This window comes from Salmo salar, chromosome 07 (genome assembly GCF_965601325.2).
Source record: "Salmo salar chromosome 07, fSalSal1, whole genome shotgun sequence".
In the NCBI taxonomy this organism is placed as follows: Eukaryota; Metazoa; Chordata; class Actinopteri; order Salmoniformes; family Salmonidae; genus Salmo; species Salmo salar.
In genome coordinates, this window is record NC_138297.1 from 18,390,031 (window position 1) to 18,505,000 (window position 114,970).

General features: G+C 43.2%; 6 protein-coding genes and 1 long non-coding RNA gene across 9 annotated transcripts; 3 read left to right on the forward strand and 4 right to left on the reverse strand.

Annotated features, from left to right (window-relative positions):
• The first annotated feature begins 244 nt into the window (after positions 1-244).
• LOC106608636 (excitatory amino acid transporter 3) lies at positions 245-15,343 on the forward strand. Of its 3 annotated transcripts, none has more exons than XM_014206705.3 (12): positions 245-693; positions 8,455-8,595; positions 8,784-8,876; positions 8,977-9,091; positions 9,332-9,374; positions 9,585-9,695; positions 10,113-10,297; positions 11,522-11,629; positions 12,163-12,285; positions 12,498-12,692; positions 13,031-13,165; positions 13,500-15,343. In XM_014206705.3, exons 1-12 carry the CDS (start codon positions 609-611, stop codon positions 13,732-13,734), a joined length of 1,569 nt encoding a protein of 522 aa, XP_014062180.1. In that variant the 5' UTR covers positions 245-608; the 3' UTR covers positions 13,735-15,343. The 3 variants fall into 3 exon arrangements, with proteins under 3 accessions (XP_014062180.1, XP_045577555.1, XP_082833530.1); XM_082977404.1 differs by lacking the exon at positions 245-693 and adding an exon at positions 1,970-2,199; XM_045721599.2 differs by lacking the exon at positions 12,163-12,285.
• LOC123743740 (uncharacterized) lies at positions 2,207-8,448 on the forward strand. The gene is made up of 3 exons (XR_014392874.1): positions 2,207-2,973; positions 3,053-3,123; positions 3,379-8,448. It is a non-coding gene; the product is annotated as an uncharacterized LOC123743740 (long non-coding RNA).
• Positions 15,344-15,743: 400 nt separating the features above from the next.
• On the reverse strand, positions 15,744-23,875 carry spata6l (spermatogenesis associated 6-like). The gene is made up of 11 exons (XM_014206708.3): positions 23,600-23,875; positions 22,962-23,099; positions 22,593-22,641; positions 22,279-22,320; positions 21,676-21,800; positions 20,736-20,831; positions 20,262-20,483; positions 18,234-18,487; positions 18,001-18,094; positions 17,212-17,310; positions 15,744-16,935 (listed from the first exon to the last, which is right to left on the reverse strand). The coding sequence occupies exons 1-10, from the start codon at positions 23,645-23,647 to the stop codon at positions 17,239-17,241; spliced, it is 1,140 nt and encodes a 379-aa protein (XP_014062183.2). The 5' UTR covers positions 23,648-23,875; the 3' UTR covers positions 15,744-16,935; positions 17,212-17,238.
• Positions 23,876-24,010: 135 nt separating this feature from the next.
• Positions 24,011-30,337, reverse strand: LOC106608639 (tRNA methyltransferase 10 homolog A). Its single transcript, XM_014206709.3, has 7 exons — positions 29,900-30,337; positions 27,221-27,386; positions 26,921-26,992; positions 26,728-26,802; positions 26,359-26,508; positions 26,027-26,132; positions 24,011-24,602 (listed from the first exon to the last, which is right to left on the reverse strand). Exons 1-7 carry the CDS (start codon positions 30,070-30,072, stop codon positions 24,355-24,357), a joined length of 990 nt encoding a protein of 329 aa, XP_014062184.3. The 5' UTR covers positions 30,073-30,337; the 3' UTR covers positions 24,011-24,354.
• A 28-nt stretch (positions 30,338-30,365) lies between these two features.
• LOC106608637 (tapasin-related protein) lies at positions 30,366-37,337 on the forward strand. Its single transcript, XM_014206707.3, has 7 exons — positions 30,366-30,536; positions 31,330-31,506; positions 32,988-33,263; positions 33,465-33,797; positions 33,989-34,297; positions 34,529-34,597; positions 34,758-37,337. Exons 1-7 carry the CDS (start codon positions 30,494-30,496, stop codon positions 34,781-34,783), a joined length of 1,233 nt encoding a protein of 410 aa, XP_014062182.1. The 5' UTR covers positions 30,366-30,493; the 3' UTR covers positions 34,784-37,337.
• Positions 37,338-44,804: 7,467 nt separating this feature from the next.
• On the reverse strand, positions 44,805-55,159 carry LOC106608635 (uncharacterized). Its single transcript, XM_014206704.3, has 3 exons — positions 54,925-55,159; positions 52,063-52,515; positions 44,805-46,209 (listed from the first exon to the last, which is right to left on the reverse strand). The coding sequence occupies exons 1-3, from the start codon at positions 55,085-55,087 to the stop codon at positions 44,918-44,920; spliced, it is 1,908 nt and encodes a 635-aa protein (XP_014062179.1). The 5' UTR covers positions 55,088-55,159; the 3' UTR covers positions 44,805-44,917.
• A 4,390-nt stretch (positions 55,160-59,549) lies between these two features.
• On the reverse strand, positions 59,550-66,065 carry LOC106608610 (uncharacterized protein C4orf54). The gene is made up of 2 exons (XM_014206640.3): positions 61,370-66,065; positions 59,550-60,048 (listed from the first exon to the last, which is right to left on the reverse strand). Exon 1 carries the CDS (start codon positions 61,827-61,829, stop codon positions 61,455-61,457), a length of 375 nt encoding a protein of 124 aa, XP_014062115.2. The 5' UTR covers positions 61,830-66,065; the 3' UTR covers positions 59,550-60,048; positions 61,370-61,454.
• Positions 66,066-114,970: the final 48,905 nt, after the last annotated feature.

Consider the following 114,970-nt stretch of genomic DNA (forward strand, 5'->3'; position numbering starts at 1 on the left):
AATTTCTAAACATTCTTCTGTCCTTATCATTTCATAACATTCTTCAGTATACAGTATATCTACCTGTGAAATACAGAATGTTTATTTTTATCGTAAAATAATGAACTTGGTAATTGTAAAGAACTGTTAATTCGTCATTTTATTTTTAGCTATGGGTCTTGTGTTATATATTCTTGAAGAATGCCTTTTGGTGTTAGATAGAGTAATGATTAGGTGTCTAAAGACACAGTAGGTGGCAGTGTATTCTGGGAATGGAGCCTTCGTGTGTCTGTGAGGGAGGTACGGGGTGTGTGTGTGGAATGGTGGTGGGTTGGAGGTAACCTGCTGATCGATCGCATTCTCTGTCACACATACTTTCTGCCTCACACACACACAGAGCGACACACGCAGGGGGCGTTTTTCTCCCTCTCCATTAGAAACAACGGACGGCCAGGCGGGAGAGCTGCATCTTCTGTTTAGGTAGTTATAGCTGGAGCGTATACAGCTACTGGCCTCTACTGCCTGCTTACATCTGTCAGCTGGCCGCCCGATACGTGGATCCTTTTGTGTCCGACTTCCATTGTGCCATCTATTGTGGGGGCTAAAGGAAACCGCTGCCAGTGGACAAGATGAAAGAACACAGGGGCTGGGACCTCAAAGGCTTACTGAAGAGGAACTGGTTGCTGATTGCGACCATTGTGTCGGTGCTGTTAGGTAAGTGAAAGTGAAGCCCCCCCTAACCCTATTGTCTGCACTCTGCTTAGTGTGAAGAAGCCCTGCTTGATGTCACACACTCCCGCGTAGCTGCCTGTCTGTCTCCGCTCTCTCTCCTTGCTCTGTCAGTGCACCCGCCCCCTTTTCCCACTCCCTCTCTCCTTTTTGTCTATTTTGACACATTTGTAATCTCTCCTGATGTTTTCCACTGCTGCAGTCCAGGTTTAGAGTCATCCAGAAGCCTGTCTTGGTCCTATAAGGATGTGTAGGGCTGGGGGACTGGCTGATGAGAATAGTTAAAAAGATTTAACCTTTATTTAACTAGGCAAGTCAGTTAAGAACAAATTCTTATTTACAATGACGGACTAGCCCGGCCAAACCCAGACGACGCTGTGCGCCGCCCAATGGGAGTAGTAATGTGCATGCATGGGTGTATTTGTTGTGTGTGCATAATGTTGCCTTGTGCATGCTGCGTGGGTGTGCACCTGTGTGTGCATGCAGCTGTGAGGATGTTCAAAGATGGATGCGAACAGAACAGTGTGTGTGTGTGTGTGTGACTGTGGCTAGTCATAATGTGTGTTTCTGTGTGACTGTTCATTATATGGATGTGCACAGCAGTCTCTGCCACTGCTACGCTGATGCCCAGTCTCCTACAGAGACAGGGTTCCCTGCACTGTTGTATGCTGTGCTGCCTCCCAGAGCCTGTCTCACTGCCCCAGTCAAACGGAACTAGACTGAACTGACCCACTCCACTGGCTCCTTCAGTCCAGTCAGTCAGTTATTCTGCATCAGTCTTTGCGATTTTGAATCCTTGGGACGTCCCTACCCCCCCCATTGAAGTTGAAAAGGGTTGGTTATGGTTATGATAAGGTTAGGTGTTAAGTTTAGGGTTTAAGGTAGGGACGTACCAAGGATTCCATATAGCAGGGTTTCCCAAACTTGGTCCTGCCCCTGTACCGCACAATTTGGAAAAAACAGCCCACTGATTTTTAGGGCCCATCACTGAATTGTCCTGCCCTGTAACCATTTTGTTGTGCTTGCTTGGTTGAACATTTATGATTTTATGGACTAAATGGACTTTGGCTTAGTGGCAGTATTGTGTTTAAAAGGCTGTCAAACCATTAAATGATAAATGCTGACTTTGAAGGGCCCTCCACAAGGATAATGCAATTTCTACTTATGCAGTTACCCACTAGTTTCAGAATGTAAACACATAAACCTGACCGAATAGATAACCTATTCCATTTTTTATTGAACTTTCTTGGAAAAAAAACATTGTCATTTATAATAACATTGTAACAGTTGCCATGGAGAGGAGAGTTAGTTATCGACGATATAACGTTACTACCACTATGTCGCCGTTTTTTTACTAGGTGTCTTCAGGACTTGCCTCAAATTAATATTAATGATGTACATCGAATTGTTAAATCAGCCTCCGAGACTCCAGCTAGCAAGAATGAAAGGGGTTCAAGATGAATATAGGAAGCTACATAGACAACTATGAAGGTGAGTACCAAGTCAGTGACAGATTTAACGTTAGCTAGCTACAATCATTAGCTAGCTAATTTAACTATTAACTGTAGCTAGCTAGTTACTTCGTGAAATGATGTAACGTTGACAGAATCTACCTGAGAATGTGTGTATTTTCGTTAGCTTGGTTAAGTTATGCTTGCTAGCTATATCTGCTAGCTACAAATAATTGTCATTCATGTCTTCTACACAGTATCTAACAAAGATACATTGACAGGGGAGATCACCGCGAGGGCTGCCTGTCACAGCTCCATGAGGAAGAGTGAAACGCCGCACAGCATGCGAGTAGGGAAAGGTTATATAGCTACTAGGGACCTTGTTAAACATCTCCTGTGAGACACTGTCATCATGGTCAAAATGTGTTGGAGACAGTGTCAACGTTTAATCTTATCAGTAGATAGATATTTAAGATGGGTCCCAATCCCAATTTGGAATTGCCCATTTAACAGATTATTTGGTAAAGATCTGTTGATGCATTGTTTGGTAATTGTGTTACTGAGACATAATCTATTCCTGTATAGTTAAATGAGCCCCTAGTCACACATATCTTCACAGATGGTGTTAAAGCACTCCGTACCAGTGATAGTGGTCCAAAGCCACTGCTCCTGTGTTGCAGGAAGTGCTATGTGCAAACATCTGGTGGCCCTTCTTTACCAGACAGCGCACTACTCTCAACAAAACATTCCTGCTGCACCACCAGTTCACAGCTGCACAGACACAGAACAGCGTTGGCACAAGCCAAGAACACTTGTGAGTCTATCAATATCCATGAAAAAAAATGCACCTGAAAATTATTCAGCCTATGAAACAGTAAATCCTTGTTAATTAGGGTGTGAAACCAGGTCCGGTTGATGGGATAGAGTTCCGTAAACCTACTAACTCGTGTGCTGATGGAATAAGGTAAGTTGGAGGTTTCTAGAATGGAAACATTTTAGAAAACATTTTCTTGTGATTGTTCTTGTATCCAGATGATAAGCCTAAACAGTGGCGTCTTTACGATGTAATGACAAATGTTTGGGACAAAGACTGGGGGGAAATATATCATCTATCATTTTATTTGAACTTTTGGGCTTGTGCTGTTTCTGAAAAAGTTACATGAGTCTTTGTCATAGTAATCTCTCCAACCTGATGTTAAGGTTTTAAAATGTTTTGCAGAAGTTCTCTCTACAAAGCACTCAATGGATACATGCCTGACATGGACCTTCTCCGCGTCTCAGAAACGTATGCCAACTTTCCTCCACTTACTGCCCCTCTTGTGACAACAATGGAAATGTCAGCTGACGTGCCCCTGGTTGAGTCCGCCTTTGGGCCAGTGCAAGCCGGCAGTGTTCTGTCCTATCAGCTTCCACAGCTAAAGACCCGTGAAATTGTGAAGATTGCCGATGCCCCTTCTCCACCAATACTTCCATTAGATGGCTACAGGATTCAGTCTTCCCAGTGTGCTTACATCCTTAGCCATCAGGAGCAGTTCCACCTCAAGGCGTTAGAGACAACCTACGAGACGTCACACAAAGTCGAGGTTGCTACAAGGGAGCAGAGCAGCAGCCCGGAATGGCATCGGCTCAGGAAAACGAGAATAACATCCTCTCGTTTCCGAGAGGTTTGCCATGTCCGGGGAGAGACCTCAGCTGACCACCTAGCGGATGTTCAAGGGATCTGGTATGCAGACCATGGAGATGAAGAGGGGGCTAGCCATGGAGCCAGTGGCTGTACAGGAGTACTGCACACTAAAGAATGTTAACTTCTTTCCGTGTGGCTTCGTAGTGCACCCAGATGCTCCGTGGTTAGGATCCTCTCCAGATGGAATCATATTTGATCCCAGTGTGAGACTACACTTTGGACTCTTAGAGGTCAAGTGCCCAAATGTAGATACCTGAAGATACAGAATGGAGAGCTGAAGTTGAAGAGATCTCATGCTTACTACTGGCAGGTACCAGGTCAAATCCTTCTCACAGGTTGTAGCTGGTGTGACTTTGTTATCTGTGCACAGGAGGACATCCTAGTTGAAATGATATATAAAGATCTTCAGGTTTCAAAAACTATAAGGGAGAAGGTTGACCACTTTTATTTTTACCACTACTTGCAGAAGTGTCTATCTCGCACCTGATTGGATCCCCTGCATGGGTGCCAAGTTTAGTGGTTTTATGAAAAATAAGTATTGACGTTCTTGTGAAGAAATCTACAGTAGAATAGGTTTGTTTAAAAAAAAATGTATTTCAGCAAATGTTCAACAGTTCAGTTAATCAATTACACCTCTGTAACATTGTATGCAATCTTGCATTCTGACTATTCTGTGTTTACTTGATTTTTCCCCCACCCTTGTTACTCATTGCCTAATTAAAGCCAATACAAGCTCCACACAAACTGATATTCACTACAACACAAATGATTGATACATGTCGTAGATAAACACATTATTATTTTGCTGCTAGCAAATAAACACATGTTCATTTACACTGGTTTGCCCCATGCTCTGACCAAAGGTCCATTCTACACACCTTTGTGTGTTTGGTGACAGTAAAGTTGTCACGACGTACTGCCACCAACCACCTTTTTCTGAGCTCTACATCGACCAGGAAACTATGGAAGCTCACAATACCATTACATTTGGAAGAAACTGAACACAGAGGCACTGAACAATGTTCATTAGCACCTCCTTCGACTAAGATTGAGTGTTCTGATTGTTAATGAATTTCATCCTCAAAATTGCAGAATATTACTTTAATTAACACCTCTATTCTTTAGAAAGTGTCATGGAATCTTGAGTGACCACAGAGAGTCAACAGCTCATTTGGATTACATACTGAGATGGGCACTCTGTCAGTCAGTAATTTGGTTTGTTTGCCATGTAATGCCTTAAACAGACAAACAGTTCCACCATCAGATGTCACACTGTAATGGAAAACTAAGTTATATGGTAATTATTTGTATTATTAACAGTAAAATAATTGCTGTATTTTGAATGGTACTGTAATTCCACTCCACAGAAAACAGTACCGTACCCTATTGTTGGAGCGCCAAAAACCTTTTGACCCCTAGTGGGTGCATGGTATTTTAAATTAGCATTTTGTCATTTCCTTTTGGTGTGTTTTGCCATGTAGTTGCTGCTTGTTTGGAAGCCTTTGTAACGCCTCTAGAAGTGCAAATATTTATTAATATGCTGCAATGTTTGTAAACACTTTACCTAGCAGCCCAACCTGGTCTCACAGCATTTCTTATTTTTCTGTACATAAATTCTGTACGTAAATTTGAGACACTCCATTTAGTATGATATGTTACGTTTTGGTATAGTTATATAACACAGATGGCTACCAAAAGGCAAAAACGAAAGGAGGGTGTTTGGTCGGGGTGGAAGGATGGGCGTATAATGCCAGCGTCTAGCATGATACGAACTCGCAACCTTCAGGTTGCTAGACTTTTGCGTTATATGTTTGAGCTATTTTCAAATCTCATCACGGACAACTTTATAATTTTTTTGCTAATTAGCAACTATTTAATACTTTTTAGCTACTTTGCAACTATACTGAACAAAAATATAAACGCAACATGTAAAGTGTTGGTCCCATGTTTCATGGGCTGAAATAAAAGATCCCAGAAATGTTCCACATGCACAAAAAGCTTATTTATCTAAAATGTTGTGCACAAATTTGTTTACATCCCTGTTAGTGAGCATTTCTCCTTTGCCAAGATAATCCATCCACCTGACAGGTGTGGCATATCAAGAAGCTGATTAAACAGCATGATCATTACACAGGTGCACCTTGTGCTGGGGGCAATAAAAGGCCAAGTTTTGAGGGAGCGTACAATTGGCATGCTGACTGCAGTAATGTCCACCAGAGCTGTTGCCAGAGAATGTAATGTTCATTTTTCTATCAAAAGCCGCCTCCACCGTTGTTTTAGAGAATTTGGCAGTACATCCAACCGGCTTCACAACCGCAGACCAGTACCGCCACATCTGGCTTCTTAACCTGCGAGATTGTCTGAGATCAGCCTGGACAGCTAATGAAACTGAGTATTTCTGTCTGTAATAAAGCCATTTTGTGGGGAAAAACTCATTCTGTTTGGCTGGGCCTGGCTCCCCAGTGGGTGGGCCTGGCTCCACAGTGGGAGGGCCTATGCCCTCCCAGGCCAACCCATGGCTTCCCCCCTGCCCAGTCATGTGAAATCAATAGATTAGGGCATAATGAATCTATTTCAATTGACTGATTTCCTTATATGAAGTGTAACTCAGTGAAATTGTTGCTTGTTGCGTTTATTTTTGTTCAGTATACTTAGCATGTTAGCTAACCCTTCCCCTAACCTAATTCATAACATATCATACGTTTTTCAAATTCGTAACACATTGTACTTTTTACAAATCTTTAACAAATAATATGAATTGTAGTTCGTAACATATATATCATACGAAATGGGTGATGGACTTCCACAAATGAATGCATACCATACAAAACGTAACATATCATACTAAATGGAGTGTCCCGGATTTACGTACAGAATGATACAAAATGCTCTGAGACCAGATTGCTGAGCAGCCAACCTGCTTGCACTAATCCCATATAATTACAGTAAAATACTGTGAAATACAAACCGCTCTCCTCAATGAATTTTTTTAATTCATCCATTCATTCCGATTACAGTAGCATTTACACAGTACATTCTTCAATACCATATTTATATTACAGTAGCTGTACTGTAATATGAAATACAGAATTTTACTTGCCACAGAGCTGCTTGTAAGCTACTGTCAAAATCACGGTAATGGCTTTACAGTGCACATAAAAGTTCACTACTACACAATGTGGCCTCTGTTGCTGGCCATGCTTACTCTCTAGTAGCAAGGCAGCCCCTTCCATGCCAGTTCTGTACTTAAGTTATTACATGGGCGGGATTGTTGGACGTCGTCTTGTATGTTTAATTCATAACCGTAAGTAATTTAGCTTTGCGAATATGCCAATAACTGTCCTATTGTGGCATGCTGTAAGATTTTACTCTCCATAGGGCCTGTATTCATAAATAGTCTGACTAGGAGTGGTGATCTAGGATCAGGTCCCCTCCATATCCATATACTCTTATTTATTATTATCTAAAATACAAAACTCTGTGAATACAGACCCAGATCTCAAGAAATGTGCTGACTCATCTTTTTAATGAAACCATGAAAACTCAGTGGAGATTGTGATTCACCATTTTGAAGGAATAACATTATTTTCCATAAATTACCAGATAGAAATTGCATGGGAAAATGGTAATTACTTAAGCATTAAGGCCTGAGGAGGTGTAGTATATGGCCAATATACCACGGCTAAGGGCTGTTCTTAGGCACGACGCAACGCGGAGCCCTTACAACCTTGCCACCATTACCACAATCACCACCACCATTATCAACTTACCTGGTAAAATAAATAAATAACTTTAAAAAAAAATGTATTGCCACCACCACCACCACCGGTGTGGAACAACTTCTATACAGTACAGTATATCATGAGGGTTTATTTTAGAATTAGGAATGATGTAACCTATTTAGTTACAATTCGCTGTGTCACCACTTTTCCCAACCTTTCACAGGGTTGTTTTATGGTGGCTTGTAGTGGTTGATAACACACAGGGTGAGGAGGATGAAAGTGGATCAGAGAAATACACTGTATGTGACGTTTATGGGCGAACCCCCCCTCCATCCCATAAACGTCACATAGTGTATTTCTCAATGTCACAACCTTAAACCCCTGTCATGAAACCCTGTGCAAAGCAAAAGTTATGTAACACCTTGCCCATAAACTAAAAACGAGAAAGTCACATAGTCATAATACTGTGGTATTCTACTTGGCAGCTCTTAAATAATAGCGACGTTTACATTTTAATTTGACATGGCATGCAGGTCGAATACCAATGTTGTTCCTTTTGTCATCATTATATCTCCCTCTCTCCCACTACATTTCCACAGTGAAAATGCTTCATATTCAGTGAATGGGTAGTGTGGGAACTGGGAACTAAACTTGTGATGTATTACATTTACGTCATTTAGCAGACGCTCTTATCCAGAGCGACTTACAGTAGTGAATGCATACATTTCATACATTTTTTTCTCCGTACTGGTCCCCCGTGGGAATCGAACCCACAACCCTAGCATTGCAAACACCATGCTCTACCAACTGAGCCACACGGGACCAACCGTATTGAACAAACCTTCGTAAACTAACCTTATTCATCTCTCTCTCTGTCTCTCTCTCTCAGGGATAGGCCTTGGGGTGTTGGTTAGGGAATATGCCTCCCTTTCCCACCTCGATAAGCAGTATTTTGGATTCCCGGGAGATATCCTGATGCGGATGCTCAAGCTGGTCATCCTGCCCCTCATCATCTCCAGCATGATAACAGGTCACTTGGGATGAATTGTATCTCAACAGCTCTATTTCAGTCACTCTGCATTATGTTTAATGAAGGGGGCCATCAGAGAATGCGCACAGATATCTTAGTCAAAGACAACTAAAATAGTCCTAGTCATTGAGAGGACTTGTTGACAGACATGCTTCCTTTGGGTGAACAGGTCTTGTTTGTGTTCACAGGAGTGGCCGCCCTGGATTCGGATGTTTCCGGAAAGATAGGTTTGAGGGCTGTGGTTTATTACTTAACCACCACCATCATTGCAGTCCTTTTGGGTGAGTTAAAAGCGCCTGGTCTCACTCCCTTTCAGCTGTTCCCCCATTTGTTATGAAGAATGACATTTGACTATTGAGTGATGGTGAACATGTTTTTCAGGTATTGCATTGGTGATAACCATCAAACCTGGTGTCTCTCAGAAGGCAGAAAACATCGACAGGACAGAGGTCACACAAAACGTCAACACTGTCGACACACTACTGGATCTTGTCAGGTGACGGCTTCCAGTGTTTCTCCTATAATTATTTTCAGCAGCGGTGGCAAAGTTAGTTTGAGGGAGGGGAGGGGTGGCCGAACCGAACCAATTTAGCAATCAAATAAATGAATATGATATTTAATTTAATAGAATTTCTATAAAAAGCCCATTCTACATCAGTCAGAGATACAGTGAATAACATTTCCACATTTGGCTCACGTTGTTGGCATCTCAACATATGTCCTATTCGATCCACAGAAACATGTTTCCTGAAAACATAGTGCAGGCTTGTTTCCAACAGGTAAGAGTCGTTGTCTGATTTGTACATTCAAGCTTACGGTCACTAGCCTGGTCCCAGATCTGTTTGTGCTGCCTTGTCAACTCTTATGAGAACTGTCAAGACGGCACAAACGAATCTGGGGCAGGCTATACAATCACTGCTCTTTGAGGAGAAAACATGATCTACATTCAAATATAACCATGTGAAATGTTACTATTTCAATTGAACCAGTACAAGACAATGCGCAAAGAGTTGGAACCCTCTAAAGTGAAGGAGAACACTACAACCACAATGTTCCCTCCTCTCTCTACCACTGTCATGGCAACCATTCTTCCCCCAGAGGTAGGTGTTACTGTTTCCATATGTTTATCCGCCTGTGTGTCAAGAGCTGTGATTTGATAGGACCGAAGCTGGCAAGCCCGGTCTTCTTTTCTTACTTGTTTAGAGTTCATCAGATGTCTATCTATCCAATCACAATCTTTTGTGGTATGAAAATGTGTCCATTTCAGTGTCTTTTTTTCAGATGAGCCTTAGTGCGTCTACACCTGGCTACCCACATCGAGTGTGATGGCTATGACCACAGATCAACTTGTAGAACATTATAATGCCACTGTGTGGACAGGGGTCAATATGTTGTGATCTGAGGAAAAAGCACAAGAAAATGACGAGCCCACTGAAACACAGTACTTCACCTGTGGATGTTTTGACCAAAATCTCTTTCTATTTTTATACTTGCTTCCTTATTTCTCCTCTCTGTAGAACATCAGCAAGGACTATATAATAGTCGGGTCATATTCTGATGGGCTCAACGTGCTGGGCCTCATCGTGTTCTGTGTGGCGTTTGGTCTCGTCATCGGCAAGATGGGTGAAAGGGGACGCATCCTGCTGGAGTTCTTTGATGCTTTAAACGAGGCCACCATGAGGCTAGTTCAGATTATCATGTGGTATGTAACTACAGGCCACCACGAGGCTAGTTCAGATTATCATGTGGTATGTAACTACAGGCCACCATGAGGCTAGTTCAGATTATCATGTGGTATGTAACTACAGGCCACCACGAGGCTAGTTCAGATTATCATGTGGTATGTAACTACATGCCACCACAAGGCTAGTTCTATTATCATGTGGTATGTAACTACAGGCCACCACGAGGCTAGTTCAGATTATCATGTGGTATGTAACTACAGGCCACCACAAGGCTAGTTCAGATTATCATGTGGTATGTAACTACAGGCCACCATGAGGCTAGTTCAGATTATCATGTGGTATGTAACTTCAGGCCACCACGAGGCTAGTTCAGATTATCATGTGGTATGTAACTTCAGGCCACCACGAGGCTAGTTCAGATTATCATGTGGTATGTAACTTCAGGCCACCACGAGGCTAGTTCAGATTATCATGTGGTATGTAACTACAGGCCACCACAAGGCTAGTTCAGATTATCATGTGGTATGTAACTACAGGCCACCACGAGGCTAGTTCAGATTATCATGTGGTATGTAACTACAGGCCACCACGAGGCTAGTTCAGATTATCATGTGGTATGTAACTACAGGCCACCACGAGGCTAGTTCAGATTATCATGTGGTATGTAACTACAGGCCACCACGAGGCTAGTCCAGATTATCATGTGGTATGTAACTACAGGCCACCACGAGGCTAGTTCAGATTATCATGTGGTATGTAACTACAGGCCACCATGAGGCTAGTCCAGATTATCATGTGGTATGTAACTACAGGCCACCACGAGGCTAGTTCAGATTATCATGTGGTATGTAACTACAGGCCACCACAAGGCTAGTCCAGATTATCATATGGTATGTATTGCTGAGTTCACATGCTAGTTGGAACTTGGACATTTCCGACTTGCTAACTGGTTGAACACGGCACGTGTATAACTACAACCAGTGTTTTCTAGTTTTGACTAGCATGTGAACGCGGCATAAGTACAGTGTAGTCTACAGGCTATCTTTACGAATACCATTTTTTTCATTTTAAAATTCACCCTCCATCTCACTTAGCTACACTACAAATGTTTAGAATCTTGTAGTTCACATTAGCTATTTTCTATGCTATTATATGAATGTACTGTAGTATTCAATGCTATTCCAGTGGTGGAGGTGATGGAAATGTTGATAGCATTAACATAACCATTGTTATTATTACAGCTATATGCCAGTGGGGATACTCTTCCTCATCGCTGCCAAGATCATCGAGGTAGAAGACTGGGAAATCTTCAGGAAGTTGGGCATGTACATGGTGACAGTTTTGAGTGGGTGAGCCTAAACCAGCATTCTCTCTCTCTCTCTCCACAACATTGGTAGATTTATAGCTGGCATTAGGGTCCAGTATTCTTGCAAAGATACTGTAAAATGCCATCTCTGTCCCGGCACAGATAAGAACCAAGGACATTTAAAACTGCTCAACCTGCAGATGCAGTAATGAGGCCTTTAGCGAATGCCTGTCCAACTGTAAATTTCCTGGACAGAATTATGTCTCTGGGTGACCAGGAAAATGATTATCCAGAGTCTGGGGGGGGGGGGGGGGGGTACGCTGTCCTGTGTGTCCTAAATAGCACTCTGTTCCCTATATAGTGCACTACTGTTGACCAGAGGCCTATGTGTCGTGGTCAAAGAGTAGAGGACTATAAAGGAAACAGGGTGCCTTTTGATACCCAGCCCTGTTTATTCTGTTATTATAACCTGGAGAAGAGTTTTAGTCCCCAGTTAACCCCCAGGGATTAGTCAGATATTTCTTACAGTGAGTCAAAATCAAACACTTTTTTGTAATGTTTTACTTTTCTCCTCAGCCTAGCTATCCACTCTACTGTTTTTTTGCCACTGATCTACTTTGTCATTGTGAGGAAGAATCCGTATACCTTTGCCTTGGGGATGGCTCAGGCACTGGTCACTGCTCTCATGATCTCTTCCAGGTAAGCCTCGGTCACTATTGGGGATCATACATTATGTTGTATATAGCAAAGCATAGCAGTAAACGCTGACATATCTATTTATTTGTCCATTCATTTAATACATCTATCCAATCCATCCATCTGTCCGTTCTTCCATCCATCCGTCCAATTATCCACCTACCTGTCCAATCATCCATCCATCCTTCTTTAACCTAAATGCTACCTCCCTCTAGCTCTGCCACCCTGCCCGTCACCTTCCGCTGTGCCGAAGAGAACCTCCGGATCGACAAGAGGATCACCCGCTTCGTGTTGCCCGTGGGCGCCACCATCAACATGGACGGTACAGCTCTCTACGAGGCCGTCGCTGCCATCTTCATTGCCCAGCTCAACGACTATGATCTTGACGTGGGTCAGATTGTCACCATCAGGCAAGTCCCCAACACCTTGGGTTGACAGGAGATTGTGTATTCGATGTACTCATTTTGGGCAGGTGAAAGTGTCATGGCATATTTCTAATCAGACGGAAAGTCTTTGGCGGTCTCCGACTTCAGCTGCTCAGAATGTCTACGCCACTGAGTGATGTAAGGAGAAATGGATTTGTGCGTGGCAAAACTTACTTCACACTGGAAACTCAATCATAATCAGTTGAAATAGGTCATGGCAGTATGTATGTTAGTATCATGTATCAATCGTCAAGTTACAGACCTAATCATGTAAAATGATGTCAATTGTAACAATGGTAACTTACTGTTTCCTCTGATTTCAGTGTAACAGCAACAGTAGCCAGCATCGGAGCCGCCGGTGTACCTAACGCTGGCTTTGTTACCATGGTGATTGTGCTGACTGCCGTTGGACTACCGGCAAATGATGTCACTTTAATTATTGCTGTGGATTGGCTGCTGTGAGTAATACCTTGAGTGAAATATTGTCAACATAAAATATTGTTTTAGTGATTAATCCAATGGTGTGACGTTTTAAAGGTAGACCCAGCAACACACCATCACCATACACAGTGGAGACAACAAAAACATAAATCTGCCAAGACTGCCACTACATTCTCTTCCCAATTTGTGCCATCCCTTAAACAATGCCCAGGAGGGATGGTCTTGGCAGGTTACATTGTTGTTGATGACTGTAAACTGGAAGTTGACCCGCAGTGTAGGATGACGTCGTATTGCAAAGTCTACAGTGTCTTTAACTGATTATCAACGGACAATGTTCACTCGCCATTTCAGAGACCGCTTCCGCACCATGATCAACGTGCTGGGAGATGCCTACGGAGCTGGCATTGTTCAGAAGCTGTCCATGCGGGAGCTGGAGAGGATGGACGGCACCTCGGTCGTGACTAACCCTTTCGCCCTGGGGACCACGCTGGACAACGAGGAGTGTGAGAAGAAGTCCTATGTCAACGGCGGCTTCACCGTCGACAAAACCGACGCCATCTCTTTCACTGAGACCTCCCAGTTTTAGGAGGAAGGGGGGGGAGCAAAGAAGTGCCAATGCTGCTAGATGTTTAGCCTGGTTCTGTTTGTTGCCTGGTTCTAGTTCTGTGACCAACATTTCCTGTTGATGCAGGATTACTGCTGGAGGATTATTTTCCTGCTGTAGCACACTGGCTCAAATTAAGATCCTACATCTGTAGCAATATCAGCCACCACCATCTGTTCTATCTTGATTCTCTTTCCAGCACTGTCCCCGATGATCAGTATGTTTTTTAACCACAAGTGAAAATCCTCAGCAGCCCTTAAAATGAGCTGGGCTGTATCTGAAATGACACCCTATTGCCTAAATAGGCCCTGGTCTAAAGTAGTGCACTAGTAGTGCACTGTAGAGAATGAGGTGCCCTTTGGGATGAACCCATGCTCTCTTTTACCAAAAGAGCTTCCATTGTTATGTTGACATAGTGCCGACAATGTACACAGTCACTTTTGAATGAATCAATACTTTTGCTATTGTTTTTACATAGAGGGAACAAAGGGGACTACAAGAGCCAGAGCTTTTGAAATTCATACCTACAGCGCGTGGGTGTAACTGAAATAATATATGGCCAGACTGAGCTGTGCATATGTATTGCAAAAAATAGCATGGAAGAAGAAATAACTATTCTTGATGTTCAATACACTGTATATTGCAAAGACTCAAACAGACTTTGTTTGCTCTTCAGAAGATGACTACTCTTTGCAAATTATTTTGTGTGTGACTTTTTATTTCGTTTTGTCCATTTTTGTTCTGGGGGGGTCAGATACAAAGACAACCCCAACCCATTCCACCCACCCGCCCGCATTCTCCCTCCCCACTCAGAAAGCATGCCTCCCACCCCATCTAGCCCTCCCCACTCAGAAACCATGCCTCCCATCCCATCTAGCCCTCCCCACTCAGAAACCATGCCTCCCATCCCATCTAGCCCTCCCCACTCAGAAACCATGCCTCCCACCCCATCTAGCCCTCCCCACTCAGAAACCATGCCTCCCATCCCATCTAGCCCTCCCCACTCAGAAACCATGCCTCCCACCCCATCTAGCCCTCCCCACTCAGAAACCATGCCTCCCATCCCTTCCCATCTCACCCAGCAACAGAGGTTGTCTATCAGTCCCCCCCCATCCCCCAACAACATCCAGAGACCCCCGTACCACCCCTTCCCCGTGGGCCTGAAAGCGAGAAAAAAAAAGTTAATAAAAGCAAGTTGAAATAAATATAATTGGTTTGTATGTGTGGAGCTTTAGCTGAGATTGTTCTTTAAATAGTCATGTATATTTGTTGGTGAAAGTTAATGTTCTTAAGCTTTACAATATGTGCCAAACATCTTATTCATTAACTTTATATCATTCATCCATGTAATTTTATTGCATGAAGCAATATTACAAATAAATACAGTGGGAAACTTGTAATGAACATAGACCTGCTGAATGTCTTTTTCAAGTGACCAATAGCCTTTAAGAAAGTAGAGTTGATGGGCACACTAACGAGATTTGAGTTTAATTGAATACTGTGAAATATTTTCATAATGAATTGCTAAAGAGGATGGATGACTTTTTAATAAGGATTGTCTTGACAATAAAGGCTTTCTGATAAACGCTAACTTTAAAAGCTTCATGTTTGTTTGTCAGAGAAACAAAGAATTGTGGGGCCTCTGAAGCAATGTTTTGGCAGACCCAGCAGTAGAATCCAGGAATTCAATTGAATGCAGTTAGTACATCTTCTAACCTCAATCATGAAACCTTAGTTAGATACAAAGCCTTCCAAACAGCTCATTATGTAATAACTTTGTGTGGCCCAACAAATTCATTATTTTGTGTAGCCTTACTTTGGGGCGGCAGGTAGCCTAGTGGTTAGAGCGTTGGGCCAGTAACCGAAAGGTTGCTGAATTGAATCCCCGAGCTGACAAGGTACAAATCTGTCGTTCTGCCCCTGAACAAGGCAGTTAACCCACTGTTCCCCCGTAGGCCGTCATTGTCATTAAGAATTTGTTCTTAACTGACTTGCCTAGTTTGAGGTAGTAGACAATGTTATTATAGAACATCTCTCAAGTTGGTGAGTTAATGAGTATAGGAAAGCAAGTCAAGGGCGACGTAACTAACATTTGATTGATCAGATGTAGCTCAAAATAAAGCTTGTGAATCAGGTTCTTCTGTACATTTCAAAAGCACATTATGATGAGATCAACAATCGATGGGTAAGGTGTGTACAGTTCACAAATGACTTCAGTATATGAATCAACATGTACTAGATGTAAGCTAATAAAGAAAAATATAACTTGGGCGTTTCTCTTTTTGAGTGGTTTTGGAAATGGTTGAGAATGCAGAATTAGAGTTGTGGACATTTCTGCTTTCATTTACTTGTTTGTTCCTGTCCAGCACCTGACCTTTGGATGTGCAGTGATGTACAGTGATGAAACAAAATGTTCCTGAAGCAGCCAGTCAGTGCAGTACTATATAATCACCTAACCGGCTATTTCCCCTGAGAGATGTTAGAGCATAAAGAGCACTACCGACCTACCCATAATTCCCCTTTAATGTCTTTCCACCGACGCACCCGAGGACTCCACAAAGTCAGCCCGTTTGCTGGCTAGAGGCCAGAGGCTCATTCAGGAAGGTGCGACATGACAACGTTCAGATAGATGTACATTGTGTTGAGCAGATATTCTTCTTTGTCATGGAGAATAGGCAACCCAGCCTGCTCTACACGTTACAGTTCTATCTGCAGGTTTCACTCTCCTGAACACACCCAAGAGTAACAATATGATGTTACTGTACCATAGCTTATATTTTCAAATACTGTACATTCAATATAGGGTGAGAAATTCCTGATTTTTGTTGTTGTTAGATAACACAAAACGTTTTTATTCACACAAAATGACCATGTCCTCAGAACACGACTATAATGATATGCATTTCTATGGTTTCTGCCTCAATTCAATACCATAAATAAACATACAAAATGTACTAATAACATTAGCGTTAATATAATGAGATGCTTTGAATTCTGGTAATCACTTCTCTTCAATAGACACCGTATGCCTTAATACTTCATTTCATCTAACCGTAACACACACACAGAGTGAATTATGACATTATTATCGTATGACATCAATGCCGAAATGAACCGGACACTTTGGCTTCTTCACTGGTTGTATAGAAGATAAAGCTTCAAGTTGTTGAGTGAACAGCACCCCTGGAAATAAGGCAGGTAAATCCAATCAAAATCCCTGGAACGTCAACTTTGATTGAAATATTTCTAGACGGGCCTTCTACTGTCATTCAATACACAAATCTAAAGGTATTCAAATATTGATCAATACCAATGCAGATCAATACCGGGGATCATACTGTGTTATCATAATTGTGATACAATACTGTCATGGTAATTCATGTTTGGAAGAAGAAGATATTTGTTTGAATACAGTGTGACACGTCAGCGCAGCGAGGCTATCTGACTATTCCCTCTTACCTTCCCAGGCCGTTCCCCACTGACTCCCTAGGGTGGGCATCGGTTAGGGGAGATGGACCTCCGGGCTAGCACCTCGTCTATCTCGGAGTCAGTGGCCCCCTGAGGACCAACCAATACATTAGCACTGAGTTCTCACAAATACACATCACTAGCTTAATCCCAGTTGGTTTATGATACAATATCTTGTCATTGACAATAAAAAACAGACCTGTCTTACTACATCGAGAGAAAGAGAAAGAGAGCGAGCGAGCGAGCGAGTGAGCGAGCGAGAGAGAGAGAGAGAGAGAGAGAAGTGGAGTCTGCATATGACTTTCTGCTGGAGTTCCAGTTCCCTATGGATCGATTCTGCATGTCTATCTGGTCTATTCCCCCATCTACGGCAGCCAGACGCGTCACAAAACTTTTAGGGAATTGCTAATACTAAAATTATTTTTGGAATGAGGGTGATGCGAGCCGAGGATGAGGCAAGTTATAACATGGTCAAAACATTAGCTTCCAAACAAAGCGTAGGGATCAGGCATGACTGCAGACCTGGGTTCAAATACTAGGCTCTACTTTTAGCATTTGTTCTAGTCTGTCTGGAGTGGCAGCTGGGCAGGGTTGGCCATTTTACAACTATTCTATTGCTTCCATTGTGCCAGGCAAGCTCAATGAAGCTGACAAGGAAACGGTAGTAACTGGTCAATTTAAGTTATTGTTCAATCTTGTCAAGGTTAAATTGCTGGTGTGATTGCTGTTATGGTTTCCAACACACCCACTGCAGATGAACGTGACATGTGTCTTACTCACATGGGTGAGTCTGTGCACCGCTCTAGGGGTGGTAAGGAGTCCTCGGACGCGGTCTTGTACCTCCTCCCACATGCCCTGGGAGCTGGGGCGTGACCTGTCCATAGAGATAGAGACAAGGATCAGGACAGGGTCAGGTCTGGACCAACTGAGATGGAGGACATTTGTCAATGGCATTACGCACCTTATAGGAGCCAAGAGCTTACATCAAGATCATTCAAGTAAGCTTGACATACCCGTGTTGTCTCGAGCTTTCACTGTGGGAGTGCCAAAGCATGGAATGGCTGGGTGTAGGGGTGGAGGATCTCCCTAAGTTAGCCAGGGAACACCGTTGGCTTGGACCTGGTGGGTAGTCCAGGAGATTGTCTGTGTCAGAGGACAGGGACCGTGGGAGACGAGGAGAGGAGTCGTTGGCCAGGGTGGGTCTGGCCATGACAGGGGAGAGGTGGGGTGTAGGGGAGTGTCCAGTCCCAAGCCAGGGGTCGCTTTTCTAAGGACAGGAGGAGAAGAGGAGGGGGGTAAAAAAACAACAGTAAAATACAATAAAAACTATTTCATTCAGTTGGGAGTCCAAAGCCTGAAATGATCCTATCATTTTCCAAACGGAATGAATGGTTGGTTTTATTTAGAGCTAGTGTCCAAAGGTGGATGGATTGATGAGTTGAGTTCAATGTCCTATTTCCTTCATCAACAAAGTTGCACCACTGAATGTGAGTCATCATCTCAATGAGAGTGTTATGCCCAGTACAGGGAATCATTACCACATGACTGGGTAGGGTCAAGGATAAAACCACACCTGGGAATATTCTTCAGTTCAAATAACAGAGTGCTGTTCTCTGCCAACTGCTGTCTATAATGCCATACGTTAATACACACACACACACATACACGCACACACACACACACACTCATGGGCACGCACACGCAACATCTGCCTCTGCAACTGAATCCTGGATTTCCTGACGGGCCGTCCCCAGGTGGTAAGGGTAGGTAACAACACATCTGCCACGCTAATCCTCAACACAGGGGCCCCTCAGGGGTGCGTGCTTAGTCCCCTCCTGTACTCTCTGTTCACTCATGACTGCGCAGCCAGGCACGACTCCAACGCCATCATTAAGTTTGCCGATGACACAACAGTGGTAGGCCTGATCACCGACAAGACAGCCTATATGGAGGAGGTCAGAGACCTGGCCGTGTGGTGCCAGGACAACAACCTCTCCCTCAACGTGATCAAGACAAAGGAGATGATTGTGGACTACAGGAAAAGGAGGACCGAGCACACCACCATTCTCATTGACGGGCTTTAGTGGAACAAGTTGAGAGCTTCAAGTTCCTTGGTGTCCACATCAACAAACTAACATGGTCCAAGCACACCAAGACAGTTGTGAAGAGGGCACGACAAAACCTATTCCCCCTCAGGAGACTGAAAAGATTTGGCATGGGTCCTCAGATCCTCAAAAGGTTCTACAGCTGCACCATCGAGAGCATCCTGACTGATTGCATCACTGCATGGTATGGCAACTAGTCAGCATCCTACCGCAAGGCACTACAGAGGGTAGTGCATACGGCCCAGTACATCACTGGGGCCAAGCTTCCTGCCACCCAGGACCTCTGTACCAGGCGGTGTCAGAGGAAGGCCCTAAAAATTGTCAAAGACTCCAGCCACTCTAGTCATAGACTGTTCTCTCTGCTACCTCACGGAAAGCGGTACCGGAGAGCCAAGTCTATGTCCAAGAGGCTTCTAAACAGCTTCAACCCCAAAGCCATAAGACTCCTGATCACCTAATCAAATGGCTACCCAGACTATTTACATTACCCCCCTCCCTTTACACCGATGCCACTCTCTGTTGTTATCATCTACGCATAGTCACTTTAATAACTCTACCCAGATGTACATATTAGCTCAACTAACCGGTGCCCCAGCACATTGACTCTGTACCGGTACTCCCCTGTGTATAGTCTCGCTACTGTTATTTTACTGCTGCTCTTTAATTACTTGTCACTTTTATTCTTATCCCTATTTTTTTTAATTGCATTGTTGGTTAGGGGCTCCTAAGTAAGCATTTCACTAAGGTCTACATCTGTTGTATTCGGCGCGTGTGACTAATACAATTTGATACACACACACACAAAATAATATAACATGCACACATCAATACAACTATGTATGAACTTGTTGCTGACTCGCTGTCATGACATAGCAGATGTCATACTGTCATTTGTCACCATGACAGCTCACACCACTAGAAGTAAAATATACTTACATGACGGAGTAAAAACTCATCTATATCCCAGCTGGAACCCAAACTGAGCTGTGCCAGCCGCCCCATGTTTCCATGACAACCGTCCATCTGGCTGGCTTTGCACGGGGAGAGGGAGCGTGATCTGGGCATCACTGGTGCCCGCCGGGCACCGTCCCAATCTCCTCTCCGGTGTCCCTTTCGCAACCTTTTAGTGCGTTTCTTTGGCACCACTGTCCTCTGTGACTGAATGAGTGAATGAGCAAAGTATTATTCCATATGCTCAGTGTTTCTCAATCTTGACCCTTGGTCCAAAGGGAATAAGAGGTTGAAAAAAAGTCCTGCACATTGGCCTACAATGGGTTAGCCTGATCCCATATCATGGTGACCATAGGAGTTACGAAAGCACCAAAATATCTGGGAACAAGCTAATAGAGAAACATTAACATTAAGTGGAAGTCTATGGAGAGCGCTAATGACGTAAACTGAAAGCATTACCATTGGAGACCTGAGATGGGTGCTGTTGACCTCGGCGTTCGCAGAGCACTCACTGATGGTTGTTCTGGTGGAGAACTCTAACCTTGGAGCAATGCCCTGGGGAAGATGAGAGAGAGCGGATCATTTGAATGGATACTGGCCCAATTGATAAGAGAATTATCTAATAAAGGTAAATGAATCAATAATCCATTATTAATTAGTAGTTATGTAGCATGGGTAATGAATAATTCAAGTACTGAACGTTAGTTCCATAAGGTCTAGTAGAGACCCAGAAGGGAGAGAAATGTGTGTGTGTGATTAGTGGGCCTAAGGGAACCGTAGACGGTGTGTGTGTGTGTGTGTGTGTGTGTGTGTGTGTGTGTGTGTGTGTGTGTGTGTGCGTGAGAGACCGGGAGTAGCCTTCAAGGTCTCAGTAATCTCGGGGGAAAAGAACAGGCAGTGCTGGATAGTGATTAACAGTGGTGGGAAGTCAAGGGAGGCATACTGTTCACCTATTGTTTGTGTGTATGTGTGTGCGTAGGTTATCTACTGTTGGTATGGAGGTGTGTGCATTAGCGGAGAGAGAGGATAAAATGAACTTCTTTGTTAATGTTGGACAGAACGTTCTCTGAATAAACTGTACAGACGTTTTGCAGAAAGCTGAGTCCTTGCCTAATTATTAACCCATTGTCTTACAAACCTTGGGAATTAGTCAAGGCTTGATTGTTAATTATTATCATGGGGATAAAATAATTCCCTTGACACCAATCCACTAGTTAGAAGAGCAGCTTAATGCATCAACGTAAATTGTATCCTCTCTGTGCAGGTACGAAGCCTCTGTATTGTCCTAATCGGACCTATCAATCAGTGTCTAGTGAAACATCGCCGTCTCATACATCTCACTGAAACAGGACTACAGCCTGGTTCTCCATAGTGATGGTGTAAGCTCTCTCCTACTTACAGGGAAGCTAATGGAGCGTGTCATGAGAACCTCTCTGTCCACTCCAGAGAAGGATGGAACCAATTTGGGCTCTGGAAATAGGAAGCGTCTGGCGTCTTCCTCAAAGCAGGCCAGGGCCTCCCCCACTGCAGCAAAGCACACAGAGGTCAATCACTGCAGTCCTGTGTGGCTCAGTTAGTTAGTAAGAACACACCGCAAAGATCATGGGTTAATTTCTTGCAGGGGTCACGTATACTAAAATGTATGCGCCCAATGTACTGCAAGTTGTTTTGGATAAAAGCAGCTGCTACATGGCATATTATGATATGATCAACTTGCTTATGGTGTATTAGGCCAGTGGTTCCCAACTCCGGTCCTCTAGTACCCCGAACCGCACACATTTTTGTTGTAGCCCCGGACAAAAAACACCTGAATTAACTCATTGAGGTTAAATTAACTGTTTTTTTTGTCTGGGTCCTCAATAAACATGTGTACTGTTGGGGGTACATGATGACTGGGGTGGGGACCACTGTATAAGACTGTGTCTGTATCATGTTAAAGTTAAACACTTAGCTTACAAACTTGGACCAAAGTCATTTCTAAACATTTTGAAGATTACTGCACCTGGGGGGATCAACTGTACCAACTCAACTTTGACCGTTTCATCTGGGAGGAAAAATAAGCAAACACCATCGTTGAATATGAGCATACAACATTGTAGTAGCAAAATGTATCAAATAGGCCTACAGCAGCGGAGGCTGGTGGTAGGAGCTATAGGAGGACGGGCTCATCGTAATGGCTGGAATGGAATTCATGGAACAGAGTCAAACGTGGTTTCTGTTTGATACCGTTCCATTTATTCCATTCCAGCCATTGCAATGAACCCGTCCTCCTATAGCTCCCCCCACCAGCCTCCAGATATATAAAATATAACATACATTCCAACATCTCTGCAACATCTCCTGGGTCAACCGCATAGTGGAACACCTGGATGGGAACAGAAACTGAACAAATCTCATCTAGAAAATCTAGTTCATTCCCATTTTAGAATGGATCTGTTACTAGTTTATAGAACCGCTGCATGGTGCCAACCTCCTGGCATCCAAGAGAGCTACAGGGCATTTTGGCTTTTGTTCCAGCCCTGCTCAAAGTCAACAAATCAAGCCCCCAGATGAAAAGCTGATTAGTTTATACTGTGCAAGAGCTGGGGTAGAACAAAAGTCTGCACTCCTGATAGCTCGTCAGGAGAGGGGTTAGGCCATACTTGGTTTAGAATCACCAGGAAGAGACACGTCGCATTAACCCACTTTCTCAAATCTCATCTTCTCTCGAAACAGGAGAGGGAAGACAGGGGGGAGACACTCCGACTTGCGGTATTGGCTCATGAAGCACACACTGAGGTAGATGTCATCCTTGGCTGGCAAATGCACACCAGGGCATGATACCTGAAATGTAATGAAAACTGGTTATGGTGTCATGATGAACGACACCGGCTTTGCAGATACATGGTCACCATGTTTAATGTAGCAATTGAAAAGGAAGATCCAAATTGGTCCTTGAACCAACAATTCTCCAATGATGATGACCATCTGTGGTGCCAAGAAAGCCCTGGTCTCATAGCACAGGCAGTAGTAGTACCAATACACTCAAGGCTACATAACTGCAAATCAAAATTATATAGCCTGGAAAAATCAAACACACTGGGTGCATCCCACAAGTATATCACCGAATGTCATTACTGTTATGTGTATATATATATATATATATATCTTGCATGAAAGCTTACAAACTAAAGTTAGCTAGATATGCATGTGTTGGAACAGAGACATTTGAGTTTAGTCTCAAGAAAGCTAATGTTTATGCACCACTGTACACGACGCTTCACAAGTAAACTACTGCCTGGGAATCAGGTAACTAGCTGGTTGCATTAACAAAAATGTCTTACCGCTCTAAACTGTAAGTCAACTACCACTTTCATTGGTTTCCGATACATTAATTTCACCAGTAGCTAGCTATTCGTTTGATGCTAGCTAGCTGTTAATTTAGCACCACAGGTCAGCGTCATGTGTTTCCATGGCGTCTGAAACTTCCGGTTTCAACCTAATTATTTTAGGTGTATTATCTTTCCTCGGCCACAAGAGGGTAGTAGGCACTACTGTATACTACTAGAGCAGTGATTCTCCTGTAGAATCACCAAACGTTTTATTTTAACTCTTTTTTTTTATATTGGGATATTTTCAGATCCTCCAACACCACTTCCAGCAGCATCTGGTCTCCCATCCAGGGACTGACCTGTGTAAGAATAGTCATTTTTACATATGGAGACTATTTTTATTCCAGTAATACCAGTCTGCTGTGTAAGTAAAAATGTTTTTACTTTTTAATGAAACAATACAAGGCTTGCTGCAGAGCACCAACAACAGGTTATAAGGTAGAACATAGAACTGCAGATGTGTACGACTTGTTCACTTAATATAAGCACTCCAAGTAAAATATCTTCCATTAAATAAAGCCGAAAAAAGAAATTTGATAAACAAAACATTGACTAAAAAGGATCTATAATTCTGCAAAAAAATAAATAAAAAAACTCACTAAAATCAACCATTTTGCAATCAATAATTCATATTAGGACACAGCTATGCTGCACTCTTCTTTAGGGGAGTCTTCCGACTGCAGTGTGTCCTGTCCTCCCTGTACGTTCTACTGCTGGTCCTGTTTGTTGCCCATTGTGGTCGGTGTGACTGTCTCTGCTGTGTCTGAGTCTCTGTCAGATTCCTCCTCCTCCTCCTCCTCCTCCTCCTCCTCCTCCTCCTCCTCCTCCTCCTCCTCCTCCTCTGTGGCTGTGCCCTCCTGGCCCAGGGGCATGGCCCCTTTCCTTAGAGGCAAGACAGTGAAGAAGGCCTCCTGCCAGTTCCCCTTCTCCAGGTACACCAGCATGATCTCAAACACTGTGCCAGGTAACACACACACACACACACACACACACACACACACACACACACACTTAGAAATTCATAAATTAACATAAAAAAAATCCTGAGCACATTAATTCTATCACATACACTTCATATACAAAAGTATGTGGACAACCCTTCAAATAAGTGGATTTGGCTACTTCAGCCACACCCGTTATTGACGTGTCTAAAATCGAGCACACAGCCATACAATCACCATAGACAAACATTGGCGGTAGAATGACCTTATTGAAGAGCTGTGACATTCAACATGGCACCGTCATAGGATGCCACCTTTCCAACAAGTCAGTTCGTCAAATTTTTGCCCTGCTAGGGCCGACCCGGTCAACTGTAAGCGCTGTTATTGAAGTGGAAACGTCTAAGAGCAACAACAGCTCAGCCGCGAACTGGTAGGCATGCAAGCTCACAGAATGGGATCACTGAGTGCTGAAGCGCGTAAAAATCCTCTGTCCTTAGTTGCAACACTCACTACAGAGATCCAAACTTCCTCTGGAAGCAACGTCACCACAATAACTGCTAGTTGGGAGCTTTATGAAATGGGTTTCCAAGCCTAACTTCACCATGTGCAATGCCAAGCGTCGGCTGGAGTGGCGTAAGGCTCGCCGCTGTTGATCTCTGGAGCAGTGGAAACGCGTTCTCTGGAGTGATGAATCACACTTCACCATCTGGCAGTCCTACGGACCAATCAGGGTTTGGTGAATGCCAGGATAACGCTACCTGCCTGAATGCATAGTGCCAACTGTAAAGTTTGGTGGAGGAGGAATAATGGTCTGGGGGTGTTTTTCATGGTTTGGGCTAGGCCCCTTAGTTCCAGTGAAGGGAAATCTTAACACTACAGCATACAATGAAATTCTAGACGATTCTATACTTCCAACTTTGTGGCAACAGTTTGGGGAAGGCCCTTTCCTGTTTCAGCATGACAATACCCCCGTGCACAAAGCGAGGTCCATACAGAACTGGTTTGTTGAGATCGGTATGGAAGAATTTGACTGGCCTGCACAGAGCCCTGACCTCAACCCAATCGAACACCTTTGGGATGAATTGGAAAGCAGACTACGAGCCAGGCCTAATCGACCAACATCAGTGCCCGACCTCACTAATGCTCTTGTGGCTGAATGGAAGAAAGTCTCCGCAGCAATGTTCCAACATCTAGTGGAAAGCCTTCCCAGAAGAGTGGAGGCTGTTACAGCAGCAAAGGGGGGGACCAACTCCATATTAGTGCCCATGATTTTGGAATGAGATGTTCGATGAGCACGTGTCCACATACTTTTGGTCATGTAGTGGACACTAATGCTTTTTAAAAATCATTTGATAAGGGTCAAAACTACATGAATAGGCCACAGTAAATGGAGTTGGTGTCATATCTTGAGGTGTAAATAATTAGGATAGTTCCTCACCGTGGTTGACCGCCAGCACTTTGCGGCTGTTCATCTTGACAAAGCTGTTCAGTGGGAGCTGTGCGTGGTCGATCCCCAGCTCCTGAGCCCGTTTAAAGGTGACGCCCTACAGGACAAGGTTAAAGGTCAGACCAACAACTGACAAACATGGGACCTGAAGAGGGCTCAGATCTACGTGAAGTGTCTAGGGGTAGGGGGTCGATTTGGAATTGGATGTCTGACTTCCTGGTCAACACACCCAATCTGTTAGATAAAAAAAATATTTTTGCTGTCCTGTGGCAATCGACCATATAGTCACCTTCAAATATTGTAGGCAATTCTGTGGTACTGACCTTGTGGTGGTTGTGGTCCACCAGGCCTCCGATGACATAGGCCTTGGTTTCATCCAGCTCTGTCAGCACATTGGGAGAGTCAGAGGTCAAGTACACTAGCTCCTCCTTGGCCACCACCTCATGGTACGCCTCTGTTTTCACCGTTATATCCTGCTCCGGACACACGCACAGAAGGTACCAGGTGGTAATGTAATTTGCAGCCTTTCCCTCTTCACCTATAAAAGTCCTATGGCCTAATGACACATTACTCTTCGTCCAGCTACAGCTCTCTTTAACCACCCGGAAACACACCGCTCTGTATTTCCCAAGGTCATTTCAACATGCATTGACCCGTGTGCGTATTCAAACTAACAGACTTTGTACACTCACCTTCCAGTTAACCCATCCTTCATCAGTCTTATCCATGTTTTGCTTCAGCTGTCCACCAAGGCTGGTTAAATAAAACTGGGAGAAGAAGAGAGAAAAAACACCACTTCAGTCTTGAATCACTTGACTTCAGTGGAGGTTGATGGATGATGCTGCAGGGGATGGGGATGATGTCCAGTGGGGCAGGTAGGCTGACCTGAACAGGGTGCACCGCTCGTCTGTTAACTGAATAACATCTCTGGATTTGTTTATGGAGCTTCCTCACATCCTACACAGGGGAGACAATACAAACACAAACACAGGATTCAATACCGTGCCTTTCTTGTATTTACACGGAACGTTGCAGACAAACAGAAATGCCATAAATAGAGTTGACTTGATTCGTTACTCTACATGTCTGAGATGAATGTCTGTTCTACATTATTTTTTTCTATCTGAACATTCCACAATGTTGTGCCCGACTGACCACGGGGGCCATGACAGCCTACCGACCTACCTTAAACATCATGAGGTTGTCGAAGCTGCAGTCTATCACCAGTCTCAGGGGGCTACTGGTCGTCACCTCTTTCCTCAAACGCTTCCGGCCCACAAACTCCCCTCCCTCCTCCCCCTGGTTCTTCCTCTCAAGGCTCCTCTTCTGCCTCTTCTCCTTCCGCTTCTGCCTGGGAAGCACACCACAAACAAAAAGTTAGTCAAATGTAAGGATTTCATGACACTATAAAAGGTCAGACAATATTTTTTTTAATTTAATTTATTTCACCTTTATTTAACTAGGTAGGCCAGTTGAGAACAAGTTCTCATTTACAACTGCGACCTGGCCAAGATAAAGCAAAAGCAGTGTGACACAAACAACACAGAGTTACACATGGAATAAACAAACGTACAGTCAATAACACAATAGAAAAAAATCTATATACAGTGTGTGCAAATGAGGTGAGATAAGGGAGGTAAGGCAATAAATAGGCCGTAGTGGCGAAGTAATTACAATTTAGCAATTAAACACTGGAGTGATAGATGTGCAGAAGATGAATGTGCAAGTAGAGATACTGGGGTGCAAAGGAGCAACAACAAAAAAACAATATGGGGATGAGGTAGTTGGATAGGCTATTTACAGATGGGCTATGTACAAGTGCAATGATCTGTGAGCTGCTCTGACAGCTGATGCTCAAAATTAGTGAGGGAGATTCAGATTCAGTGTCTCCAGATTCAGTGATTTTTGCAATTCGTTCCAGTCATTGGCAGCAGAGAACTAGAAGGAAAGGCGGCCAAAGGAGGAATTGGCTTTGGGGATGACCAGTGAAATATACCTGCTGGAGCGTGTGCTACGGGTGGGTGCTGCTATGGTGACCAGTGAGCTGAGATAAGGCGGGGCTTTACCTAGCAACAACTTCTAGATGACCTGGAGCCAGTGGGTTTGGCGACGAATATGAAGCGAGGGCCAGCCAACGAGAGCATACAGGTCGCAGTGGTGGATAGTATATTGGGCTTTGGTGGATAGTATATGGGCTTTGGTGGCAAAACGGATGGCACAGTGATAAATGACATCGCCGAAGTCAAGGATCGGTAGGATAGTCAGTTTTACGAGGGTATGTTTGGCAGCATGAGTGAAGGATGCTTTGTTGCGAAATAGGAAACCGATTCTAGATTTCATTTTGGATTGGAGATGCTTAATGTGAGTCTGGAAGGAGAGTTTACAGTCTAACCAGACACATAGGTATTTGTAATTGCTGGACGGTGCAGGCAGCGATCGGTTGAAGAGCATGCATTTAGTTTAGCTTGCATTTAAGAGCAGTTGGAGGCCACGGAAGGAGAGTTGTATGGCATTGAAGCTCATCTGGAGGTTAGTTAACGCAGTGTCCAAAGAAGGGCCAGAAGTATACAGAATGGTGTCGTCTGCGTAGAGGTGGATCAGAGAATCACCAGCAGCAAGAGCAACATCATTGATGTATACAGAGAAGAGAGTCGGCCCGAGAATTGAACCCTGTGGCACCCCCATAGAGACTGCCAGGGGTCCGGACAACAGGCCCTCCGATTTGACACACTGAACTCTGTCAGAGAAGTAGTTGGTGAACCAGGCGAGGCAGTCATTTGAGAAACCAAGGCTGTTGAGTCTGCCGATAAGAATGTGGTGATTGACAGAGTCGAAAGCCTTGGCCAGGTCGATGAATACAGCTGCACAGTATGGTCTTTTATCGATGGCGGTTATGATATCGTTTAGGACCTTGGGTGTGGCTGAGGTGCACCCATGACCAGCTCGGAATCCAGATTGCATAGCGAAAAGGTACGGTGGGATTCGATGTGGTCGGTGATCTGTTTGTTAACTTGGCTTTCAAAGACCTTAGAAAGGCAGGGTAGGATAGATATAGGTCTGTAACAGTTTGGGTCCAGTGTCTCCCCTTTTGAAGAGGGGGATGACCGTGGCAGCTTTCCAATCTTTGGGGATCTCAGACAATACGAAAAAGGTTGAACAGGCTAGTAATAGGGGTTGCAACAATTGCGGCAGATAGTTTTAGAAAGAGAGGGTCCAGATTGTCTAGCCCAGCTGATTTATAGGGGTCCAGATTTTGCCGCTCTTTCAGAACATCAGCTATCTGGATTTGGGTGAAGGAGAAATGGGGAGGCTTGGGCAAGTTGCTGTGGGGGGTGCAGAGCTGTTGACCGGGGTAGGGGTAGCCAGGTGGAAAGCATGACCAGCCGTAGAAAATTGCTTATTGAATTTCTCAATTATCGTGAATTTAAATCGGTGGTGACAGTGTTTCCTAGCCTCAGTGCAGTGGGCAGCTGGGAGGAGGTGCTCTTATTCTCCATGGACTTTACAATGTCCCAGAACATTTTGGAGTTTGTGCTACAGGATGCAAATTTCTGTGACAATTTCAATATGACATGATCATACACAACAAGGCACTTCCTGCTTACGAAAATCAACATTAAAATGTATCATGTGTGCATGCTTCAAGGCACAACTTCCCATAAGTCAATAGTGGCAATCTATGTAGAGTTGAATTCTGTTGTTGTTTGTAAGCAGTATGATGATGTCTTACTGTTAAGTCAATAATTTGTCAATATGTACATAGTCACAAAGAAGTAGACTAAGTGAATGCATGGGGGAAGTTTTCATTGAAAACATTACTTAATACTTAAACAGTAACTAACGTATACCAAGTTAGCTACTTACTTGCGAAGATTCCTCTCCTCTTCCCATTTCTGGTGCCTCATAAGCTTCTTCCTCTGTTTTTTTGAGAGAGTCTCGGTTTCTTTTTTATAAGCACTGCTCTGTCCCTCCTTATTCTCAGTGGCACTGGCAACATCATTCTTCTCCTTTGACGGTGTTAAATATTCGCTGGACATTGGTCGTGTGTTTTTGCTTCTGTTGCAAACAGCCTGGTTGTCGCTACTACTAGGTAGTGTTCAAATGCACGTACTACTGGGAAAGTAACGCTTACCAACCACATGCATATAATAATTCACACACACATTCGCTAACTAATGCATTTAATTTTTTTTTAAGTACCCTCTAAAAACATAATACATCGGCTAAATGTTCCCTGTCAGTCTGGCCATTCCACATGTACCTTTTTCCGTTGTCCCACAATATGTCCTCTTCTGCAAACACTGCACAGTCGCACAATTTATGACGCTCTGCCGCTCGCCAAAGATCTAGGTTCAATCTATGCAAATTCACAACCATGCTATGCACATTATGTTGGTAGAAATGAAAGTAAAAGTTTAACTTGTTTCAGTTGCAACGAGAGAGGAGCTATTGAACAACATGAAAACCTTCACTGTTCTCCTTTGTTTAATTCCATATGCAGGTAAATTAGAACATATATTCTGTTATTAATGTTATTATTTTCTGTTTACCCTTCATGCTATCTTTCATCCCTGTTGTGGCGGTTCACAACCTCCCCATTAGTGTTGAGCGATTACTGTTTTTTTTTAGGCCGGTTGGTTGATTATTTAAAAAAAATATTCGTGGTTTTCGATGTAATTTTTAAAAGAACACATGAAATGCATTATAAAATAGAGCTTTTAAATGAAAATAAATAATGAACATTCAATTGCCAAAACATTGGGTAGACATCAATAGCAAAATAGGAAATTACTATGAAATAATACAATATTTATGTTGTGTATATTACTTAGTTGTTATTTGGTGACTTTATTATTTGTCATTCCTTAAAGTAATCAACTCTGCTCAGGCCGTAGCAGTCAGCCAGCCAATCTAACATGACGTCCTCCCCATACTGTAATCTCTATATCCGTCCAAAGATCGTTATATAATGACGAGACGCTCATGTCTCCGCCCTAACAAGGGGAGTCGTTGTCCCAAAGACGGGAAGGCAGGCGACAAGCTTAAATCCAAAATAAACCCATAGGGCTTATTTTGGACAGATTTTGCCGAGAGTGAAACCTCTCGCTTCGCCTCTTCCTCTCGGATCCGTCTGAGCAGGAATAAACTGCCACAATGAGTTATGGTCTTTGTGGTTAATGGAATGCAAGTAATTAAACCGACGTCGGTCAATTAGGCCTACGTGTTTACCAACCACACAAAAAAACAACCGAAATATCGTTTAATTGCTCAGCACTATTCTCTTTCCTCCCCAGGTGTGCTAGGATTCCTACAGGTGCAATGGCTGCGCTGTCGACTGAAAGATGAGTATGTATGGACAAATGATGAGGGACACATTGAAACTAATAACAGCTACAGAGATGCGGTGTTGCAGTTTGAAAACTCAGGGAACAGCGCTTTGTTGTCTGAATCAATCACGTTCCTTGTTGCAGGTGAGTCAGATCCGTTTAGTGGAGAGTAAACTCAAAAACTATTTTGATTTTGTCATTGGCTTTACCCACCTATTATGCAGTGTGTTTTGCGTTAGGGTTTTTCCTGAGCTATTGGTATGGTTTATGGACTCTTAGCACCTTTTTTTCTATCTAGAACCAAAAAGGATTCTTCGTCTTTCCCCATAGGAGAACCCTTTGAAGAACCCTTTTTGGTTCCAGTTAGAACCCTTTCCCCAGAGGGTTCTACATGGAAGCCAATAGAGTTGTATCTGGAACCAAAAAGGGTTCTCCTAGTTCTATGGCAGTGTTCACAAACATTTTTTGAGTCAAGATCACTGCTCTGATAATAAAAAATAAAAAACATGACTTAAATTTAACATTATCCTAAAAACTGTTCTGTAGGCATGATGTTTGGGCAGTAGGACTAATATGACTAATATACGTGATCATAGCATATTAGCTCTATGCTTGGCCTGACAATATTGGTATTCTTAGACCATATTATATTTCAAAACTCAAGCTTTGATAACAAAATGGATCAGTTGGTGTAGCACTTGCGTAGCGTAAATGTAAATAATTCGCTTTTTACTTTACTGGACTGATGGGGGGTCAAATCATGACGTCAGTGATCTTCAGGTCGGAAAGTCGGAGCTCATGAAAGATGCCCAAGTTTCCGAGTTAGATGACCTTTCAAAACGATTTTCCCCAGTAGAATCATGTTTTTTCCCGACTTCCCAGTTGTCTTGAACACACTGAAATCTGAAATTTCTGAGTTCCCAATTTTTATGAACACGCCTTTAGTCTAAGGAGAGGCCTCAGTTGAGACTGACCAGAGAGGGGGGACACCGTCTTCCAACCAATGGCGAAACTGGAGTAGCACCGCATCTGCCTCATGCACAAATTTCTGTTGTTCCTTTGACAAGAGAATGTGAAATATTCCTCGATATTACAATAAACACGTCAGCTGCTAATAATAGTAAAAACTCAGGGCTATCGATACACTTGGCTACTCATACATTGCAGCGTGAGTGGAAGTACAGAGAATAGTTTGTTTTGTAATAGTGTTGATTAAAAACAGTGACAGTGCTGAATAAAAACTTAAAAACCATGACCACAGAAACACTGTCAAAGAATTGGCCAGCGCAGTAGGCACACTCGACTTAGACACATATACCCGGTGTGACAAATTAAATGGTTAAAAATGGGAACATGTTGCTTATCGGTGCGCAGGTCGTCTGAATCAATTGCACCTAATGCCAACAGCGGGGAAAAAGGAGCGCAAGCCTTTATCGTCGACCTGTTGGGCACCACTGTTCTATGGGGACAGCCAAAGAACCCTTTTTCAAAGAGTGTAGGGCTCTGGGATTATCCGCACATTTTCTACTACAACAACCCTGAGTAAGAGACAACTTACATACAAAGTCCTTCTTATTCTGCTACTTGTGTTTGTTGGAATTCTAACCCAGATGTGTCTTCCCCAGCATCTAAGGTGGATATGAGGAAGTTTGTGGAGGGTCCGGTGGATCAACTGCAGTGTGACATCCACAGGTACAGCAAAGGGATGAGCCGTGTGCGCTGGCCAAGCCTGGGAGGAACGGGGCACGACATCTGGTTCACCTGCACACTGCGGCACACCGCAGGCCTCTTCAACATCACCTCCTTCCTCAGAGTCACCCCGGCCACGACCATGTCGGCCCACCAGCCAGACTTCCTCAGCTGGCTCACCATCGGAGTTAAAGAACAAATAAGTGCCTCGGGTATGGTGCAGACCAATGAATTTATTTTGTATTGTGGACGTACATACAAATACAGCATACACTTTAACATCTACTCTTGTGTCTATGATTTTATACAGGTATGTTTGGCAGTGGTCCAACCTAAGATCTGTCTGTGTACCTCCCCTCTCCTCTATTGCCCTTACCTTCCTCACACTCTCCCTGTGGCCTGTCTTTATGTAGCTGTGATGGTGCTTATGACCCGCTCTCCATCCGTGCGGGTGGGCCTGCAGGAAGAGAGGACCCTGCACTGTCAGTTTGCCGTGGACCACAAGGTCCCTCACCTTACAGTCGAGTGGCATCTACAGCGGCACGGAGCGCGCCGGACCAAGCTGTTCAGCTACTCCAGCAGCTCAGGTCAGACAGAGGGCAGCGGGGTGGCAGTGAAGGGCATTGCCGGGGGGGATGCCTCCCTGACTGTGCCCATCACCAAGGTGAGCAGTGAGGGGACGTACGTGTGTTCTGTCCGCGTACCCCCACTCAACGGGAGCGTGGACATCGCGCTGCACATCATAGGTGAGACCTCTGGGGGTATGAGGGAGGCAGCTCACTGTGTTGGGGTCAATTTAGTTTTCAATTCAGTCAAATCAGGAAGTAAATTGAAATCATTGAAAATGACTTGAGGAAGAGCAACTTTAAATAATCACACTGATGCATGGCAGACATTAGATGCCCGTCTTTTGTGTTTCACTCCTCTCCTCCCTCAGAGCCTCCTAATGTTTCCTTGACCACAAAGGAGGAGCAGATCCCCAGGGTAGTGTGTGAGGCTAATGGCTTTTACCCCCTGGACGTGGACATTGACCTTTTCAAGGAGACCAGCAGTGGTCAACGGCCTGAAAAGCTGGGGAACGTCTTGCACTCTAGTCACATCCAACACCATGACGGTACTCACTCTGTGGCAGCCTTCGTCCGGCTGCGGCCCTCCCCTCAGGACTCTGGGTGCGAAACATATTCCTGTAGAGTGTCACACGTCTCCCTGCAAGGTCTGTACATCCACAAGAGCATTATCGGCCCAGGTGAGATCAATCAATCCAATGTATAAAGCCCTATACATCAGCACCAGTCACAAAGTGATGCAAAATAAGTCAAAGTAAAAGATGGTCAGAAAAACAGCCTAGTTAGAAGACACCTAGAGATGACTTAAACACAGCACGTTTTTAGAGGACATTTCTTTTCAAATGTTAGGAGTATATCCTCTGTGTGAATGTAATACTATATTATATTTAACCTGTGATGAATCTTATCAGGCTGTTGGACTTGGATTCATCTGACCTTGCCTGGATTGGTATGCCTGATTTTTGTGATCATTTTCATAGGTGAGCCTTTCCTACTCTGTGAACATAATCATTGAGTCACTGCTAGAATGACTGATAGATCACTCAAATTATAAAATATTATTTTGGTTTCCTTAACCTGTAAACTTGTTCAATGGAATAGTGTTAATTGATTGTGAGGACAAATTATTTTCTTTCACAGCAGTAACAAGACAACGTTTTTTTTAACAAGACGGTAAGAAGACGATAAAAGAAAGACTCCACCTCCTTGTCCCCCTTTTGCAGCTCAGTGCTTCATTTGGACATTTTGGGTGTGTGAAGTACCTTTTATTGTTTGTTTAATTGCTTGTATTTAATAATTACTACACTGTTTCTGGATTGTGTGTTTCAACAGTTCTGTACTTGCTTTGGTATTTATTATTCACATAACTTGACCTATGAAGAATTATCGATTCATCTCAATACAACATTTTATTATGTCCTATTTTCCAAATTAATTTCTTATGTAGACTGTAGTTATAGCGGTACAATTCACTGGTCATATTACCCATGTACAGTACCAGTCAAAAGTTTGGACACACCTACTCATTCCAGGGTTTTTCTTTATTTGTACTATTTTCTACATTGTAGAATAATAGTGAAGACATCAAAACTATGAAATAACACATATGGAATCATGTAGTAACCAAAAAAGTGTTAAAAAAAATCAAAATATATTTGAGATTCTTCAAAGTAGCCACCCTTTGCCTTGATGACAGCTTTGCACACTCTTGGCATTAAGATTTAGAATCTTTAAACATCGATGATAGGATTAATTCCATTAGTTTCATTAAGTCAATGTATTTGTATTTATTATGGATCCCCATTAGCCAAAGCAGCAGCTATTCTTCCTTGGGTCCAGCAGAATTAAGGCAGTTTATACAATTTTACAACATTACAATACATTCACAGATTTCACAACACACTGTGTGCCCTCTGGCCCCTACTCCACCACTACCACATATCTACAGTACTAAATCCATGTGTATGTATAGTGTGTATGTTATCGTGTGTGTGTGTGTATGCATGTGTCTGTGCCAATGTTTGTGTTGCTTCACAGTCCCCGCTGTTCCATAAGGTGTTTATGTAATCTGTTTTTTTAAATCTAATTTTACTGCTTGCGTCAGTTACTTGATGTGGAATAGACTTCCATATACAGCTGAAGTTGGAGGTTTACGTACACCTTAGCCAAATACATTTAAACTCCGTTTTTCACAATTCCTGACATTTAATCCTAGTAAAAATTCCCTATTTTAGGTCAGTTAGATCACCACTTTATTTTAAGAATGTGAAATGTCAGAATAATAGAGTGATTTATTTCAGCTTTTATTTCTTTCATCACATTCCCAGTGGGTCAGAAGTTTACATACACTCAATTAGTATTTGGTAGCATTGACTTTAAATTGTTTAACTTGGGTCAAATGTTTCTGGTAAGCTCCCTGAGCGGTATGACGGCTGCATGATCCCATGGTGTTTATACTGTCGTACTATTGTTTGTACAGGTGAACGTGGTACCTTCAGGCATTTGGAAATTTCTCCCAAGGATGAAACAGACTTGTGGAGGTCTGCAATTTTTTTTCTGAGGGCTTGGCTGATTTCTTTTGATTTTCCCATGATGTCAAGCAAAGAGGCACTGAGTTTGAAGGTCGGCCTTGAAATACATCCATAGGTACACCTCCAATTGACTCAAATGATGTCAATTAGCCAATCAGAAGCTTCTAAAGCCATGACATCATTTTCTGGAATTTTCCAAGCTGTTTAAAAGCACAGTCAACTTAGTGTATGTAAACTTCTGACCCACTGGAATTGTGATACAGTGAATTTTAAGTGAAATAATCTGTCTATAAATAATTGTTGGACAAATTACTTGTGTCATGCACGAAGTAGATGTCCTAACCGACTTGCCAAAACTATAGTTTGTTAACAAGAAATTTGTGGAGTGGTTGAAAAATTAGTTTTAATGACTCCAACAGTGTATGTAAACTTTCGACTGGTGGTCCCGTGTGGCTCAGTTGGTAGAGCATGGTTTTTGCAACGCCAGGGTTGTGGGTTCGATTCCCACGGGGGACCAGTACGGAGGAAAAAAATGTATGAAATGTATGCATTCACTACTGTAAGTCGCTCTGGATAAGAGCGTCTGCTAAATGACGTAAATTTAAATGACTTCAACTGTATGTTTACCTTTGATGTTAATTGGCATTGATGATGTTAAATGGCATTATGCTTATCCTTGTTATTCCGAACTATTTTATTAACATTATTATTCTCTTGGCCAAATATTATATTCACAAATGTAAATGGGGTGGAAAAATTCCTTATTTTGTAGTTTTTTTTCATTGAACTATTATTGACGGTATGTTTGTTTATTCCATGTGTAACTCTGGGTTGTTGTTTACGTCACACTGCTTTTCTTTATCTTGGCCAGGTCGCAGTTGTGAATGAGAACTTATGCTCAACAAGCCTACCTGGTTAAATAAAAGTTAAAAAAATGTTACAATTTTATAAATCCCTCAAACTTGTGAAACTTAAAAAGTTGGAAAAATGATTAAAAGTAATGTCTCTGAATGTCTATTAATGTCTCATTGCCTTGTCACATATTAATGATGTCCTGAATTATTCTTTCTTTGGGAGGGTTTGCCTGGTGTTTAATTATTTCATTGTTTTCATTGTATTCACAGGATTGTCCCGGTATTTATGTGTAATATTATTTTTGCAATAAACTAAATTTAAAAAAAGAAAATAAGACAATGTACTTTGTAATATTCATGTTATACCAGTGCAGTGGTATATTTTTATATAACCAACTACTGCACCGATGTTAGCATAGCGTCAGTTAGCACCCATTTGCACGTGAGCTAGCTAATTGCTTACAGTAAGTGAATCATATTTGGACAAATTTGCCTATTTGAGCAGGAAGGCTAGGTTTACATGTACAGTTATGTAATCGATTTGATCGTTGATTTTCTGTGTTTCTTCAATGTATGCCTTGTGTTTGGCAGGCTCTAAATGTGTATCGTTGATGCCGACGGCCATTCCCTAAGTTACACATAGCGAGTCTACACAACCTACACATAGTATATACAGTCATGAAATTATTCAATAAACTATGTATTTCTTTGTTTATTGAATATATTTGATGTTCACGTTTTTTGATTTGCCCTGTTTTTTCAGTTACATCAGTGTATTTGATTAAATGTTATTCCTCTCTTTCAGAGTTCACAATCATAAAGTGTGGCTTCAGTTGTAGAAATGCGACACACTTTCATTGTTGCTATTGCTACAGCAACAGTAATCAACAGAGCACAGTTTATGTGGAGGCAGTTGACAACAAGAAAAAGACTGCCTTTGCCTCTTTTGAGAAGCAGGAATGAAGCCATTTTTGAGGAGTGGAGAAACCTTGTTTTTGTCTGCTGTGTTAATTGTTTCAATTGTTAATTGTGTTTTGATGTTTAGTAAGTCACCCGAGTCTCTGATCTCTGTACTGGAGCTGGTATAACTTAATGTACAAAGCACATTCAGCTTGTCAGTATGTCTGTATGGTATACTGTCTCCATTCTCATGAGGAAAGTAAATAGCATTATAAATCAGGAGAGGTAGTAACTGTATATATATGCTCAATTAAATAATATAATTACAAAGTTATAACATCAACACAATTGTAACAGTACATGACATACATAACAAGTCTGTTGTTCACTGCAACAATATCAGTAGCTTGTCTCAAATATAGCATGAAGCAAAAAGTGTTACAACATGTGCTGGAACCACTTCATATAATGTTTCTTACGATCTTCAAAAATGAAATATGTTTGTTTTCAACGTGTGCCTTGCACAAACGTGTGTGTTTGTATTCAGTGTGTGACTGTCAAACCTCAGATGGACAACAAAAGCCCACATTGATCCCGGCCCAGAACTGCACACTGCAGTCAGGGGTATTTGTTATTGTTAGATCAGCGTTTAAAGTGGGTAGATAAAACGGTAGCCGAGTACCAGGAAGATAATGATCGGTTACGAAGAATGCTGCGGATCACGCCAGATAAACTATGTAGAATCGGTGCGTATGTAGCCTAATATTGGACTAAACTGTACTCCTTAGTCCAAGGACCATACATGTTCTGTTTAAAGGCGAATTGTCGCTTGAAGTCAAAACAGCCAAATACTCCATATTAATGTGAATCGTTTCTTAATTGCGGTACGATTCTATTAACAAAAATACCTCTACCACGTCACTTTTGTTTTGAGCTGACATCACCGGCCAGACCGGGTCTCCCGGCTCAGGCATAGGAAGCAGCTGGTTGCGAAATAAATGCAATCACTTTGGGTGAGTTTATTTTACATGGCCGGTACCCCGGGTTGGCGGAGTTTGTTTATTTTAGACCGTTCCATAAACGGGTTGTTTAGCAACAAAACTGAGGCGTGCGCAACTATGGGGCAAAACAGACTGGTTTGGCTTAGAGATTGTTGACAACATGTAGCCTAAACAATATTTTGTCTGCAATGTTTATTGAAAACAAATACATTTGCACAACGATCACTTGTTGTCTCTCAAATACATAGTTACGGTTGTTTGTGAGCTAGCTAGCGAATTGTAGCCATATTAGCATATACATGAAAGTCAAAACACCTTGAAACAAGACATGGCAGACCTATTAAGAACAAAATAAAATAAAAACTAGCTGAACCAAGACACCTACGATTCCCCACATGGAGGCTTTTTGTAATTGTTGCTAGCTATCTGGCCATCCAGAATCACGGCCTTCTGCCCCATTGAAGCGCATCATTTTCGTGACGTTGTCAGCTAACCCGTCTATTGGTCCTTAAGCAAAATCTCCACTCACCCAGGGTACCGGTCCATGCAAAACGAACTTGCCCTTTTAAACAACGCAAACCCTGAGCAGCCGGGCCATCTTAATCGAAACCCGTCAATGTTTACAGAAGACAGCCAATACAAATCTTAGGAAAAACAATATTTCTACTAGTTAATTTCGCCGAATCATCACTGCATATACATTTCTAAATAGCTGCTAGTGTTGGCTCTCATTTGAGTGATAGTTTGACCCTCGTCCGTGTATTGTATTGAGGCCAGAGATATTTATAAGAGAGGCGCTCAGATTTTTTCATGCCACCCTGGTCTGAAAATGACAGCTGCATTATAAGTTCCATCACGGACAGGCGCTTATGACAAACACTGGTACAAAACCAAAGATATTGATCTGAATTAGGCAATCAATTGTGTGTCATCTGATGACTATAAACCTTTATACTAACATCACCAATTTGAGGTAAAAACAATGTGTATTTCCTGTAATTCTTGTGTGGTGAAAACGTTACTCTGTGTAATGTAGTAACACCATGGGGAAAGTTGTGAAATATAAAATAATTAAATGTCAAAATAATTTACTATTTCAATTTAGGATGATATTAAATCAAGCACACTCAGATATTTTTTTACAACTATTACATATTTCTTACTACTTTAACTATAGACAGAGTTTAAAAAAATGCCTAACCACAATTTAACCAGGTGCTCTAGACTAGAGCTTCCATATGACTGTGCAGCAGGCTGAATGTTCAACATCCCTACTCCAATGCATTTCATTGGAGACATTGAATCTTCCTTTTGATTAGCTGAGGGGGAAAGCATGAAACGGTCTAAGTACAATTTATACTTGTTTGCAATATGGTTTTGGAAACCTTGAACACAACTTAATTAGCATCCTAAAATAACACAAAAAATACAAAAGATTTGAGCCAACGTTTTTTTTATTCCCTCCCATGTTTCCATATTAGCTCAGGAAGTGTCGTAGTTCAGGTAAATGTGCAATGCAAAAATCATTTGTGGGCGCACAGTAAGTGTATCATTTGTATTTGATCAAATTATTTTGGGGTGATATGAATATAGAGTTTCTAAGGTTTGTGGATTATTAAAGGTTACAGTGTCTGGACTTTTGGACACATTGACCGCAGTGTGTTCCATAGTAGGCATGAGAGCCCAAGCCCTATAGTGCTTGTGTGATCGAGAGGAAATACCTAGATATCTGCACTCAAGCATGTCTAAAGGCTGTATAGATCATAGAGATCTATAATTCAAGTGTTCTGTTTCATTCTGTGGTATATAGATAACCTCTGCTCCTTCTCTCCTTCCCTCCAAACCTCTCTCGCTGTCTCTGAAGAGGAGATTCCCTCTGAGCAGCAGCACTGTGATCAGGAGTGGAGCTCCAGTCTGAGGCAGGAGGAACCAGAGCCCACACAGATTAAAGAGGAACTCTGGACCAGTCAGGAGGAAGAGCAGCTTCAAGTGCTGGAGCCTGATATCATAGAGTTTATATTCACTCCTTCCTGTGTGAAAAGTGAATGTGATCAAGAGGACACACTTCAGTCCTTGACTCTTCCCCAAACTCAGACTGTGGAGAACAGAGAGAGTGACTCTAAACCAGTGGATCTCAAACCTTTTGGCACTGTGACCAACCTAAAGGGTCTCGACATTCCCTGTGAACCTCCAGATAATCAAAACAATACCTCCAGCCACCTCTCATCCTTAAGCAGAGACCCAGTAGGACTTGACAGAAGCCCACCATTGCATCCTAGCCCACTATTGGATCCTAGCTCCCCCCAAAGTAAGAAAACTGGACAAAACTGAAAGAAATTAGGGCTAAGAGATCTTCTGTCAGAAGATGGGAGTAAAAAGGCAGGATGTGGACAATACTTTTAGGAAAGCAAAGCAACTCTGAATCATTCATACTGTGTGTTTCAGATGAATAGCTGTGTGATGGATTTACTTTTGTAAAATGTTCTATGTGAATAATGTGAATAAAGTTTGATTTGATTTGAATGATGAGGTAATGATCAAACATGAATACACAGTATGATGGGAATCAGGCCTGCTGTTAAAAGACTGTTGATGTCTTCAAGCCATAAGAAACTGGAATTCCTGGTTGTTTGTTTTTGGAATGTTTCTCAGGGTGAGAGAATGGTGTGATTGATGTTATTGATACATAAAAATAAAAAAAGTGCTTTCCAGAAAAGATGTCCTTGCATTTGTCCAAGGGTATTTCTCATATAGTTTGACCAAGTGCTGCTCATTCATGATATTGTTTATTTTGGGAAGTAATGATTAACAGTCGACTCCTGATAAGTGCATTGTGTATGAGCGCATACTGTGTTTTAAGTGCATATCTTGTAGTTATGACTGGTCCCTGTACCGTGCAGAAAAACCCCATCCACATGGGGCACTGTGTTATATTTATGGGCTCGCCACCCGCTGATGCAAACAGAAGAAGAAGACAATGCAGAAGTAAAAGTCAGAGTGTTTTTTTTAATGAGGGTTTTTGTTTGTGACTACCATTCTTCCCTCGTTGACGAAGGCAAACAAGCTGAATTCCCAACTCTCAGTCGACTGAAACGTGTTTGGGGGCTGCCACATCCGCTCCAAGCTGTTTCAGTTATCAATAATCATCTGTTTCAATGCGTTTTCCAATTCAGTTCATGCAATAAATGATCATCACATTACTAATTAGAACCGTTTTCTCACTCATAGTTTATCAAAATATGGATGGGTTTTACTGGAAGGCACAGACCAGCTATAACTAAACCAGAGAATGCAGTTATCAGGAGAAATCAGGAGAAATTAAGAATGCTATTGAATTGGTACTGGAAAAACAGTGAAGTGCACGTAAAACACAGTATGCACTCGTACACAACGCACTTAAGGCGTCGACTGTTAACTGGTTTGTACCTTGTAGTAAAACCCCAACCTTGATGAAATTGAACTTCCTTATGAAATATATGTTACCAATCCAAATATGATTATTCATGTTATTAGTCGTTCAGTGGGGTCTTCCTCTAACATATACTCATGCAATAAGGTCCGGGGGGGTGTGGAATATGCCAATATACCACGGCTAAGGGCTGTTCGCGTGGAGTGCCTGGATACAGCCCTTAGTCAAGGTATATCCACCATATACCACAAACCCCCGAGGTGCCTTATTGCTATTATTAACCGGCTACCAACGTAATTAGAGCAGTGAAAATAAATGTTTTGTCATACCCGTACGGCTTTCAGCCAACCAGCATTCAGGGCTCGAACCACCCAGTTTATAATTTTAACATTATATCCAAAAAGTTGGATTTCATAACCTAATACATACATCCGGTGCTAAGCACCGAGCTCTGTTGACATAGAGGTGCAGGTTCCTCGCAAGAACTTTAGAGGATTTTACATGTTGTGGTCGTCATCTTTAAAGTTGTTTCAGCCTGTCACAAAAAGCAACATTAGCATGACACAAGCTGAATTAAAAGGCTTTCAAAATAAAAAGCTTGGTATATGCTTATAAGGCTACTACGCGAGTCAGTAGATTGATTCAGGTTACATTATTGCATGGTTGTACCGCCCTGGCCATAGATAGGGGTTTTTGTTCTTTATTTTGGTTAGGCCAGGGTGTTACATTGGGTGGGCGTTCTATGTTCCTTTTTCTATGTTTTTGTATTTCTTTGTTTTGGGCCGTGTGTGGCTCCCAATCAGGCACAGCTGAAGTTCGTTGTTGCTGATTGGGAGTCACACATAAGAAGCATGTTTTTCCTTTGGGTTTTGTGGGTAATTGTATTCTGTTAGTGTGTTTTCCTGACAGGACTGTTTCTGGTCGTTTTTGTAAAGTGTTCTCTTTTTGAATTAAAATTCTAATGATGAACACATCCTCCGCTGCACCTTGGTCTAATTCTGACGACGGCCGTTACAATGGTAAATGTTTCTGATCATTGATAGACGAGCCAACGAATAAATGAGCTAACACTTCCACTTGTCCGACCAGAGATCAATTAACCAAATATTCAGACAGAGATTCATTGAAATAAAATCACATTGGTTATCAGGCAAATCACAGGCTTTTTGTTGGGAGTAGGACAGGCTACTAACGCGAGTGAAGAGCAAAATCCACTTGTATAAAATGTACTGATCAATTGATCATTAGCATTCAGCTCAATTTAACTAACATTTTCCCAACCTAATTGTTATCAAATATCCAAACGGAGATTCAGTGGAAACAAAGATCTGACATTGATTGATTTATTATCCCCACGCTTGTCTCAAAGCAGAGCGATGGCGCTGTCCCAATCAAAACGGTGCTGACCACACACAACTATTTCTTTAAATTAGTATAACGGTTATATATGACTGGGAGTTTCAGTATATGCAAGAATTTGATACATGCCTTCAATTGCATTAGCCAACTTTATTCCAATATTTTCATCATTCAGTTAACTAATGTGAGTTTTCCTCTGCGTTTTTTCTAGGCCCAATGACTGTTTCCTCATATCTTCACACGCCCACCTCCGCCTCGTTGTTCTCAACACCAGTTTACATCAATATAGCCTACTGTTTTCTAGAAATCAGCCTTTTTTCGGGCTCATTTAATTTCTGTGGTGACGGGCCAGTGCTCCGCCTTTCAGCTCACCGGACTTGGGTCAGACCAGATTGAATTTTCAGTTCTGATGAGAACTGCATTCGGTCTCTTGTGGACCAACTTTGTGTGAAGTAAATATGATAGGCTCAAGGCTTCCATGTGAAAAAAACATGACTTCATATTTTGTGGTATATGCTCGGCAAAACATGACTTAATACTACGTGATATGCTATCTGACGTAAACGCCTGCTTTTTAAGATGCCATTTGTCTCTGTCTCTTCCCAGGATGCTGCTCCTGATTGGGATTTGAAACTTTGTGGCCATGCAGCTCTTTGATTGGTGCAAGAGGGAGAGCGCAGTTAAGGACTTCTTGCTGATGACCTAGGTACAGTTCAGTCTTGTTAGTTATAATAGTACTACTGTTAGTCAATCCTTTAAAGAATACTTCACCACTTTTCAACATCAAATTAATAGGACATTGACTTCATCACTGTCGACAGACGTATAATCTGACAGCTCCTCCATAAAGTTGGCTAATCATAGGCAAGAGTAGGCACCCATAGCCGCCAATCAAGTTACACTGGCCAAGTGACAACTTTATCTTGCCCAAATGGCTTGACAGGACAACGCAAAAGTTAGACAAGTAAACTAATTATTGACATCACTGTAATGCATGGTAATGCATTTGGTGAGGTGTGTGTATATAAAGAGTTACTGCCTGCTTCTTGCAATTCATTTATGAAAAACAAATATGTAATGTCTATAAATGGTTGATAATTGACAAGCAGTAATGGGCAGTCACTACAATCACAGGGCTTTTATTGTTTTATTCTGTGTGGATACAGTATTCCACCCACATAATGCATTTATTGTACAAATTTGAAAACCTACTCTCTGTATCTATGTCCTAATTTTCTTTCTTCGTTCATTTTTTGTCTTGTCTTCTTGCTTTGTGGATGTTTTTCACATGTGTCAGCAGAGAAGCCTTCTTAGTGAATCTTTTACCACAGACTGAGCAGCCATGTTGTTTCTCTCCTGTATGAGTCAATTTATGAACGTTTAGGTTCCCCTTGGCACTGAAGCTTTTCCCACAGTCAACACAGCTAAATGGTTTCTCTCCTGTGTGACTCCGAACATGATCTGTTAGGTTATCCTTACGACGGAAGCTTTTCCCACAGTCACCGCAGATGAATGGTTTCTCTTCTGTGTGAGTCAGTATGTGCCTACTTAGGTCCCCCTTCTGACTGAAGCTTTTCCCACAGTCACCACAGCTAAAATATTTCTCTCCTGTGTGAGTCAGTGTATGCTTGGTTAGGTTCTCCTTGAGACTGAAGCTTTTCCCACAGTCACGACAGCTAAATGGTTTCTCTCCTGTGTGAGTCCGTATATGCTTATTTAGGTCTCCCTTCTGACTAAAGCTTTTTCCACAGTCACCACAGTGGAATGATTTCTCTCCTGTGTGAATCCTCATGTGCCTGGACAGATCTTTTTTGTATTTGAAGGTCTTGCCACAAACGGGGCAGGTGCAGTGTTTCCCACTGTGACAGAGTCTGACATGGGCCTTCAGTTTACAGATGGAGTTATAACATTTATTGCAGAAGTGGCATTCACTGAGTCTTTTCTTGGCTAGAGTCACATGCCTCTGCAGGTCAGCTTTTAGAGCAAACGCTTCACCACAGACACGGCAGCAGTGAATTTTTCTAGACGTGGTGCTGAGCTTCAAACAGTGTTCCCCCATTGATGGGTTTGGATTCAATGGTGAGCTGGAATCCAATAAAGGGCTGCTGTTCAGTCCGACCCGGTCGCTGCTTATGTCTGAGTTGTGGCTGGAGGCATTGTTTTGATTATCTGGAGGGTCACAGGAAGTGTCTAGACCCTTTAGGTAAGTCACAGTGCCAAAAGGTCTGAGATTCACTGGTTTAGAGTCACTCTCTCTGTTCTCCACAGTCTGGGTTTGGGGAGGAGTCAAGAACCAATGTGGGTCCTCCTGATCACATTCACTTTTCACACAGGGAGGAGTGAATATGGAGTCTTCCGCATCAAAGAGCCATTGAAGCTGCTCTTCCTCTTGACTGGTCCTGAGTTCCTCCTGTTCCTCTTTAATCTGTGTGGGCTCTGGTTCCTCCTGCCCCAAACAGAGGCTCCACTCCTGCTTACAGTGCTGCTGCTCAGAGGGAATCTCCTCTTCAGAGACAGCGAGAGAGGATTGGAGGGAGTCTGGAGGGAAGGAGAGGAGGAGCAAAGGTTATCTATATACCACAGAATTAAATCGAACACTAGAAGTATATACAGTACCAGTCAAAAGTTTGGACACACCTACTCATTCAAGGGTTTGTAGAATAATAGAAGACAACAAAACTATGAAATAACACATATGAAATCATGTAGTAACCAAAGACGTGTTAAACAAATATATTTTAGAGTCTTCAAAGTAGCCACTCTTTGCCTTGATGACAGCTTTGCACACTCTTGGCATTCTCTCAACCAGCTTCACCTGAAATGCTTTTCCAACAGTCTTGAGGGAGTTCCGACATATGCTGAGCACTTGTTGGCTGCTTTTCCTTCACTCTGCGCTCCAACTCATCCCAAACCATCTCAATTGGGTTGAGGTCGGGTGATTGTGGAGGCCAGGTCATCTGATGCAGCACTCCATCACTTTCCTTGGTCAAATAGTCCTTACACAGCCTGGAGGTGTGTTGGGTCATTGTCCTGTTGAAAAACAAATGATTGTCCCACTAAGTGCAAACCAGATGGGATGGCGTATCGCTGCAGAATGCTGTGGTAGCCATGCTGGTTAAGTGTGCCTTGAATTCTAAATAAATCACAGACATTGTCACCAGCAAAGCAACCCACACCATCACACCTCTTCCTCCATGCTTCACGGTGGAAACCACACATGCATAGATCATCTGTTCACCTACTCTGTGTCTCACAAAGACACGGCGGTGGAACCAAAAATCTCAAATTTAGACTAATCAGACCAAAGGACAGATTTACACTGGTCTAATGTCCTTTGCTCGTGTTTCTTGGCCCAAGCAAGACTCTTCTTCTTATTGGTGTCCTTTAGTAGTGGTTTCTTTGCAGCAATTCAACCATGAAGGCCTGATTCACACAGTCTCCTATGAAGAGTTGATGTTGAGATGTGTCTGTTACTTGAACTCTGTCAAGAATTTATTTGGGCTGCAATTTCTGAGGCAGGTAACTCTAATGAACTTTTCCTCTGCAGCAGAGGTAACACTGGGTCTTCCTTTCCTGTGGCTGTCCTCATGAGAGCCAGTTTCATCATAGTGCTTGATGGATTTTGCAACTGCACTTGAAGAAACTCAAAGTTCTTGAAATGTTCCAGATTGACTGACCTTCACTTTAAAAAATGTTTTAAATGTAACCTTTATTTAACTAGGCAAGTCAGTTAAGAACAAATTCTTATTTACAATGACAGCCAAATTGTGCGCCGCCCTATGGGACACCGAATCACGGCTGGTTGTGATACAGCCTGGATTTGAACCAGGGTGTCTGTAGTGACACCTCTAGCACCGAGACCCCTGCGCCACTCGGGAGCCCTAATGTCTTAAAGTAATGATGGACTGTCATTTCTCTTTGCTTATTTGAGCTGTTCTTGCCATAACATGGACTTGGTCTTTTACCAAATAGGGCTATCTTCTGTATACCACCCATACCTTGTCACAACACAACTGATTGGCTCAAACGCAGATTAAGGAAAGAAATTCCTCAAATTAACTTTTAACAAGGCACAGCTGTTAATTGAAATGCATTCAAGGTGACGACCTCATGAAGCTGGTTGAGAGAATGCCAAGAGTGTGCCAAGCTGTCATCAAGGCAAAGGGTGGCTACTTTGAAGAATCTCAAATAGAGATTTGTTTAACACTTTAGTTTCTACTTGACTCCATGTTTTATTTTATAGTTTTGATGTCTTCAGTATTATTCTACAATGTAGAAGATAGTAAAAATAAAGAAAAACCCTGGAATGAGAAGGTGTCCATACTTTTGACTGGTACTGTATATCTCTACGGTATACAGACACTAGTGAAAGTCTACATACCCCTTGAACAGTTTTCAAATGTTGATGTCTTGAAATTAAATCCAAAAAGGGATTAGATTACATTTTTGTTTTTACTACCGATATACACAACCTACTCCAAAATGAAAGAAGATTATAGAACATTTTCCAAATGAATAAAACATTAAGATGTGAATGTCTTCACATTGAAGAGTTAATACTTGGTGGAAGCACATTTGGCAGCCATTACAGCTGTGAATAATTTTGAATCAGATTCTACCAACTTTGCACAACTCTTAGGGCAACATATATCTATTGTTTCTGTCAAAAAGTGCTCAAGCTCAGTCAATTGTGTTTGGGAATCATTGATGAACAGCAATATTCAAACCGTGTCTCTGATTTTCAAGCAGATGTAAGTCAGGACTGTGACTGGACCATTCAGGAACACGCAACACCTCTTGGAAAGCCATTCTGTTGTCTTTGGCATTCACATTTGTGTAATTGTCCCACTGAAAAATGTAAATCTCTATTCCAGGTTAGGTTTTCGGAAGACTACGGCAGGTGTTTCTCTAACTTTTTAAATGTGCTTTGTTCCTTTAATATTTATTTTGATTCTGACAAACTATGCAGTCTGTGCCGATGAAATGCATTCCCATAACAAGCATACCCCACCACAATACTAGAAAATGTGTTTCACTCTGTGTTGTGTTATATTGGATTTGACCCAAACTGTACTTATTAATTTGGCCCAAAACGTTAATTTCCTTGCTATATATTTTTTTACAGTATTATTTAACGGCCTTGTTGCAAAAAGAATGGATGATTTGGAGTGGATTTTAACACAGGCTTTCTTACATTCATTTTGTCATACAGGCCAGTAATGTGGAGTGAATGCAATGTTGTTGATCCTCTGTATTTTCAAGTATTGCAGTGACAGCATCATGTTATGGGTATGTGTGTCACTGGCAGGGACTGGGGAGTTTGTCAGGATCAAAATACATTTAAAAAGGAGGAAAGCCCTGGTTAAAAGTTAAAGGAAAACCTGCCAACAATTTTGACAACTGTCTATACTTTTCTTTCCTTGGAATAGATTGTGTAGATCTGTAGGGAAACACATGTAATGTAATCCCTTTTTAGATTTAATTTTAAGGCAGCAAAATGTGTAGACTTTCACTAGTGACTGTATATCATAGAGGAAGGTGATGACTGTGGACGGGGTGTGGAGACCATCACTAGGCACTGTATACAGCCTTTAGACATGTCTGAGTGAAGATATCTAGCTATTTGCTCTCATTCACACAAGCCACATATGGCTTGGGTTCTCACTCCTATTGCCTACTATGAAACACACCGAAGCCAATGTGTACGAAAGTCCCAACACTCTCTGACCATTATTTGTCCTCACTTTCAATACAGTTTTGGAAACCTTAGAAACTTTACTTTCATATTACCCCAAAATTATTTTATAAAATACAAAAGATGGTGTTTTCCATTGCACATTTACCTGAACTATGATGCTTCCTTAGCTAATGGAAACAAGGGAGGCAAAAAAATTATATATATACAGTTGAAGTCGGAAGTTTACATACACCTTAGCCAAATACATTTAAACTCAGTTTTAGTAGAATCAGTCACACTACGAAATGCTACCAAATATACCACAATGAATTCATAATACTATGAATATATAGTTTCACAGACATATTGTTGCATTTTTTTCTGGTTTGTGCGAAATCGTTAAGAATATGAAACACAATTCCTGACATTTAATCCTAGTAAAAATTCCCTGTCTTAAGTCAGTTAGAATCACCACTTTATTTTAAGAATGTGAAATGTCAGAATAATAGTAGAGACAATGATTTATATCAGCTTTTATTTCATTCATCACATTCCCAGTAGGTCAGAAGTTTACATACACTCAATTACTATTTGGTAGCATTGCCTTTAAATTGTTTAACCTGGGTCAAACATTTTGAGTAGCCTTCCACAAGCTTCCCACAATAAGTTGGGTGAATTTTGGGCCATTCCTCCTGACAGAGCTGGTGTAACTGAGTCAGGTTTGTAGGCCTCCTTGCTTGCACGCGCTTTTTCAGTTCTGCCCACAAATTTTATATAGGATTGAGGTCAGGGCTTTTTGATGGCCACTCCAATACCTTGACTTTGTTGTCCTTAAGCCATTTTGCCACAACTTTGGAAGTATGCTTGGGGTCAATGTCTATTTGGAAGACCCATTTGCGACCAAGCTTTAACTTCCTGACTGATGTCTTGAGATGTTGCTTCAATATATCCACATAATTTCCCTTCCTCATGATGCCATCTATTTTGAGAAGTGCACTAGTACCTGCTGCAGCAAAGCACCCCCACAACATGATGCTGCCACCCCCATGCTTCACGGTTAGGATGATGTTCTTCGGCTTGCAAGTCTCCCCCCTTTTCTTCCAAAAATAACGATGGTCATTATGGCCAAACAGTTCTATTTTTGTTTCATCAGACCAGAGGACATTTCTCCAAAAAGTACGATCTTTGTTCCCATGTGCAGTTGCAAACCGTAGTCTGGCTTTTTTATGGCGGTTTTGGAGCAGTGACTTCTTCCTTGCTGAGCGGCCTTTCAGGTTATGTCGATATAGAACTCGTTTTACTGTGGATATAGATACTTTTATACCTATTTCCTCCAGCATCTTCACAAGGTCCTTTACTGTTGTTCTGGGATTGATTTGCACTTTCTGCACCAAAGTACGTTCATCTCTAGGAGACAGAACACATCTCCTTCCTGAGCGTTATGATGGTTGCGTGGTCCCATGGTGTTTATACTTGCGTACTATTGTTTGTACAGATGAAGGTGGTACCTTCAGGCGTTTGGAAATTGCTCCCAAGGATGAACCAGACTTGTGGAGGTCTACAATTTTTTTTCTGAGGTCTTGGCTGATTTCTTTTGATTTTCCCCTGATGTCAAGCAAAGAGGCACTTAGTTTGAAGGTAGGCCTTGAAATACATCCACAGGTACACCTCCAATTGACTCAAATGTCAATTAGCCTATCAGAAGCTTCTAAAGCCATGACATCATTTTCTGGAATTTTCCAAGCTGTTTAAAGGCACAGTCAACTTAGTGTATGTAAACTTCTGACCCACTGGAATTGTGATACAGTGAATTATAAGTGAAATAATCTGTCTGTAAACAATTGTTGGAAAAATTACTTGTGTCATGCACAAAGTAGATGTCCTAACCGACTTGCCAAAACTATAGTTTGTTAACAAGAATTTTGTGAAGTGGTTGAAAAACGAGTTTTAATGACTCCAACCTAAGTGTATGTAAACTTCCAACTTCAACTGTATATCACCTCAAAGCTGTGGTAAAGTTATGTTGGATTATTATTAAATTGAGTGTTCAAGGTTTCCAAAACCGTATCGCAATCCATTGTTTCTAGATAAAGCGTTTCACACTTGATCAAATCATCATCCTCAGCTAATCAAAAGGCAGGGTTGTTTCTGGATAAAAAAGGGGCTTAGGTGGTGGGCGTGGCAATGAGCCCGGTTGGCCCGACTACATTTTAGAGGCCCCCATCTTGGCGGTGTAGAGAAATGTGTGCATTTCTAAGCAAATTTCCTGCAATTCTACATATTCTTTGCAGTTTTAAAGCTAGTTCCCTAGCATTTTAGATCCTGATTTTTTTATTTTATTTTAAATAACACACTGTTTGAATTTAAGAGAACATAAAAAAAACACTTAGGCGGCACGCCCAAGGATTACAATGGCAGAAAAATCCCAGAGGGACCTTGAGTAACTCCAATGTAGCATTGGAATCAGAAGGGCAACAAAAGGACTTTCGGGAAGTAACTTCAAATGTAATTGTATTCAACATTCGTCAATGGAAAAATGTGTGACGCTGCTGTCCAAGCGAGGGAAGCATTGGCACTTCGGTGCTACTTTTATCCATTCACGGCAAAAGTAAAAACGACTTTTACTTTTTTTTGAAATTGTGATCACTGAAAGCCTAAACAGTTTATGAATTGACTACAACTGTAGTTAGACATTGGTAGATCTGCATACAAACCTATTCTACGTAATTTTATCTCTGGGGTGAGCCGCAGCAGTCTCCGTAGCCTATCATTCTCCTCCTGGTAATCAGCTACCGTTTTCTCTACTGCCCCAAAAATCTCGACAGCAGCAGACGCCGTTAAACGCTCATTTAAAAACACACTAAATAACTTTAGTTTAGACATTTTCAGTAGACTGAGAGTTGGGTATTCAGCTAGTATGGCTTCTTGACATGGGTCCTCCTGATCACATTCACTTTTCACACAGGAAGGCGTGAATATGGAGTCGTTGGTATCAAAGAGCCGAAGATGCTCTTCCTCCTGACTGGTCCTGAGTTCCTCCTGTTCCTCTTTAATCTGTGTGGGCTCTGGTTCCTCCTGCCTCAGACTGGGGCTCCACTCCTGATCACAGTGCTGCTGCTCAGGGAGAACCTCCTCTTCAGAGATGGTGAGAGAGGGCTGCAAGGAGTCTGGAGAGGAGGAGAGGAGGAGCAGAGGTTATCTATATAAAGTGACAGCATTCCTTTTGGAACCGGGCTACACCCCAGCCGTAAGCCTGGTGGCCCGCTCTGGCCTAAGGCGAAGTTGCCTCAAAAGAAAAGTGACGTAGGAGCATGTGGAGTAATGCGCAATTCAGAGTCCAAAGCCACGATTGACCTCCATTGTGACATATCTGTCCCGCTCTGTCACCACTGTGTCCCAACCAACACGACTCCTATTCATTTTATTAATGTGGTGACGGTTGGAAATTGTGTGAGGTGCTCTGAGAATTAGAGCAAACAGATCCATATTCTAGAACACTGCTGGGTGGACAGGAACATCCTTTTGGACTCTGATAGGCGCTTAATGAGTAGTGTTTTCACATGCTAAAGTGATTTATTTGGATAAAAACGCTTTACCTGCCTTCCCAATGAAAACTAGTTTGACATTTATTTTATAGAACGATGTTTATAAACGATGCATTATGCCGCATTGTTGACAATATGACCGAGCAGCACAGATTACGCTACTGTTTGATTTGAGCAGGGTGCGCCTCCCTCACCGGCTTCGCCTAGTCACGTGAAGGGACATAGTTTAATCTAATCCCCTCATTAATAAGACACTGCAGTGCCTTCCAATGAATCATTAAAGAAGTATCGGCAAGTAAAGGTTGGTTGAAAATGTGCCAGGCTTCAAATGACCTAAGTTACAACAGTGTATGCAAGTACAGATTACATTATTGCATATCGACCATTGCAAATCTGAAGCTATGATGTAATATTGCAGAGTACAGGAGGAGTTGAGAGCAGACTAGAGTTTTTAAAATGAACTTCTGACTCGCTATGCATCGACACTTCAACAATGGATCTTAAACCCTTACCATGTACCTATGTTTGTCCTCTGTTGTTGCGCTCCTTCCTTTGTTTGCTGAAATCCATACGTTTTAATAAAACCTTAATTAAATACAACCACGATTGTTTCCTAAAGTACAACCATCGACAGTTGCTCTAAGATGCCAACTAAGTGCGATTGCACATGTGCCAATACAATCTCAACCAGGAAACAGTCGGTGGGTCTATTTGATTCACTTTTTATTAAAAAGTATGGATTTCAGCAATCAAAGGAAGGAGCGCAACAGAGGACAAACATTGCTACATGGTAAGGGTTTAAGCAGTAGCGGATTTAGGTGTCGGCAACATGGGCAGCTGCCCACGGCAGCGGCACGGGGCGCCCGCACACAAAAAATTGTAATGGTGACATTTGCACGTCACGTCAATGATATCATGTCACCGTGTGGGGCTGTGGGTCAATTAACCTTGTCGGAGTGGGCGCCCTGATTCTAGTTTGTGAGCTACTGCCTGTGAAGGTCTCCCACTCAGAAGTATGAGATGGGGAGGGGGGCGTTGGTAGGTTGAGCTCAGGTCTCCCCACTGGAAGCCCAAGGTAGGGGTACGGGGGAATCTATCAAATAGCGCACCTCTAACTTTGTACAGTACTAATGCAATTAGTAGAATCAGTCACACTACGAAATGCTACCAAATATACCACAATGAATTCATAATACTATGAATATATAGTTTCACAGACATATTGTTGCATTTTTTTCTGGTTTGTGCGAAATCGTTAAAAATATAAAACCAGTCTCAGAATTTGTCTGACTCTTCCAGTGACCGTACCTGAAGCTGAGAGGAGCTTTTCAAAGCTCAACAAATCCTACCTGAGGTCCACCATGTTACAGGAACACCTTAGTGGCCTTGCTGTCATCAGTATTAACCATGCAATTGCTGGGCACATTTCTTATGATGATGTAATTGATGACTTTGCATCAAGGAAGGCAAGAAAGGTCAGGGTTTAGATGGCAGTTGTGCTATTTAGTTTGCGTGTTTCTTGTTTGAAGTGCAATAGTGTAATAATCAGGTTCTCTTCTTTATAAGTGTGTTATTCTATTTGTGCATTTGTGTGATATAGGATTTTTGCAATTTAGTTTTGTTTGTGTGTTTTTTGTTAGTAATAGGGTAATAGTGTAATAATTCGATTATCTTTTATATTTGTATGTATATACTACAACTTGTTTGTATCAGTCTTTGTTACTTCTTTTTGATATTTCTGAGTCTTATTTTTGTATATATATTTTTATATTTATATAGTTTTAAATGTTATGGGGGGAGGTGAGATACTCAGCTAGATTTAATTCAGCCTTTAGTCATAACTGAGTGCAGATATATGTAACGTTATGCTATTTCAATCAGATTTTCGTGACAGACACTTTTTTTCTCCATTCACGGTAAAAGTAACAGTAGATAACTGTTTAAAAAATGTATGGAATAATGATCACCGCTAGCCTAAACAGTGTATTAATTTATTAGAACTATAACTAGCTAGTAGACCTACATACGAACCTATACATAGTTTTATCTCCGGCGTGATCAGCAGCATTCTTCTTAAACGATCATTCTCTTCCTGGTACTCCTCTACTGTTTTCTCAACTGCCCCGAAAATCTCAAGAGCGGCCGCCGATAAGCGATCATCTAAAAATACACTAAACGACTGTAGTTTAGACATGTTTTAGTCGACTGCGAATTTGGAATTCAGCCAGTATGCCTTCGTCAAAGAGGGTTGAAACGTAACTATGACTTTTAGTTCCGCATTTTCTTCTTCTCTTTGTATCAGCGTGTGGCGAGCCTATTAACACAACACGGCGCTCCATGTGGATGGAGTTTTACTGCACGGGACAGACAAGTTAAAACTAAACCAGATAATGCAATCACAATATCAGAGGAAATCTCTCTCTCTCTCTCTCTCTCTCTCTGATTTTTTTAGCATATTGTACTTGTCAACTACTTGCACGCACGTTACCACTCCACTTTGTCTCCCTATCAGTACAGATACCAACACATCTTGACCACAAAAGTCCATTTGATGTCACAAAGCTGTCCAGTACTTAAAAAATATCCCCTCCTGTTGTCCTGGCTTCCAGTGGTTTGCAGAAGAGGATGTCTTCCTTAATTGACCCCCCCATAAACGTAACAGACATATACCAGGAGCTGTGCCAGGCCCGCCACGTCTGTTGACTCATCCAGCTGTAACGCATAGAATTCACTGGCTTGTATGTGAAGCAGTAATTGTTTCAAAACATCTCCTGCCATGTCACTGATTCGTTGTGAAACAGTGTTGTTTGATGAAGAAATTGTCTGTATAGTTTTTTGGGCCTTTCCCCCCAGCATTGTCCCAGCCATATCCACGGCAGCAGGAAGTATTAAGTCCTCCACAATAGTATGGGGCTTGCCTGTCCTAGCCACTCGGTAGCTCACCATATAAGACGCTTCTAGCCTGTTCTTATTAGTGGTATCTGTTGCTTTCATACATGTCTTACTACTCAAAGGTCGTCTTAATTCTCGCTCAAAAAACTCCTGTGGCTTATTTTTCATATTGGCATGTTTTGTTTCTAAATGTCTGTGCAAGAATAAGGTTTCATTGAGTTGTGAGATAGTACTTTTACACATATAACACACTGTGGCTGAGGAAAGGCACTACTCCCAATATAAGTGAACCCCGAATCAATGTAGTTCTCATCATATTTGCGCCTCTTTGATTGTCCAACGTCCCTGTCTGTTGTTCGGTGCTTTCCCGGGTAAGGGGGCAGTAGCTTTTCGGCTGCATCAGATTCACAACTGTCAGTGTCCATGCAGCTTGGCTAACAACAAATGTAGAATTACTGATGTTAGCATTGGATGTGCTCGTGGAAGCAGAACAACTTGTGCCGTCGACAGGTGCAGGTGTAGTACTGCTGGTAGTAGCAGTGCTACCAGAAGAGCTGGTATGTGTCTCTATGGACGCGGGCCTTACTATTTATCAATTTTCGAGCAAACGGAATGAGCAGCAGCTACGTTTGGCTACATATGGACTATTAGTGGAATTCCCGCGAGTAACGGTTAAAGTGATTGGATGTTAATTATTTGACTAGGCTACCTGTATTTGACATTGTGTTTTTATTTCGCCGAACACTAGATGGTTTCATTTTATTTTTGGCGGTGAAACGAGGCTACTCGGGCGAGAAAAAAACCTCACCCAAATGTATAGCCCCGTTGGAAAATATAAACGGACTGTTTGAAAATGTGAAGATTTAATTATTATAATAATTAAAAAAAAATGTGAATCACATTTCTATTTGACGTAGCCCCGACAGCATTGCGTGTACGTAGCCCAGTTTGGGAATACCTGTTCTATAGAATACAGACCATTTCCAATGCACATTTGGACTTTTGTGGAAATGCACCATCCTGACATATTTGGAGTCCAGATGTGTATTTTAGACATACTGTATATAAAATTGGGATTACTCCTAATCTCACACATGGACATTTCCTATGGCCTCATTCAATATCCTGAGATACAGTATGTGATATCCTATTTTCTCTCTTCATGTTGACAAATACTAACTATATACTGTACATAGCATATCTGTTTTTTTTCCAGCACATTCAAGATAAGAAGCTATATTGATTCCAGATATCTCTTGACTGAGGTCCATATCCGGATCTTGATATTCTCAAAAAAAGGATGATTTCTGATGCATTTCTGAGTTTTCAGCACATACTCTAACTGCAGTAACACTGCAAAATTGTGCTATTTTGGACAGTGTTTGCAGCATACTGCTGTTATACTGCACTCTAACTGTAATCTTTTTTTGTAAGGGAGGAGGGGAGAAGTCCTCAACTTCAAAACTTTTCTCCATAGCAAAGCTAGCTTAGCTTACCTCGCTGTCACTGCTCACTACTGCCCTTGTTTGATGTGATTGAATGGAAACTATACAACCAAGAAACATCCACATCAAACCACACCCAAGACAACTCTCTTTTGGCTTCAGTAATGCCCGCTCGCCATGCCCGCTAGAAAGCCAAAAAATGTTCAGCCCCCCTTTAAAATCAAACTCACTACAACATATGTGTTCTGTTCTGTATATAACATAAAGAAATAAGAAAAAGAGAACAAGTTCTGGAAAAGTATTTCAAATTCATTGAACAACTCTCAAAATGTATATTTGCTTGCAAAAACACATTCATTCGCAGTAGCAACATATTTTCCACCATAAAGTATTCTGTGCTGTGTTTGTTTTCTTTAACTGACACTAGTTATCTACATTTCCTGTGGCCAGTAGAGGCCAATTATATTCCTTTGCTACTTCACAAAAAATCATCTTAATCTTTTCTTTTTCTCTCATGTTCTACGTCCATATTGTCAGGTGGAAGGAGAGATCTCAATATTTAAAAGACACAAATGTTCTTTTTTTTCTCAATCTCTCTTCCTCCTTTCAACCATTATTTTTAGACTTGTGCATACCCTCAACATTCTCTAGTCCTTTTGTCCGATTGTTAGCACACACACTTCCCTTCACAATGACACCTCCAAAAGATTGTGACACATTTTTTTTATCCAACAAAACCTATAAAATGTACTGGGTTACAAAACGTTCAGCCCTAGACAACCCTGAAACATTCCACTGCTGCAAATCAATTGTATTTTTTTCACAGAGCAATGTTTCATTCATTAAGACAAGTAAAATTATAAAAGTACGGGCTCTATTCAATCTGTATTGCTGAAGCGTTACAGATTGCACGCTAGAAACGTGAAGGTAATTTCTGATTGAGCCGACATTGAATGGAGTCTCTCTCTAATGTGGGAACATTGTCTTTCAGTTTAAATCACGCTGTAACGCTGAACTTCCGCGATACGGATTGAATAGAGCCCTAAATTGTGTCAGTGGGCTATCCTGCATAAGAAATATCAAATAGCAATCCCAAAACATACTCATAAAGGGAGACAGATGGACTGACCAGCAGTTCCAAAAGCATGTGGTTTGCTATACACATCAATATAAAACAGTAATATGCTTGCATATACTGTATAGGGGTCTGGAAAGAAAATATTTCCAAAACACAACTTCAGTTCATAAATGTGAGATTGCACTGCTCTAGCTCTGCCACCTTTCACCGCAGATGCGGAAGTGCCATATCGGCGGATGTGGTGGATTGAGACGCAGCCCATGCAAAAAACAGATATCTCTAGCTTAAATAGACGGATTTTGATGGGATTTTTGTATTGTTAATTACATTTCCGTGGGGCAGCGGAAATTGTAGGCTAAAGGTTTTAAAAAATATATATCATAAGATCATCCTGTACTTAACTAAAATCACCAACAACGAGATAGCAAACAGAAGGTGGCACCGTGACGGAGAGAAGGGAGGGAGCCAAGTGCAGGTTCAGATCAAGGTCAAGAAAGACACAAAAAGATGCATAAGCCCTGTCCTATTCTCCTACCTTGCACTCTGAAGACTGAGTTCAAGTGTGCTGCCCAAGTGTGCTTTCATGCACTTGCTAAATAACTAAATGGGACAACCTACACCCTCCCGGAAGTCATACATTTAGAGAACACAGTGGAGAATGAGAAAAAGCTAATGGTCCTGCGTGACTCAGTTGGTTGAGCATGGCACTTGCAACTCCAGGGCTGTGGGTTTGATTGCCACAGGAGACCAGTATGAAGAAAATGTATGCACTCACTAATGTAAATCACTCTGGATAAGAGTGTCTGCTAATTTACTACAATGTTAAAATGTCTACAACATGATGCCCAATCCATTCCTAGGGACCCCTCAGGGAGTGCTAATTTTTGCACAGAAAACCTAACATAACTCAACCCTTGATTAGTTTACTCAGAGGTGTTAATGCTGGGCTAGAATAAAGATGGTGGGGATCCCACACAAAGGCTGACGGTCCCACACAAATGGATTTGAAAGGCAAATCTTCTTAATGACCAATGGTGCATGGTTTGATAATTATGCTTCTCTCGTGAAAATACATGTTTTTTTTTATGATTACTATTATTAATTCAATGTCCAGATTAAATTGATTATCATGAATGCCTGTGAGTACAATTGTGGTTATATTTAATTGCATGACTATTGCACTATGAAATCACAAAGGACACAAAATCATATAAATCAAAATCAAAATATACAGCACTAGGTAAAAAAAAAATGCTTTTATTAAAGGGGTACTTTGGGATTTGTATCCAGTATGAAGGAAGTTAGAGGATGATACCCATAGACTTCCAGTCATTGTGCTAACGCTAGTTAGCATTAGTTAGCGAAACTACCTCTAACTTCCTTCATACTGGACACAGAGACATAACAATGGTATCTACGGGTTCATCTGATTCTGGTACAGTAGATGAAGGGCCTCATAGCCAAACTCCAAAATGATCTCTTTAACCAGTGGATATTTTTTAACTATTTAAAATGTCAACCAAACTCCCAAGTTTAACACAGAGGTGTTAAGATTAGAAGAAGGGGATGGTAATCTACTTCAGAGAAGGGTGAGGCAATAACAATTCTATGTCTGTTGAAATGACTAATAACCATGATGACCGTGATGACCGTGATGGATGCATGAACTATAAAGTCCAGACGATAGGATTAGTGGCACTGGACGGTCCAGAACACATCTGGAAACATCAAAAGTCACTCCTGTGTGGGACACAGAACACAATGAAATGGGAGATTAGGATTAGCAAACCGGAAATGTATCATGTTTCCTACATAAAAAACAGTAACACTTTTAAGGGTACCTACAGGAATTCATAAAACAGTCAATAAGCCATACATGCCGCATTCATGCTTATTCACTGCTACAAATGCGGTATGTATGGAAATATCCTTCCCAAAAAAACAATGAACCACAGAAATTACAACACAAACATGTTCAGCAAATAACATTGATACCCCTTGTTTTATCAATCAAATCAAATTGTATTTGTCACATGCACCAAATACAACAGGTGTAGATCTTACCGTGAAATGCTTACTTACAAGCCCTTAACCAACAATGCAGTTTTAAGAAAATGAAGTTAAGAAAATATTTACTAAATAAACCAAAGTAAAAAAAAGTAACACAATAAAATAACAATAACGAGGCTTTATACTGGGGTCCCGGTACTGAGTCCATGTGTGGGTCAATAACCGTAACCAAGGTGAATATACTTGGTATATAACTTTTTAGTTGGGTAGGGGAAGTCCCAATCTAACCGTCTTCTGCGCTTGCTTCCCCGCTAGTATGTCCCCATGATTTGTTTATGTAATGGCTTAGTGCTGAAGGTACTGGTCCGCTTCTCACTCTCTCCCTTCTATGTGACTGTGTCCTATAAAAAGGTGGCCCCGTTGCAGCCCGGCACTGCCACAGCCAAGGGCCTTAATTCCCCCCCCCCCCCCCCCCCCCCTTGCTATACTGGCCTTGCCATACCTCTTCCCCTTCCAAAACAAACATCAACCAACGCCACCCTGGCCCAGCCCAGGTCTTCATTCATTTATATCATCCTTCATTTTATTGCTGTAAATAGCTAGTACTGTATACTAGGAGATGTGGGAAAACAGTGCTCCTCAACTCCGAACACCCGTCAACCCTCTCTTAAAATAGCCTGAGACCTGACACAAAAAGTAACCTGGGACAATATCCAATAACAATATGGATTCACTACACAATAGTGTAGGGACACATACAGTGGTGTGAAAGTTATATAGATGGTCAATTATACTGTCATACTGTATATGTCAATTATGCTATCAATTATGCTATCAATTATGCTACTGATGTTCACTTCCATATCTATCTGGGGCATGCCTACACTATTGGCTTAACAGTTCAATGACGTCTATTCCCTTTATGGTCTGTCAAGTAGTTTTGCTGGGAAGCAAATAAAAGCTAAAAATCACATGAACAACATGGTACGGTTTACGATAGCCTACTCAAATAAAATCACTTATGTATCATGTGACACGTCCTGCCGTTTACCTACGCTCCACCACAAAGCTCATGGTGGTCCCATCGAAGGAGGGCGGGGCGATGATGCAGGGCCCCTGCTGGGAGGTGATGCTGATCATTGGCTGCTTCCCATTGGAGAACCCCTGGGCATAAAACCTGGGTAGATCGTGTAGGTGGGGCCGTAGGATCTGGGGCTCAGGGCTAAGGGCGAGATGGGCATGGACATGGGCACGGGCGGCATTTGGGGCATGGACATGGGCACGGGGGACATGGGCTGTTGGGAGATGGGCACTTCCACGTACTGGCCCGTCTCGGGGTCGAAGAGGCGGCAGGTGGCCGGCTGGACAGGGGTGTCCACCAGGTAGTAGTTCCCTGTGCTGGGGTCAAAGAGCATCTTTCTCTGAGTGTGGGGCACGGCTTGTGGGGCCATGGTCGGGGAGAAGCAGTACATCTGAAGTTGGGCAGACGCCATGCTTTGAGCCATGGGCATGTGGTAGATCGTGGCGGTTAACGTGTCCTGGGCTCTCGTATCTATGACGATGGTGGAGCGTTTCTGTGGGGACTGTCGGGTCTCTTCCTGCTTCCGGACGCCGCCGTGACCAGGTGGGCTGGCCGTCTGGGTCTGGGTCTTGGCGCCCGTGGTGGTGAAGGTATAAATGGCTGTATTCTCATAGCCACCATCGGCAGACACGGCGGCTTGCTTGGCGCTGGTGTAGTGAGACTTGACGGGGATAGTGAGGTAGTTTTCAGGCTCGGCAGAGGCACTGCTGATCTGGACGGGCCTGTCTGCCTCCACACTGTTGGACCTTTCCCTCTCCCTCTCCCTTGCCCTCTCTCTCTCTCTCTGTCTCCTCCACGTTCCTCAGCTGCTGGGAGTGTATTAGACACTGGGCTGAAGCCTTTGCAGTAAGGGGATTGTGAAAAATGATGTAGCTGTGATGGTGCCTTGATATTGTTACTCGTGGTGGGGTTTCCTGAAGCCTCGGAGCTGTCATTAAACACAGTCCTTTCGCTTGGGTGGTGCCGTTTTGCAGCTGGGCGAGGTGGTCATCGCAGGTGGGATTTTGTCAGAGTTTGGGTACGAGTCTCTCCAGATGAGCTTGTCCATGTTAAATGTTGGCATGGCCACCATGGCATTGGCCACATTCACTCCCTCCTTCTCTGACCCATCCTCCTTGCTGGATATGAGAGAGAGCACATGACTGTCTGATAATATAGAGGGTGGCTCGGATTTCCTCTTCCACTCATTTCTATCAAAAACATACAACCGCTCCATGGTTTTGACTGCATCCTGTAATTTCTCCAAGGCAGCCAGGTTGGACAATTTAGACTCAGGTTTTGTCTTGTCACCGATGTCAGGTGTTTTCTCAATGGGGCCTTGGGACGAATCACCTTTCAGTTGTTTTGTATTGCCTAATGGCACTCTCCCTGACGCTCTTCGGATGCCGCTTTTGGCCACCTCTTGCTGGGGTGATGACCTGAAAACTTCAAATGAATCCTCGTTGAGCTTAAATGTAGAATTCTCTGTTTGATTTACAGATTGCTTCCCATTCACATTGCTATTGCTATTCACAGACTGATACTTTATTTTGATGGGGGAAAGCGACGAAGGGTTTCTATAAGATTCCTTTTTGGAAAGTTTCTGATCTGAGTGAAAGTCGCAGGCGGTAGCGTTATTATCCAAAGACACAAAGTGATAAGAACTTTTAACCAATTTACGCACATCTCTAACTTGGTGTATAGGTGTTTGCAGCTTGGCCCTGTGGTCTCGTATGTCTCTGACCATGAGGTGTGGTAATTTTTCGGAAGACTCAGCCTTCAACGCCGTAGCGAGCGCTTGGCACCTGGACTCGTCTCCTGGCTTTATCAGTTTGACTGAGTTACAGCCTATATTGGGAGGCACCAGCTTTGCAACGTTGAACGGGTCGCCTTTGTTTTTTTTTACACTCCGTAAACTGATTTTAATTTCCGGCGATTTAGATGTAACAATACTTCGAGGATCGGCGACGTATAGGGTGTTGTTGGTGCCCAACTTCACACCTCCCTCTCCTTGATCCGCGGGCGCGCGGGTTAAATAATTCATAGTCTGCAGGGGTTTTGAAACTTCTATCTCATTGGATAGTAGTAGTTGGATATTTGGCACAAGCAAATGTGTCATTTTGATAAGCTTACTGTTGCCTGGATCGGTGTACAAGTCCATTTCCCCCTGGTTGTCGGTGGACGAAGACGGTTTCTCCTCTGGAGTTTTATCGTTTTTATGTTCCTTTTGAAACTCTAGCTCACCGTCCCTCCAGGATCTGAATGCGCTATTTTGACTTCGTAGCAGCGTGCTTTTGGACGCTTCGAATGCTCCTATTTTAGCATCGATTCCTACTTCATTTGTCGACTCTAAATTCGTTTCTGATGCAATAATTAAACGGTCTTGTCTCCGACAGTCGTCTTTGGCATCGCATGAGCTGGTGTCCACTAAATCCCCTAATTCATCCACACAAACAATAGTTAGGTCAGAACTCGCCTCTGAGTATTTCGAGTTCTGCCTTTGAAAATCCTTAGACTCCTTTGGTGTAGTCCTATCCCTCTCCCTGTGCGTAATTTCGGGCTCTTGTTTGAGAAAGGGAGATGGCGCGTGATAGGGCTCGCTTATCTCCCCCCTCTCCATTTTGCGCTCCTGCTCAAACTGCATTTTCTTAGAAATTACATTTTTAAGAAGGCTCGAGGCTAATATTGCTTTCTTGTGTGTGTCTTCCATGGTTTCCCCTTCATTACATGGGTGCTTGCTGGCCTCACTCCCCTGGCGGCTTGGCAATGTGTTGGTAACGTCATCTGTGGAACGTGATCCTGTTGCGTTTTTTGCACATTTTGAGCGCCTTTCACTCCCAGACATCCCGGACGTGACATTACAACAAACATTTAATGTTTCTGTGAGCGTAATAATCCCACTGTGCCCCTGCCCAAATTCCCCCGTAAACTCACATTTCTTTGCTGCGGAAGATGGGTTATAGTGACCAGAAAGGGCGCCATTCAAAGCAAAGAGCTTGTTCGGGTGCGTTTTAGTGTTAGCCAATACCAAACCCTTATATCCTTTATTGTCTTTATTCTTAGCAATTTCAGAGGATGACGTAGAACTTTTATTAGACCCTATATTCGGTCCCCGTCTCTGATACATGTTCATGTTGCCATATTTAAGGTCAACAAAAGTTGACCACCTGTTCAGCCCCAGCTCGGAAGCGGAGGACTCGCTGGAGGTGCTGAAATTGATGGCATCGAAATACGGGTATGCTAAACTCTTGAACGCTCTGGCAGTCAAGTTTCGCACTTCCTTATCGGCGTCGTCAAGATCACTGAAAGCGCTGGATGCTCCGCTGGAATACTCGTTAACATCTTTCCCTTTTAATTTGCAACCAAAGTGAAAGCGTCCGGGGGAGGCAATAAAACACTTAGCGCTATCACAGAATTTCTCCGTATTTGCATCCCCAGCTCCTCTAAAAACATAGCGACTCATGTCTGCGGCGTGCTTGGCACGATAAAGATTATTTTGATTTTCTTGGACGTTGCTAGGCTTATTTATAACTCGGGAAGTCGTTCTGATTGACAGGTGGATCTGCCCTGCAACATTCTTTTGCTTCTTTGACAGACCTTTCTCTGAGATGGCGCCCTTGTCCCTGTCACCGAGATCACTTTCCATCTTAGTGCTGACTGCTGCTCCTCTATTAGCCAGACCCTGATTGCTTTTCACCCTCTCCTCTCTCCCTGCCGTCGTTCCATCACTGTCAAAAGCAGCATCATCGACAAAAGAGTTGACCTGTTTATCATCCCACCCCTGCTCGATATCATAGTCGACATCGTGATCTGAAAGCTCGGAGAGCTGGATCTCGTGCGTGGTTATGTGATGAGTCTCATCCTCCCTACTGCAAGGCGCGCAATCATCACAATCACCGGACAGCACCAAGCTCACGTGATCATCCGATTCACTTTGCTCGCTTAACATGTCAGTGTATTGTAAATCTTCATTGTCATTTTGTTCATCAACAGGTGTATTTTCTGCGTCCTCTTTTGGGGTAAAATCTCGGGTGTGCGCTCCATTACCAACGTCTTGTTGTGATTCGGTGCTGGCCATAATGTTTTCATTCAGAATGGGAACCTGGGCGCAGCAGGAAGAAGAAACCCGGATAGATAGCCATTGGCACACTCCTTTGCGACAATATCCTCCTTAAATGTATCACTGTTGATATGATCAGTCATCTTACTCGCCATGTCTCCGTATCCAGGAGTTTCTACTTCTGCGCTCGACTCCCAGTTGCCCGCGTCAAGTCGACATTTGACTTCCTTCACTGGTGACAGAAACGTGGACAGTTTTCGTGACGTCTGTATCCAAATTAAGTAAATCGTTCAATTCAACGTACTTCGATTCATCTTGCGTCCCAGTGGTATCCTTGCTATCGGGTATGCGCTTTTACGTCGGTGTCCTTTGGGTGAGTTAGATTCTTCGCGGATGCGTCCATTGTTTCCATTGCATTACGCACACCTTGTATGCTGGCAATTTTACATTTGGCATGGGATAGAAAAGAAACAATAGAGATAGAAGTCCTCAGGATTTCCTACTTCACACCCTGATGTCCAGAGAACCAACCACAGGCTCCTAGTGGAGGTATTGCTGTGCGCTAGCCTCTGGCCGACAGCGGCGCTCGGGACTGTCACTTCGGAGGCCATTGGACACGCCGGAACTCCAGATATTCTAACTCATAGCCATTGTAAGCAAAGCATCTAAAAATGACGAGCTATTTACGAACCGGTGTGCGCTTTCACAGGCGTGAACAAAAGGAACGCATTAACCTCTATGGGCAAGGCGGGACGAATTCGTAACAGCCACCTGAATTCAGTGGCGCGATTTTTGAATCGTTTGAAATACTATTACTTCAATTTCTCAAACATATGACTATTTTACAGCTATTTAAAGACAAGACTCTCCTTAATCTAACCACACTGTCCGATTTCAAAAAGGCTTTACAACGAAAGCAAAACATTAGATTATGTCAGGAGAGTGCCCAGCCAGAAATAATCAGACACCCATTTTTCAAGCTAGCATATAATGTCACAAAAACCCAAACCACAGCTAAATGCAGCACTAACCTTTTATGATCTTCATCAGATGACACACCTAGGACATTATGTTATACAATACATGCATGTCTGTTCAATCAAGTTCATATTTATATCAAAAAACAGCTTTTTACATTAGCATGTGACGTTCAGAAAAAGCATACCCCGCAAACTTCCGGGGAATTTACTAACAGTTTGCTAAATTACTCACGATAAACGTTCACAAAAAGCATTACAATTATTTTAAGAATTATAGATACATTACTCCTCTATGCACTCGATATGTCCGATTTTAAAATAGCTTTTCGGATGAAGCACATTTTGCAATATTCTAAGTACATAGCCCAGCCATCACGGCTAGCTATTTAGACACCCGGCAAGATTAGCCTTCACCAAAATCCTATTTCCTATAAGAAAAATGTTCTTACCTTTCCTGTTCTTCGTCAGAATGCACTCCCAGGACTTCTACTTCAATAACAAATGTAGGTTTGGTCCCAAATAATCCATCGTTATATCCAAATATCCTCTGTTTTGTTCGTGCGTTCTAGACACTATACGAATGGTAAATAACGGTCGCGCGCATGGCGCATGGCGTGACAAAAAAATTCTAAATATTCCATTACCGTACTTCGAAGCATGTCAACCGCTGTTTAAAACCAATTTTTATGCCATTTATCTCGTAGAAAAGCGATAATATTCCGACCGGGAATCTGCAATAAGCTAAACAGCCGAATGAAATTTCTCCACGGGGGCGAATCGTGCACGCGCCTCATTCAATGGTCCTCTGATCGGCCACTTGGATAAGGCGATAATCTGTTTCAGCCAGAGGCTGCCTCGTCATCGTTCAGGTTTTTCCCGGGTTCTGAGAGCCTATTGGAGCCCTGGGAATTGTCACGTTACAGCTAAGATCCTTACTCTTCAATAAACAGATGCAAGACGCACGACTCCTTGTCAGACAGGCCACTTCCTGCATGAAACCTTGTCAGGTTTTTGCATGCCATAGGAGTTCTGTTATACTCACAGACACCATTCAAACAGTTTTAGAAACTTTAGGGTGTTTTCTATCCAAACCTGAACAATAATATGCATATTCTAGCTTCTGAGTTGGTGTAGGAGGCAGTTAAAAATGGGCACATATTTTTTCCAAAATTCTCAATACTGCCCCCTAGCCCAAACAGGTTTTAAGCTAGGCCTACTATAATGGATGTATTTGCTCCAGGTCCAAGCCTGAACGGGAGGTTGAACAGAGATGGCATTCTGTGTGGAAACGGACCCGTTTCTGCCCTTCTTAAAATACATGCTAGAACACAAACATAGAAATGGTGACGAAATGATAAAACGGCTATTTTAAACGTCGGTTGTTATGTGCGGCGTGTTTTGTTTCACACGGCAGACAAGGGAGGCTGTCTCCACGTACATTCCACCCAGCAAACAAATCATCAGCTGCCCCGTCCACAAGACGATGGGAGTTATTTTCAGCTTAATGTAAACGCTTGTAAAAGTGTCTGTGTATTATCACACTTTCACGCACAGGGGTTTAAGCCACACGATAATTGAGATGCGTGTCACTGGGAATAGGATAGTCATGTGGTGAGCGTTGCTTGTGGGCACATGCCACAATAAGACAGTATTGTTTCGCAATACACACAGGCGATGGTGATTACGCACGGTTGCACCTCAATAACCTACTCTATGTTTTGTATTCTCTACTTCCAATGTCAATGAATAGGCCTAGTGATTTGTGTTGATAAATAATCGCACTGCGTAGGCTAATGACAGTCATTACAGGCAATGTATTAAATCATGAAATGTAACACTTAAAATCTTATTTTCCATAAAAGCACATTTATAAACTTATTTTGTAAAGTTATACATAGACTCAAATGTCTCTTGATATGTAATATGACTCATAATGCATCAAATTAGAGTTAGATAGAATTTTAAGGTACTGATTTTCATAACAACACAACAATTTTTCCTGTGTTCTGCTTCAAAGTCACCTTTTCAGAATTGTTTTAGCTCAACCGTGGAAGTAGACAGCTCCTAGGACCGCCTCCGTCAATTCACATGCAAATGAGCTCGCAATATTAACTGTTATGCATACCCAGGGGCGGAAATCCCGGGGGGACGGGGGGGACACGACCCCCCCATCCTTGGAAAAATATGATTTGTCCCCCACAATATATCACTGAAACATAACTATGTAATTTAAATAATATTAATAATACGCAATGAAAGCAATTGTGCTGATTATAGACACTTAATAGCGTGTTTTTAAGTTTCAAAAGATTGCGACCCCCCCAATCCTTTGCCTCACAATGGTTTGATCCACTGCCAGTTCCTTAGTTGGCAAGGTAACAGAGGGGTCGTATCCACTGTCTGAAAGGCACTCAATGATCGTAACTGACGTGAGGTTAATCCAGTCAATCGTGCACACACACTAGCAGAGCTAGCGCGTAAATATGAACTATTAAGCTAGCTAGTACCTATTCCATTTATGTGGCCTCGTCAAAGATGGAATCTTTGCTATCGTCAATTTATTCCAAGATCAGCATGCAGATGATGTAAGTTAGTGCTTCAAAGTCCCTGTGATAAGGTTAGCGATAAACTGAAGTCCAAACTGAACAGAACTACACTCTCTTCTACCGTTGTCTTAAATATATTTAATGGTCTCGTTGCAAAAGCTAAATTGTCGCAAGGGAACTTTTATTTATTTATTTTATTTCACCTTTATTTAACCCGGGTAGCAAAGATTATAGTAAACACCACTGAAACGGAATTGGTGCTCGCTAGCTTTGCAAATTCAGCTATTGTTGGAAGCCAGCCAATATGAAACAAACTATTAAAATTACAAAAGGTTGCAGCATATGTTGTGTAAATGGTGAACTCATACAGCTGTCAACTCTTGTCATTTTAATCCGTTTCACATTTGCTAGCTATCTTTTAGATCGAAGCCCAAATAGAATGATAAAAGATAAGATAGAAGCCCATCTCCTACTGTAAATAACCTACACACTGTGTGTGTGTGTAGCCAGCCAACCAGGTAGAAAAATGGCATAAAAATAAAAGACAGACATCAGAGTATTTTTCAGTACACCAAAACGTAAAGTAAGAACCCTAGTAGCCTAATATCTCAAAGACTAGTTGATAAAGTGTTCATAAGAAAGAAATTAAATTCTAATGGAAATGTTTCACAATGATGTCATTAGGCAGAGCAGGCAACAGATGGCACACAGACAGCAGAGTTGGGGACAGATATGCAGGGACAGACTGGCAGAGACAGGGAGTCTCAGGTAAGTTTGTTGAGTCTTTGTTTGGCAACATTATGAAAGGTTCTAAATTTTTTTTACTTGTAAATTAGGAACATAATTGGAAAATGCCATGGATACCCCCACTCTCAACTTAAACTGGTGACTGAACTAAGATTTGTTAAAGGCAATGGTATTGCTGTTGTGATTAGTTGTGCAGTTTTGGGTACCGGTAGTTAGGAGTACGGCAAACACCTTATTTCTTTGGTTCTTCAATATATATTTACCATATTACAATGTAGGCTATGTGTTACAGCACTACTTTTGGTGTCCCCCTCAGGAATTTCTCTTGAGAAAATGTCATGTAATTGTCCCCTCCAAAGTTGATATCAGATTTTCGCCCCTGTGCATACCGTATCTCGCTCTGAATCGAAGAGAATTCGCTATGCATTACAAGCTGAATTTTTTTATTATAGGTTTACTATTTCAGAATTAGACTACATGTGATTGACACTTGTTTGGTGCAAATATCTCCTGCTCGAAACGTTACGTCTTGTTGACCAAGTCATAACTAAAACTTCTAAACGGTCCCGAGAAGAGCTTTTTTTCAGCTAGTGAAATTAAAGATAGTAGCAAATGTATTGATGATAAAGACTTTATCTTAATACTCATAATAATGACATGTGGACATCAACAGCCATGAGAGCTGGTGCACATACACGGAAATATACGTAAGTCATGATACAAGTTATTTATGTATAACAGTCATATATGTAAGTCGCCCTGAGTTGCCATCAGCTGTTTATGACTTGACAGTATTATGACAGTGTCCTTTAGGATTTAGTCAAGTGTTATCATTATACACCAATATCGCTATATGCAATTTCTCTAGGTGATTAATGTGTTTGGTAATGGCTCTATAGGGCTCTAGGTATGAGCTATGGGCTGTTAGTGAGCAGCTGCTCACAGGGAAAATAGGCACAGGGCTCCTGACTGTACAAACAGGCCGTGGTTTCACCTGGCCTCGCTAAACACTGATGTGTTTCTATTGTTCATATCAATCTGATGATCTGTTATCAGTGTCTCATAAAAGTGCGTGATGGGGATTAGGGTGAAGTCGCCACTAGAAGCTGATCTTGGATCAGTTTTGCATTTCCCCCATGTGGTTAAGGTTAGGATTGGAGGAGGGGAAGCTGATCCTAGATCTGTACCTAGGGGAAACTTCACGCTGGAGCACTGTGTGTAGTGTGTAGGTCTGCTTCATAAATAGTTTGATCACATGTTACCACATGGTAGAAAGTGATATACTGTATTGTGTACTGTATCCTGATGTGGAAGAGCACCATTTTTCACTTTGTGACCCGGAGACCGGTTTAGATTGAATAGTGCCCTGTGTGTGTGTGTGTGTGTGTATATGCATCTGTGTGTTTGTGTGTGTGTATGCATCTGTGTGTGTGTGTGTGTGTGTGTGTGTGTGTGTGGGTGTGTGTGTGCGTCTGTGCGTGTGCACCCTGTGACAGACAGTGTTGACAACCAGACATTATCAACACTCCATTCTGAGATTCAACATCTGCAGACTCATGCTGGAGAGACACATCCCCTGCCAAGACTCATACTGGAGAGACACATCCCCTGCCAAGACTCATACCGGACAGACACATCCCCTGCCAAGACTCATACCGGAGAGACACATCCTCTGCCAAGACTCATACCGGAGAGACACATCCCCTGCCAAGACTCATACCGGAGAGACACATCCCCTGCCAAGACTCATACCGGAGAGAGACACACACACCCCTGCCAAGACTTACAGCACTGGTCATGTCACGACCAGCCCGCCGCCCTGCAGATGGAGGATCTTAATTTGATCACTATTTTGTTGATGAGAATTTCCTTGCACAGCAGGAAATGCACATTTGTAGTGTGTCGAAGGTTTAAAAAGCCTTCTAAAGTTTGTAATTTCCCACTTTCAAATTTCAGACTTGATTTGTCCTTACATAAAATGTATCAACCCCTACAAAAAATGTCCATTATAATCCACATAATAATTCACATTTATTGTTGCTGCAGGATTACTTTTCTGCTGTAGCAAACTGGCTCAAATGAAGATCCTGTACTCAGCACGACACAAATCTCAGTGATCTGACTCACCATGACTCACGTTCTGTTACAAGCCATCTTTTGTTACATCCCATAACCGGATAATAGATTTAATGCAAACATGCACTTCTTTTTCCAATTCTGTTTGATCCGTGATAACCTTAAGGGAAGAAGGAGAGGAAAATAATCTATCAATTGAAAAGGCCCATGAGCAATCAGAGCAAAGTTGCCATTGAGGAGTCAGGATAGGCATCCAACAAGGAGGCCCATGTTGTAAAATCCCCATGGCTCCGCAGGGCAATGTCAGGGCCACTCAGTTATGTCAGGGCCACTTGCATCTGAATAACTCCGGGCCCCCGTTGCATAATCCAAATGGTTTCATCCGTCTGTATATTTCTGTCTGTCTGCCTATCTGTCTATCTGTCACTTGTTTTCCTGTTTGACTAGTACCAAGACCTCACTGTCTATCTATGAGGACCCCTTGCATTCAAAAACACCATTCCATGCTGTGACCAAGGCTAAACCTTCCTTCTCCCACTGAAACAGGGTAAATTTAGAGGGCTATTTCAGACAGTTGGTCTGGTCTGTGCAAGCCTTGAGGAGTAGATACAGTTACTTTTGGAGCCCATATCAAAACAGCAGGTGTTAAATCATGTCGGCCATTAATCGTAAATGGTTCCAAGTCCTCTGCGGGTAGTTAACAAGAATACACACACTCACACACCAACTAGCTCTCACAGTCTCACATCAGAATTAGACGTTCGTCCATGTTTCTCAAATGTCAAATTTCAAAGCTGTTGCAAATTTCAAATTTCAAAGTGTTTAAGGTTAAGTTAAGGCATAAACTCAGAATTTTTAAGGTTAGGGTTAAGTTTAGGCATTAACTCAGAAATCTTAAGGTTAGGCATTTACTCCGAATGACTAAGGTAAGGGTTAAGGTTTGTGATAGGCTTAAAACAAAAATCTAAAAAACTCCTTTTAAATCACTAGATTTGAACTTGCAACCTTTGGAATCAGAGGCAGATGCTTACCAAAACCTACTTGAAGGTAACAGAGCTCACTGTTGGCCTAGTGGCCGGTTTCCACGTCATGTCCCAACGTCCTCAGACATGGATGGACGTCTAATATTGACTTGTATCACGGGTGACCTGGCTGCACATGCCCAATCCCTCACCAATACACACACTGCAGACTTCCACTGGATCAGTGATTTGGTATGATCTATTACTTTGCAACGTTTTGTTACACAAAACCCATAACGTGTATGTCCACCACATGCAAACACGGCTTCAGTGTATTTTCACTGTACAATGTGTATTCACTGTGTACAACGTTACTATAGACATTTCCAAGGTGATTATTACAGCAATTACCTAATTCCTCAAGGTATTCAGCACAGTACTGTATTCACCCCAATGGATTTAGTTAAAGCAAATCAAATTGTATTAGTCACATGCTATCTGGTTGTTTCACCTTACAGTGAAATGCTTACTTACGAGCCCCTAACCAACAATGCAGTTACATAAAAATAAACATTTTTAACAAATACATTTTTTAAATAGAAATAAACAAAAAAAAAGAAAAATGTTTAAAAAAAATATACGGATAAGAATAAGAAATTAAAGTAAAGTAATTAAAGAGCAGCAGTAAAATAACAGTAGCGAGACTATACACAGGGGAGTACCGGTACAGAGTCAATGTGCTGGGGTACCGGTTAGTTGAGGTAGTATGTACATCTGGGTAGAGTTATTAAAGTGACTATGCATAGATGATAACAACAGAGAGTAGCAGCGAAGTAAAAGGGGGGGGGGGGGGGGGGCAATGCTGGGTAGCCATTTGATTAGATGTTCAGGAGTCTTATGGCTTGTGGGTAGAAGCTGTTTAGAAGCCTCTTGGACGTAGACTTGGCGCTCCGGTACCACTTGCTGTGCGGTAGCAGAGAGAACAGTCTATAACTAGGGTGTCTGAAGTCTTTGACAATTTCTAGGGCCTATTCTCTGGTTATACTCTGCTATTGGTCAGTACAAGAGCAAAGATGTCTTGTGAAATGCCCAGTAAAATCTAGCAGCTATCTGGAGGCAAGGCAAGAGATTTTCTTCGTAGCTGATACAGGCTTCCTAGATGGGCCTTCTCATTCATCTCAATTCATAGACAAAGCACACATACATTATATTTTAAGGGTCTGGATTGAAATCCAGATGTTAAGTAACGCTCCAATGTTTTATTGTACTTTTGGTGACACTTTATTTGGATAGTCTGCAACAGCTGTTTTATAGATGTTCAACTAACCATCCACAAGTTATTCAACTAACTATCCAAGAACCCTAACCCTAGCAAGCCGTTGCATATCAACAGTTGCGGTTGATAGTTTGTTGATAGTTTGAGCATTTATAAATCATCTATTGCGGACTATCCAAATAAAGAGCAACCTTTTTTAAATGTGATCTATAAAGGCACATGGTAGCAGATGTTACCCAATGGCTGGATGATTCGTGATATGCCCGTGGCATTTTTGTATGTAATGAGAGATAGAGAGAGACAGATAAAAAAAAGAGAGCGTAAACAACCGTATGCTAAAATACAAAAGGCTCTACGACAAAGGTAACAACCTCACACATGGATCCTGGACCTCTTCTACTACGCCATGTTAGCCGTGGCTGTGGCTTCACACTTCACGCACACAGGAGAGAACATAACAGGAACAGGAGTGGTCCACCGACGTGGAGGTGTTGGGTAGTTGACGGATGGCCTCCTCACCCTGTATCTGTAGCATCACAAAGGGGCAGTGGGAGCCTGACAGCCTGCAAGGCTCCAGAGGAGGCCTGGTGAACGGGGCAGTGGGAGTCTGACAGCCTGCAAGGCTCCAGAGGAGGCCTGGTGAACGGGGCAGTGGGAGTCTGACAGCCTGCATGGCTCCAGAGGAGGCCTGGTGAACGGGGCAGTGGGAGTCTGACAGCCTGCATGGCTCCAGAGGAGGCCTGGTGAACGGGGCAGTGGGAGTCTGACAGCCTGCATGGCTCCAGAGGAGGCCTGGTGAACGGGGCAGTGGGAGCCTGACAGCCTGCATGGCTCCAGAGGAGGCCTGGTGAACGGGACAGTGGGAGCCTGACAGCCTGCATGGCTCCAGAGGAGGCCTGGTGAACGGGGCAGTGGGAGCCTGACAGCCTGCATGGCTCCAGAAGAGGCCTGGTGAACGGGACAGTGGGAGCCTGACAGCCTGCATGGCTCCAGAAGAGGCCTGGTGAACGGGACAGTGGGAGCCTGACAGCCTGCATGGCTCCAGAAGAGGCCTGGTGAACGGGACAGTGGGAGTCTGACAGCCTGCAAGGCTCCAGAAGAGGCCTGGTGAACGGGGCAGTGGGAGCCTGACAGCCTGCATGGCTCCAGAAGAGGCCTGGTGAAAGGGGCAGTGGGAGTCTGACAGCCTGCAAGGCTCCAGAAGAGGCCTGGTGAACGGGGCAGTGGGAGTCTGACCGCTTCACCATCTGTCACTATGTATTTATCAGCCAGTCAGCCAATGGGGTTAGGGCTGGAGCTGGACAGGGGATTCCCAAAGAAAGGGTAGATACTAGGTGTAAAGGTTATCTGATATGGCCCCTGGCATGGGAGTATGGAACCTGCTACTGGACCCTATGTTGTGTGGGTGATAAGAATAACCTTTGGACTTGTAATGGTGATTGATAGTTACTTCAATCAACATTTTCGACATGGGACTTCTCCATTCTTGAATTGGAATTTCAACAAATTTCATGAATTACCATGGATTGATCCCATCTCACAAAGGCCACATACCTCTAAGTCTAGGATTAAGTTGGGAGGCAATGGAAAACATTGGTAGCGGTTTGGTTGCCTGGGAGATCTGAGCGGACACTGGGCCTCTCTTTAGTCACCTGCCCTGACAACACTGACCTCATTGGGTTGTATTTTCCCAGGCCTCCTTGTGGCACCAGGTCTGTTGCTCTCTGAAGAGCTGTCTGTTAGCAACCAGGCTCCTGTGGTTGTCTACAGAGAACTATATTAAGGGCTGGAGCCTGTGGTCGTAATGAGACCCTGAAAACAGAGAATATGTTTTCACAGAAACATGATTCTCACTTGGTCCATCTATCAATCCGTTTTGAGGAGGGTTGTTTTCTAGGTGGGTGACCTTAGACTGTCTGTAAGATCATGGACTAAACTGACAGTTGAGAGGGTGCTTGCCTGGTATTTACTAAAATACCATTCTACGGTCGGAGGCCGAGCAGTTGCCATACCACTGCATGGAATGGCAACTGCTCGGCCTCCGACCGCAAGCCACTACAGAGGGTAGTGCATACGGCCCAGTACATCACTGGGGCTAAGCTTCCTGCCATCCAGGACCTCTATACCAGGCGGTGTCAGAGGAAGGCCCTAAAAATGGTCAAAGACTCCAGCCACCCTAGTCATATACTGTTCTCCCTACTACCGCACGGCAAGCGGTACCAGAGCGCCACGTCTAGGTCCAAGAGGCTCCTAAATAGCTTCTACCCCCAATCCATAAGACTCCTGAACAGCTAATCAAATGGCTACCCAGACTATTTGCAAATTAAACATCAGGTAAATAAATAGTCAAGTGTAAGATAAAGTATAGCCTAACCAGTAATCAATCACATTAGGCAGTCATATTGACATGAAGTCGCTTTGTTTGGAATTGTTTGGAGAGCGTCCTAACGTCCCCCTTCAGTAAGTCGTTTCTTCATACCGTACTGTGGTAGAGCAAGGACAGACAGCGACACCGGCATCTAAAAACTGCAAACTTGGAATGAACTTGAGTACTTCTCCGGTGTCACTTTGACCTTCTTGTATGATGGGAATCTAAAGCCTCGTCGATGAGACAGTGTGATCTGAAGAATGCAAATTGCTCGATGCCCCTTTTATGCAGTAATAAAGTGCATGTATCTTTCAAAAATGCTACGCAAGATATAGTGAGCTGTCATTAATAATCTAAGCCATGCAAGGCATCCAGGGTCGCTCCCTCCAGTGTTTCTGTTCGAACACACGCTTAACCCCCACCATTACCACCCCTACCCCACCCTGATTGGACCCTGTGGGTGCTGTTCTCACCCCGATGCTGAGGTGCCAGAGTGGCAGGCTGCAGCTATAGGCCAGACCTCTTGGCATGTCACGCTGCATGGCTTCTGTTACACCCACGGTGGGGGAGGTACGACATGTTATTCACATGGATTCATTCCATACTACACTATGAGCCCAAAGTTGACTTTGTGGAGATGTTTGCATGAGCTATCCTTATAATACCAAACAAATACCAAAACTGTTTGTGGTTTTACCTCAAGTACTTCAAATCAAGTCAGACAGGGGGGGTGTACGGCAGTGCCAATGTTTTTCGGTTACTGTAGCACCAACTGAATTTGACCCCTGAAGTACCCCCTCATTTGCATTTTACCAGTAAGCCTACTGTCTCATGAGTCTTCTCAAGTACCCACTGTGGATAGGCCAAGTACCCCCAGGGGTCCCAGTACCCCTGATTGTGAACCACTGGTTTACAGGGTAAGGTTGAAAACCAGATTGTAGAGTAAAGTTTAAAACCCCCAAGGCCTGTATTTGAATAGCTCATGTACAAAATCAACCACTAGAGGGCGTTAACTCCACATCTGACAGACAGAAACCTGCTACTGAAACCCCTGGCCCACACCAGCAAAAAAGATGCATAACTGGAGTGCCAAATTCCATAAGCTATTGCATCCCCATACATCCACACATCAATTTCTCTCTAGCCCCTTCATGGGTCTGTTCACTCTTCCAATGGCCGTATGGTGTCTTCCCACTTCTGACATCAATGTAGCCAACTGGTCTCTGCATGCAATAACACCACTGACTGAACACACTGAATTGACACACTGACCTATGTTTATCCATGCAGCGTTGAAACATGGTCTCAGAGAAGTTCGTATTATTCTGTATGTAAATCGGAGACGCTCTATTTAGTACAGTATGTTACATTTTGTATGGTTTGTATTCATTCTTTATTTCACTTTGCATATTTGAGCTGTCCTTCCCATAATATGGACTTGGTCTTTTACCAAATAGGGCTATCTTCTGTATACCACCCCTACCTTGTCACAAGACAACTGATTGGATCAAACGCATTAAGAAGGAAAGAAATTCCACAAATTAACTTTTAACAAGGCACACCTGTTAACTGAATGCATTCCAGGTGACTACCTCATGAAGCTGGTTGAGAGAATGCCAAGAGTGTGCGAAGCTGTCATCAAGGCAAAGGGTGGCTACTTTGAAGAATCTAAAATATAACCTTTTTGGTTACTACATGATTGCATATGTGTTATTTCATAGTTTGATTTCATAGTTCTACAATGTAGAAAATAGTAAAAAAAACAAAAAAAAACTTGAATGAGCAGGTGTGTCCAAGCTTTTGACTGGTACTGTACACATATTTAACCCCTTTTTTAGTTTAAGCACTAAACTACCTCCATTCATTTTAAACCAGTTACTTTCAGGCGAGTCCCGTGGCACTTGTGGGGGTCGTAGAGCAAAACAGAGAACACTATCATATTTGTAAGAATCTCCCCTTTCCCATTAATTTGTAGCCCAAACAGAAGTGCAATACAGTGGATGCGGTGGATTGAGACACATCCAATGCAAAAAAACAGATATCTCTAGCTTAAACTGATGGATTTTGATGGAGATTTTTTTTAAGTACTTACGGTGCATCAATTGTAATTGGTAGTAACATATCAAACAAAATGGGTGATGGATATCCACAGATTAATACATACCATATGAAACAACATATCATACTAAATGGAGTTTCTCGGGTTTACATACAGAATAATACGAAATGCTCTGAGACCAGGTTGAGCTGACACGTTCTATGCTGTAGAGGTTGTGATGAGCCTATGCCAGATGCTGTCCATGCTGGAGCTCTTCCACAACGCTGATGGGATCGAGAAGGGACGCCTCCTGCCACGATTTATTCAAGTGTGTGCCTCTCCCAAGCCTAACGTGTTCTGTCTCTTTGCAGTTTGGGCCCCGTTCAAATACTACAAAGTGTAACCTTCATCCAATAATTGAAGATGTTCAGTTCACCAATCTGGTCAAATTGGACAGGTTAGGATAGAGCAATTCATGTCTGATTGGTCTGTATGTGACTGTATGTGATTGTGCGAGCAACAAATGGAGATAAGTGATGCTCTATGTCAAATCGGAAAGCTCAGTATGACCCCATTGACTCCTGTGGTAGTAGTTCATGCCAAAATCAAAGAACTCAAAAGTAGTCTCATGTCAACGTTTCCTTGTCCAAGTACGGAGACAAACGTCCTACTGTTCGTAATCAGTCAAGAGGAGTTCCAGAGGAAACCAGTTTTACCTGTGGAACGTTCTAGATAAGTTATGTCATCGGAACTAAGACGTACTGTATAAAAGTAAGGGTTGCACATTTCTGTCCTAGCCCAGCATTAACACCTGATTCAACTATTCACCTAGCTCTCGATTAGTAAAATAAGGTGCGTAAGTGCTGGGCTGGAACAAAAATGTCTACCACCCTAGGGGGTGCTTAAAGGGTTACGTTTGGTTGTGTCTGACATTTGCAAATACCCCCCATCCACTCCTGTGTTAGACGGGCATGCATTCAAATGGCCACCGGACTATTTACATTGACACCCCCCCCCACCACTTGTTTTGTACACTGCTGCTACTCACTGTTTATTATCTATGCATAGTCACTTCACCCCTACCTACATGACTAAATGACCTCAACTAACCTGTACCCCCGCACACTGACTCAGTACCGGTACCCCCTGTATATAGCCTTGTTATTGCTATTTTATTGTGTTACTTTTTATTATTTTTTACTTAAGTTTATTTGGTAAATATTTTCTTCACTGTTTTTGAACTGCACTGTTGGTTTAGGGCTTGTAAGTAAGCATTTCACGGTAAGGTCTACACTTGTTGTATTTGGCGCATGTGACAAATAAAGTTTGATTTGATTCCTTTGCCATGCTGTGGGCTCGATACACCCTGTCTATCCCCCTCTGCATGGTCTCAGTCATCACAGAAGGTAAATGTACATTACTCGTATTTTACAGGAAGACGTCATTGCCACAGCTTACTGATTATTTCAACCGTTACAGTAAAATACAGCCCTTGGTTTTAGAAAAGAATTCCTTGCAGGGATGTGAAAATTCCTACTTTTTCTTTGAAGAATGAGGGTTCTATTAAATGGGAATGAAGCTTCAGTAAACAATGAAGGTGTCAGACCGATGCTTTGACTGTAAACATTCAGCAGTGGTTTTACAGGTTGTTTGGAATGTTATTTTCCTGACAGGATTTAGTTCCTGACCGACAGATCCATTATAGACTCTTTATCTATAGTCTCAGGGCTCATTGCATGTTTACAACTTACGGAATGCCCCTTTTGTCCCTCTCCTTGTTCGGGCGGCGTTCGGCGGTCGAAGTCGCCGACCTTCTAGCCATCGCTGATCCTCTTTTCATTTTCCTTTGGTTTTGTCTTGTCTTGTATCACACCTGGTTCCAATCCCATTCATTACATGTTGTGGATTTAACCCTCTGTTCTCCCTCATTGTCCTTGTCGGTGATTGTTTGTTTATAAGCTTTGTGCAAGATATGTTCTGGTGTGCGATGGGTTTTGTACCCACTTGGATTATTTTGTATATTTTGGTTTTCGGAGTTTTTGAGCACTTATTAAACTGCTCCGTTTTATACCAAGTTCGATTTCCTGCGCCTGACTTCCCTGCCACCAGCACGCACCCTTACACCTTTAAAGAAAATGAAGACTAAAAACACAGAGTGAAGATAGATAGATAAATGTAATAGTACGCTTTCATTGGGTATTGTTTTAACCAGTCCCAGTGTCTGCTTTATCCCATCACAGTTGGTGGTGATGTGTCAGGCAGTACGTGTTCTGAGGAAACTAGGGTGAGAGCAGACAGGAAGTGAGTTTGCACAGCAGGCTGACCTGACCAAGATATTGTAGTCAGGAAATGTACCTGAAAACCATGTTCCAACTCCAGGGTGTGTGTGTGTGTTTTAGTGAATACAGAGAACATGAGTTTTGCCGTGAACAACTTATGTGGGACAGAGAGTTGCAACAGTAAAACAAAGCCATTTTTTTAGCAATTTTGCCTTCCACTTTGTCTATTTTGTGTATTGAAAAGAGTTTGAAAACAATGTTTCAAGCACTGGAACAACTGTGAGTCAACCTTTTGTCATTCTAGGTGCTTATGTTACAGTGTGGCATTCACTGAGGGAGAGAAAACTGCAGCTTGATAACTGGAATAAGAAGATGAGAAGGACATGATATGGATTTCTTCTTTTAGGATATATCACTTTAGGAGTAATTGTATTATTTGTAGATAAGATTGGACACCCTTGTCTTAAGCAGGACAGCTCAGAGTGGGGGAGTTCGTCTTCTCCCTCTCTAATTCCATCCCTAACCCCCAGATCACCTCTGAGGCTCCACCCATACGCAGCTGCTGCCCTGGTATACCACCCGCAATACACACATTCAGAGCCAGCAAGGCAGCTGTAGGGATGGGGTGGGACTACATGTTACTAAGCAAGTAGAAGAATGGTCAATGTTCCAAATATTTGCATCTGTGCCGACAATGTAAAATAAAATAAAATGTTCATTTTTGGGGGAAAAATGTGTGGGATCCCTTTTGTCGCAATACTTTTTATTTTGTGTGGTGCTTTGTCTCACCTTTGGCTGTGTTGATGGAGGTCTCTGATAGTCCAGTATCAGGACCCTCTGTGATGCTGAAGAGCCAGTCAATGAACTAACACAGAAACACACCATTTTTATTTTGTCAATGAGATGAGAAAATACTTTGTTGTCTGCTTGCCTAGAAATTAGTTTTGCATCTACAATGCGCTTTAATGACAATAATGTGCAAGTATAAAATGTGTTATTACACATGATAAACCAAACATTTTCATTACTCATTAATATTCCACTAAAGCCCTGTCAAAGGTGTCTGTAGTTGGGGCTGCGAGAGTATGTGAAGGCTGGGGCACTTACCTACCTTCTGTGACTGTTCCCTCCAGGGCTCCTTAGCCAATAGCTAACTCAGGCTGTGGGGCAATCCCAGCAGGCATAGTGAGACAGACTGCTCGACCAACGCGACATTAACACACATGGCGTGAGGTAGACCGAGGCGGCTTCGAACACCGTTGCCATGGAAACCACTGGGCCCTGATGCCCAGGAGGAGGGGCATGGTGTGGTCGCCCACAGGAGACGACCGCTGCGGCCAATACCTGGGGCAGGAAGTCTGTTGCCTGCACAGGATGACGGGAAATGGAGTCCAGGTTATTCAGCCCAAGTATATGTGACACACAATAGACTTCCTGATTAAAGACTGCACAGTGCACTTGGCAATTAACAGACTATAACTGCATACCAGTGCTAACAAATACATGTTTTGTAAGTCAGAAATCACGCCATTCCTTGAATTCCACAGCTACAAATTCCACATGCTCAACATCCTGAGGGGCAACATTACAAAAGTAATTCCTGAAGGATGGCCATTCAGCCAGAACCAAGTCTCTTATTATTATTGGTGCCCATTAGGGAAAGGGGGATACCTAGCCAGTTGCACAACTGAATGCATTCAAATGAAATGTGTTTTCTGCATTTAACCCAACCCCTCTGAATCAGAGAGGTGTGGGGGGCTGTCATAATCGACATCCACGTCTTTCGTGCCCGGGGAACTGTGGGTTAACTGCCTTGCTCAGGGGCAGAATGACTGATTTTTACCTTGTCAGCTCGAGGATTCGATCCAGCAACCTTTCGGTTACTGGCCCAACACTCTAACACAATTCTACCATGAATGCCTGATTCACACAGTCTCCTATGAACAGTTGATGTTGAGATGTGTCTGTTACTTGAACTCTGTGAAGCATTTATTTGGGCTGCAATCTGAGGTTCAGTTAACCCTTAGAACTCATCGTTACCTGTGGCGGTCCTCATGAGAACCAGTTTCATCATAGCGCTTGATGGTTTTTGCGACTGCACTTGAAGATACTTTCAAAGTTCTTGACATTTTCCGGATTGACTGACCTTCATGTCTTAAAGTAATGATGGACTGTTGTTTCTCTTTGCTTATTTGAGCTGTTCTTGCCATAATATGGACTTGGTCTTTTACCAAATAGGGCTATCTTCTGTATACCACCCCTACCTTGTCACAAAACAACTGATAGGCTAAAACGTATTAAGAAGGAAATAAATTATATATGATCGGTGTTAGTCCTCGGGATGGTTGAGCTAACATAGGCTAATGTCATTAGCATGAGGTTGTAAGAAAATTGTAAAAATAAAGAAAAACCCTGGAATGAGTAGGTGTGTCCAAGCTCTTGACTGATACTGTACATACACAGAAATAACACAGCATGTGTGCATCACAGGAGGTTGGTGGCACCTTAATTGGGGAGAACGGGCTCATGGTAATGGCAGGAATGGAATCAATGGAATGGTATCAAATCCATTCCATTCGATCCGTTCCAGCCATTATTGTGAGTCGACCTCCCCACAGCAGCCTCCACTGGTGTGTACATGTTTCTGTGAATAGCGCGGGTTAAAATACTGTACTCACCTGCCTTGAGTCCCAACATTTGACAGTGGTCATGCCGTAAGCAGTCCCATCAACTCCAATAGTCACTGCATTAGTTTGGACACACCAACAAAGTATACTTGTAATAAACCAGTGTTTACCAACGCTGGTCCTCGAGTACCCCTCAACATGACATGTTGTGATTCTAAACCTGCACAAGCACACCGGATTCAACTAATAAAGGTAATTGATGATTAGTCGAGTAGTTTGTGACTAGAACAAAAAGGTTTTCTGTTAGGGGCAAGGCCGGATTAATGCAGGGGCTTACCGGGGCTGAAGCCCCTGGGCCCAGGCTTGTGGGGGGCCCAAGAGGCAGCAACAATTTTTTTTACAAAAAAATGCATTTATAAAATAATTATTAAGGAAATATATACTGTATATATTATATATGTAGTATATATTTATATTTTTTCACTGCAACCACCAACCACAGTAGGATTCAGGAGCCCGCTCTCAATGAGTGTAGACAGCCTGCTGCCACTCTGCTAATCATCAGATGGGAGAGGAGGCAGGGGGCCCACGTGGGTAACTGGGGGGCCCTGCCGTGATTGGGTAACTGATTAATACAAAAATAAAAATAAACTGCATAATAAATAAATGGTCAATTGTACAGGTCCACGTACATGTCCACTTCTTGGTCATACAATAAACCATGGACAGACATCTCAGTGGATGGTCAAAATTCAATGTGTTTAGTGATCACTGGTCTTACACATCAGACATTCCTTGTCATGTGATTCAGTCAGAAAAATAACTGACCAGTGCACTAGCCTAAAAATAAAGAATTCCCTGCCTGTATGTGGTTTGGGAGGAGGTTGAAGATCTTCTCTGTAGTAGAACACAGGACAGCCCAAACGGTGTTGGGGGGGGGGGGGGGGGGGCAACGGCCTAGACCAGGGCCCGGAGGAGGGATAAACAGAGGGCCAGGCACTGGGGGCAGACGTCCTGCTGGAACTGCTGCAGACCCAGGGTCTCCTCGTACATCTGGAGCTTGTCCTCAGACCCATGTTTCATCCACACGGAGAGGCCCTCGTTCAAGTGGCCTCGAGTATGCATCTGGGGAGAGGGGACAGTGTAGGAAGAATTAATGGAGCTCTCACACTCTGTATTTTGTTCCCAGTGGGGTTTATTACAAGAAGTACATATAGAATCACTGAATTAGAGGATTTCTATGGAGCCACCTTTCTGTAGGTATGATAGTTGAGGCATGTTGTTGTGTGGTCCTCACCTGCTGTGCAGCTGTGGCTGCTGCAGAAGTGAGCCAGGTGGAGGTGTCCCACCAGAAATGTACTGTCACAATACAGCCCTATGGCCCCAGAGAACACCATGATCTACAGGGGAAAGACAAGAGCAGGGTTTGCTTGTTGTTTGTTTCTTGTGAGCTTTTGGAACAATTTCTTCTGTGATGGCCCGAAGGACCTTGTTCAGTCTGCCATGCTCCCAAGGGAACTGCTCAGTTTCATTCCTCAGCTGGAAGGGAGAGAACAGACACACACTGTCACTCAGAACACACTCAGAACACACTCAGAACACACTGCCATAAGTGGACGTTTGGCTCCATCTGGGGGGATGTTTAAGAACTGTTCATTTCGGAGGATTACCTTTTGTATTTGTACAGTACAGTACAGCACTTTTAAGCATTACATTTCACTAATCCCCTCTCAAACGTAAAAATATTTACCTACTGGAGGCCAGTCTCTGATCCCAGCAGAGGCACCAGGCTGTTGACAGCAGCCAGAACCTCAGACGGTAGGATCTTTATCCAGGCAGCCAGAAGGCAGGGTTTGATGTGTTCAGCCTTATCGTGTCCGCAGGATGACAGGCCATGAACCACCTGCTCCAGAGTCAATTTTGTGATATCCAATTACGATCTTGTCTCATCGCTGCAACTCCCCAACAGGCTCGGGAGAGGCGAAGGTCAAGCCATGCGTCCTCCGAAACGACCCGCCATGCCGCGCTTCTTAACACCCGCACGCTTAACCCAGAAGCCAGCCGCATCAATGTGTCGGAGGAAACACTGTTCAACTGATGATCGAAGTCAGCCTGTAGGCGCCCGTCCCGCCTCATCGCACTCGCCAGAGTGCCTTTTAGAGTGCCTAAAACTTCCTCCAACCCGGACGACGCTGGGCCAATTGTGCACTGCCCTATGGGACTCCCGGTCACGGCCTGTTGTGACACAGCATGGGATCATACCCCAGGCTGTAGTGATACTGCAACACTGCAATGCAGTGCCTTAGACCGCTGCACCACTCGGAAGGCCCAGCCAATAAGATCCAGGGTACCACCCCACACCTGCTACAGAGTAGGCCAAGACCTAGGGAGGGAGGGAAGGAATCAAGGAAGGAGATAGCATACTGACATTTACTAATGCAGAAATAAGGATTTATAAAAGGTGAGCAGACTATTAAGAAATATGATCTATTAACCTTATAAATGATTTATTAAAGGGCAAAACAAAAATGGCAGTAAAACAGCAGTGATTGACAACGTTATTGGTAATAAATAATATTTGTATGACTAATATGAAGATTTGGGCCATACCTTATACAGTATGCGAGCCTGACTGCTGCTGTCCCACTGTAGGGCCTCCAGCAGCTTGTCCAGGGTGAGGGCCACATGGGCCCTGTGTTCTGTCTGTCCACTACCACTCAGGGCCCCCAGCACCAGGCCCACCTCACAGCCCGCACTCAGGGAGAAGGGGAGGAGAGGAGGAGGGGAAGGGAACATGGTAGGGAGTACATTGTTGAAGGCTTCCCTCATACAAAAATTAACTTGTACTGTTGAATAAATACAGTAACACCCAAAGTCACTCAACGTCACAATACCAACAATCATCATAACATAACAAAAACAAAACAAAACAGACACATCACATCTCAAGAGTCAATTCTGACACACACAACAAACCACCCTCTCTCCACACCCTCCACCCCATGGCAGACCCCCCTACCTGAGCCTCTCCTGGTGTAGGCATGACAGCAGCATCCCAGGGCCAGAATGGAACAGGACGGCCTAGGAGTCATCTGTGTTGGGCGAGCCGGGCAGCCCTGCCCTCAGGGTGGCTAGGACCTGGGGCACACTATCTTTGTGCCAGGCCACCAGCACGGGCACCACCAGGAACAGGAGTGGGCGATGGCACTGCCTGTGTTCTCCTCTGAGTACGACCGCTGAGATGGGAGGGATGGAAGAACATTATAATTCGATAATTCATCTTTTTATTTTTTTATTTTTTTATTAGACTTGATTTATTTATTTGACAACTAACAATACATATAAAGCCTCCCCAGCCAGACAACATTATATGAATTAAAACTATAGAGCATAAACTAGTTTTTCTATAGCCTCTAGATGTCAATAGTGTTTTGTTTTATTCCCATAGTGAATAATATAGCAAGATTTATGTGATTGAGTGACGTCTCAATAAGGCTTATAGGAGAGCTAGGTTGTTGTTGTACAAGGCTGACGTGCAGGAACCAGGGGAAGACTTGTCCTCTGGGCTTGTAGCTGCTGCTGACGATACTGAGGAGAGTGTCCTGGACCATGGCCAGCCAGGTGGATGTGGCCAGGATCTCAGGACACACCTACAGCACACAACACAGGAGGGAGAGAGTTACAGCAACACCCAGTGAGAAAAGCAGTCCTGCTTCGGTTCATACATGGAATGATGTGGTAAAACTGGATTCTTTCTGGTTTGTGTCACACCCTGATCAGTTTCACATGTCCTTGTTATTGTCTCCTCCCCCTCCAGGTGTCGCTTGTTATCCCCGGTGTATATATCCCTGTGTTTCCTGTCTCGCTGTGCCAGTTCGTCTTGTATGTTCCAAGTCAACCAGCGTGTTTTTCCCGTGCTCCTGCCTTTTTCTAGTCTCTTTTACTAGTCCTCCCGGTTTTTACCCTTGCTTGTTTTCTGGACTCTGTACTCGCCTGCCACTGTACCTCCTGGACTCTGAACTGGTATTGACCTTTTGCCTGTCCACGACCATTCTCTTGCCGACCCCTTTTGGATTATTAATAAATATCAAAGACTCAAACCATCTGCCTCCCGTGTCTGTTTACTAACAAATAACACGATCGAATGATAATTACACAGTAACAACCTTAGCATGAATTACCTGGTTGTTTTTACTTCAAATTCATTATACAAGCACCGCTAGGCACTATTCGGAACTAGTATGCCTTGACACCACATCATTTCCTAGTAAATAACAAGTACGTACTGGTGCTGTAAAATACAATACTCCCATAACGGGTGGAGTATGTTCTTCCCCAAGCCTCTGTGTCAGCGGGCAGGTTGCTCTTGTACTTGTCCAGCACCGCAACCAGACCACTGAGAGCCAAGATGGAGAGATTCCCTGCACCGTCGGACTACCCCTGTTGCCACGAAGACACAGGTGTCGCACCGGATGACCATGACAACCGTAGCAGGACTGATCGCCCTCGCCAACCACACAGCTTGGCTATAGGCCAGTGCTCTTCCATCCTTGTGTTGTATTAACCCACCTGGTTCAACTACTCAAGGGTTTGAAGGATGGCATTTGCCCAGTCTATCCCAGGGATAGAGGGAGAGAGAGGGAGGGGAGAGAGGGAGGGGAGAGAGAGGGGATAGAGGGAGAGAGAGGGAGGGGAGAGAGGGAGGGGAGAGAGAGGGGATAGAGGGAGGGAGGGAGGGGATAGAGGGAGGGAGGGAGGGAGGGGATAGAGGGAGAAAAGAGGGGATAGAGGGAGAAAAGAGGGGGCAGAAGACAAGGAGGATAGAGGAGGATAATTTAGAGTCTGTTGCTGGATGGAGGGGGGATGGGGGATATTTCATCTCCTCATGCCTGATTTATGATCACACACACACACACACACACACACACACACACACACACACACACACACACACACACACACACACACACTCTTTTCATCAGAGCACAGAACATCACTCACATGGCTGGGTGAAATGGCGGATGTCTGCCCCAGTGAAAGCATCCACTAACCCCGATGTTCCTGCTGGAATGTGTGTGTGTGTGTATGCATATACAGTATATATGTACACATATCGTATAGGAATGTGTGTGTGTGTGTATGCATATACAGTATATATGTACACATATCGTATAGGAATGTGTGTGTGTGTGTGTGTGTATGCATATACAGTATATATGTACACATATCATATAGGAATGAGCGTGTGTGTGTGTGTGCCCACACACATTTGCATGCACACAGTAGATGGATGTGTTGCTTGGTACATGACGCACAGAGCCTGCCTGTCTCTACCATGCGCTGTGTCTTGGCCAGCCAGTCATTCATTTACCAGCCTAGAGAGCTTAAACAGTGGACCATCTGGGCTTGAGGTAAAGGGTGGGGCTCTGCACCATGGGGCGAGGAGTGCAGGCCAGGGTTAGTACAGTGTGTGTGTCCCATGTTCCCTGGTCAAAAATAGTGCACTATATAAGTTATCAGTTATCTTTCTGGAAGAATCTGCGTTGTCAGCCATGAATAGTAGAAAAGTGGTCCTGTGTGACTCAGTTGGTAGCGCGGGGCGCTTGCAACGTCAGGGTCGTGGGTTCAAGTTCCACCCATACGGAAAATGTATGCAAGCATTAATGTAAGTTGCTCTGGGTAAAACATGTGAAACTGTATGCAACAACTACACAAACTATTTTCAATCTCGTAGTGTAATTCAGTGACAGAAACGACTAAATATATTTTTACCAGGTATTAGTGTTTCCCCAGCAGTAAAGGGCAGAGTAATGTTAAGAGCTGAGATGTTTTTGATTATAGGGAGAGGGATGAAATGACAAGGCTTTATGGTGGAGGCCACAGAGGAAGTGATTCAGAAAATGACCATCTCCACAAAGCACAAGTCAGCCCCTGTTCTTCTGTAGTTTTAAATAGGTCACAGGGACCAAGGAAATGTGCTACATTATAGTGGAATAGAACGGCATGTTTTTTTTTTACCTTTATTTAACTAGGCAAGTCAATTAAGAACAAATACTTATTTTCAATGACAGCCTAGGAACAGTGGGTTAACTGCCTTGTTCAGGGGCAGAACAACAGATTAGTACCTCTTGTCAGCTCAGGAATTTGAACTTGCAACCTTTCAGTTAAAAGTCCAACACTCTAACCACTAGGCTACGCTGCCACCCCTATTTAAAGACAGGTGTGTGTGTGTGTGTGTGTGTGTGTGTGTGGTTTCATGTGTTCTGTTCTTTAGTTATCTCATTATATTACAGCTCAATGGGTAATACTGTAGGTATTATGGTCACTTATTATGGTCACTTGCTCCTAATCTTCCCCTGGATCGCAACTATGACCACACAGCAACCACATACACACAACAAGCAGAACCGTACAGCAAACATACAATTAGGAATTACCAGAATGGACATGAACCTTCTTATGATGGGATAAAGGCCAGCCATTTTGATCAGGGGGTTGGTCAACCATGGTTTGTCAATGCTGTGATAAAATATTGTGTAAAATAGTGAATTTTAAGAATTTATCTGCACTGTATGTTTTGTAGCTAGCTAACCATGCAGTTTTAGAGGAATGGGTGGTAGGTAGACTAGCGGTTAAGAGCATAGGGCCAGTATCCTCGAGCTGACTGTCACGTCCTGACCAGTAATAGGGGTTATTTGTTATAGTAGTTTGGTCAGGACATGGCAGAGGGTATTTGTTTTATGTGGTTCGGGGTGGTGGTTTGTTTAGTAGGGTATTTGATTTATGTATTCCGGGGGTTTTTGGGCACTGTTCTATGTTAGTGTATTTCTATGTTCTGTGTATAGCCTTGTGCCTTACCAGCCTGTGAATAGTCGTTGTGTTTTCTTTGTGTACGTGTTTATTTTGGTTCTCCTTCTTCACCAAATAAAAGAAGATGAGTGCACATATTCCTGCTGCGTTTTGGTCCACTTTATCCGACGACAACCGTTACACTGACTAGGTGGAAAAATCTGCCCATGTGCCCTTGAGCAAGGCACTTAACCCTAATTGTTCCTGTAAGTCACTCTGGATAAGAGCGTCTGCTAAATGACTCAAATGTAAATGATTCTATTCGCATGTGTAAAAGATGTCATGCTGGTTGCTTAGCAAGTACCACAATTGGCCGATACCTGGCACGAGCTCTACCCTGCGAGCACGTGACTCCTCCTCTGAGGCATCTCACCAGGTGGTGCCATGTGAAAAGAGCGTCTAGCTATTCGCTGGCACAAGAGGGAACACTTCGGACTGAGGAGTAAGTTTCACACATCCCCACGTGCTCCACATGTACACGTTAGATGTAAGCATGTGATATGCCATACTGCCAGTATGTCAACCACAGGAGGTTGGTGGCACCTTAATTGGGGAGGACGGGTTCGTGGTAATGGCTGGAGCGGAATGGTATCAAATACATCAAACACGGGGTTTCCATGTGTTTGACACCATTCCATTCGCTCCGTTCCAGCCATTATTATGAGCTGTCCTCCCATCAGCAGCCGCCACTGATGCCAACATTCCATTCAAACAATGCAGTCAAGCCACAGCAGTACACTGGCTGAAATCAGTTGATGATGGGACTTAGACAAGTTGTAAATGCAACAAGTACTGATATTGTATCACATGATAGCACTCTCAGCTTTCCACGAAAACAAACATTTAGACATTTATAGTCTGTTTACATGTATTATAGAGACTATTTATACAGAAGATTGGTATAAAACCTGTATAAACTGTTATATGACAATATTTTAGATTGACAATAATTCTATTACACAATTTCTGATATATCACATGCCTTACTTTTATTTTCCTACATAAGTAAAATCAGGATTATGCATCTACTGCCATTCATTCCAATTAGACTGGTATGGATTTCTCCCTGACCAATATGGCATACCATTTTCACCCCATCCTGGAACTTTTAGGGTTGATGACATAGCCCCTCTAGTAATTTAATAGGATCTGTATGACAGCAACATGATCGCAAATCCACCGTATTCATACTGAACAGCAAACTCAGATAAACAGAAAGACATGCAGTATTCATACGGCACGCACACACACACACCTGTAGGATGGCGTGATTAGCTCGCCTCCTGAACCCTCGCCAGGCCTGTGATAGGAGACGGGCACGATGCCACTCGGAAGGCTGAACGTTCACCTGACCACAGAGAGAAGAATAGAAAGACTGACAGTCTATGTGCATACATGTACATGTGTTTCAGCACAGTATGTGTACAAATGAACAGAAACATGTGGACGTAGGTCGTCCATCTTTTAACATGTTCATATGAAAATAACTGAACATGTTCCAAAGATCGAAGATCATCCCACACAAAAACACTCCTTGGTGTTGAGTTTTCATGGAAGGCGTTTTGTCTGGCTAGTGGAAGCCTGTATGTACACAAACTCGTTTAGAAAATGAACTCTCATATAGAAAACACTTGGGATGAATGGACTGCTATAATAAACAGTTTGTGGAGCATGTTGAGGATGCATGAGACTGTTACTGTAGCTTACAACCAACTGTCCATTTGAAACATGGCTGTTGGTTGCATCACAGGCGATCACCAGATGAAACCTCTGGAAGTGTGTACAGATGTAGGATCTACATTTGAACACCCTGTTGCAGGATAACTTTCCTGCAATGCAGGACATTTAACACCTGTAGTGTACTTGAGATTTAAAAAGGCTTATGAAGTTTGTCATTTCTACTTTGAAAATTCAGACTTGATGACCCCTTACGAAAAATGTATCAACCCCTACAAAAATGTCCCTTAATTACAATCCACAGAATACTTATATTCCTGTTGCTGCAGGATTATTTTCCTGCTGTAGCAAACTGGCTCAAATTAAGATAATACATTTGAAGAAATGTAGAAATGGTCAGGTTACTTTCCTCAAGAGAACCAAATATCTCAGGCATGGACATGACAGACAGCCACTGATGATTATAGAAGGAGAGAAAGAAAGAGAGACAGGAGACAAAGAGAAATTGAAAAAGTAAGGGCAGCAGAAAAAGAAGAAAGATTGAATGTGAGTAGACAGAGAGAATATGAGCGAAGGAAAGAGAGAAGAAATATGAGCTGGATGGGGAGAAATGGAAAGGTGTCTACACAGAGAGAGAGAGAGAGAGGGACAGAGGAGAGCTCACCTCGTGAAAGAGAGTGGCTAACACAGCGTTCCCCAAACTCGGTCCAGGGGACCCCAAGGCATGCACAAAAAAAACTAAACGTGCAACAAGGGGGGGCCCCCAGGGGGGCCCCCAGGACCGAGTTTGGGAAACCATGGGCTAACATCTGCTGGTAGCTCCGCCCCCTGCTGAGGAGGAAGCAGTTGATTGGTTGTCGGTCTGGACAGGCAGGTCATAGGAGAGAAGGAAGCAGGCTGGAACATACAAACAGTAATCACATAAACCTTCATTTGCAGAAAACCTAGCTAACCTGGTCCTAGTCAAATAAATGATCAATATTAATTTGAGAAATGTTACCTTTATTTTCATGAACAGTATACTAAATGCATAGTAAATCATGCAGTCAAGAATAGTTTATTTTGAATACATTTAACTGACTGGATGATTCACCATTTGTATTAATGTATCCTTATATTTCAATTCAGGTGACGTCATTGAGATCTTATTGAACCTCTCTCTTTGCGGGTGTACGTGTGTTCCTTCCTACCTGCCAGGCTGGAGACCAGGCTGTTTGTTTTTGTCATAGGTTTTCAGCATGACGGCTGGGATCCTCGCTACGGTGTTCCCCTGGTCTGACCGGAGGTTGACCCCTGTCAGGGCAGAGCGGTACACCCTGTGGAGCACCTGGCCCATTCACCGGGTATGTCAGGATGAGCTCAAGTGCGTGAGCTGGAAGCCTCAGTCAAATACTATTTAAACCCAGGCCTATGTAAGGGATGTCATAATGGAAGTCCCCAGCCAGTGTAAGACCAGGGAAGTATGTTCACAGTTTCACACGCAATGGGAGACTATGGTGTAAACAAACATACTTTATTTTAACGAGGCAGAGAAGGGAAGAGATGGGAAAGAGTGGCAGGGGACATATGTGAACAAAGCAAGTCGGCAAAAGGACATTTAGTGTTGGTTTACTTCTCAGAATTCCTTATCGTTTAATATAAATGACACGATTCATTAAATTACATTGGAGCAGGCAACTGGACAGGGGTAGAATTTGGCGAAAAGCGACTGTCTTGAAGGATCGGGACGAATTTCTGATTTATTTGAGTCAACTGCTCTGTGGTGTTGCGTTTCAGCACAGAGACAGTCCTCGGTGAGTATTGCTGAATAGTTTCACACAGAACAAATACCGTATTGAATTGAGTTCCCGAAACCCCGAAAGTTGGCACGGTGCTCGATACTGCCGCTGTGGCGTGTATTACAGGACTGACATCAGCTATCTTACTTCAGCTATACTGCGCCAGGTTGCCTAGCGGTTAGCCTGTTGGGCCAGTAATTGAAAGGTCACCAGTTCAAATACCTGAGCCGACAAGACGAAACATCTGCCAATGTGCCATTGAGCAAGGCACTAAACCCTAATTTGCTCCAGGGGCGCCGTAATACTATGGCTGACCCAGTAAAACAACACATTTCACGGCACCTACCAGGTTTGTGTGACAATCATTTTTAGTTTCCTTTTCCTTTTTCATTATATGACTTTATCTACTTATTGACTTGTTTTTAAACTTGAAAGGAGAAAGAACCAAGGTAGTCAGAGATGTGGGGTATATTGGACAGGTACAGCTTCTACCTGGTAGGACTCAGAGGGATGTTAGGCCAAGGAGCCTTCTTTCTCCTTCTCTTTCCCCTGTTCCTCCTCCTCACTTTCAGGAAGCTTTCTGGCCGGCCTGGCCTATCAGGGAGACAAGCCAGCATACCAAACACATGATTGGCAAAAAATATGAAGACAAAACAGCATAGCAAGACTCGATGGGCAAAATATTTGACATGTCCTTTTGGCTAAATTCATATCTATTGAGACTTGGAATTTAGTCATTTTTAGCAGCCGCTCTTATCCAGAGCGACTTTCAGTAGTGAATGCATACATTTCATTTTTTTTTTTCCGTACTGGTCCCCCATGGGAATCAAACCCACAACCCTGGCGTTGCAAACACCATGCTCTACCAACTGAGCCACACGGGAATGAAGCGGAATGTCAACACTATAACGTTGCTGGGTGGTTGAGAGTGTTGACTCACTAGCTTGGGGAGGTGAAGGAGTGTGTGTGCTGCCTCTGGGAACTCTGAAGTCTTGTAGCCACAACTGGCTACCTCAGAGTCCTGGAACACACACAAATGTGTCAATGTTGTGCGTCTGTAACATTACTGTAGTGAAAAAAAACTGTGTATGAAAAATGTATGCTGATTTCTCTGGTTTCACCAACCTTGTTGAGAGCAAAGCCCCAGAGAAAGCTAACCACCTGTCTTTGAGTTTCTGTAGGGTGACAAACCAATGAGTACGGTTACATGCACACAATAACGCGATTACTGTGCATGGGCAGTTCGATTAAAAGGTTTACATGCTTTGCAAGAAGAACGATTCCCCTAATAATCCTTTTTACATGGACACATCTGACATCAGGTTACCTGATGGCACTCTGATAAATGCCCAAAAATTGGCAATCAAAATAAACGTTCCACCACAGCGAACACACTATTTTTGGGAAGCATATTTGATTCTGATTTCGGACGTATAAAGTTTGTATGTGAGGCCTACCTTTACTACGCTACACTCAGTTGTTCCGAACTCACTTCCCTTTTTATTAAGAGGGAGGCTCTCGGCTGGTGCTAGCATATGCCCAGATCAAATACACCGCTGGAACACCGATTAAGGTGTTTACATGTCCTAAAAATTCGAAAGATTGCTCAGAAAACCAGATGTTTAATCGGCGTATGCTTACTTCGATTTTCATCTTACCCCGATTAAGATAAGCAGAGTAAGGTGTTTACATGACTAATGCATAATCTGCCTACTGCCATAATCCGTTTAATATCAAATTATTAATGTGCATGAAAAAGTCTTGGTCTAAGGTTCGGGTGTTGCTTAAATCTAATTCAAATGCACTACATTCATAAGAAACCATTTTGACCATTTAGAGTGGTACTGTACCTCATACTCCTCTGTCTTGACAGTGAGCCACGAAATTCACTATGGCCTTTGGAACCACAGCTCAGCTTGGGGCCCAGGGCCCTCTATGTGGAGCCCATGTCCACCAACTTGAATAAACACATCATCAATGTTTACCGCCAGAAAACAAAGCTATCCTATGTTTGCAATAGATGAGTAAGACAGTATTCCGCCCCCACGGAAATCGAATGAACATAATAAAAAAATCCCAAGCAAAATCTGTCTGTTTAAGCTAGATATATCCACCGCATCCGATGATATCTCCGCTCCGCATCTGCGGTGGAAGGTGGAAGAGCTAGAGCGGTGTTTGTCAGACCATGAGACACCCTGAATATCGGTCTTCTCACAAAAACATCTGTAGCTATAGAACACTAATAGGACCCCTCTGTGGACAGCTGAGAGGGGTCCTATGGTGCCTCCGTTTGCTCTAGGACACCCACAAGCCTCACAAGACTTGTCTGAAGGTCCCTGGTGCCAGTTAAAACAATGTCTGCAAGTATATATGGAGATAGTTTGGTGCCTAAAATAATGGGATAAATACATGTAAAAACGAAATAAAACAAAGTTTCCTGATCTTTCTTATATTATTTCTTATACAGACACTTCAGAACGAACTGCTTTTAGATTTTCTTTGAGACTATCTGTTTTTCCATGTGTTGAATCTGTTATTCAATGCGTTTCTATTAGCTAATAGCAGAAATGCCAAATTCAATGTTTAATCCCCCCCAAAAAAGTATATATATTTTTTGATACCTTAAGGGGTCTTAAAATTGTAATAGCTAAATTATCCTTGGTATGACCATCTTAAAACAATTCCATATGTTAGATAGGATGCTAAGGAGACAGTGGAGGGTTTAGGGAGAACACTGAGGAGGCAGTGGAGGGTTTAGGGAGAACACTGAGGAGACAGTGGAGGCTTTAGGGAGAACACTGAGGAGGCAGTGGAGGCTTTAAGGAGAACACTGAGGAGGCAGTGGAGGCTTTAGGGAGAACACTGAGGAGACAGTGGAGGGTTTAGGGAGAACACTGAGGAGACAGTGGAGGGTTTAGGGAGAACACTGAGGAGGCAGTGGAGGCTTTAGGGAGAACACTGAGGAGACAGTGGAGGGTTTAGGGAGAACACTGAGGAGGCAGTGGAGGGTTTAGGGAGAACACTGAGGAGACAGTGGAGGCTTTAGGGAGAACACTGAGGAGGCAGTGGAGGCTTTAGGGAGAACACTGAGGAGGCAGTGGAGGGTTTAGGGAGAACACTGAGGAGGCAGTGGAGGGTTTAGGGAGAACACTGAGGAGGCAGTGGAGGCTTTAGGGAGAACACTGAGGAGGCAGTGGAGGTTTTAGGGAGAACACTGAGGAGGCAGTGGAGGGTTTAGGGAGAACACTGAGGAGACAGTGGAGGGTTTAGGGAGAACACTGAGGAGACAGTGGAGGCTTTAGGGAGAACACTGAGGAGGCAGTGGAGGCTTTAGGGAGAACACTGAGGAGACAGTGGAGGGTTTAGGGAGAACACTGAGGAGGCAGTGGAGGGTTTAGGGAGAACACTGAGGAGACAGTGGAGGCTTTAGGGAGAACACTGAGGAGGCAGTGGAGGGTTTAGGGAGAACACTGAGGAGACAGTGGAGGGTTTAGGGAGAACACTGAGGAGGCAGTGGAGGGTTTAGGGAGAACACTGAGGAGACAGTGGAGGGTTTAGGGAGAACACGGAAGCAGCAGTGGAGGGTTTAGGGAGAACACTGAGGGAACAGTGGAGGGTTTAGGGAGAACACTGAGGAGACAGTGAAGGGTTTAGGGTGAACACTGAGGAGACAGTGGAGGGGTTAGGGAGAACCCCGAGGGGACAGTTTAGGGTTTAAGGAGAACACTGAGGGAACAGTGGAGGGTTTAGGGAGAACACTGAGGAGACAGTGAAGGGTTTAGGGTGAACACTGAGGAGACAGTGGAGGGGTTAGGGCGAAGACTGAGGGGACAGTGGAGGGAACACACAACTGATACAGACACACACACTTCAGAGGAGAAGACCACACACAAACACACTCACACACACACAAACACACACACAAACACACTCACCCACACACACACACACACACACACACACACACACACACACACACACACACACACACACACACACACACACACACACACACACACACACACACACACACACACACACACGACAACCATGACACTTTTCAAAGACACTCATGCATGAATTAGTACACATGAAAGCAGGCTCTCTTGGCAGGCTTTGCATCTTATTCAATGAAAGACAATGATGCAAACCTGAGTAATCTATTCCTCAGCTTGTTTACACACTCAAACTCAGTCTCTCTTTCACACACACTCACATTTTTCTTTACCTCGCATTATATTTTCACACTTTAGCATTTGTGCTAAACTGATAATGGTGCCAAATTGAGTGTTTGATCAGAATATATGTCAATTGACCACAGTACTAACATGTCATTTCTAGCATGAGACATTCAAAATCCCATCATTTCTTTAGCTGGAGGTCTTCTATAAAACTGACCGCTGTCTTTTGACGTACTAGTTATATCAGATAAAAGTATGTAATTCCCCACTACGTTGAGGATATCCCCCTGTGTTTGGGGATACGACGAAGTAACTTGTGGGTCCCAAGGTTTGGCAGCGAGTAGAGGACAGCGTGGAACAAGTATGGGTCCCACTCCTTCCCCAGCTTAAACAACAGAATAGGAAGGAGGGATGGGACCTGCAGAGAGAGAGAGGGGGGGACAGACAGAGCGAGAGAGAGAGAGAGAGAGAGAGAAAGAGAGAAAGATGGGAAAGAGGAAGAGAGAGAGAGAACATGAGTGAGACAGACAGACAGACAGACAGACAGACAGACAGACAGACAGACAGACAGACAGACAGACAGACAGACAGACAGACAGACAGACAGACAGACAGACAGACAGACAGACAGACAGACAGGAAGGAGGGCATGCCATCCTGAAGTACTTTTTTATTGTATGGGGGAGAGAGAGGGAGTAAATGGGGGTAACATTTCTACTTTCTTGCCGAGTTCTTCGCACATCATTACGGGCCGCACTAAGCTGCACACTGTCACACCCGATCCATCTGGCCCGCCGCCCCTGCACAGGGTAAGGAAGTGGTGAAGGAATCGTCAGGCTTTGAACTTTGAAAGTTGCGTTCCAGCACTGGTGTAACCCCGCCCTCTCTCTATCTCTCTCTCTCTCCCTCCCTCTTTCTCTCTCTCTCTCTCTCTCTCTCTCTCTCTCTCTCAAGGAGCTCCCTGTTCTTTCCTTTCTGAGTTACTCTCTTTCTGTTTTCCTGTCTCTCACTCTTTTTCTCTCTCTCAAGGAGCTTCTTAATCCTTCCTTCCTTTCTATCTCACTCACTCACTTTTTGTCTCTCTCACTCTTCCCCCTCCCTCTCTCCTCTCTCTCTGTTTCTCTCTCCCACTCTCTCTCTCCTTCCTTCCTTCAAACCTCTCACAGACAGACAGACAGACGGACGGACAGACAGACAGACAGACAGACAGACAGACAGACAGACAGACAGACAGACAGACAGACAGGACAGACAGACAGACAGACAGACAGACAGACAGACAGACAGACAGACAGACAGACAGACAGACAGACAGACAGACAGACAGACAGACAGACAGACAGACAGACAGACAGACAGACAGACAGACAGACAGACAGACAGACAGACAGACGGACAGGCGGACAGACAGACAGACAGACAGACAGGCGGACAGAGAGTTGTACTATAGAGTCTTTCCCTGGAGGCTCTTGCCATTCCAAGACTCCTAACTAAGCTCTCTCTCTCTCTCCCTCCCACAAATCCTGACAGACGTGTAGGGCCTTGGGGGCAAAACAGACAACCCAAGCCAAATTAGTGTCAGTTCTAGTGGAGGTATCATCCTCCCATGCCAAGACAAGAGAATATGGAAAGGGAACTAAAGGAAAATGAAGCCGTTTGTTATAAAACACAAACAGGATTTACAGCTTGAACTTGTATAGCTGCTTTTTTCATATCCTTCAATAATATATACAGTACCAGTCAAAAGTTTGGACACAACATATATTTTATATTCTTCAAAGTAGCCACCCTTTGCCTTGATGACAGCTTTGAAGATTCTTGGCATTCTCTCAACCAGCTTCGCGAGGAATGCTTTTCCAACAGTCTTGAAGGAGTTCCCACATTTGCTAAGCACTTGTTGGCCTCTTTTCCAATTCATCCCAAACCATCTCAATTGGGTTGAGGTTGAGTGATTATGGAGGCCAGGTCCTCTGATGCAGCACTCCATCACTCTCCTTCTTGGTCAAGTAGCCCAGGTGGGATGGTGTATCACTACAGAATGCTGGGATATCTATTGCTGGTTAAGTGCCTTGAATTATAAATAAATCACTGACAGTGTCACCAGCAAAGCACCCCCACACCATCACACCACCTCCTCCATGCTTCATGGTGGGAACTACACATGTGGACATCCTCCATTCACCTACTCTGCGTCTCAAAAAGACACAATGGTTGGAACCAAAAATCTAAAATCTGGACTCATCAGACCAAAGGACAGATTTCCACCGGTTTAATGTCCATTGATAATGTTTCTTGGCCCAAGCAAGTCTCTTCTTCTTATTGGTGTCCTTTAGTAGTGGTTTCTTTGCAACAATTTGACCATGAAGGCTTTATTCACAATAGGCCATAATATGGATTTGATCTTTTACCAAATAGGGCTATCTTCTGTATACCCCCCTACCTTGTCACAACACAACTGATTGGCTCAAACGCATTAAGAAGGAAAGAAATTCCACAAATTATCTTTTAACAAGGCACACCTGTTAACTGAAATGCATTCCAGGTGACTACCTCATGAAGCTAGTTGAGAGAATGCCAAGAGTGTGCAAAGCTGTCCTCAAGGCAAAGGGTGGCTACTTTGAAGAATCTCAAATCTAAAAATGTTTAACACTTTCTTGGTTACCACATGATTCCATATGTGTTATTTCATAGTTTTGATGTCTTCACTATTATTCTACAATGTAGAACAATCCTGAAATGTGTAGGTGTGTCCAAACCATTGACTGGTACTATATATAAAACATTTATGCAATCAGGACAAATGAGGTAATGCACACATGTCCAACATACAGCCATACAGTAACGTGCAGGTCTGCCAAACAGCAGTCCCTAGGGTCAAATGTGGCCAGACAGAAACTGTGGCCAGATAGAATGTACACAACTCAAAAAAGCAATGAGCTATGCAAAACTGGCGGCAGCGAGTTACAAAAATACACTGCACATATTTGCGTGTTTTTGCTACGTGGAACGTCCTTGCCTTCTTGTGTTGCGTACGTAAGGTATAGATTAGGCTTAATACCAACCTCTGCAATGGGATTGCTCAGTGGTTCCCTCCTAAAATCATATAGCCCCTCCTACCCCCAACAGCTGTTCTAACCTCTGAACTGAGACAGCGCGGGATTAACTCCTTGAGTCCTGCGGGACGTATGTGTAACCCTCACCCCTCCCTGTGCCCCCATTAACAGGGTTGTAACCTCTGACCCCTCCCCATGGATCGCAGGGCTCCTTCTTTTGAACCATTCATGATTTGGCCAATTAACATGGTCTTATGGACACCATGGTGTGATGAAGAATACCCCTTACCAGTTAGCACAAACTGGATGCATTGGATTGATAGTGTTCTGCATCACTCTCAGTGTGCCTACCATTCTTCACTTTCATCATTACTCTACATGTTTTTATGTCATGTCTCCACCTAACTGTGTTTGCCCTGGTTTGGGAGAATGTTTGTTAAATTGATTTCATCCCGTGGCACTAGTGAGGAAGCCATGGGGTAGATCACGTTTTTCCGAGCTCCTGCTGAAATTGCATTTATTTAATACTTTCTTTGTGCTTTGACCCAAAAAGAACTAGGAAACACAGCCTTTGAATGACGTGCTTTACTTATTTTTGTTTTAATGCGTAAATGGCACATAACCTGCAAAAGTTTAAGTTCAGTGGAGTCACTGACAAAAGAGAAAACACTAGGCCCAAGATGAGGAGCTCGAGTTCTTCAACAAGTGGGAGCAGCGGGTCCTCCCCTAGGCTCGGTGAAAAAATTAACACCAGGGATTTGAAGGCCGAGATTCTTGCTGCCCTCAGAGCGAACATTTAATCTATGCGAACATAGTCAGAACTCAAGAAGGCACTCAGTGAGGACTTTAATTTTATTAAGTCGGAGTTACAAGCAGTCAAGAATGAACTCGCAAAGCATACAGCAGTAGTTCGTACTGAACTGGATACAGTTAAGAAAACTGTCTCAGACATGGAACAAGGCTTGTCAACATGCTCTGATTACACAACTATGCTACATACCACAGTTAAGAAGCTCGAAACTGATGTGGCTAGCCTTAAGGAACAATGCATACATTTACAAGGTTATATGTGAAGATCCAATATCAGGATCATGGGGGTAGCTGAGGACCCGGGCTCAAGTTCTACTTCATCAGTCTCAAAGTTATTGAAGGAAGCCCTCAAATTGGATAAAGACATCCTTGTAGACCGCTCACATCGGGGCTCTCAAGCAAGAAAGCCTGGCGGAAAATCTTGTGTCATTGTGGCTAAACTACACTGCTATCAAGATTGTATTGATGTTTTTCGTGGTGCCAGAGAATTTGGCCCAATTCGATGCAATGGAGCACCCATCTCTATTTCCCAGACTATGTCCCCAGCGTTGCTCGTGACCGTGCCGCTTTTATTGATGTCAAGAGTCTGCTCCGTGGATGAACCGACGTTCGGTAAGGTGTCGGTTTTCCTGCACGGCTCCGTATAACATACAACAGCACCGAGAAAAAGTTCCAAGACCCCCATAAGGCAATGACCTTCGTAAAGGCGAACATTCTACTGAGGTCGGACGAAGAAAATGGCTGAATGTTCACCTATTTGGCGATTACGGTAATAGACGAATGTGTCTACCACTGCAGACTCAGTCTCTCTTTCGTAGATGCTGTATAGCTTTGCCAGTGACATGAGTTGATATTGTGATTATTAAGTAATGTTAGTGCCTTAGTTCTGGTGAGTCAATTCTCCTTTTGTTTTAACGTTTTATTTTATTACCATGAAGTTGCTTATTTCTATTTATCGACGGTACCAGTATCCAGGGTAGATAAAGCACAGTTCTATTATTAGGTTACATCATTACTTTAAAGACGTTGCCGCTAATTTAGTGGTATTGCTGTAAGATCTGATTTATAAAATGTTTTATAATTTATTTTAAAACAGCCTAGTTTTGGGTTGTAAATAAGTATATGTTATTTATTATGCACTTGTTTTAAATCCTATCTCAGCAGGGCTCTCTACTCGATAGATCTAGTGTTCCCCACTACAAGCACATTATGTGTGGATTTCTTTGCGTGGGGATTAGCGGTTACCTTGTTCTATTAGGTGACCAGGATGGGTTTTCTTTTTCATACCAGACTTAATTTTTGGGGTTTATTTGCTATTTTTGGAAAAAAAATGTAATGGATCAGTTGTTATTGTATTCCCACCTGACTTTACATGGCTAGGCCTAATATCATGAGATAGACAGCTGGTTGCTCAGTCACTTTTGCTAGTTGGAATATTAAATCTTTAAATCACCCAGTGAAACATGAAAGGGTTCTTTCTCATGTAAATCACCTTCAAGAAGATATTGCCTTTCTTCAGGAGACACATCTCCACACTTTCTACCACTCTCGTTTAAAAGGAGAGTGGATCGGTCAATCATATCATTCCAATGTTCCTTCTAAAACTAGAGGAGCAGTCATTTTAATTAGTAAAAACATACAGTTCGTGATGTCAAGTGTAGAGCCAGACTCTAATTAGTAAATCTCAATACAAAAATGATGAACATGGAGAGAAATCATGTTCATAATTGACCATACCTGAGATAACTGACAAGCTGGGTAACAAATGTTTTGATCAATTAGAGGTAAATTCATACTTTCATAACTTTTACTCACAATTATACACTTCCGAATCCGCTGGTAATGCTACCTTACTCGACACCTTCTTTAAGAACTGATATATTCCTACAGTTGAACCTGATATAGCTGCAGAATTAGAAGAACATTTCTCTGTAGAAGAGATTGTGTTGGCAATTAAATCTATGCGGTGTGGTAAATCCCCTGGACCCAACAGATTTCAGAGCGAATTCTTAAAGAATTCTCAGATCAACTCTCTCCCCTCTATTTGAAGAATCATTCTCCTCAAACTCTTTACCCTCAACAATGAGACAAGCGTGTATTTCACTTATTCTGAAAAAGTAAAAAAATAAATATTGAGTGTGGTTCATATAGGCCAATTTCTTTACTGAATTATGATGTAAAGATACTTCTAAAATGATTGCTTGCTGTTTTGAGTCAGTCCTTCCCTCCATTATCTCTACAGATCAAACTGGTTTCATTAAAAATTGTCATTCTTTTTTCAACATCAGATGTCTTTATAATATACTTTATAATCCCTTTTCATCTGACACTCCAGATATATTGTTATTACTTGATGCTGTGAAGGCATTTGATCAGGTGGAATGGGATTATCCATTTTATACTCTCAAACAATTTGGATTCAGTCCCAATTTTATGTACTAGATCAAAGTCCTTTACTCCTCCCCATGGCTGCAGTGCGCACAAATAACCTTTCATCCTATTTCCAGCTTCAACGTGGGACAAGACAGGGTTGTCCTCTATCCCTTCAGCTGTTTGCCATCACAATTGAGCCTTTAGCCATAGCAATACGTAATAACACCACTATCAAAGGTATTCAAAGAGGGGGCTTAGAGCAGAAAGTTTGGTAAATATCCAGGCATAAGGTTAATCTACAAAAAAGTTAATTGATGCTTATTAATCCTTCTGCCATGCAAATTTATTTTTGTCATATTCCCTTCAGAATGACTCCACAGAAATTGAAATATTTGGGAATTTGGGTCACACATAATTTCAAAGATCTCTATAAAGCCAATTTCCCTCCATTGATACTGTCTGAAACAGGATATTGAATGCTGGGATTTACTTTCTATTTCCTTGGGCAGAAGAATTAACACTGTTAAAATGAATGTATTACGTAAGGTTTTATACTTATTTCAATGCATTCCTATCTTTCTGACAAAATATTTTTTTATCTCCATAGACTCCATAAACTGATATCTGCTTTTATCTGGAACAAGAAAACCCCTTGGATACATAAGAGCGTATTGCAGAGATCTCATACCCATGGTGGTCTAGCACTTCTGAACTTTCAATATTATTACTGGGCAGCTAATATATGAATCATTCTATATTGGATGACAGAAATCCCTGATGTTATAGGTCCGAAATTGTTGACCTTGGAGATCTCATCCTGTGGCCCCACCTCATTAGCTGCCTTACTCTGCTCAAAACTTGCATTAGCTGAGCCTGTTTCCAAATGCACAAAAAAAACGACTGTGAAACGTTCTCCAAAAACCTGGAAACAGTTCAGGTGATCTTTTGGTCTCAGTGAATTTTCAACTTCTGCCCCATTATTAAAGAACCATACATTCTCTCCATCATTATTAGACTGGGCGTTTCATATCTGGTCTGGAAAAGGGATCTCCTCACTGAACGACTTGTACATTGATATGGATTTTGCATCTTTTGAACAGTTAATACAAAAGTTCAGTATTCCTAGATCCCATTTCTTTAGACACCTGTAATTGCGTAGTTTTGTATCTTCATACTCTAGTCACTTCCCATCACGCCCACCTACCTCCATTCTAGATTCTATTTTTAAAGTGAACCCTTTAAAAATGGGATCCTGAGTGGCGCAGTGGTCTAAGGCACTGCATCTCAGTGCAAGAGGTGTCACTACAGTCCCTGGTTTGAATCCAGGCTCTATCACATCCGGCCTCCATGATTGGGAGTCCCATAGGGCGGCAAACAATTGGCCCAGTGTCGTCCAGGTTTGGCCGGGGTAGGCTGTCATTGTAAATAAAAATGTGTTCTTAACTGACTTGCCTAGTTAAATAAAGGTTACATTTAAAACAAATCTAAGGGGGCATAAGTTTGATCTATACGTTATTAAACTTGCACAACCTGGATTCCCTGAACTCTCTTAAGAGCCAATGGGAAGAGGATTTAGGTGAGCAACTTTCAGACGAAACGTGGCAGAGTACAGTATGCTTCAGAGAATACATTCATCTCTATGTCAAAGACATGCTGTAATTCAATTTAAAATAGTTAATTAGCTGCATTGGCCAAAGGTAAAATTATGCAAGATGAGACCAGAAATAGATTCCACTTGTGACCGATGTAAGCAGGCTCTTGCTACTTTACATGTTTTGGACATGTCACGTCCTGATCATTAAAGGGGTATTTTGTTATTGTAGTTTGGTCAGGACGTGGCAGGGGGTGTTTGTTTAGAGTGTCTCGGGGTTTGTTGGTCTATGTGCTTATGTAAGAGGGGGTGTTTGTTTAGAGTGTTGCGGGGTTTGTTGGTCTAATCCTTACGACGCCCATGACAGAACTACCCACCACAAACGGACCAAGCAGCGGAGGAAGGAGCAGCAGAGGAACTATGTGGACTATGTGGAATCATGGACATGGGAGGAGATCCTGGACGGGGCAGGACCATGGCACCAGGCTGGGGAGTACAAACGCCCTAAGGAGGAGCTGGAGGCAGCCAAGGCAGAGCGGCGTCATTATGAGGCATTATACGCGCCGATGGGCAAGTACGAGAGGCACCCCCAATATTTTTTTTGGGGGGGGCACACGGGGAGATTGGCTAGGGCAGGCAGTAGACCTGAGCCTGGAAGGAGGATGCCTGCACAGAGCATCTGGCCACCAGTGCGCTTCCTAGGTCCAGGCTACCGTACGCCTGCTCTACGCACGGCAACCATCAGGCCTCTGCACAGCCCAGTTCGCCCTGTGCCAGCACTCCGCTCGTGCAGGGCTACTATTACCATCCAGCCAGGAAGGGTTGTGCAGGAGATGCGCTCCAGACCTCCCGTGCTTACCCATGGCCCGGTGTATCCAGTTCCTGCTCCTAACACTAGCCCTGAGGTGCGTGTCTCTAGGCTGGCGCCTCTAAAGCCAGCACCACGCACCAGGCCTCCAGTGCGTCAGCCCAGTCTAGTACGTCCTGTTCCCGCTCCTCGCACTAGCCTTAGGGTGCGTGTCTCCAGTCTGGTACCTCCACTACCAGCCCCAAGCACCAGGCCTTCAGTGCGTCAGCCCAGTCCAGCTCGTCCTGCTCCTGCTCCTGCCCCTCGCACTAGCCCTGTGGTGCGTGTCCCTAGTCTGGCGCTTCCTAAGCCAGCCCCACGCATCAGGCCTTCAGTGCGCAGTCCCCGTCCAGAGCTTCCGGTGACAGTGCCTCGTCCAGAGTGTCCGGAGACAGTGCCTCATCCAGAGTGTCCGGCGACACTGCCTCGTCCAGAGAGTCCGGCAACAGTGCCCCGTCCAGAGATTCCGGCGACAGTGCCCTGTAGAGAGACGGCCCACAGTCCGGAACCGAGAGAGACGGCCCACAGTCCGGAGCCGAGCGAGACGGCCCACAGTCCGGAGCCGAGAGAGACGGACCACAGTCCGGAGCCGAGAGAGACGGCCCACAGTCCGGAACCGAGAGAGATGGCCTACAGTCCGGAATCGGCGCAGCGAGAGTCGCCCTACAGTCCGGAATCGGCGCAGCGAGAGTCGCCCTACAGTCCGGAATCGGAGCAGTCAGAGTCGCCCTACAGTCCGGTATCGGCACAGCCAGAGTTGCCCTACAGTCCGGAATCGGCGCAGCCAGAGTCGCCCTTCAGCCCGAGGTCTCCAGCGACGCGCATCAGCCCGAAGTCTCCAGCAACACACATCAGCCCGAGGTCTTCAGCGATGCACCATAGCCCAGAGACTTCGGGAGGGGTAAAGTTTACTGAGTATTTAGCAGGGGTGAACAGGGTAGGTTGGGGAGTAAGGCCGGAGCCTGAGCCACTTCCGTAGTAGGGGGTTGGGGGAGGGGGGGGGGGTGTAGCACAAGAACCGTCGGTGACGGTGGTCACCCTCCCTTCCCTCCCTTTAGTTTTGGATTATTTTGGTTTTGGTTTTATTTTTGTGTGTTTTGTTTAAGGTGCATCCGGGGTCATCCGGGGTCACCTTTGGGGGGGGGGGGGGGGGGGGGGGGTACTGTCACGTCCTGATCAGTAAAGGGGTATTTTGTTATTGTAGTTTGGTCAGGACGTGGCAGGGGGTGTTTGTTTAGAGTGTTTCGGGGTTTGTTGGTCTATGTGCTTATGTAAGAGGGGGTGTTTGTTTAGAGTGTCTCGGGGTTTGTTGGTCTATGTGCTTATGTAAGAGGGGGTGTTTGTTTAGAGTGTCTCGGGGTTTGTTGGTCTAATCCTTACGATGCCCGTGACAGGACATGCCCGAAATTGACAGATTTCTGGATATCAATTTCAGACGTTTTCTAAGATACTGGAGAGACCTATAGAACCTTCTGGCTTTATTGCATTATTCAGAGGGGCACCACAGGAGGCCCGTCTAAACAGTTCTATGGTCAACATACCGGTGTTTACTATTCTTCTAGCTAGACGTCTTATACTATTCAAGTGGAAGGATCAGTTTCCTCCTACTTTTAACCATTGGATAAAGGAAGTTATGCATCATCTCAAGCTAGAGAAAATACGCTCCTCCTTTAGGGTATCTGCAATTACATTTTATAATATCTGACAACCTTTCCTATCCTTTGTAGAAGACACGGACCCGACTAATTTCACAACTCCATAAACCAACCCAAATTAGAATTTGTATCATTATTTTTACTGTTTTAACATTTTGTTTTATAATATCTTAGCATTTGTTTTACTATTTGATTATTTTACTCACTGTATATCATGCCTGCTTTAAGTCTGGTTTTGGGGTGGGGCTCTGTTAGAGCATAGGGGGTTGGGGTGGGTTTGATTTGGTAGGGGATCAGTGTGTGTTCTGCCCTCTACCTATTCTGTCTGTTATCTGTAGAATCATAAAAAATGTCAAATAAAAAAAAACTCTGGTTTCATCCCAGAATGTTGGCATTCTGTGGACTTAAGTTTAGTGCTCTGTGAAAGAGCTATTTTCAGTTAATTATATTTTGGGGGAATCCTCTTAAATGCACCAATGGAAGTGTGCCAGGGTACCAAATTCATAGTATGAAGGCAGGAATGTTCGTGCCAGAGCAAAGAGGTTAAAAGCACTCCTCCACTCCTTCTCTTCATCTTCTTCTTTCTTTCTTTCTTTCTTTCTTTCTTTCTTTCTTTCTTTCTTTCTTTCTTTCTTTCTTTCTTTCTTTCTTTCTTTCTTTCTTTCTTTCTTTCTTTCTTTCTTTCTTTCTTTCTTCCTTCCTTCCTCCGTTCCTTCCTGCCTTTCTAATTTCCTTCCTTCAGGGGTAGAAGAAGGAAAAAAGGGGTCTTTCTCTGAGCCCTCGGCTCCATGAGAGCGCCGGCTCTGCCACTGCTACGCCTAAATTAGCATAACGCACTTATCGCTCCCAGTTCGCCTGGACCTTGCCCTGTTGCCTAGCAACCCAAACATCTGCATGGCTTATCGTGGGGGTGGGGTTAGAGGACAGTGAGAGGGGGGACATTTTCTCTCCTTTTAGAGGTAATGGCCACCTGTGTTCTCCAACACAATAATCAACCATCTGATCCTTCCTTCACTTGTAGCACTGCAGTGCCTGAAGATGCTACTAGTTAGCATTGTAGTGACAAGACAGAGACTTGAATACAGGGACATGAATACTGTAGGTACTAGCCTAGCGCGTTTATGTTTCTGGCTTGTAAAATCTTGTGTTTGCAGCACCATGGTTTCTGTACGCTGCGGCAGCCACAGTGCAGATGGTGGTGTCGTGATTTAGCCTCAAAGTTACTGAGAGATATGGGGGTCAGAGGATAACCTAGGCATAAATAACCTACTTCTCCCCACCTAACTAGCAGAACTACAGGCATAAATAACCTACTTCTCCCCACCTAACTAGCAGAACTACAGGCATAAATAACCTACTTCTCCCCACCTAACTAGCAGAACTACAGGCATAAATAACCTGCTTCTCCCCACCTAACTAGCAGAACTACAGGCATAAATAACCTGCTTCTCCCCACCTAACTAGCAGAACTACAGGCATAAATAACCTACTTCTCCCCACCTAACTAGCAGAACTACAGGCATAAATAACCTACTTCTCCCCACCTAACTAGCAGAACTACAGGCATAAATAACCTACTTCTCCCCACCTAACTAGCAGAACTACAGGCATAAATAACCTACTTCTCCCCACCTAACTAGCAGAACTACAGGCATAAATAACCTACTTCTTCCCACCTAACTAGCAGAACTACAGGCATAAATAACCTGCTTCTCCCCACCTAACTAGCAGAACTACAGGCATAAATAACCTACTTCTCCCCACCTAACTAGCAGAACTACAGGCATAAATAACCTACTTCTCCCCACCTAACTAGCAGAACTACAGGCGCTCAGGGAGCGATTACAGAATCAAAGGCGTGCACTAAGCTGTTCCAAAACAATTTGCTATGGTTTACTGTTCTGTACACGACAAGGCCGGCAAATTATCAAAAAGGGAAAAAAATCTTGTTTCTCGTTGATTGTACGTGTAATATTTATGTGTGCCATAGAGTTGAACTTGTTTTTTTTGTTGAACAGTCAAATTAAATAAATGTGGATTCCTGCATGTGGTTAACAGTAAATTCAATAAATGTGTTCCAGTGTGCAGTTTCCAGTAGCTACCTGTGCAGGGTCTGCCTGGGGGGGGGCAGACTCAGAGCTGCAGGGGATAAAGATACACTATATATGCAAAAGTATGTGGACACCCCTTCAAATTAGTGGACTTGGATATGTCAGCCACACCCGTTGCTGACAGGTGTATCAAATCAAGCACACAGCCATGCAATCTCAATAGACAAACATTGTCAATAGACTGGCCTTCCTGAAGAGCTCAGTGACTTTCAACATGGCACTGTGTGACGACCCTCCCACTCGGTCTGCCGAATTCTTTCTCTTTGCTCTTGTTTTCCTTAATAGGATGTCGGTGGGCGAAGCCGGGAGGCTCGTCAGCGAAATGGGACACACCTGGATTTGGATGTGTCCCGGGGATAAATACACCTTTCTCCCCCATAGTCTGAGGAGACGCTCTCTATTCAGACATACTGTTGTTTTTGGTTGCGGCATTTTGGGGGTTCTTTGTGTTCATTTGTTTTAGCACCTCTCAACACCCCTCATTATCACCATCTATGCACGCATCCACTTACTTACACTACTGACTACACACACACCATTGTTACTTGGATATCGTTTACTTTATTAAATAAATAAATATGTTTGTTATTTCTTTATTTCCGCGTTGTCTCCCTCTTTGTTACGGGCTACGAACCGGTTCATAACACACTGTCATAGGATGCCACCTATCCAACAAGTCAAAGCACATTTCTGCCCCGCTAGATCTGCCCCGGTCTACTGTAAGTGCTGTTACTGTGAAGTGGAAACTTCTAGGAGCAACAACAGCTCATACGCGAAGTGATAGGCCACACAAGCTCACAGAACAGGACCACCGAGTGTTGAAGCACGTAGCGCATAAAACTGCCTCTGGAAGCAACGTCAGCACAATAACTGCTCATCAGGAGCTTCATGAAATGGGTTTCCATGGCCGAGGAGCCGCACAAAACCCTAAGATCACCATGCGCAATGCCAAGTGTTGAGTGGTGTAAAGCTCACCGCCATTGGACTCTGGAGCAGTGGAAACGCGTTCTCTGGAGATGATGCATCACGCTTCACCATCTGGCAGTCCGACGGACAAATCTGGGTTTGGTGGATGCCAGGAGAATGCTTCCTGCCCCAATTCATAGTGCCAACTGTAAAGTTTGGTGGAGGAGGAATAATGGTCTGGGTCTGTTTTTCATGGTTCGGGCAAGGCCCTTAGTTCCAGTTAAGGGAAATCTTAACATTACAGCATACAATGATATTCTAGACGATTCTGTATTCCAACTTTGTGGCAACAGTTTGGGGAAGGCCCTTTCCTGTTTCAGCCTGACAATGCCCCACGTGCACAAAGCGATGTCGGTGTGAAGAACTTGAGTGGCCTGCACAGAGCCCTGACCTCAACCCCATCGAACACCTTTGGGATGAATTGGAATGCCGACTGAGAGCCAGGCCTAATCGCCCAACATCAGTGCCCGACCACACTAATGCTCTTGTGGCTGAATGGAAGCAAGTCCCCACAGCAATGTTCCAACATCTAGTGGAAAGCCTTCCCAGAAGAGTGGAGTCTGTTATATTAGCAAAGGGGCAATGGTGGAAAAAGTACTCAACTGTCATACTTGAGTAAAAGTAAAGATACCTTAATAGAAAATAACTCCTTTAAAAGTGTTTCACCCAGTAAAATACTTATTGAGTAAAAGTCAAAAATAATTTGATTTTAAATATACTTAATTATCAAAAGTAAAAGTATAAATAATTTCAACCTCTACAGGATTGGTGGGTCCCCCTCGGGACGGTTGAGCTAACGTAGGCTAATGCGATTAGCATGATATTGGCAGAAAGCTTAAATTCTTGTTAATCTAACTGCACTGTCCAATTTACTGTAGCTATTACAGTGAATGAATACCATGCTATTGTTTGAGGACAGTGCACAGTTATGAACTTGAAAAGTTATTAATAAACCAATTAGGCACTTTTGGGCAGTCTTGATACAAAATGTTGAACAGATATGCAATGGTTCATTGGAGCAGTCTTAAACTGTGCACATACTCTGCTGCCATCTAGTGGCCAAAATATAAATTGTGCCTGGGCTTGAATAATACATTATGGCCTTTCTCTAGCATTTCAATTACTGTGATTATTATTATTTGACCATGCTGGTCATTTATGAACATTTGAACATCTCGGCTATGTTCTGTTATAATCTCCACCCGGCACAGCCAGAAGAGGACTGGCCACCCCTCATAGCCTGGTTCCTCTCTAGGTTTCTTCCTAGGTTTTGGCCTTTCTAGGGAGTTTTTCCTAGCCACCTTGCTTCTACACCTGCATTGCTTGCTGTTTGGGGTTTTAGGCTGGGTTTCTGTACAGCACTTTGAGATATCAGCTGATGTAAGAAGAGCAATATAAATACATTTGATTTGATAGTACAAAAAAATACCAAAAAACGCATGTTTTACCAGAGCTAATGTGTTATATTCTCCTACATTCACTTCACATTTCCACAAACTTCAAAGTGTTTCCTTTCAAATTGTATCAAGAATATGCATATCCTTGCTTCAGGTCCTGAGCTACAGGAAGTTAGATTTGGGTATGTCATTTTAGGCGAAAATTGAAAAAAAGGGTCCGATCAAGCAAACGAGATGGCACATTTATTTCAGGTGTTTTTAAATGTATAGATAGCCTTTGTGTTTAGTGAGTCCGCCAGACCTCTTGCTGCTGGTGATTCTCTGATCCACCTCTATGCAGACGACACCATTCTGTGTACTTCTGGCCCTTCTTTGGACAATGTGTTAACAACCCTCCAGACGAGCTTCAATGCCATATAACTCTCCTTCCGTGGCCTCCAACTGCTCTTAAATACAAGTAAAACTAAACGCATGCTCTTCAACCGATCGTTGCCTGCACCTGTCCGCCCGTCCAGCATCACAACACTGGGCGGTTCTGACTTAGAATATGTGGACAACTACAAATACCTAGGTGTCTGGTTAGACTGTAAACTCTCCTTCCAGACTCACATCAAACATCTCCAATCCAAAGTTAAATCTAGAATTGGCTTCCTATTTCGCAACAAAGCATCTTTCACTCATGCTGACAAACATACCCTTGTAAAACTGACCATCCTACCGATCCTCGACTTCGGCGATGTCATTTACAAAATAGCCTCCAATACCCTACTCAAGAAATTGGATGCAGTCTATCACAGTGCCATCCGTTTTGTCACCAAAGCCCCATATACTACCCACCACTGCGACCTGTACGCTCTCGTTGGCTGGCCCTCGCTTCATACTCGTCGCCAAACCCACTGGCTCCAGGTCATCTACAAGACCCTGCTAGGTAAAGTTCCCCCTTATCTCAGCTCGCTGGTCACCATAGCAGTACCCACCTGTAGCACGCGCTCCAGCAGGTATATCTCTCTGGTCACCCCCAAAGCCAATTCCTCCTTCGGCCGCCTCTCCTTCCAGTTCTCTGCTGCCAATGACTGGAACGAACTACAAAAATCTCTAAAACAGGAAACACTTATCTCTCTCACTAGCTTTAAGCACCTGCTATCAGAGCAGCTCACAGATTACTGCACCTGTACATAGCCCATCTATAATTTAGCCCAAACAACTACCTCTTCCCCTACTGTACTTTTTATTTATTTATTTATTTTGCTCCTTTGCACCCCATTATTTCTATTTCTACTTTGCACTTTCTTCCACTGCAAATCTACCATTCCAGTGTTTTACTTGCTATATTGTATTTACTTCGCCACCATGGCTTTTTTGCCTTTACCTCCCTTCTCACCTCATTTGCTCACATTGTGTCACGGATTTCTTCGTCGTCAGACGATATGGCGAAATCATCGTCGGAAAAGGAGGACCAATATGCAGCAGGATTGAGATTGTTCATCTTGAACATTTAATAAACTCAAAATGAACATACAAAAATAACAAAACGAACTCACGATTTACAGACAGTCTTCTCAGGCTCACATACGCTAGACAAGAAACAATCTCCCACAAATGACAAACACAAATACACCCTAATATATGGGACTCTCAATCAAAGGCAAATAGACCACACCTGCCTTCAATTGAGAGTCCCCACCCCAATTAACTAAACATAGAACCAGACTACCTAGACTAAACATAGAATTACATGAATCTCAAACAGTGCCCAAAAACCCTGGAATACTTAAATCAAATGCCCTTACTACAAAAACACCACCCCGAACCACATAAACCAAATACCCTCTGCCACGTCCTGACCAAACTACAATGACAATTAACCCTTATACTGGCCAGGACGTGACAGAGGGTATTTGGTTTATGTGGTTCGGGGTGGTGTTTTTGTAGTAAGGGCATTTGGTTAGCACCCCCCCCTAAAGGTGCTAACCCCGGAAGCACCTCAAGAAAAACAAAAACCCCAAACAACAACAAAAATCCCCCTAAACTAAAGGGAGGGAAGGGAGGGTGGCTGCCGTCACCGACGGCACTAGTGCTACACCCCCCCCTCCCCAACCCACCTATGCAGGTGGTGGTTCAGGCTCCGGCCTATTGTCCTCCAGAGTGCCGACCCCGATCAACCTCGGACCGTAGGCAGACTCCCCTTGCTCTGGATCATGGGCAGACCTCCTCCTCTCCACCCTGTATGCAGACTCATTAATTGAACAAATAAATCACTTTAAGTTCTGGATTGTCAGGCTTACTCAGTTCAGGGTTGCTGCTCAACTCCCTTGGTTCTTCGTAATCGGCAGACTCTGGGCCGG

Excerpts from the sequence above, each read along its gene's own strand:
- LOC106608636 (XM_014206705.3), top strand. The coding sequence starts at position 609 with ATGAAAGAACACAGGGGCTGGGACCTCAAAGGCTTACTGAAGAGGAAC. Across the intron at positions 8,596-8,783 it reads CATCTCCAGCATGATAACAG|GAGTGGCCGCCCTGGATTCG; the intron begins GTCACTTGGGAT and ends TTGTGTTCACAG. Across the intron at positions 8,877-8,976 it reads CATCATTGCAGTCCTTTTGG|GTATTGCATTGGTGATAACC; the intron begins GTGAGTTAAAAG and ends CATGTTTTTCAG.
- spata6l (XM_014206708.3), bottom strand. The coding sequence starts at position 23,647 with ATGTATCGGAAACCAATGAAAGTGGTAGTTGACTTACAGTTTAGAGCG. Across the intron at positions 20,832-21,675 it reads CACGCTCCATTAGCTTCCCT|GGCATTGCTCCAAGGTTAGA; the intron begins GTAAGTAGGAGA and ends CATCTTCCCCAG. Across the intron at positions 17,311-18,000 it reads CGGTGCACAGACTCACCCAT|GGGGCCACTGACTCCGAGAT; the intron begins GTGAGTAAGACA and ends GTTGGTCCTCAG.
- LOC106608639 (XM_014206709.3), bottom strand. The coding sequence starts at position 30,072 with ATGTCCAGCGAATATTTAACACCGTCAAAGGAGAAGAATGATGTTGCC. Across the intron at positions 27,387-29,899 it reads GAGGAGAGGAATCTTCGCAA|GCAGAAGCGGAAGGAGAAGA; the intron begins GTAAGTAGCTAA and ends TGTGCTTCCCAG. Across the intron at positions 26,803-26,920 it reads GAGCGGTGCACCCTGTTCAG|TTTTATTTAACCAGCCTTGG; the intron begins GTCAGCCTACCT and ends TTCTTCTCCCAG.
- LOC106608637 (XM_014206707.3), top strand. The coding sequence starts at position 30,494 with ATGAAAACCTTCACTGTTCTCCTTTGTTTAATTCCATATGCAG. Across the intron at positions 30,537-31,329 it reads TTGTTTAATTCCATATGCAG|GTGTGCTAGGATTCCTACAG; the intron begins GTAAATTAGAAC and ends TTTCCTCCCCAG. Across the intron at positions 31,507-32,987 it reads AATCACGTTCCTTGTTGCAG|CATCTAAGGTGGATATGAGG; the intron begins GTGAGTCAGATC and ends TGTCTTCCCCAG.
- LOC106608635 (XM_014206704.3), bottom strand. The coding sequence starts at position 55,087 with ATGTCTAAACTACAGTCGTTTAGTGTATTTTTAGATGATCGCTTATCG. Across the intron at positions 52,516-54,924 it reads GGAGATAAAACTATGTATAG|ACTCCTTGCAGCCCTCTCTC; the intron begins GTTCGTATGTAG and ends CCTCCTCTCCAG. Across the intron at positions 46,210-52,062 it reads GATAAAATTACGTAGAATAG|ACTCCCTCCAATCCTCTCTC; the intron begins GTTTGTATGCAG and ends CCTTCCCTCCAG.
- LOC106608610 (XM_014206640.3), bottom strand. The coding sequence starts at position 61,829 with ATGCCCATGGCTCAAAGCATGGCGTCTGCCCAACTTCAGATGTACTGC.